The sequence below is a fragment of the Miniopterus schreibersii genome, assembly GCF_964146895.1.
Source record: "Miniopterus schreibersii genome assembly, chromosome: 15".
Lineage (NCBI taxonomy): Eukaryota > Metazoa > Chordata > Mammalia > Chiroptera > Miniopteridae > Miniopterus > Miniopterus schreibersii.
Window position 1 is genome coordinate 13931106 of NC_138115.1, and position 142881 is coordinate 14073986.

Genomic DNA, 142881 nt, shown 5'->3' on the forward strand with positions numbered 1-142881 from the left:
ATTATATTCTTTGCATTTTTCTGAGTTTTAGAAGGGAGCGGGCATCACTTGCACAAATCCTTTGCATTAAAAAAAGACCTCGGGTGAGAGGGAAAAGACTGCAGCTGCCAGCTTCTCCTCGGGTAACTTGGGGCGTGGCCGTGGGGGCGGGGCCTAGATGGCGGGGCGGGGCTAAGAAGGAGGGCTGGGCCGGAGGGGCGGGGCCAAACCCAGGGAGCCCGGGCTGGGGGCGGGGTCTGGAGAGAAGGGGCGGGGCCAGGCCCGCGGCGCATGCTCGGTGGTGCGGCCCACTCCGCCGCCGCAGCCGCGGGCGCCACCGCCCACTCGGGGCTGGCTTGCTGCGGGCGGCCGGGGCGCAGAGCAGGGCCGGGGTGGGCGAGCGCACGGCCATGGCCCCGTGGCTGCAGCTCTGCTCTGTCTTCTTCACTGTCAACGCCTGTCTAAACGGCTCGCAGCTGGCCGTGGCCGCGGGTGGCTCCGGCAGGACGCGGGGCGCCGACACCTGTGGCTGGAGGGTAAGGAGAGGACAGCGAGTTCCTCGCGGTCCCCAGAAGCGTGCGGGGCGCGGCGGTCGCGGCCGCGCACAGGTGCTCGCGGGCAGCGGAGCCCGCGCTGACTTGTTTCCTGCGGATTCCGCTGCGGGGCTGGATCCCTCGCATCCCCGGACCTCTCTCTCCCTCCCGGGGCGCCCGTCCGCCGGCCCCGGCCGGGATGAAAGGGGCCGCCAGACCCCCGGCTTTGTGTTGCTAATGAGGCGCGGCCACGGACCGGGGTCCCGCGCCGGCGGCGGGTGGGAGAAGGGCGCCCCATCTTTTGTTCCTGGCCCGGGACCTCCAACGCCTCAGGGCTGCGCGCCCGGGAGCTGGGACCGACCCTCCGAGCTGTCCGGATGTGGGGGCGCTTTCCAAAGCGGGAGTGGGAGTCTTCCCCCCGACCTCTGGTCCACAGCTCTGCGGACCGCGGGACTGCGGCGGAGCGGACCCGGGGCGCGGGGGAGGGATGCGCCCCCCTCTCGCGGGCGCTTTGTTCCTGCGAGTCCCGGCCGTCTTACTCCCCTCTCCCCACCCCGGCTCTGACTTGCTGGGAAGTTTTGGTTCCCCATTCACCCCTTCACCTACGGCCGGTCTCACGGGTCACCCGCGCCCCGCTCCCCGCCTCAGCTCGAGCTGAGGATATTTTTCATCGCCAAAGGGAGGCAGGAGTTTGTCATCTCGGTCAGGTGCCCGAGACGGGACTGGAGAGGCGCTCGGGCTTCCGCCGCGGGCTGGGAGCCGTCTCCACGGAGCCGCGCGCTCCTCGGACGCAGCCGGGGCGCGGGGGGGGGGGGGGGGGGGGGGGGCTGGGCCGCCGGGACGCTGGCGGGCCGGGTCCTCACCCGGATGCCTGGGGTGGGGCGGGCCGGGCACCTGGGGACTGCATCCCTCCGCCCCGAGCCTCCCGCGGGAGCCTGGGCTGGCGGGCACCAGGGCACTCGCAGCCTTCAGCCTGTGTAGGGCGCACGGGCTTTGTGCTCAGGCAGCCGCGGACCTGACCTTGGCTCTGCGCCGGGCAGCCGCGAGCCTCAGTGCCCGAGCCTGGAGAATGGGAGTAAGTGGGGATTTCCTGCTTTCCCCAGCGCTGCCGCTCTGAGGGGGGGTGTGAGGCAGCGGCTTCGGGCACCGTGGACGCACCTCCTCTGGGGCGCTCTGAAGGGCCTCAGCGCAGGCTGCTGCCTCCAGCCCCTGTGCCCCCACCTTCGGAGAAACTGTGCAAGGCCAGGTGTGAGCCGGGCAGCTGGGATGGCTTTAAACCCAAGAGCTGCACAATGAGACAACTGTAGCCCACCCTCTCACACACCCTGTAGTGAGTATAAAACCTCCATCCTATCTGAGTGAAACATCACATTTTCTTACTCTCCCATTTTAGCAAAATGTCACTGTTCTTGGTTTTTTTATTTAAAAATAATAAGAAGATACCAAGTTTTTGAGATTTTTTGTGTGTTTTTTTTCCCAGTTTCAGATTTAAAAGCTATCTCATGTTGATCCTACTAGATTTTTTTGGACCTGGACTGATAGGTTGGTTTTTGGATAATTGTAACAGCATCGCAGGCATTTTATTCCGGGATTTCATGTGACGGCATAGGTGAATCAGTCCAACTTCCTGTCCCTCTGCGATTGCTTAGGTGGCTTCATGTGTCAGTACACAGAACTTGTGAAGTTTTAATGCCGTGGGAGCCAAGCCTGGGGTTTTTTTCTCTCTCCCTGTGGGAATGTGCTCTCTTCCCCTAACCCTGCACCCCCACGGAATTAATGGTGCCCTTCCCCCAGTCGCCTCCCATTTATGTGGGCCTCTTTCCTTGAATGAGCACGGAGCCTCTGGGCCATTTCTCAGATTCCAGGCTCTTCCTAACCCCATACATGGATCCTTCCCTCTTGGACTTGCCTTTCGCTGTATGTGATGGAGCCACCAGCTTTCCCTGACCCAGCTTGCCTACCCGCCTTGCACACCCATCCTCCCAGCGTCAGCCCCTCTCATTCTGCTTCCTAATCCTGTGCCCTTTATGCTGCCAAGGCATGCTTTTCCCTGATCCTGGGATGCCTTTTACTCCTCCGAGACCCTGCTTGGCCCTCGACTCAGCTTCGGTGATGCCTCCTCAGAGAGAAGGTGTCCCAGAACGCCATTCCCCTTGTTTTGTCTTTTCATGCAGGTCCTTGCACTTGGGTTCTCACCAGACTACATCATCTGCATTTGCTCACATCTGTGTCTTCAGACTAGTTTTTTAGGCAGGCACTTAACTTCATCGCGGTGGCCTCAGAGCCTGGAGCCCTATAAATCTCGGCTGAACCGAATTAGACCCTGCAGCCATCCTGCAAGATCCTGTATTAAGTGATAGATTTTAAGAAGTGGGGGAGAGTTCAGAGCACCAGGCTCCCGTGTCCTCTCCACAGCAGGCTTATGCATCACATGCTCTTCCCGCTGGTGTTCCTTCTCTTTACACCTCAGCCTCCCCTCTCAGCTCCAGCATCACTTCCTGTGGGAAGCCTTCCCTGCTTCCACCTCCCTAGCTAAGTTCTTCCAGAAGTTGCTCTGTCAGAGGACTGGCCAGTACGTGCTGGTGTACAGTGACTTGGGTATTTGATTCATGTCCAAGTCTCCTACCAGATAGTGGTGTTCAGCCCACAGATGGATGTTGGTCTTAGCTCTGAGGATGCTTATAGTCTCGCTGGGGCTATGTGAACATATAAGAATAAGGGTCCACTATGTGTGAAGCAAACAGGAGAGGACTTGCCGCGGGTCCAGGCCACACAGCACCTCAGAGGGGGACAGTAGGGTAGAGAAGTGAGCCCTGAAGGAGGGGCGCATCTGGGTGCTGGAGAGGAACTGAGCGAATGACCCCCTTGATCTCCAGGAAGCATTTGTTCCAGAAACTCTTACCCCTGCAGGAATGTGTATTTTCCCAGGACTTGCAAGGTGACTGCAGCCAGCCAACCCTCCCTTGGCAGCTCTGCTAACACACCCTTTAGGGCTGCTCTCAGAGGAGCCGGCCTGGTTTACGTGGTCAGATTTCACAACCTCCCCATTATTAGCGGCGCAATTAAGGGCCGATACCATCTTGAACACAGTTCAGTGTTTTAGAAATGATTTGTGGGCACACTTCCTCAACTACTTTAAAAAAAACCCATAACAACCTCTTAGGGCCCTTGCCAGGTAAAGTTGCTCTTTTGAGTAATAAATAACAGTTTTCCCAAAAAGTAACAATTTGTAAAACTTCCAGAGGGGAAGTTTTGCATCCTCATTGACACTGGGTCTTAACTCAATGCTTCTTGACAGTGGAATGGGTTTGTTTATGATGGGTAACTGTGCCAATGACTTGTGCTGAAGTTTTCTTCCCCTTGTCTTGCTGGGTGTCTGGGGAGCCTGTTTATGGAGCATAGAATTAGGAGTCTACTTGCACAGGTTTTTATCTAGTTGCTTTTCCTGTAGTGGAAGAGGAGCATTGCTTACCTTCCTACCTAAATGGGGTACACCTTCTCTGGTCTGTTATCCTGGAACACAATTTCTACCCCCAAAATGTGCACGCCTTCAGGAATTCAGGAAGCTAGAAGGCTGGCATCATCTTTACAGTGAAGTGCAAGTTTCCCATTTAAGGCAAATACTTCATCTCAAAAGGTAGGAAGGAATAGGGTGGACTTGGAAAAGAAGAAGCTCCAGCTGGTTAAAATTTAGGTCCCTGATAAAAGTCCAATCCGAGAACTCTCCTTGGCTGTGGGCCCAGGCATGTTTATTTGATTCTGAATTGGATGCGTTTTCATTCACTTGCAGCTCATGGCTCCCAAGCCCGCATCTGGTCTGCCTGTCCTGTGGCCATGTTGTCCGTGTTATACATGCTTTTTTGTCCCTTACAGAATTCTTGGTTAAAAGTGACTCAGCGCTGGTTGACACGCTTCTCAGAGAGACATTTTTATAAGTGTGATGCTTCTTCCGACCTGTTTTGCAGTGTTAATTGGGACTCCTCCTGGCCCCTGTCCATCTCTCTTGAGCAGCCCTCCCTCCTCTCCCCACTCGACCCCGAGCCCCTGCAGCGCCTGGGGCATTGTGCTAGTTATTAACTCGGGGATATAGCAACCACTTCCAAACAAGATTTCTCAATGTGAATCCAGAGGCTTCCAGTATCAGGATTGCCTTGGGAACTTGTTAAAATGCAGATTCTAGGCTAATGGGACCAGGATGGGAGTGAGGTGGGGCCCAGGAATTGGCATTTTAACAAATTCCCCTGATGTTCTCTCAAGGATGAGAGACATCGTTTTAGGAGACAGGCTTCCATGATCAGGAGAAAGGGGAGGGAAGCCACATTCTAATAATTTAAAGTCAGAGTTTCATGTTAAATTATTTCACTGGACTTAGGATCAGAGCCCTGGCCAATGAAAGGGGTCAGGTTGGCTGAGAGAGGACCTGGGGAGCTAGCTGGGCAGGGCACCCTGATTTGGGTGGGTGCCTCTGGCCTGGGGTTGAAGACGCCAGGAGTGAGGGGGACCCGACACTTCCACTGGGTTCCTCCCCAGAACAGCTGGGCTTGTCTGGAAAACAGTCTCAGGAAAGAGCAGAGTAGGGTCCAAATCATGTTCTCAGCCGTTCAAACCTTACAGACAGCTTCCCAACAAAGGAAAGAACTGCTAATGCTTTTTTAAGTCTTTATTTTAAGTTGAATATTTTTCAAGCTTCATTTGGCCTAAAATGTGTCCTTTTTTTTTCTTTCTTCTTTTCAACATTTCCAACCCTCGTTTCCCCCATTGGTCCCTAAACTTTTTACATACCCTGCCCCAGCAGATGTCTGCTGCTGCTGTGCTGGGGCCACCCTACCAACAATTAATTGTCCTTTTCACTCCTCCTCACTGACTCCTGCATCTGCCTCTGATGGATGGGTTTTTAGGCTTCTGGAAGCCTGGGCCCCCACCCTCGATTTTTAAAGTGGGAGCTCAGCACCCCCAGAAGTTTCACAGGCTGGGGTGGGGGCAGCTCCCTTGGAGCTGACCTCTCTCTCTCGCCACCCTAGCCTGGCAGCTGAAACCTTTTCCCTTTTGCATCTGTGCCAAATTTGGAGGGTTCCCTGTTTCAGCAGGCCCAGAGGGGGCTGTCTGTGTTGGTGCTGTGGGCCCCATCTCCAGGTAGCCTGACTTGCTCAGCTGGTGGGAAGCAATATCCTCCTGGGCAGTGTTTGTCTTGGCTGCTGGGTGGTTCTGAATGGGCCTGACACACGTTTAGGTAACTGATGGCCCAGCAACACATTGTCTCCTCCAGGGCTCGGGGCCTTTGAAGCTCTTCCCGGTGGGAAGTAAAGAGACTATTTGCTCTATTAAAATGCCTTGGTATTTCCTCTGTTTAACCACAGGCCACTTCCTCTCTGCCACTCTAAACCCCGCAGGGCCACTGGCTGATTGAAAAGACACAAGCCCAGGAGTGATCACATCCTATTGAAACAGATAGTCTTACTGCAGATTAAAGCTGGGGCAAGTCTCTAAGAAGAAAACAACTCTAAGGGGGAATCCTTGAGATGACTCCTTACCTTGCTCAGAGTTTAGCCTGCTGACATAATTCACACTTGAAGTCTCGAATGCATGAATGGGCACTTTTTTTTTCCTTTAAAGAGGGGAAGCCTAAGTTGTAATCAAAGCAGTGTGTGTTTTATTTGCAGATGACAAATTAAAACTATTTGATCAACTGAATTTCTCATTGTGTAAGTTGGAAGCTCTTCAGTGTCTGGGAAGACCATGGTGTCTCTTCGTAGAAAATCGTCCTTGGCTTATTCTCTAATTGCAGACTGTCTGTTTGGTCTCATGTGCTCCGAAGTCCAAGTAGGAAGTTTGTAGCATAAATAATACCAAGAATATCTCCAGGGAGACTGGCCCTCATCCTTTCCCAAGCAGTATCTTAAAAGAAGGTTTAATTAATAACAGCAGGCAGGAAACTAAAAATTGAACAATTAAAAAATTACCTAAGTAACAAAGATTGAAAATTTGAACTCCATCTGTGTCTTGTTTTTATCAAGGGGCCTAAAAAGGGAATAACTACTTAGTTTCTAATGGAGACTATTATTTTAACATTTACAACTCCATTGTTCAAAGTATCCGTGATAAAAATGCTTCCCTTTTCTTTGGTTCCTTGTTTGGAAATGTTGGGGGAAGGTGGATGTAGCTAATTAAGGCTACAACATTTAAAGGGGGGACTTAATCGGTACCAGCTGTCCTCAACAAATCACTAGATGGATGACAAAATAAGGACGTGATGTGAACACACATGTAATTCTCTTCTAAAGCGGAAGTTGACCTATAAATTGTCTGATTTAATAGCGCAAATGAAAACTACCTCTACTGTGCACTTTCCAGAAGCATTTGTTTTATAGTAAACTTAATGGTAAGTGTCTTATTTGCATAAGGCTGGTACCTTACGAGTTGAAAGGGCAGTGGATGGCGAGTATTGTTGGAAGCTGAACAAATTGTAATTTTATTGCACGTTTCTTCATTCCAAACCTTATCTAATAGACATTAATCATGAGGCTTTTCATGAAAAATTACTACTTTGTAGGGAAGCTTGCTTGAACTTATCAGAAATGCCATATAAAATTGAAAGGGCAACTTTGAAAAGGGAATGGAAGTTGATAGTATTAATTAAAATGTTCAGATGAATATTTACATCTCACACGTTAAATGAATGCTCCAAATGAATCCTTTTGAAATCATAAGGGATTAGGCTTTAAAAATAACTTTTTTAGGTTTAAAAAGTACTTTATTCCCTTGAAAACTAGGAGTCTTTCCAAGTGTTCTGTTTTGTCAGTTTTGTAGACTTGTCCCCCCCCCCCCTTTTATTGAATGGTAACCCTTTAAAAAAATGCTGGCTATGGCCCCAGACTTCTGTTCCGAGATGGACAGTTTTACTCAAGAATGGGAGGGTTGATGGGGATAGAGGGAGGGTTTCCTTGGAACGAAGAGGTGCATTTTCCCGAGACAGGCCATATGGTTTAGAAATTTCTCTGTGATTTTATTCTGTCCAGGTGATTTCTGGTTTCTCCTCTCCCGAAACGGCCCTCCTTTTATCTGAGGAGAATGCAACACAATCCAGACCAAATGCAGGAGCAGTCAGCCAGCGTGGCCCCTGTTGAGTGACAGTCTATGGTCATCTTCCTCTGCAGTGGGCCCATTTGCTCTGGGTGGGGCACAGGCACTCACAAGTTAGGATTTATTGTAACTGTTCAATATCTGAAGTTGAAAAAGATTTATTTGGCCTGAGGAGGCAAGAGGCTGTCTTTTGAGCAGATATTCTGTGTCAGATGGTGGCGTGGTTCTGCAGTAAAGGGGAGCCAGTGCCTGAGGTGCCGCTTGGCGTCCACCTTTGGAGCTCTGGCGTCTTGGTCTGTTTCTCACTTGGTCCCCAGTAACTCGGTCTTCTTGCTCGCCTTGCCTCATTTCCCCCCGCTTTGGTGGAGGCGCGCCTTTCTCTGTGAGGCTTTTCCACACCACCCCTCGGCCCCCCATGTGAATCGCACCTGTGCTGCAAGGCCCGCATTTGGTTGTCAGAGCCTCCCCGTCACGCTTCCAGACCCAGTGAGGATGTGTCCAGCTGTCCGCAGTGATGCGGTGGAGCAGCAGCGGAAACTTGATTTGTGTATGAAGAAGCGACTTTTTTGGGTGATGTGGAGGAAGCTTAGAGGAAGGGGTCAGGATGGCTGAAGAAGGCAGGTCTCACCGAGGGGGTGTTGAGCAGGGCCCCTCGGCCAGTGGAACCAGGAGGTGGGGTGACAGTTTATGCAGAAAGAAAGGTGTGGACGAAGCTGGAGGAGGGTGGCTCATTGGAGGGGGTGGGGACAGGGCAGCTGGAGGTTGGGACGAGATAATAGGGTGCCTTGAATTTTGCCTGCATGTGCCCGTTAGGAATCGTGAGGCTTGGAAGGCATCTCCAGCATGTGAATGGCTTGTTAAAAATGACCTGTTGTGACCATTCTTTCGTTCAGCGAGGACTTGGTGCTTTCTCTGTGCTAGGCCTGATTAGTATCGCAAAATACCAGATGACTGTCTTCTTCTCCTCACTTTTTCTCCGCAGAACTTCTTGCCGTGAGACACATAGTGTTTTCTTGTCTGTCTGTCTGTCTCCCCCACTGCAGTGTCAGCTCCTTGAGAGCAGGGCCTTTATCTGTTTTGTTTCCTGCTGCCTCACAAGATCAGTGGCAGGCACCGAGTTTCCTGAATGACTAAGTGCTCTGCAGGGAATTAAAATGGGCTGATGAGAGCGATGGCTGCACAAGTGGGTGATCTCGGGTGGCTTCTGTGAGGAGGTGACATGTAAGGCAAGCAATTATAATAAAAATTGCCTCCGAAGTTGTAGTTACTTACGTTTTGTTAACATTGGTGCATCATGTGGCATCAGGAGCTGAGTAACATAAAAATATGCTCCACTTACTCATTCACACCACAGATTATTGGTACTGTGTGCCCCCACACTGGCCAGCTGCTGGGCTGCAGGATGGGCTACCAGGGAATAATAGAGGCGGCATTGGATGGGATTGTACTTTGCAAGTTGTCGGTTGCTTGAAGAGGATATTTGGACTGTCCAGATTATGCTGCACTGTGCATGAGAAAAAAATGTGAAAAGTTACTGCTGAGCACTAACTAAGCATCCTGGCTCGGGACTGTATTGAAACCATGGGAATGAAATGACTCTCCCTCCCTAGCAGCAGCCCTCAGTGGGTATGAACACTGTTCTCATTTTGTTTCAGTCCCCTCTGGTTGTGAATGCGTTTCATTTTCTGAAGTTGCTTGACGGTCCATCCAGAATCAAAGATGCTCTTTGCCTTCTTTCCGGGGCTGTGGGTTTGCTGGCCAGCTGTGGTAATGAGTTTTTGCCTGGCTTTGATTTCCATGCCTTGCCTCCCTGTGGGAGGAACTAGATATTTCTGATCTTACCTCTGCTCATATTCAGATCCAGCCAAGCAATCAGTGACTTCCCGGGCTTTTTGTGGGAGACTGTGGGAAAAGTCCTGGTTGGCTGGCTATGAATTAATGAAATCCTTAGAAGGCTTCACTAAAGATAGCTCCTGTGGTTTAAAAAAATAGCATTGCCTTTTTAATTTGGGAAAGAGGTCATGGAGTTTTACTGAAATCAAGCAGAGAAAATGTAACATCTGGTTGTGCTGCCCAAAAACTGCTTCAGGGCGGCAAGAGCGGGTCGGTTCCCATTGTCCTGTGAGCCCAAGGTGACTGTCACCCAGGTCCCCCCTAAGGCTGCTTCTCTCATTGCTCTCCTCCCTGGGTTTTGAAGTCCTGGAGAGACAGAAATCCTATCCCGTATCTTTTCACTTGAACACATTTCCCATCTACTTAACTTTCTTCCTTTTACTTAAAGGGCCACACTTTTTTTTTTTTTTTAAGGGCATAGTTTTTGAGTTGATCCAGACTACTGTAATCATTGCTTTTATCTCATTTAAAAAAATGATGGGGTTGGATAACTGGGGAGAGTTTGGGTGGAAGGCAGGGAAGTTTTAAAGAGCTATTCTAAAAAGTTTTCATATTAGTAGGAATTCTGATAAGAGTAGAAAGAAAATGATAAGTGGCAGAAGAGTTTTAGGCAAAGGCATAAAGGATATTTTAAAGGCACCTATGACTTTTTTGAAAGCAGTAAAACATGGATGTCTTAGATGTCTCCTGTGTGTACATCTTACCCCCCACCCTCCTGCTGCCCAGTTAAGTGAATGTTCTGTTTTTATATTTATTTGCATCCTAGGTCTATTCTAGATTAAGACTTTATATAATTTTCCTTGAAAAAATATTAGTAATATTTTTGGGCATGCATTTTCTGAAACTAAACTGCAAGATGAAGTTGTTGCTGCCCTGCCCCCACTCAGACCACCAGGTAGCCAGCCACTCACCTCTACCTGGGGCTTCTCCTTACTGTACTGTTTCTCTACTGTACTGCCTATATTCTGAAAATTTTCAAACCTATAAAAAAATTGAAAGAACAGCAAAATGAATATCTGTTTCCCTTTTGCCTAGAGTCACCGGTTCTCACATACCTCGGTTGTTCTAATGCCCCCCTCTTCACAGTTTCTTTTTGAATCACACTCCATTCAGACAGGGTCGCTCGCTACCTTTTTTGTAAATCCTTATCTGAGGATATGTTTTTACTGATTTTTGGGGGGGGGGTGGAGAAAGAGAAACAGAGAGAGAGAGAAACATCGATTGGTTGCCCCTGTACATGCCCTGACCGGGGATCAAACCTGAGAAACTCCGGTGCGTGGGATGACACTCCAACCAACTGAGCCACACTGGCCAGGGCCACTCATTACTTTTAGATGACTGGTCTGCTTTAGTCTAGAACAGTTCCTTCACTGGTTTTTTGGGTCCTTTATAACAAACACATTCTGAAGAGTGCAGGTCATTTGTGTAGACAGTCCCACAGTTTGGATTTCTGGTTGTTTCCTCATGATTAGGGTCACGTTAAATATTTGGGCAAGATCCTTCTAGAGGTGAGACTGTGAGGTGGTTGTTTTTTAGGTATCAATAGGTAAAAAATATAGATGCATTTTTAGTGATGAGCAAAATTTGGCTTTTCAACTTGAAATTGTTGTACACAGAGACCTTTCTAATGGTGTGACCCAGTTTAGTCTTGTGTTGTCTTTTTTTTTTTTTTGTTAAAAAAAAACCAGTGCTTTACATTAAGGCTTCCCTTTTCCTTTACTGAGGGTCCAAAGAAGGTGCAGGGTGTCATTTGTGCTGTCCTGTAATATAATATCTTCCATTAGAGACTATTTGAAATTAACATTGCTCTCTCCAAATGAAGAGTGCTGTGTCTCAAGAATGCTTTAGGCTTTTGCTATTCACATGAGCTTGTTGCAAACAGTGGTAGATGTTGCCCTCAGCGACTGGGAATGAGCCCCTATTAAAACATCTATTTGGCTGGGGCAGGTTTACGGTTGAGTGCTTCCTCACACCAAAATTCAGCCATTTCTTTCCTTTGTGCTAAGAAAACATTGAACTTTATTTCCAGTAAAGGCCACTTCACTCAAAACATGTCCTCGAAGTCAGTTTCCAGCCTTTTAGTTCTGTGATTGCGTATTGCCTAAATTATTTTATTAGAGTCCCTTACAGACAGTTTCATTAGTTTAACTTGAATTACCACCTTCTACCTAATTACATGGCTTTTCTTTCTTTTATTTGTCCCTACCCCAGATTTAAGGGCCAAGACATGTAAAGTTAATATTGGTTATTTTTCAAAGTAAGTTAAAACGTCAAAAAGCGACAAGTTGTTATTCCTACAGGGTACCAGGGAAACGACAGAGACAAAACCTCCATCTTTTATTCATAAGTCCAGGGAGACTGCGAGGGCAGAGGCGGGCCTGCGAGCTCCCCCGTTTGTTCAGCTTTCAGGGCCGGGCCTCCTTCCCTGCTGGCCGTGAAATGTCATGCCGAGATGTAATAGTGGGACATTCAGCATCCAGAGAATGGACCACAGAGGTTCAACTTCGCTTTTCATTTTCTTTTCTGGCACCGAGTCCCCAGTCCCCTCTGTGGCCTGACAGTGAAAGGCCAGAAAGCAGTGCTCTGGATGCTGGCAGGGATGCAGGGCAGCCCAGCCCAGTGGGCCGGGCCCCAGTGCTGGAATGCACGCCCGACACAAAGGCTGGGCCAGGGTGGGCCTCGGAGGGGGTGCACGTTGCCTTTGCTTCACCTAGTTTGCTCTAGTCATAGGAAAGAAAGTTCTTGTTTCCATGGCTCTACTCCCCATGGTTTTGGTGAAAGTGCACAGTGCCTTTGATTTCAGAAATCACAGGGTGGGGGGGAGGGGAGCTAAGCATTTCTGTACAGGGGAGGCACGGAGGCAGAGAGCCGGAGGCTGCGAGACCCCTCCTGCTCTGACATTGTCTATGGATAAAGAGAAATCAGACAGCATTTGCTAAACAGGGCCTGAAATTTGACTTAGAGCAGTAGTTCTCAATTGGGGGTGGTTTGGGGAATCTCTGGAGATATTTTCCGTTGTCACAACTGGGAGAGGCAGATGCTACTGGCATTTAGTGGACCAGGGATGTTGGTAAACATCCTACAGTGCACAAGTTGGCCCTCTCCAATAAAGAACTATCTGGCCCATTTTGTTAATCGTGCTGAGGTGAGAAACCCTGATTTAGGGGTCCCATTTTAGTATTTGAATTTCTCAGCTCACGTAGCGTCATAAGACTTTTCAATTTCCTTTCTGTTTAACAGAAGCTGCTGGTTCTATAAATCTGCGCTCAGGATGAATTTCCATTAAACTCTCCAAGACATATGATTAAACTATTGTGGTGCTCCTAGAAGATATGCCCTGAATGCAACTACTATATTAAATGCAAAGGACGATTTTGGGGGGGCATAATTTGATCAAAGTAGCATAACCTGTGCCTCTGTTTTTGTTACTCACTGATGGTCTGTGGATAACATTACATTTTTTTCAGCATGAAACCCAACACTTCAAATCCCTAAAGCAGTCTCAAATTTATGGTTAATAAAAGCATTTATTGTACTGGATGTCATCTGTTATATCACTCTGGGGCTAGAAACTGGCAAGCAGTGGACAGGAAATATTTTCATTTCAAATCGCTTCAATCTTATGGTCTAGGGGCAAAGTGTCTGATTTCAGGAAAGCCAAGTTGAATAGCATAGTAATGAATGCATTTTTACTTGATTAAGCAGGCATTCTCTCCCTTTCAAACAATCTTCTCTCTTTGGCTTGGTGGGGCTAAATAAACATGTGATGTTAAACGATAGCATTTCTTATGTTGGCCATACTTTTCCTTTGATCATCTTAAATGTCCGTTTTTCAGGAATCCTCAGCAGAGCAGGAGCTGGGGGGGGGGGGTAGAGAATGGTTACACTCAAGTGTGGACCCTCTTTGTAATTGTTTACTCTCTGAGCAGAGGAGGCTTTCTGAGATGATGCCAACTCTTCCAGAGTCCCCTTTAAAAAATGGCATTTGGTCCCTTGCCCTTGGGATCACGAATTTCAGAGGAAAAAACATTTTGATTTTTTTTTAAGGCTGCAATTTTGTTGTAATTTGAGTCTTGATCTCCTGCATCTATCAAGTAAACAGAGTGAGGAGAGGGCCATCCAGAGGCAACCCGGTATGGTGGTGACATATCCAGGACAGGGTACCTGGCTGCCCCATGCCATTGAGTGTGTTTATCTAAATCATCGCTTCCCAGTGAACCTTGGAGGTAGGCAGTTATTTCTGATGTGGTTCCTTTTTTTCAGATGAGGAGTCCATGGCACAAAGAGCCAGGAAAGGATTAGGATGGGAGGCCACGTGACTTAGAGAGGCCTTTCTCCGCCAGAAACCAGAGCCAGAGCTCTTACCCTGCCCATGCCCCCAGCGGTCAGGCTTGCCCTGCCTTCCGTGCCCCCAGCCTGAGATGGACTTCTGCCATGTGCAACAAAGCAACTCATGGGGGTGGGAAGAGAGCAAGACTAGATACCAGAGAGTGCTTTGCACATAATTAAATTAAACTAGGATTAGGCACTTACCCCAGAGGTTCCCAGACCTGGCTGATTACCAGAATCACCTGAGGAACATTCTTGGGTGGGGGTGGGTGAGTGGAGATTCCGGTCCTCACCCTAGACCTGCTTAAGTGGGATTTCCAGGGGAAGGCCAGGAATCTGTGTTTTTTAAAAGCTGCCAGATTAGTGGTTGCCAGGGTTTTGGGGGTTGGAGGCCAGGTTTGACTACAAAGGGACAGTACTAGGGAATTTCTGGGGATCATGGAACTGTTCTCTATGCTGATTGTAGTGGTGGATGCACAATTGCATATATTTACACATTTAATTGTACATTCATACATGTGTAAACTCATGGAACTGTACACCAAAAACATCCATCCTACTACATGTGAATTAAAAATGCTGCCGGGGTGAAACTGAGTTACCACTTAGGTGTCAGATGAGGTGACAGATGGTGCCTGGTGACAGCTGGGAAGAGTTGTCCAGCTGTGAGAAAATGTCACCTGGAATTGCAGAGGCAGGTGGGCTGGTGCTGAATTCTCTTAGACCAGCGCTGTCCAGTAGAACTTCCTGTGACGATGGACGTGTTTTTCCTACACAGCCCAGCTCAGTAACTGTTAATTGCTGTGGCTGAAATGTGGCTAGCACAACTGAGGAACTGAATTTAATGTATTCAAATTAATCTAAGTTTGAGTAGCTGCATATGGGTAGAGGCTACCATATTGGATAGCTCACCCTTGGAGGCAGACATTGCCATCCTGGAGGCTTTGGCTCTGTGCCAGGTGCACACTGAGCCCAGTGGTCCTTTGTGCTTAGAAGACAATAGTAAGTCATCTCAAGTATTAGGCAAGACGGGAACACAAGCAGGACGTGTGGGTTGGTAAGGACAGAGGAAAAGAACCTTGGAATGAAGACCGACGTGGGACCTGCCCAGGCAGAGGAGAGCCTTGCAGAGTGGAGGAATCTGCTTGTCTTCCCCTAGTGCACAGTCAGAGGGCACCGGCTTTGGCCCAGTTCCTCGCCCAGCTTCCCTACCTCGTTGGTCTTAAAAGATGCAGCAGTTAGTTCAGGTCCTCTTCAGTTGTGCTTCTGTTCCCCTGAGGTGACAGGATCTACAGGAAGCCATTGGAGGGCCCAGGGGAGCGATGTACAGACGGGTTGGGGGGTGGTGTGGTCTGACTGAGGGTGCGATGGGCCACTTGCCACCCGGCCAGAGTGTGATGAAGAACCTGCGTGGGCATAGCTCCTCCTCTTTGGGGAATGAGATCTTATAGAAACGGCACTTGGGCGTAAACCTCCCGGTTTATGCTCTGAGCACATGGCCTCTGTCTTGGCTCATGGGGAGGTCCTCTTAAACCTCCACCCCCACGGCTCACCTTATCTTCAATAGTCTGCCTTTTCCCAGTGTATTATGAAAGAGTGAGATTCTGAGAGTGCGGCCTTTTATTAGTGCAACCGAAAAGGTGACAGAAATAATGTCCCAATTTGTAAACTTACTTTTCTTCAATAAATTTGCTAAATGGCTAACAAAAAATTTCATGAGCTATGGGCTTATCACTAAGGGGGTTTTGTTAATCTGGTTTTAAAATAGGACTTAACTTGAAAGCCTAAGAAGAGGGCTTTCAAATTAGTAGAGCCAATTTTATTTTTATATGAAAACGTCACTTTTTGGATCAGGAAGAGAAGGGCATTCTGGATCATAGCATATTTAAGCGGGGTTTCCTTGTGGTGCCCTTTACAAATTGGTAATTCCAAACTAATGCAAAAAAAAAAAAAAAAAAAAAAGCTTAATGAGCATTAAATGCTGATTCTCCCACTCTTGAACACACAGATACATCTTACTGTAGAGTTGAAATCACTGTATTTTTGTTGTGGTTATTTTTTACTTCAATTTGTTTTCCAAAGATATTTTCATGTATTGACGTAGTTCAGAGACCTGCCACTTTGGGCACATGATATTTTCATGTTGTGTACTCTCCCTCTGCCCCTTTGCCAGCCCTTTCTGCCCATTGATGAAGCGCTTGGGCTGTTTCCAGATTATTGCTGTTGTAAAGCTGCTGTGAAATCTTCACACAGATTGGTTTTCTGCCCGTTCCGGAACCTCACCATGTTGGTTTGTTTCCTTGGCAGGTATTCCCCAAAGTGGAGCAAAGGTTTTGTAGCTCTTACTGTGTGTTTACCAGCTTGCCCTGTATAAAGATGGTCAGGCCTTTGAAGAATTGTGTTTTGGGAAAAGGGCAAATTTGGTCCACAAATTCTGGCTCTATCATTTGCTACTATTTTTTCATGACCTGGGAAAATTTCATCTGTAAAATGGGTTAATAATAGTTTATCTCCCAGGATTGTCTTGAGACCTAAGTGTGATATTGTCTTTAAAATATTTAGCTCTATGCCTGACCACATAGTAATTACTTAGTGATCAGTGACAGTCTGTTACCAGAGGAATAAGTGCTCATTTTCCCACATCCTAAAAAATACTGACATTTTGAATTTTTATTTACTCTGTTATTTTGGTGGTACCTCATACTTGTTTCATTTTGGATTTATTAGAGAAGGGCTGAATCTTTCTACCTGGTGATTTATCTTCTGAGTAAGTTTTAGTGCTTTTACATTTGGTAGTATTAAAGCAAGGTGTGGATGAAATGTTGCTTAGTAGAGAGTATTAGGACAGATGTTTAAGGGAATAAACCAAGGTTTTAAAATAAGAATATTGATTGAGTGGATCTTTTGAACTTAACAGCGCATTGTGAAAACAGATGAATCTAAGTATTCATGGGAGTTCTTTATGTACCAGTAGTTTGGCTAGCAAACCTTTGTCCACATATATATTATCCAAGGTCGATTTTGGATTGATCACACATTTCCCATAAATAGAATATAAATTTTTCATATTTTACTGGAGTTTTAATAAATCTGGATATTGGGGTAGAAGCCATTTTGTTAGACTGTCTCATTTATATCGGTGCCACGTAAGAGAGGGGGGCATTGCAGACCATCTGAGTGTAACGGTGGACAGGGCAGGTGACCCTTCCCACTCTCAGTTTCTTTACCTGTAAAGTGGGTCAGACTAGAATTACTCTTAAGAATTTACCAGTTAGTTTTATTGAGATAACTAGAACCTTTAGTTCAGCGGGTATAATTTTTCTCTCCTACCCATTCCATCTCCTTATTGAGTTGAGAACTTCGCTTTCCACCCAGACTCTTCCTCTTGCACCTGGGTGTCTGCTTCTGATCTCTCTTGAGAAAGGTTCACCTGTGGTCTTTTTTGCAGATATTTTTTAATAACAGCAAAGTATTTGTCCTCCATATAGATTTGAATTTTTAAAAAATTTGTACATAGATTGCTTTATTTTTGCAGTGAGTCTGTTGGCTCTGCTGGTCACTGTTGATTTGCCTGTTTACTCAGAGCTGCCCAGAGTGTGTATCTGCTTCCATCTTTTGCATTTCCTGTGCATTTTTTCACCTGGTCAAAGGCCCTCTCGCATCTCCTGTTTTCTAACATTACACTACTGTTAATGATTGATTTCAACCCATTTAGTCTTCTGGGCCAGGAGCTTTTAGGGCCCAATCAATCACTGAATCCATAAACAAGGGCACTGCCTCAGACTCCCTGAGAGCTCTGAATTACATCGGGGTGTTGACAGTCCCGGAGGCCTGGACTGCTCTGTCAGCGACTGCGAAGAGGACTTGGTTTGTGCTAGGTGGTGGTGGGGGCAGGAAAAAGGCAGCTGCAGATAAAAATTGATCAGAGATAAGAGATTGTTTCTTTGGCAGGTAATCTGCATGTGGGTAATTGCTGAGCTGAGAGATTAACTTTGTTACTCCTCCCACCCCCATTTGCACCAAGCTTCTTCTTAGGAAAGCTAAAGAGTTTAGAATATGTTACATACACACCCCAAGTCCTCACCCAGGGATTGCTGTCCTGCAGGTTTCCCTCTGGGTTCAGAAGCTGTCATCCTGAGTGATTGCCACCTGCCCAGTTAAAGTGGTGTTGCTTTAGTGGGTTCCTGGTGAGGGTCCCCTGGAAAAGCCTAATAAAAGCAACCCCTTCCTCTGCAACAAACAAAGGACTTGCACTTAGAATACATGGGTGGGTGGCCATAAAGGGACCGGGTAGAGAGAGAAGATAAAGCAGAGACGTGCTTTAAGGAGATAAGGTGAAGGCTTGTAGTGGCGTCCTCTGATGGTCAGGAGGAGACAAGAATGCCCGATAGGCTGTCAGGAAGATGGTCACCTCCAGAACGGTCTGTGACACAGGCCAGAGGAGGAAGAGAGGGTGAGGGGCTCAGGAAGAGGTCACCCATTTGGAGGCCAGAAGGGCCTGCAACTTGAGGGCCCCCAAGAAGGCTGACTTGATGAAGAGGCTTATCTCCATGGGTCACGCCCTCTGGAAGCTCTGAGCTTAGACAGGAGTGATGACAGGTTGCCCTGGGAAGGCACCGGGCGGTTGTAAACCAGCGCCTCCACCTGCAGCAGTAGCGGAGGAGATGTGTATGGGATGTGCAGCTTCTACTCGAAATACTCTCACCCCCGTAAAGCTGGGTTGCGAAGGCCTCCCCTGAACCTTGACCAGCACCCCATGATTGGGGGCTCCCTCTCTGTGGCCTGTGGCTCATGGTGCTCTGCCAGGAGAACACTGGACGTGATGGCTAGTGCTTTATGCTCACAAGAGCCTTTGAGGGCCTCCCCAGTGCCATTAACTGGTGGCTCACTGAACGCATCATGTGCTTCGGGGGCGTGCGTGAGACTGTGGCATGCGGCTGAGAGGGAGGGCAGGGGCACAGGCGCTTGGAGTCCCCTCCTGGCTTGGAGCTGCTGCCCCTTGTTATGCCCTGGGCTGGTTGAAGCTGCGACCTTTGCAGAAAGCTCTTGTTGGTAAGAACATCTTGAAATGAGCTTCATATCAATGGAAATTGAAAAAGGAGATAAGTGAAAAGGGACAGTTTCTCCTGTTCCTGATATGCCTCCTGCCCCATAGGTATAGAAATATTTAACTCCAAATAAGTGGCTTGAGATGCTGCAGTGTTCTAATTTGGAAATGTGAAGCCCGTCACTTCCAAAAGATGCCCACTCACCCCATCATCGCTCTAGTAACACGTATGTCACGCCCACCTGAATGTCACTTCCCTGGGTGCATCACCCTTGTCTCAGTCACTCTTAGGCTCTTCCCCATGGCCTAGCAGGCCCCGCACTCCACACATCCTGGGCGCTTGGTGAGTAAGGGCTGGATCACCCTACTAAGTACAGATATCCAACTTCCACACAGTAGGGCTTTTGGTTAAAGGCGTTTGTGTGGGTTCAGTATTTCCAGGAGCCTGTGATGCCCGGAGGATCTCAGTGACTTGGCAGATCTGGGTGTAGCACAGCCTCCAAGCCCCAGCCTACTTCCCAGAGGGTTCCTGGCAGCCTCCAGGGACCAAGACTGTTCATCCTGGACATCCTCCTCTGACTCCTGGGAGGAAGTAAGAGGGTGTCCCCAGGGCTGCTTCTCTGATGAGATCAGCATTTTCACCCTCGGGGTGGACGAGGGTGACTTGGCTTTTGTCAGGATTTTCCGGGAACAGCGGAGATGAGGTTCTTCTAGTACTGAGACAGTTCCCTGCCTTTGCAAATAAAACACTTCAAAAAGGATCCCGCCCCCGCCCCATCCCAGTGGAAGGTGGCGGAAGGAAGCAGTGGCTGACAGCGGAGTTAAACAAACTTGAAGGTAGGTCACATTTTTGACATACCATTTTCCTCCGCCCTCCCAGCAGCTGCCCTCCACTTTGAAAGGGGGCTTAGCTGCTCATATAAACTTTGGTTCGTGATAATGTAAACTATTATTAGGATTATCTTTTTATTCATAATATATGCCTGCCTCTCTGTCTCCCTTATTTATGCTTCGTTTGAAACACTCATTTACCTTCAGTACCTCGAGCCAGCATCTACCCTTCTGAAAATGAAGGAACACGTTATAAAAGGACTCTGGGAATTAAATCACTGTGTTGAGGAAGCTTCAAATCTCAGCAAAGCTTCCCGGTTAAAACTGCGATGTGATGTTGGCAAAACATTTCAGTTAAAAAGGAATTTTAAAAAGGGAAGGTTTGTCTCAAGGGTAGTTGTTTAAATACAAAAATACTTGAATCTTTCTTGAGAATCTTTGGCTTTCAGAGGCTCTCCCCCATTTTGTCACCATCTGATGGAACCAGTTGCCACTCAGGACATTCTGGAAGTTAGAGAAGGCCAGAGGCTCAGGCTGGCAGCCCTGTGGTCAGCCAGGCCGGGCCCCCTGCAGCCTTTGGCGGAGACGCCTCAATGGTCCTGCCTCAGGTGCTCTGTGTGGTTTGTCAGCAGAGGCCAGGTTAGTATGAGAGCAAAGAAAAATCAATGACCTTTTCCATTTTTAATAAAATGTCTCTCTTGCCCTTTGTTTCTCCCTCCACTCCTCCCCAAAAGAAGGAACAGACTGAATTTTTAAGCACATCTGGACACTGTTTTTGCAAAGCTCTTACCCTGAATTCCCAGAAGGAATGTATTGGCTCCCATTTTTCCAAGCAAAAACTGAAATGACTCCTTTGTTTATAAGTACTGTGCTTGCATATTTTAATAAAACTGTAAAGAAAGAAATTGCACTGATTCGAAGGTCCTTGGCTAGACCAACATGGTCTCCTTTCTGCCTCTCTTGAAGCCTTTCAGAGGTGCTGAAAGTTTATGGTTGTTTTGGTGGGGGTGGGGAAGGGAGGAGTGAGGGCTCCAAGTGTCCCTTTAGAAACTTTTCTGCTTTCTCGGCTCTAAGTGTTGGGGCCGGGGTCCCACAGCCCTGGTCTGTCTTTCCTGCTCTTGCTACCATGCCATGCCCTCTTAGTAGACACAGTCAGATTATGATGGTCCAGATCTGAGAGCCCAAAGGTCTGCAGTGGAACCTGTATTTCTCTCATCAGATAGTGTCTGTTTTCTTCTTAGGGAGGCAAACCTTCTAGAAGCTTACTGTTGCTACGAAAATGAGGTTAATCTTTCATTAATATCAGCCTACTAGGATGTTGGCCCATGGAGTTCTACTTTTATGGGGAGAATTTCAAAAGAGTGTCAAACTTTTATAGAGGAGATAAGGAGGCATTTGCTACATTGGGAAACTTCTGAGATGACATGGTTCTTTTCAAACTGGCGATTGCCTAAGTTCTTTTTTATGCCCTTAGAAATTATGTTTATGAATTGAAGTTTACCGTCAGGAAGACATGAGTATAGTGTGGTTAAGTTATGAGGGTCATAGCTCCGTTACTACCCAATAAATGTTCATTAGCGATAAGCATTTAACCAGTGTAGTAGTTACTGCTTCCTGAAATATGCCTTCTCTAGAGCTACTCTGGGTGTCTGGAAATAAACTCAAGAGGTGTAATATTCCTGTAGGCCTCTTCTCAGAGATGAATCAAATTTCGGAGATGATCACATTTCAGCTTTGTTTATTCCCCTACTTTTGGGAGAGAAGGTTGTTAGAGCTGCAAAGCCAAAATTGATCCACCAGCCTGTGAGTGCTGTGGGTGGGCAGGTGTTGAATAACATCCCAAGCATGATAGTGTGAAAATTAATGTTTGTATTTGTGCCTTGTGCAAAAATGTACAGTTTGCATGAGCTTTGGATAAAAAATGATTTGCCTGAATTGAAATTTAACTTGATAACTTTGAGTTATACCAATAATGTTCTAGCGTATCTTTTTTTCCCCTTTAAGTATATTTTATTGATTTCATAGAGAAGAAGGGGGAGGGACAGAGAGAGAGAGAAACATCAGTGATGAGAGAGAGTCACTGATTGGCTGCCTCCTGCATGCCCCCTGCTGGGGATCGAGCCCACAACCAGGGCATGTGCCCTGACCAGGAGGAATCAGACCTCCATCTCCTGGATCCTAGGTCGACGCTCAACCGCTGAGCCATGCCAGCCGAGCAAGCTTATCTTTTTTGAACGTCTATTTTTCTTTGAGTTCTGAGAAATTGTTGGTTATTTTGAATGTAGGCTATTAGACCAGTTGGTTAAGTATTTGGTTAAAAAAAAAAAATTACCTGACTTAAAACTAGTGATTAGTTCAATGCTGGTTGCCCCTACATTCTTCAGATAGCATCGTTTTAAAAACTGCAGAAAGGTTTTGCTAATTTAACAGTGGCTCAAACTGTAAAGCCCTGAGCAGAAATGGGGGAGCACTGGGACTTGGGGTGCTGTCTTCTTCTTCATGACCTGGGAGATTCCAGGGTCTTGAGCTGGGAGGGTAGCTTTGCCTCCAGATGCTACTGTGATGCGTGCGCACTAAACCCAGACAGTGAACCGAAAGTCGTCTCAGTGCCTTTTCCAGCGCCAGTCAGCTTGTTTTCTAAGTTTCCAAACATATGAAAAGATTTCGTTTGGACGGTTCTTATAATATGCTTCCTACTTTTACGGGAAACCAGGGATGAGTCTGAACAGCAGCCAAAGACTTGGGAATTTATATGGAGGAGCTGTTCTAAATGATCCATCAGTATAAGTGCTTGCTCAGGGATCTGTATAATCAGAAAGGTGGTTTTCATGTTGAAAAGATCCATCTTGACATTCTTTTGCTTATACCTATTTGATATTCTTTCTTTCTTTATTTTAAATTCTTTATTTTAATTTTACTTCATTCTCCTTTGCCTAATGGCCTTTTCTGCTTCCTCTTTTGTTTTGTCAATCTCACTTTTTCTGTTCCCGCCTCATGTACCCTAACTGTGGGTAAGTCTTCACAAAGCCCAACTCCTGGTCCTGCGTTCTTCTTTATTCCTCCTGTTAGCCCATCTGTCCTTGAGGTTCTGTAGTCTGCCTTCCTGCATGCCTTCCTGCCTTCTAACCTACACTTCCAAAATATTCAGTATTAGAAGATACCCTGTAGTCACCCCACCCTCACTGTTTTTTTCTACATCTCCCTTAAAAGAGAAAAGATTCTCCTTCCCCGGTGTTCTCTCTATTGCTGTAAAATTACTAATCTTCCAGGTTCCCAAAATAGGAGCCCTCAAGTTGCCTTGGAATATTTCACATTTGTCACGAAGTCCCGCCATTTTTTCTTAAAAATGCCTCTCCAACAAGTCCTTTCATCATCTTCCCACCGTCGCCCCCCTTCTCACCACCCAGCTGGACGCCCGTGGTTGGAGCCCTGGCCCCTGAGCTCCAGTTGTCCACCTTCCTGATTCTTCCTGCAGACATGGCTACAACACTGTTTTATTACTGTTATTTTTCTGCTCAAAACCTGTTTTTCTTTAATTGTGGTATAATATACATACAGTTTACCATTTTAACCCTTTTAAGTGTTGAGTTCAGTGGCATTAAGCGCATTCACATAGCTGTGCAACCATCGCCACCATCCACCTCCAGAACTTTCTTCCTAAACTGCGTCTCTGCACTCAGACACCACCTCCCCCCTCTCCCCTCCCCAACCCCTTCTACCCCTTTATCCCACTGTCTGTCTCCCTGAACCTGACGACGCTAGGCACCTCATAAGAGGAATCCTACAGTATCTGTCCTTTTGTGTCGATGTCAGATTGTAAAGATTGTATTTAGTGATCCTGATCTTCAGGAATTTTGATGAAAAGTTGGTAAAAGCTAACAAAGGGCCTTTGTTTCTGAGCGCTCTTCCTCCCTGTATTTAGGAGCTCTACCTGAGAGCACGCGCTGGTTTACCGCAGGTGTAGACCCGAAAGGCAAGGGGTGCAGCCGTGACAGGGGGGCCGCAGAGATGCTGATGGAGACGTCCACCTGGAGACCCCGTGGCACTCATTCCAAAAGTTGGTGACATTCTTTGTCCTGAAGGGGAGATAAGATACAAGTTGGAAGTGGAGGATGCTCGGGACACCCCTTCCTCTTCCCTAAATGCCTTCCGTCTGTATTCGGGGCAGGGAGGCTGGCCTACCTTGAAAATAAGAGGATGTGCGCAGTGAGACCCCAGCCGGACTTTTCTGTTTTATCAGTGGCCCCTCCAGTCTGCAGGCCCTGAGGTCTGACTCATGCCTTTGATTCAACTCTCTGGTCCTTTCGGTTCATCCTTTGATGCTGCTGTTTTATTGCCTCTTTCCTCTCTCCTCACTCTCAGCCTGCCCCATTGCCACCCCGGCCTGGATCAGAGACCCTTCCCCTGAGCTCCTGCCTGCCAGGTCAGGCTCGTGCCCACATCGGTAAGGACCACTTTGTTCAGGGCTTGTCTGCCTCCAGGATGCACCCTACGCAAAACTGAGCCCACCATCCACCCCACCCCTGTGATGCCCATGCTTCCAGCCGGGTAGGGGTGTTGAGCATGGAAGGGATAGGGTGTTGGGTCAGTTACTCCAGGGCTGCAGGACGTGCCTGTTCTGGCTGAGGGGGAGGGCTCTGAATCATCCCAAGGGGTCGCAGCCGTTTATTGAACTTGTACCTTGTGGGCAGTGTAGATGTCACAGGTGCTGCCTGAGTTTGCACCTCCTTACAGTGGCCTCCCCTCCCCACCTCAACACACGACGCCCCTGGGGCCCGGCGAGGGGCGAGGGACCTGCCTCTTCTCTGAAGACACGTCCTTGATGAGCCTTCCTCTGTTTATGGCCCCTTCTCTGAAACCCTATTTCACTCGGAGCTCAGTTGCATAACTTAGCACATTCATTCTATAAGGTATAGTGTTATGGACTCTAATTTTTTGTCTTTTAGCTTTGTTTTCCAAAAGGACTTGTGAACTCCTGGAAGAGGCTTAGCTCTCAAATCACTCAAAATGGCCTTCCCAGTGTAAAGCATGTTTCTAGGCCTTGAGACATCTGTTGATAAATTCTGGGGCATTAGCTGAGGTTTTTCATGAGTAAACAATGGGTAAACTTCCCAAGACACTTCTCTGTAAGTTTGCTTTTTGACCTGAAGATTTCACACTTGTTCCTCTCTCTTCAAACGGGCAATTCTCCCTCTTTTCCTCTTGACCTTAGACGATGGTGTCACCACACACTTAACCAAGGAAGCAGCAGCAGACGGGACCCCCAGGTTCCCACGTCTCATCCCCCATCTCAGCATCGTTTGCACCACACGTGTTGCCTTCCTCCAGTTGAAATGAATTGTTTTGCTCTACCCAGGGCCCCCTCCTCCGTTTGGCTCTTTGTGTGCTCTTTTCTTTTCCCCCCATCACCTCTTGCCTTTCCTTTGCCTTACATTTGTTATATTTATAAAAATAAAAAAGGCCCCCTTCAAAAGAAAAGCCTACAACTTTTCTAGAAACTTGAAAACCCACTCTTAGGCTCCGCTATTTGAGAACCACTGAATATCACACGCCTCGTGGGCAGTTGGGGGAGTGGCAGACACAACACGGTACACGTCTCGGCTCCCTGCCCACCGAGCCCTGGGTCGGCCCTGCCCATCTGGGGCTTTTCCTCCTCAGGGACCTGTGAGTGCACTGGCTCTGGGCCCCACAAAGCACTGCTGCTGCTCTGACTGCCTGGATCCATGTCCACACAGCCCCTCAGTCTTAGTTTGAAAGTATTTTAACCAGAACCTTTGGACCTCCCATATTTTGTTTTATTTTTTAAAATTCTTAATCACTGCTTTTAATCTTTTAAGTCTCTATGTCACCCTAACTTCATGACAAAAGGTTACAGGCTGCCCTGGCTGGTGTGGCTCAGTTAGTTGAGTGTCGTCCTGTGCACTGAAAGGTCGTGGGTTCGACTCCCGGTCAGGGCACATACCTAGGTTGAGGGTTTACAGGAGGCAAACAATTGATGTTTCTCTCTCACATCGATGTTCCTTTCTCTCTCTCCCTCTCCGTTCCTCTCACTCTAAAAGCAATAAAAACATTTTTTTTAAAAAAGGTTTTATGGGCTTCTAATTTATTTCCATCATATTGCTTTGATTCTGTAAACATTTCTCCATGGGAAGCCCAGTGAAGGGGACAGGTGCGTTGATTTCTTCCTGTTGTCTGGCCTAGAAGGTTGTGAGTGGCATTAGCTTTCCTCTGCCCCAATGGAGAGGGGTAGGAACCCACTGAGGCCACTTGGCCGGGGAGGAAGTGTGCTCCTGCCTGCTGTTCCATTTGCCTTGTCTGCCTCACACAAATTTGCTTTTTTTCTAATTTACCTTTCTATACCAATCATGCCAGGAGACCTCGGAGAGGGGGTGCAGGGAGACCTTCATTCCTGGGAACTCTGCACTGCTTCCTTCACCCACAAGGGACACTTATCTAAATCTGAAATTGACCAAGACGGTGAGACTTCATTTTTATATCATTCTTTGGAACTCCTTCTCAGAATGACATTTTAGCTGTTCAAGGAAATGAAAACAAAGCTGAATACTTCTTGGCAAACACAATTATTTCCTGGCCTGAATCACACAGTGATTTAATTGGTATGTCATTGTGTGTGTGTTTGCATGTGTGTGCTTTAATGGGAATTCCATGTGGTATCACTGGGAAATTAGGAAAAAAGAGTCTCCTAGATTTATTGCTTATGGTTTAAGGGCAGACTGCTGGCTTCCATCCAAGGAGTGGGGAGACCTGAAGTTGCAGGGCTCATTAGTGCTTGAATATATCCTTCCGATTGTCTACTATTTTAACACTAGTTTGGCAAACGGTAAAAATCAGAACCAATAGTGAAATGACTTACCCTTTGAAACTTGTGAGGTTCATCAAAATAAACTTGTGGGGGACTTGGCATCATGAAAGCGATGGTGTCCTTTCTCTACCAGCGTTTTATTTTTGAGGCTTGAAATGAGTTTTGGTATGTCTGGAGAAGTCAAAGCCATAACTTATTCTTCATTTTGGAAAATCAGAGTTTTAGATTATCCTCCGTAGTGGCTCTTGGGCAGGCAAATGTTTTTACAGGGCACCTAAAACCTAACCCAGTTTTGTGTATTGACCACAAACACCGTAGCCTGCAGAGGCAGTTACTGAGCAGGAGTGGGGAAAGCAGTTGTTCTGTCTTCTGCATACTCTGAGTATATTCCTTCCCATTTAAGGGTGGGAACAAAGGAATAAGAATTAGCCACGTTGTTTATTTTTTAACTTGATTCAGTGAAACTGACTGCAGACATGACATTTGTCACCTGTGATCTGAAAAGTGATAGCCTAGTCTCTCTTAATGGACTCATGTGCTTAACAGCAGAAGTAGTTGCATTTTATATTGCTCCTTTATAACGTTCATGAGTCCCAACATCTTGGACAAAATGTTCATTACTGAGTTGTAACAAATACGACCTATAAAGGATTACAGTTGAGGCATTAATCTACAGTTTTATTTAAAACAGATTTTACTTCCAATCACCTCACTCCACCATTTGAATTTTGTTTTTAATTGCCAAAGTTTCCCTCTTGATCACTAAACCACTCACGATGTCTTTCTACAGGCCTGCTGTTAAGCTACCCAGCTATGGGTAAGGCAGACGTGTGAGGGACCTGGATGGATTTCAGGCGTCCCAAAGCCTCGGGAGGTATTATGTGCAAACTTGTATGCATGCCCCAGCTCTCACCAGATTCTCAAAAGACATCTGTGTCTCCAAATAAACAGCCAAGACCCTCTGTTGGGAGGGATGCAGGGTAAATGAGAGGATTTCAGTGATTGTGACCCTGGTGGTGACAGTACTGCTGACAGAGGAATAGTGACAGCATTGCAGCTACTTTGCAGCTCACACTCTCCCCACTTTCAGATCTGATCAACGTTCAAAAGTCTCGAGATGTTTCTCAGACCTTCAGCACATCCTTACGTCTTGCACTTCAGCCCATGGGCACCTGTGAATGGGATGCCCATGCTTATGGGGGCACTGGGCTGGTTGTTGCACAGCCTGGGTGGGACTCATGTCCTCTGAGCACCTTCACCTTTGTTTATTTTCACCCTCATTAATGCCAGACAGGTGACATGGTCCTGGTAACCAGGGGGCACTCAGTAAATGGGAGTGACTTATGCTTGTAGGGGAATGACTAGGAAGTTGACTCGGAGACTTGCTATTTCTCTCAAGTAACTCGGATTCCCACGAGCCTGGGAGAACCAAGAGTGTTGAGAGTTTTGCCCCTTGAGTGTTTGCGGGGCTGGAGGAGTGACTGAGGTGGGGAGTGGGGGAGGAGAAGCTTGTTCACATGCTTGTTAACATTTGAGGGTCTTTGACAAAGGAAGTCTAATGCCTTGCCCCGGTCAGCCGGCGATTGCCCCCCGGGAGGCCCCGTTGTGCACAGGAAGTCAGACACTAATGATGTTAGGGAAGGGACAAAGGCACCCGGCCCGGGAAGGGCCTAATTGCTGTGTCCGGCTCCCAGGCGGCCAGCCTCCAGCTGGAGGGGGCTGGGCAGGATGCGCTAAGTGTTAACACCTGGAGCTGGAGCTGCTGACTTCCTGGTGCTTTTTCTTTCTTTTTCTTTTTTCTGTGTGGCTGGGTGTGTGTGCACTTACACAGATACATGTTCACAAACCCAGCTGCATCTCAGAGGGACGTTTTGGGATGTGGTATCTAAGAGACTAGATAGAAATGGTTCAACCAGGAGGTCACACTGAGCCAGGGCAGGGCTGAAAACCTGGAGGCCTCAACCCTCTGCATCTGCCTAAGGGGCTTGGTGACTGTCCCTTCACCTCTGGATAGGCCAATTCCCTTCCTAGAGAGGCGGATACTTATTAGAAGGGTCGCTATTGCTTGGGCTTGGAACAATTGAGTCAGAACTGATGGGAGAATCTCCTGGAAAGAGTGATGAGGGTCTTGATCTGTTTTGAGCCAGCTAGGGTCTTAGGGAGGTAGGACTCTGGCAGGATGCAGAGTGACGGGGGGGGGGGGGGGGGGGGGCTTGCCAGCACCTAACGGGAGTTACATTGCAGATGTGTGTATCTGAATTCACACCTGGAAGGGTCTGTTGGAGAGGTTGCATTCTAGGGAAGCCTAGATGTACCCCCCTCATTACTAAGTGGGGTCTCTGGGTTCTTCATGTCTAAACATAGCTTTGGACCTGGGACCTGTGAAGCCCCCAATGGCCTTGGGGAGCTCTGGGAATGCCTCCAAATTGTGTAAGATGTTTCTGAGGAAATTGGATAAGGAATGTTTCTCACAGGACTCAACTATGGGCTCTAGGTACCCTTTCCCCTTCACAACAACAGGTAATCAACAAAAGTGCAGACCCCCTGCCTTGGCTGGAAGCCCTGTTGGGATGACATCAGTGGCTGATTTCTGGCGACCGAGGGGCCTGAGCCTGGGGTCCCTCCCATGCGCAGGCAGTGGGAGGCAGCTTTGTGCACAGGTGGACTCGAATTTTTGCAGCCAGGGAACAAGAGAGTTTTAAAAGGATGCTTGAAGCCCGTCTCCCTCGGAGAGGAAGGGGGGCGAGCCACAAATAACTTTTGAAAAGGGGTCTAATGTTGACTTGCTGCTTCCCACTGTTATTTTAAGGAGGCTTTTCTGTACAAGACCACCATGTGGACAGAAATAATAGGCTGACAGAAGGGGTCGCCTTGCTTTCCAGCATAGCCTGTGATGTTCCGATTAGCACTAAAGCCTGAAAGGGCGGACTTCCATAATTTCAAAATATGCGAAATCCACCTTGAAGGAAGCACATGTGTGGGGCACACTGGGGACCCGCCTGGCTGGAGGAGGCTGGGTCCCCATGGCAACATCACAATCCCCCACTTCTGCAGGCATTTGTGCTGTAAAAGCAGAATTCCAGATGTGATACAGTATTTGGAGACTCCATCCCGGGGCCTCGGAAACGGTATTTGAAGTCGGCACAATTCAGTGCACACTCTCTGTGTGGTCCTAAGGCTTTTTATTAGTAATTTTGTTTTGATCTGAACATTTCCTCTGAGCTTAGGCATAACAATCATGTTTATAGCTTTACGTTTTCCTCTATTGTCTAATCACTATTTTGCCCTCTGCAGTGAAGTCTTTGTAACTACCTTTAACAGCCAAGTGAGAGGAGCAGGGAGCTGTTTTTCTGCGAGGGTAGGCGTTTGGGTAGTGGGTTGGTCTCTTCCCACCCAGTATTTACAGAAAGCCGGTTAATCTGTCTGTGAGTTGTCTGTCTGTGTGTGCTTTTGAAACTGCAGATGGGCTGACTGTTACCTTTAAGATGCCAGTTCTCTAACATGCGGTTCTCATTTGAGTGGATGGGAGTGGTGTGTGCAGTGGAGGGGAAAGGTCTGGCTCTCTGTCCAGAGGCATGTTTTATAGCTTGCTTTTAACGTTTTGAGAATTGGAAAAGTGGAACAATCCTGTCTATTTGTGAGTATCAGCCACGGGAGAGCACACAGTCCAGATCCTTAACACACTAATTGGACAAAGTACTTGGGCTTTTGCTCTGTAAAAACGAAGGAGGCTGCAGATCTTTGTTTTGTTTTTAAACACAGGGGAAAAGTCAGTGTGTGTGTGTGTGTGTGTGTGTGTGTGTGTCTGGGCTTTCACTTCATGTGCGTGTTTCTGTGGTAAAGCAATACAAAAATCATAAAGTCTGCAGCAGGGAAGGACATTTTAAAATATATTAAATTCCATTCAGGCCACCACCATACAGAAAAGTTGCTATCATATTGTAATATATAAATGTATCAAATATTGTATGCCTTAAATGTATACAATGTCATATGTCAATTAGTTCTCAACTAAAAAAAAATGAAAGAAGAAAAGTTGCTATCTGAGAAACAACTCATAAAAGCCCTACCACATCTTTATTGTTAGTGAATGGATTTCCTTGGTGGGGGTGGGGGTGGGGGGTGGAGGGTGGACTAGGGAAAGCAGCTCAGATAAAAACTCAAGCTCTCAGTTTGATAAGTAGGACACATGGTAACTTGGCATAGGCTGGCTCTGTGTTAGAGCTCAGAAACAATTGTCCCTTCAGCTTTCCTTTGGGGAGCGTGAAATTAGGAACATGTGTGTGCTGATTAGCAACATGTCAGAGATGAATCATGATTACGGCTTTGGTCTGGTGCACAGGCGATTCTTTGGAGCGGTGATTTCCTACCTCCTTGAGCAAATCTCTTTAATTAGCTTAAGATCTCTGGGTCTTTTTGGGCCGACGTGGTAATTGCTGGTGGGAACCCACCGGCACTCCCCCAGAGCTTGTGTGTTCCCCGCTAGACATCCAGGACCTCCCCTCCCCAAGTCAGACAGCTGGCTGGCACCCTTCGTTTCTGAAGCTGGTTGCATCTAGATGGGGAGTGAGGCAGAACAGCTCCCCGGAATGTGGAGCGAATATCTTGAATAGATCCAGGCGCAAGCTGGCTCTGTGATTTATTTTCCCTGTGTTCTGGGTTTGCCAGCATTCTCCTCGGCTTACATCACCTGGGGCTTCTCTGCCTTTGCTGACTTTTTTTTAATTTTATTTAAGTTAAAGGTTTGAACTGAAGTAAGTGCGATCTGTCTTCGTTTATGAAACCATCTGAACCTGCATGGAATAAATTGACCCCACGGTCTGCTTCTTGCCCTCACCATGTCCACTGGTCGTAGGGAGAAAGCGCCTGTCCCATTGTTCATTTTTAAGCCTCACAGAGCTGTCTGTCTTTTTAATCTCGTTGACACACTGGAAACCCAAGATGGAGGAGATGTTATGGAAAATAGAGAATTGGCCTTAGTTTTAGTCAATTACGCAGCATACCTATAAAAAACCCCACCCTTTTCTCTTCTTTCTGACCAATGCCTTTCATATATTTCACCCGGAGTCAGCTCCCTAAAACATTACCAGCTTTGTGGAAGTCCCTTAATCGACCTGAAACCGGTCTTGGTTAAGCCTTACTGTTTGGCCTGCCTGCTATTGGAGAAGGGGGCGCTATAATTAGCACAATCCTTTTCTTTTTTCTTTTTTTCTTTTTTTAAATATATCTTTATTGATTTCAGAGAGAGGAAAGGAGACGGGGAGAGAGATAGAAACATCAATGATGAGAGAGTCATTGGTTGAGCCTGCAACCCGGGCATGTGCCCTGACGGGGAATCGAACCCCGATCACCTGGATCCTAGGTCTACGCTCAACCGCTGAGCCACCCCCCGCTGGGCAGCACAGTCCTTTTCAAAATGCATATTTCCAAAATGGCAGTTCAGCTGTTTCGGAGCTGGATGGGTAACGTTGCTCTGGGAAGTCAGCGTCTTAACGGCCCAGAATCCCCGAGGGCCCCTCAGGAAATCGGCTGTCTGGTGGCCCCTGGGGGTGGTGCTGGCCGCTCGGTGGATCCCGCCCGTGGCTGGCTGTGTCCAGGCCTCTGCTGCTTTGCCCCACGGGCGGAGCGCGCTGTGGGTTTTTGCCGTCTGAGCTTTATTCCTTTAGAGCACTTACGGGTTTCCCCTTTCCCCCTCTCCTTCCTGAGTAAGAGATGTTTTCTCCATTACGTTCCTGTTAGCTGCTCTCTTCCCTGCTCACCGTGGTGTTCACAGCTGAGTCTAGGCACCTGGGCCTTGCTTCGTAGCTCGCACTGGAGCAAATTAAAAACGTCTGTCGGGGCAGCAAATGGGGGTGGCTAATGAACTGAGGATGTGACACCCTGCGGTCACAGCACTTGGCATTTATAGTTTTTCAGTAACAGGCAACAAACAAGTATTCTTAATTGTCAGCTTATTAAATATCAAAACCGGTGTAGTAGCTAAAAGCTTGGAATTGTTTCCTGAAGAACAGCTTCCAAAGCTGTTGACCAGTCTTTGTAAGTTGCCTTATCTGTGTTCTTAGTGTGGGCCTCGATTCTAAGCCCATAAATCACCCTGTCGTACCAAGCTGGCTCCTCCTGCATCCTCTGTGTGTATTACCTGGCTTCAGACAGAACACTAATGTTTATCAAGGGCTGACTATGTGCCAGGCCAGGGACTGTGGGGCAAGCATTGGTGGGGGTGTAGGGAGCTGCCCTGGTCACTTTGCCTTTTGCCTTTAGTCTCCCTTATCTGGTCCAGTCTGAGCACTTATCAGCGATGGAGTCGCTGGGTCACTCAGTTCCCACCAAGACCATTAGTAGAACACATTTCTTAGTCTGGTGGTTAGTGCCTTCTGCCACCTGTCCGTCTGCCTCTTCCCCCACAGTACCCCCAAGGTCTGGATGCTGGGGACAGATCATACCTGAAGATGCCACTTCCTGTGAGCTTTCCCCTGTCTGCCTCATGTACCCCCCTGTAGAGGATGCTTTCATGTTGTTTATTAGGGCAGGAATCTTCGCAGGAATGGTGAAATAACCATTTCAATGTGTGTCAGATGCTGTGCAGAGCACTGGATATGTGTCATCACTCAGAGCCCCCATACCAACCCTTTCCAGGAAGTTTTATTCGAACACTTCATATATAGCTCAGGGAAATGAGGCCCAGGAAGGTTTAGAAGCTTACCTAAGGTCACACAGCTGCAAAATTGCACAGATTTGAACACACATCTGTGCAACTCCCAAAGCCCATTCTGTTAACCACCCTTCTACCCCACATAAGCCCAGGCTGGCCCATGGAAGCCTGTATCTAGGATGGCAAAGTCTCAAGCAGCAGCTCTGATAGACGAGTGTTCCATGTCTGCCTGCAGCCAGGGTGGGAGAGGGTGCAGTGACAGGTGATCAGTTTGCTGTGCGTGTGTGTGTGATGACTGCTCATGGCGTGTGTGACATTGAGATCCATTTCATTTTTATCAAAGCAGAAATTATATGTGTATATTAGCTTTCAGTTGCTGCTGTAATAAGTTACCACAAATTTAGTGGCTTAAACAGCACAAATTTATTATCTTAAAGTGTTTGAAGTCAGAATTCCAAAATGAGTATTGTGGGGCTGAATTCAAGGCTTCAGCAGGACTGGCTCCTCCTGGGGGCTCTAGGGAGAATGCATTTCTTGCCTTTTCCAATATCTAGAGGCTGCCTGCATTCCTTGGCTCATTAGCCCCTTCTCCCTCTGTCTTCAAAACCAGTAGCATAGCACCTTTAAATCAATGTCTGTCTGTCTGTCTCTGCCTTCTGCTTCCATTATCACATCTCCTTCTCACACTGCCTTCCTGTCTCCCTTGTATAAGGACCTTTGTGATTACCTTGAGCCCACCTGGATAATCCAGAATAATCTCCTGAACTCAGGAGCCTTAAAATTAGTAACATCTGCACAGTTCTTTTTGCTGTGTAAAATGGCATTTACAGGTTCTGGGGATTGTGATGTGGGCATGCTTGGGGGTGCTGTAAAGGAAGCAGTAGTGCTGTGGGCTAGCCTGGGTACACCGTTTCTCAGGCTTCTGAGGGTTCAGGAGCAGGGCCAACGTTATTTGGGTATGAGCTGAGGACAGTCTAGTCACCCTCAGTCTGATGCATGCACTGAGGAGCCAGACCCTCTGTGGCTTCCAAGAGTGAAAGGTCTTCACAGTGCACACAAGAGCTGGTACCTGTGATGGTATCTCTTGCTTCCAAGCTCCATAACCAGGCTTGGATGGTCATAGGGTCTTTTGGTACCTGGTTTTCTGTGGAATTAGAATTACCATTTTATATCTACATCAGCAGATGGGCCATGCCAGTGGAATTGCTGTGCCCCCATCAAGTGAGTATACATCAGGCAGGCTGATATGTCAGGAGCACAGTGTGATAGGGGCTAGGCTGAGGTGGGAAGGCCATGGGGGAGCTACGAAGGGCAGAATGCCCTTCCAGAATGGGAATATGGAAGTGCTTGAGAACCGGCTGCAGTGCAGTGCCCAGAGGGGTTCGGAAGAGGGTAGGAAGGAGCAACACCCCAAGGGTGGTTCAGGAGGCACAGGAAGCCTGTGGCGGGCTTGGAGCTAAGGAATGAGGGCAGATTTGCACATTAGGAGATCACCTTGGTGGCCAGAGTCCCTTGAGGTCAGGACCCAGGTCTGGTTCAGGACCAAGAGCCCAGCTCATCAGGGACAAGGTGGGATGCCCAGTGGGTAGTGAAGGATGCCACATGCGAGCCCCGCCATCCTCTGAGGCCGGTTCATTTGGAACAGCCCCACGCACATCACAGAGACCTTACGTGGAGGAATTTAGGTCCTAGTATGAACGATATAGCACATTTCACTGTCTTGGGCTCCTTTCCACAAAGCATTGCTCATTGCAAGCGCTTAATGATCTGTTAAAAACATGTTGCAATAGAATTCCAGGGAGGGCAAGAAAAAAATGAAAAGCTGACAAAGTCCTACAAGTAAGGTGATTGGTCACCAGAGTGCTATGTACCGTGGAGCAGGCTGTTAAACAGAACGCATTTCCCTTTTGAAAAGTGCTGCTCCTGCGTGGCTTCACGAGGTCCTCCTTACAGCCTTCCCAGGGGGGCGTTGTGCAAACTGTCTGTGTAAAAAAATAGTTGAGGAGGCCTGGGCCCACTGGGGTGAAGTGGTTTGTCTTTGGTATCAGCTGGAGGCACTTACCTTGGCCTCTGGATAGCATTTTTGTTTCCCTCCCATGACGCTCCCTTTCCCTCTCCATCCTAGCTCGGTTATTTCCCTCTTTTAAGCTCCTGGTGTGGGTCACCCTTACCTGTGGGTCATCCTCACCGAGGCTCTGACTGTGGCGTTTCACATACCGTGTGCTTCTTTGTGGCCGGCTCTTTCCCCCTCTTCATATACCTTGTGTGCCATCCACACCGAGAGTTCTCGGAGGGTCGGGTGTGGTTTGAGATTTGTCTGTGTGCCCTGCATGTGACCCACGTACCTAGTTACTCTTCTTTGAGCTGCTTCGCCCCTGAGGGCAGGGACAGTGGTTGCTCTGCTCACCGCCATCCGTAGCATCATGTCCAGCTCATAATAGACGCTGAGTTAATTTATGTCCTCAGGGTTTGTACGGGAGGAGCAGGGTGCAGTTTGGGTTCTTGGACATTGCTGAAGGGCTGTGGGGACGGCACTGTCTCCTGGTCTCCTGCCTGGTTCTGTCGCTCTGGCCTTGGCCACCTGGAAGTTGGGCGTCCTCTAGTTGCACAGACTGGCCTCGTCTCTAAGCAGTTATGGCAGAGCCTAGGCTTTTAATAAGGTAACCGCGCCTTCCAAAGTGTTTCGGGTCAGGTGAGAGATTCTGGAACCTTGTGTATGTGGGGGAAGGGAGGGTGGAAGAGGGAAGCCGGAGAAGGAGGGCGACAGGAGGAAGGGGAGCCCCAGGAGACCCTGGGCTGGCGCGTCATGTTGATTTAGATTCTCTGTGACGGCTTACCCCTCGTTGTAATTAGAATGGCGTGTACGTGTGTCCTGCCTGTCCCTTTCTGCACAGCTGTGCTCTCTTTCCCAAGGCCCACGTCTGTCTGAGCTCAGGGATACAGTTTCAGCGGGCGTGCTGGCTGCAGGGGAGCCGCGTGAGCACGCCTGCAGCCTGTGGACGTGCTGGGCTTGTGGTCTGAGACCCGGGGCTCCGTCAGGAGTGTTCTGCACTCTGTGTCTTGGTGTAACAATTGCCCATTAAATACCGGGCTGCCAGCATATGGTTTCCCCCAACGTCCCCCTTATTGAGTGGAAACTTCAGCTGTGTGGTTAGAATATTTTCCCATCATTTTAGCATTTCAGAATTAACATATTTTGGAGAATTCTGCAGTTAATGCCGAGTGGCACATTTGCAGATTGTTACAGAAACAGTTAAGCCAGAGTCGGTGGATCTGTAGCTAACTCTTTCCCGTGACGGATAAATGGTGGGTTAGGAACAGGCAGGGCCAAGGGGAGGATTCCGGGGCTCCCCCTGCGGATGCTGTAATTAAAGTGGGAAGTCTGGTGGAGTTGTTCTCCCTGCTGTTAAGAATGCAGATGGCTAACAGCCACATCACCGAGAGCTGGAGTTAGACCTTTTAAAGTCTTCTTTCTTTTTCTTTTATGACCCACCCTTTATATTCCAAGCAAAGGTATAGATGCAGCAGTGAAGAATTTTCTCATTAAAAGTAACAGCTTGTCCCCACACTCATTCCTGGTCTTGGAATGAGAAACCTGTGTCCTTAGACTTGAGGAATTGCCTATCTGTCGTGGCTTAATAGAGCTTTTGGACCAGAGTGTCTGGTAGGTGAATTTATAACCAATCAGTGCTCAAAGCAGGTCCAACTGGTAGAGCTCCAGCTGGCAACTCATGTCTCTCTCCCAGTTTTACTGTTAATGAATTATTATTGAAGCCCCAAGCAGAGAGCAGTCTTCTCCCATTGTCTTAGAGGAAGTGAGTGCTCATCACCTCTGGGGCCTGGCAGTTAGGAATCTCCTGGGCTGGAGGGAGATTGGCAGCCAGCAGGGCCCGGTCAGGTGGAAAGAGTGAGGACATCGCTCAGTGACTGGCATGACCCTGGGCCTCTGCGGCCATGTGTGCGTTTTGACTCCACTGGGATCTGTGCTGGAAAAGCAGATTGGCTTCACTCCTCATCATGTTTTCTTGTTTTCCAACAGGGAGTGGGGCCAGCTAGCAGAACCAGTGGGCTGCACAACATCACCTTCAGATATGACAGTAAGTAACTGGCTTGACCTCGGAGGAATGGGCCCTTTGAGTGATCTAAAACTTACACAGTCCTGCTTAATCAAGAGCACTGCGGGGCCTGGGGTTAAGGAATGTTCTGAACCTGCTCAGGTTTGTCAACAAAGCTAGGGCGACTCAGTCTCTATTAAGCCACTCAGGAATTTGGGACAGGTCAAGTGGCCTCCGTAGTGTTTAGAGAAGCTGTGTATGGAGACCTCCCCTGATTTCCTCAGGGCATAGCCATGTCCTTAAGAACAAATGCAGCTGTCTGTAGGGCCCAGCAGGGGTCACATGAGCAAAGCTACCCAAGTGCAGGATTCTAGGGAGTGGTAGGGACTGTGTCACACCAGAGAGCCATGTCTGGTTAGAGAGGAGCACTGGCTCCTCCATTCTAGCTGCTTGTGGCCTGGAGGAATTCCCCCTGAGTATAGCCAGAAATGATTTCCAAGAAGAGTGGGAGATTTGCACTTTTTGTATGAACATTTTTTAATACTGGCATTTATTTAAAAATTTCCAGAAACACAGAGTGGGCCAAGTGAATCTGTTCCAGATTGGCCTAGAGGCCTTTGGTTGGCTGTCTCTAACTCAGGCCTGGGTTCCAACCCTAGTTCCCCACTTATCAGCTGTGAACTGTGGCAGGTGATTTGACTTCTCCAAGCCTCAGTTTTCTCATTATAAAACAAAGATTAATTTCTTCCTCAGTATCTTTTTTTTTTTTGGCATATGAGTATAGTAGTTTAATGCATGTAAAGTGCAAAGATTAGCAAAACCAATTTAAGGTGTTCCTCAGCATCATTTTGAAGTTTAAACAGGGTAATGCTTATAACTGCTTACCTCTGTAGTTGGCCTGCGCTCAGTAATTAATATCTATTAATATTAGAAGTTATTCCAACTGGAGTTGTGATGCTAGCACCTCTTTGGCCCTTTGTGACTTTTTCTGGCTGAATTGTTTCCTAAGGGTAAGGTGGGGGTGCTTTTTCTGATTAAGCTTATACAACCTCCTCTTGGACTTTCATGCCCAAGAAGGTAATTAGATAGAATTGTGAGCATTTTAGCCTTATGAGCCATAATTTGCAAGTAAAAATGACAAGAAGGAGCTTGATTCATATTTAGTGACCCCTGACATGTGATGAGTCCATGTAATAAGTAAGGGGTGTAGGTCACAGGCCTCTGGAATGATCACTACTAAAGCAGGGCTTTCCAGGGGATGTATACACTCTAACAATTTTTAGACACAAGTATGTATGTCAAATTCATGCCCATAGTTACTGTGGGGGTCTTTAAGTTAACCAAGGACTTACAGATGAAACAGTCATTCCATGTGAGCAGGGGTGTGCATGTTCCTGGTAAATGTTGTGATTCTAAAGAAGGATTTGCAAATCCATGATACTTAATTCAGCTAAGTGAAGACATGTGTAAGGGATCTTTCTTTGAGTTAGAAACTTAATTTCTAATATATGTTCTCTGTCCTGGCAGATCTTGTATTACATTCAAGAGTTCAGAATTTTCCGGTCAGCTGCAAACAAGTATTTGCATCTCTAATTTAATAGGAGGATTTGTGAAAGAGGATCTCTACCTGTGAAACTTAAAAGTATCATATTGTTTTCTTCATGGGACTAGATATTTGGCCAATGCCTCTCTCTCGGTCATTATTTTCTTTCTAATTCTTCAGCATTTAATCAGAATTTAATTTACAACTCGAATCGACTCCTGAGACATCTAAAGTTCAGTTGCATTTTGGCAAAATGTCATTCAGGCATAATTTTTTTATAACGAAAATCCAAAACATTAGAGTTGCTAATAATTGGATCCAGGCTGCGTAGAGTACATTGTCTTCCGTTGAGAAAAATACTTCTCTCTTCCATAGGGAAGATCCTGTTATTGCTTAGTGGACTGGTTACTAGTTCTGTGAAATAGTTAAGAACCAATTACCAGGTTTTAAACTACAAAATCTTACTTTTCTATTCCTTTGTCATTTAATGTTATAAAGAAAGAAAATATCTTGCCATTAAGTCAAAACCAAATTTCACAGGTCTCCTTGCCTCCTTTCATGTTGCATTTCTCATTTCTTCTTCAGGCTCTGAGGCGGTAATGCTTGAGTAGGTTATAATACATTTCCTTAATTCTTAGACTTTTTATTTGCATAATTGTATTTGCAGAAAGCTGGAGAGTGCTAATTTTGGCATTAGGGATGAACAAAGGAAACAGCCATGATTTTCTCTTGTTCATGCATCTTTTCCTAAAGCTGTTGAAGTCAGAGGTTTCTCTTTCATTATAGACCTTAATGAATGAAAATGTTTGAACTTTACAGGGGTGATGGGATCTTGTCATTTTTTTATGCTGGGAAGCTGGGCTCAGCCAGGATTTTTGCAGGCTGAATACTTCTGATTCAGAACTCATTTGCGTAATAAACTGTGCTGAGGGTGGAATGGCAAGAGCCCTGCATGAGCACTTGAGGCTGCTTTCTGTCCTGGCCCTGGGCTGGTCAGCAGTGGAATCCTACGCCACCCAGCAGTTTCCTCATTTGTACAATGCGGATATTGAACCAGATATTTAAATTTTTTTTTCCTATTCTAAAATTCTCTTTGCACCCAGAGAACACATATTGAATGCTTTGAGAGTGAATTTTCATCAGAAATGGAATTCAGTTTTATTGATTATTAATATCTTTTCAGAAGAAGTAATATTGAAATGTAGGGGGCTGGGTTCGGATTTGTTTTTTTTAATGTTTTTATTGACTTCAGAGAGAGGAAGGGAGAGGGAGAGAGAGAGAAACATCAATGATGAGAGCCATTGATCGGCTGCCTCCTGCATGCCCCCTACTGGGGATCGAGGCGGAAACCCAGGCGTGTGCCCTGACCGGGAATCGAACCGTGGCCTCCTGGTTCATAAGTCGACACTCAACCGCTGAGCCACGCCGGCCAGGCTAGAGGGCTGTTTTTGAAGCAGATGGGAGAATACCCAATGTGGTCCCACAAGAAAGCAGGACATAAAGCAGTGTGGAGTTGTAAAACAGAGGGGTGGGTTTTAGTGCACGTGTGTTGTACTTTAATAAGAAAATTTAAGAGGAGGAATATTGCCTGCATGTTAGAAGGCTTAGACAGCTGTCCATTAGAGGTTAGAAGTTACCTCTGTGGTGGGGAGTTCTGGGTGACTTACATTCTTCTAATATTTTCTTTAAATATCCAGGGAACATTTTTAGTCCTAAAAATGGCAATTGTGTGGCACAGCTTTGGGGAGGGGCAGCGAGAGGGGGAGGGCCGCAGGCTCAGCGAGCTTCTCAGAAAACATGCCTGTGAATGTGTCACCGCAAAGGAGAGCACCCTGACCTCAGAGGGGTGGCGGGTAGGTTGACGGAATTGAAGACCTTTTGCAGCAGACACTTTTCAAGCTTAACTGCTGAGAAAGACACAGAGATGAAGCAGCGTAAGAATGATGGGTCGCGTCTGCCAGGGGTGGCTGCTGGTTCTCCCCGCACGAGTGGCCGGAAGGGCCTGCGGCCATTCTCAGGAATCCCAGCCCCCGTCTGGCTGGAAGCTTCTGGCAGCTCTTTAGGATCTTGCAGGCTTTGAAGGTGTATTTAGCAAAACCAGGTGGCACAGCTGCTCCCACAGTCACGGCTGCATTGACAGGTGGCGGTGAATGCTGTCCTCAGACAGTCAAATAATCCGGGGGCTTTTTTGGTTTGTTTTCAGCAGTGTGGACTCTGGATTTGGTGGTGCTGTGGTGTCTCTGATGACACATGGTGTATGGGAACAAAAATTTTACCTTTTTTGATGCTAGTTAACATTTGAAGGTGCTTTACTTATCACTAAGTCGGTCAGTATCTTTTGCAGCTGCTGACTGGATTGTTAACAGTCTTTCCTCTCCTGTACGTTCATGTCTTCATTTTATTTTCGTCTCCCCAGACACCAGCCCTCTAGGTTTCTTCTGAAAACAAGCAAACCCAGATTACTTAGCCATTGTTTTGTTTCAAATCAGTAGCTCTAATGCTGAAAACCGAATTGATGTAAATAATTATTGATTTGGGTCAAATGTCCTAATAATAAAAAAGTTTGTGCCACATGCACACACAAACTCCAGCTCGTATAGGATCCTTCTTCTAACCTTGTCCTGGAATTTAACTCAAAGGGTGGAGGGTAGGGGTGGTGCTATAAATAAATCCCACTGCAGCATCTTATAGTTTTCCAAACAGTCAGCCTTTGATGCCGTATTTGGGCTTTTGAGGCACACAGAATGGATTTGGCCACCTGCAGACATGCTCTGTGTAATTTGAGAAGATGAACTTAGAAATAAAAAATAAAATTTTAAATGTGACTGTTCTTGTTATCCCACCTTTCTAGACTGTACCACATACTTGAATCCAGTGGGGAAGCATGTGATCGCTGATGCCCAGAACATCACCATCAGTCAGTATGCGTGCCACGACCAAGTGGCAGTCACCATTCTTTGGTCCCCAGGGGCCCTTGGTAAGTGGTCAAAATGGAGTCCACCGTGGTGGCCTGGGTGGGTAGTGCCCAGTGCAGGGGTCCCAAACCTGACGGCCTCCAGGGACCAGCCAGGTTTTGACGTGAGAGTAGCTTTCGTTGGCTTGGGCACAGATACACCTCCTACTTTTATGCATCCTCATGCTGGGCATGCTCACGGCTTGCTGCCGTGCCCTGTGGCTCCTCTTTTGCTCCCTTGGCTGTTATTGAGAGAGATGTGGGTTTGAAACATACTAGTGTGTGAGTGATAGATGGCACAGGCCTTGCTTGGCCTCTGTGTCTCAGCCGAAGTGGGAGGATGGGTGGCCCATCCAAGGACGTGAATGCTTCGGCATCCAGCATTAATGGTCTCTAGCCACACAGAGATGTGCAGGCCCAGCATTGGCACATTTTGTGAGTTTTCAGGAAAATCCCAGTTTTCATGGGAAACCATGAAACCAACAATTTTTAAATGTTGGCAACTTATTGAATTTTTATTTGAACTTTGTGGGCCAGAAAAACCAAACTAAAACAAAGAAACAGAAAAAGCAAACCCACATTATCTGGCCTGATTCAGGTTAGGGCCATGTCTGCTTGTCCTCTTCAGTGAATTGACAATACACAGGAGAAGATCCATAGCTGAGTGTGGGACATGGGGAGGACCCATTTCTTCAGATGGGCCTGGGTTTGAACCCAGAATCACAAGAGGTCTTCAGTCCTCACTGAGCCCCAGCTTCCCCATCTATAAAGTGCAGATGACTGACGTTGGGCTTGTTGTAAGAATTAGAGACACACACACACAATACATTTTTATTTATTTATTTTTATTTATATTTTTAAAGTATTATTTTTTTAAATATGTCTTTATTAGATTTCAGAGAGAAGAAGGGAGAGGGGGAGAGGGAGATAGAAACATCAATGAGAGATTCATTGATCGGCTGCCTCCTGCACGCCCCCTACTGGGGATTGAGCCCGCAACCTTGGCATGTGCCCTGACCAGGAATCAAACCTCGATCTCCTGTATCCTAGGTCGGTGCTCAACTGCTGAGTCACGCCAGCGGGGCACACACAGTACATTTTTAGAAAGAGCTCTTAAAAAACTGTGGCTATTGTTATCATCATCAGAACCTGGTCCTTTGACATTGCCACCCAGTCTTAGGATTTTAAAAAAAAACTGGCCAAGGGAAAAGTAAAATAAAATCTGAATGGGATAAATCTCATAAGAACCAGATCGCAGGAGAGGTGAGTGCAGAGAGAGGGAGGGTGAGTCAGACCCGTGAGCCTGACTCACTTATCCACGTAAATACTGCTGGGTCTGAACCCAATGGGTTTCCAAAAATAACATTATCTTAACATTTACAGATACAAACATTCTCTGTGGATAAAAGGGAAGTGGTCGTTCCATGTAAGGCTAAATAGCTGAGGGGTTGGCCTGATGAATTGCAGGCTCCTTCTTTAGAATGAAAGTAAGAGACGTGAGCTGGTGGTAGGAAAACCGGCATGTGGAACAGTGAGGCAGAAGGTTGTGCTTTACATGATGATTTGGCCAGTGGGGTGTGTGTGTCGCTGGACAGGTTCTATCAGTTTCTGTGGGGTCCTGTCAAGGAAGTTCTTTGGAAGCCAGAAAAGCCTATGGGTTAAGAGCATTCTGGGTTTGAATCCCACCTCTACCGTTTAATTCTGGTGTGACCCTGAGCAAGTCATTTAGTGTCTCTGCACCTCAGTTTCTCCATCCATAGAATGGGGATGATAATACCTTCTTTCTGTGGTTGTTAGGGGGATTTAATGGCTTAAGTGACCGGAAGGGGTAGATAAGTTCCTTTATGGGAAGCTGCCCTATAAAATTGCTAAACATTCTTTCACTACAAGGTGCCAATAGTACTATGATTTAAGATTTATATTTGCTGTCCTTTCCCCCACTCCCAAACTGGGCAGGTCTTTTTAAAAATAAGGACTTGAGCCCTGGCTGTTGTGGCTTGGTTGGAGCGTTGTCCTGCACACCAACAACACTGTGGTTGTGGGTTCAATTCCCAGTCAGAGCACATACCTAGGTTGTGGGTTTGATCCCCAGTTGGGGCACATATGAGAGGCAGCCAGTCGATTTTTCTCTCTCTCATCATGTTCCTCCCCCTCCCGCCCTCTCTCTCTCTTTCTCTCTCCCTTCCCCCATCTCTAAAGTCAATTAAAAATAATAATAATGACTAGAACCATCCACCCCCACCCCAGCTGATGAATTTTTATGTAATTGTGAGATGAACAGTCATATTAATCACCTGGCTTTTGTTAAAACAATAGTTCTGGGGGCATTGCATGAATTAAATCTCAGTATAAAATATAAGAATTCGTTTTAAAAACTTCGGGGGAAGAGGAATCTCAAAAGGTGAGTTTTGTGAGATCTACTAAATAGTTGTGAGAACTTGTCAGCGTGTTTGAATCTCAGGCTATTGGTCGGCGGCTGTCACCCCCACAGGAAGCTTCGTGCGAGAAGTCCAGCCGAGTCTCTGCCTGCACATGCTGCATACAGACCCCCTGAAACGTGAAGCTCTGCTTGTAGCTCCTTTGCCCTGCCCACCATAAAATATGTGTTCTTCATCAGATAGCTACAGGACTGGAGAACCTATTCAAAAGAGAAAAAGATTTCCCTGGCCTTTGCCATCCATAATTTTCCCACCTGGTTAATTGCATCCTGTGTAATTACTCTGGCCCTGGGAGGGGAAGGGTTGAAACCGTCTACTTGTCTAGCGCTCAGAAAGAATGCGAAATCGATATCGTGCCAATTGAGGCCGGCTTGGGGGATCTCCAGCTGCAGTTGGACCACTCCAGTCTCCATGGGATACAGAGCCTGGTGCTGGCTCTTGTGGACACCAGAGCTTAATCCTTTTGAAAGCATCTAGTCCGAAGTGCAGCGGGGGAAGCTCAGGTGGCGGGAGGCCGGGCCGGCGCCTTTCAGCGGCTCTGTGGGCGTCTGGGGCCTCTGAGTGCTGTGTGAGGAGCACACACTGGGCAGCTCTTGGGTGTCTGCCTTTCAGGCATGATTAGAGCAAGAACCGCTTTGTAAATCACATAGCCATTCTCCCAAGCTATTTAATCTCAAGCCTAGGAACTCCTTGGGTGCAGGCACACACTTTGTTGGGAATTTTGCACATTGCTCATTGAAACATGCCAGCAAATATAGGGCTACAACTTAAAGTGGAAACGTGGTTTGGGGAGAGTCCCTAGTCAGCCTGGGGATTTATCAATTGAATACACCCTGTTTAATGACCTAGGAGTTATGTACGCCACTGCAGACTTTTTTTATGATCAGTTGTGACTTGAGTCTCAATATTTGAACCCTAATGTCATGGAGGCAGTGGGCATTTGTGGAATGGCTGGCTGGATTAGAGACTAATTCATTAGTAATAGTGTGACAGAGGAAATCACCTGGTCTGTATCAGAGGAATGCAGAGTATGTGTTTTTCCTTTCTATAAACTCAGATATTCTGGCCAGAGTAAGAATTCCTTTAACTGCTGTGTAGGTGGAGAGGACAATAATCCCGGAGGAAGGAAAGTGTGTTCCAAAGTAATTAGGCCCACTTTTAATAAAAGCATTCTGCTTTGCTTAGGCATTGAATTCCTAAAAGGATTCCGGGTAATACTGGAGGAGCTGAAGTCAGAGGGAAGACAGTGCCAACAACTGATTCTAAAGGACCCGAAGCAGCTCAACAGTAGCTTCAAAAGAACTGTAAGTCACACACGGGAATGTGCTCCTGAAGACAGGCCATTGTTCTGGGGGCTGAATGGTCTATTCAAAGTCTGTGAAACTGGAGAAGGAGGGGCCTTGGGGTCCACCCCACCTGCCAAGGTGGGCGAGATGGCGGGCAGTGCTGCCAGCCTGCCCCACGCTCCCTGAGAAACCCTCCAGCACCTCTCGCTGGTAAACACGCCTCTCGGGTTACGCGCTGGAGCAGCCGTCCTGGAAGGTGGCTCTGTATGTGGGCTCCTCCCCACCACCCTCGAAGTCCAGTGTTAACACGCTCTGGCTTCCTTGCCAAAGAACAGCCGGCATTGTTGATCTTCACTGTCAGGGAGGGAGCCAAACCTGACCTTGGTTCAGAAAATAGACCTGACTTCCTCCTTTCCTGGGACACGTCCCCAGCTCTGGAACTGTGTCTGGGTGACAGTCAGAGAGGACTGAGCTCTCCTGGGTAGGTGGAGGGGTGGGTACTTTCTCCACGACATCACATGTGTTTTTGTTCCCTTTTAGGGAATGGAATCTCAACCTTTCCTGAATATGAAGTTCGAGACGGATTACTTTGTAAAGATTGTCCCTTTTCCTTCCATTAAAAACGAAAGCAATTATCACCCTTTCTTTTTCAGAACCCGGGGTGAGTATGGCCTTTCCTGCCTGGTTCCCAGGGTGAGACTTCTGCTTTTAATTTTCAACAGATATGTGTTCAGGAGCCCACCAAGCACTGGTGTGAAACTAGCAAGTACAGAAAAGCATCCAGAAAAGCAACTTGTAGAATGAAGATTTGGCCCAGGGTGCTGTTAGTCCTGTAGTAAAAATTAATTTAAAAAATAGGAATAAGAAGTATAAGTTGATTTGGGGGTAAAGCATGAAATGATTCCTCCTTTTATTTGTTATCAGGAGGATGGCATCGGTGAGGAATTGCCTGTTATTTTCAGGATTAGGTTAAGAAAATTAAGCAGTATTCCTGAGATCGCCTCTTCCTAGGAATTTATTTATTCTTCCTCCTTCTTTATTTAGCATCTATGTGCTAGGCCCTGTTCTAAATGCTTTCCAAGTATTAACTCCATGAAAACCCTACAAAGAACTTGGTCTTACCTTCTCAGTAATTAGATGGGGACTCACACACAGAGAGGTCAAAGGGCTTTCTGGAGCTGGGATCTGAACCCCAGCAGCCTGACTCTGGATCCCCGCCCTCAAAACTTCTCACCACGCTGGGTTCCCTTTGCTGCCTGGCTGTCCTTTTCTGTCTGTTTTGCACACGGTGTCTCTCGTCTCCCTGTACCGCTGCTTTCAGGGACCCAGGCACCCTGAGAGCTGCAGCAGTTCTCTTGCCTTCCTGGTCAGTCTTTCTGTCTGGCATTCCAAGGTCAGTACGACCCGACATCCCCTGCTATGTGGTCTGGCTGCTGTCCTCCTCCTCTGTGACGTTTTTATTGTCAACTTGAGTCTTCATCGGTGTTTCCCTTTGTGGAAGTCTTACTCTGGTTATTTTCTTATAGCCCCTCTTTCTTTTTTTTTAAACTCTGGTTGTTTCCTATGCAGCAAAGTTATTTTATAACAATCGGTCTCATTTTCTTAATTAAATAAGATTCCATGGGGAGAAGACCATTAGCACCTAACAGTATCTCTTGATGCCTTACACATAACAATCAGATAGAGGATTCAAAGCACATGTTCATGAAAAGCTTGCCGAAATCAAACCTAGAATAATTTAAGATTAATTTTTCCCATTGGAATCAGTCAGTGTGTCTTTTTGGATGTGAGGTGGAGGCAGGAGATGTGTTTACCACTATTTCAGTGTAGCGACCTTGAGGCAGCCTTGGGTTTTCTTGGAATTGTAGGGACCTTTTCCAGAGGGTTCTCCCTGGGTTAGCAACATGGCATATTGAACTAGCTGTTTGGCTTAGTTGAAATCATGTTTCGAAGCTACCGGCTTTGGTGCCTGGTTTTCAGCACGGGTACTATTCCTCAGTAGATGCCTGATGTCATTTTTAGACTCCATCAAAAGGATTTTAAATTAGAATGCTAGTGACGGTTAAAATACAAACAATTAAAATAGAGACAGGTAAGAGGCTCGCTTCCATCCCCTGTGCCCAAGCACCTCCACAGTGGGATGGGGCCAGCGTCATTTCTGTTTACAGCTTAAACAGCCTCTGTGTGGCACTGGCATGAACACGTTCCTGCTGCCCTTGACCGCTGGCCTTGAAACTACGTAATGCTAGACAAGCTTTTAAAATCTGGGTGACTTGGTACTGTTCCCATGTATTTGGCATAAAGTGAACTGCGTTGATATTTTTATATTGTACAATTTAAGTTTTCATAAGATACAACTGTACTATACTGAAAATCATTGTTGAATTGATGTTTTTAATATTCTTCCCAGCAACACCCAGTGCCAGATATTTATATTTATTGAATTGTTGGACAAGAAAAATGTCAAACTAAAACCAAAAATATGCCTCTCTCTTAATAGCCTGTGACCTGTTGTTACAGCCGGACAACCTGGCCTGTAAACCCTGTAAGTAGAACTCTTCTTGTCTCCAAGTGTTGCCACCCCAGTGGTGTCAGGTGGCCTCGGGGTGCTCACTTCGGGTCCTTTCTCCTCCCAGTCTGGAAGCCTCGGAACCTGAATATCACCCAGCACGGTTCGGATATGCAGGTGTCCTTCGACCACGCACCACACACCTTTGGCTTCCGTTTCTTCTATCTTCATTACAAGCTCAAGCATGAGGGACCCTTCAAGCGAAAGACCTGTAAACAGGTGAGCCCCTAGGTGTACATAGTGTAACATTGCATGTTTTAAAGTGACCTCTGACCCCAGCTGGCGTGGCTCAGTGGCTGAGCATCGACCCATGGACCAGGAGATTCTGGGTCAGGGCACGTGCCCAGGTTGGGAGCTCGATCCCCAGTAGGGGGCATGTAGGAGGCAGCCAATCAATGACTTTCTCTCATCATTGATGTTTTTCTCTCTCTCTCTCTCTGTCCCTTCCTCTCTCTGAAATTAATAAAAAAAACACACCAAAAACATATAAAGTGACCCCTGAGCCCCTGGAATTTGGATGGTTCAGCATGAGCATTAGGAGTTGTTGATTCTCAGCAGTCAGTAGATATTCCAGAATATTATCACTGATATGTCTCAGACCATCTTGCTGTGACTCCTCACTCCCCAGTTATCTACACCCCAGCTATCCTGGTGGTGATATAGCCTGGTAAAAATATTACCAAGGAACCAAAATAAGTATTTCTGATTTGTTCTTCTATATTAAAAACATTAATCAGGTGCTCACTGTATGGCAGTCACCAAGCTTTATGCTCTTCAAACCCTTACAACCCTGTGAAACAGAGGCTACTGTCATTTCCACTTTACAGATGGGGAGAACTGGAGGCTCAGGGAGGTCACCTGGCTTGCTCAAGGTCACACAGCTATAATGGAAACACTACCTGTAGAAGCCATGTCACTAGCATTTCAGTGGCTACTGATTTTACATGTAGGCCAAAGTTAATTAGAAACTCAGTAACCAAGTTCTTAAGCTGAAGACAGAGGGAGTGGGAAATGTTTTATGAAAGTTCACAGGACTGCTAGGTCGCCCTCTGGGAGCACCAAGAGAGGCTTTTAGTAGTGGTGGAAGACCCCAGCATCTTCCTGGGCATGCTCCTGTGTGTGTTGTTTTGCTTTCCTGCTGGCTTTCACCTCCTTTGACCCTCTGCTAGCAAATAAAATAAACACAAACACAGGCGGGTAATTTCTTTCTGCACCCTTTTATTAAGTAAAGGGTATTCTAACTACATAGTTTCTTTGTTTTCAAATGAAATGTTCCTGCTGAGGGCACCACCAGCTAAGTGTATAATATGACAGGGGTCCCAGGCTCTCCTAGGCCTTTTATCAAAGTGAAGTTCAGATAACATGGCAGATAAACACAGTTGCTTTCTGATCTGATTCACATTTCCTGAAAACATGTTTGAGACCGGTGGCAAATCTTTAGTTCTGGGGGAAGAGAGGGGTTCTGATGACCTTTATCCAAGAAGCAAGTTTAAAAAGTATTGTTTCGTTGCAGGAGCAAAATACAGAGACAACCAGCTGCCTCCTTCAAAATGTATCTCCAGGGGATTATATAATTGAGGTATGTATAACTCAAGAAAGCACTATTATTAATTCCACAGAATGAGTCCGGTTCATTTAGAATTCCAGCTGTTGACAACACTAAAATTTCAAGCCATTGAAGGTGTGCAGTTATGTTTTTACATGGTCCTTAACATGCTTTTAAAAGTTTATATGAAATTGATCTTTGATTTTTTTTTCATTAAATATTTCAAATAAATATTTTTATGTAACCATATAGTCCATATAACCATGATTTTAAAATTTCTATGTAGTATTCCTTCTTCCTTACAAAGGTATATTTTTAAAACCTTAGCTTCTAAAGAGTCTAGTTTTATTTATTTATTTTTTAATCCTTACGTGAGGATATTTTTTCCATTGATTATTTCAGAGAGAGTGGAAGGAGGAGAGAGAGAGAGAGACATTAATTGCTTGCTTCCCATACATGCCCGACCAGGGCCCGGTATCGAGCCTACAAACGAGGTACATGCCCTTGGCCAGAACCGAACCTGGGACCCTTCAGTCCTCGGGCCGATGCTCTAACCACTGAGGAAAACTGTCTAGGGCTAAAAGTCTTGTTTTAGTGATAACCCAGCAAAGCAAAAGTTATGCCCATTACATCTGCCTGTACTTCTCTAGGTTTCTGCTGACATTCCTCTGCGTAAATTTACACGAGTCCTAAGTTCCACTTAAAAGAGCATGTACATGGTATATATTTTTTCTTTTTGTAGATTTCTTTTCCAGTATCAAAAATACTACAAAAACGGGAGTAAAAGAAAAATAGAAAGAGAAATTAAAAAATTTGTCCATAGCCTTCCCATTCAGAGACAATTAACATGTCTTAACATTTTGGTAGAAACACCTAGTTCTTGCATTACTCTGTAGCAAGATGTGGTTTTGAACAGACACACCCTCGTAAAGCATTCATGGAGGCCCAGGAAAGTCAGCGGTAAGATGCCAGGTCAGTTGAAAATTCTTAGAACGTGGAACTCGATGGCTGATTTTATCAATGAATAAACCACCTTTGGTTCATGAAGAGATCACGACTTTTGAGTTGGTAAAGCAGAGATGTGTCGGACCATTAATGCCTGGTCTCGGCCCGTAAGTGATCACAGGCAGCGGCCCCCCTTTCCCTCGCCCCATTCTCCTTCCTCCCGCCCCACCCTGCCCACAGACGACAAAAGAATGAAATCTGTTGAGATGCTATCACTTAAAAAAATAATACAGCGTCCTCTGTTTCGCAGCTGGTGGATGACACTAATACAACAAGAAAGGTGATGCATTATGCCTTAAAGCCAGGTAAGAATTTTTTTGTTTGAAACGTTGGCTCCAGACTATAGCACACCAAGGTATCTGTACCTAATGGTTCACAAAAACAAAACACAACAAAACTTGAGCTCCTCTCTCTTGAAGGATGTTCCATCAAATGACTTTCCTCCTCCCTAATGTGGATGCCTGGAAGATCAAAGCCAGTGTGGTGTGTGTCTTCTGGAACTAAATAAATAGTCAATTGTCCTGGAAGAAAAGTGGAGGTGGGAGGGGGAGGTTTCCTTAGGCAAAATTCTCACTGAAAAGTATTTACAGTTAGCAGACTAACTGCTGAATTGTTTCTTCAAAATGAATCCTTTTAAAATTACCAAACGAGTACTAGAGAAAGGTGGTCAGAGGGGTCCTAGAACCTGTTATATGGCTTACACTGGGAAAAAAAAAAAATTCTCTTTGAAGCTGTTATGCTGCTTAAGTTTAAAAGCCTTCCCTTTGAAATTTCCCAGTGCATTCCCCGTGGGCTGGGCCTATCAGAGCCGTTGCCATCACTGTGCCGCTGGTGGTCATATCGGCATTCGCCACACTCTTCACTGTGATGTGCCGCAAGAAGCAACAAGGTATGTGTGTGGTGTGTCCCTGCCAAGGGGCAGGACTGGAGTGCTTGGTCCCTCCAGGTGGGCATCTGGAGGCCACATAGCTCCTTGTAGTCAGTTTCCTGGCTTCTGTACTTCCTAGAATTAAAATTAAAATTAACTCAGGAGCCACTAAAAGGACAGGCGTACTTCTGTTCTCAAACTTGGGATAGTAAATTCAAGAGCATCAAGGAAGTATAAAGGCATGAGTCAGGATAAAGGTAGGGTTTGATCCACTTATAAAAGCCAGGTGTCAGGAGGGAACCTTCTGGGGAGTTGGAAATGTCCTGTATTTTGATCTGAATGGTGGTTACATAGGTACACACTTAGATAATAATTTGAGATATACTCTTAAGATTTATGCATTTTACCTTGTAAATTATACCTCAATAAAAAAGTGTCTTTGAAAAAGGTGTGCTCTGCCAATGCTAATTTGTCCAGTAGGTGCGCTCTGGGTTGCAAGAGTTGGTTCTGGATGCTCTCTGCTGACTAGGGTGGTCCCTAAAGTGTTCTTGGCTTTCTCAAGGTCAGTTTTAGGTGAAGAGCAAATTTTGGCCATTTGTTGCTCCACTGGATGTGACCCAAGGGGCTGGTGGAGTTGGGGAATTGGGAGTGCTCTTTGTGGACATGTCACCTTTTGTTTCTTGAAGATAACAATAGGTCCCCAGTCTTAGTGAACAGGACCAAGCATTGCTCATAGCTGTCAATCCTATCTTCTTTTCCAATTTAGAAAATATATATTCACATTTAGATGAGGAGAGTTCTGAGTCCTCCACCTACACCACAGCACTCCCCAGAGAGAGGCTCTGGCCGCGGCCGAAGGTCTTCCTCTGCTATTCCAGTAAAGATGGCCAGAATCACATGAACGTTGTCCAGTGTTTTGCCTACTTCCTCCAGGACTTCTGTGGCTGTGAGGTAAGGAATCTAAAGTCTCTTCTGTTTAGTGGGGCACATGCTCTGCACCCTCTCCTGGCCACCTGTCCCTGCCTCCAGGCCTCCTTCTGTGACACCTGCCCTCCGGTAGTGCCTGGCTTCCAAATTGGGGTCAGCCTGGAACTCTTCTTTCAGTCTGTTCTGCTCATCACTAGCACTAAATGTTTTCTAATACTCAGTTCTATCCCAACCAAACACTCCTGCTCGGAAGCCTTGAGTGGCACCCACTTGGCAGGAAGTAGCAGGGGGGGAATGGCAGCTGCCCTGGGAGTACTTAGTGGGGGTGGGGAGAGGAGGTCACTCGACATATCCTGGTGAGCATCAGAGGGTCAAAGGAAGAATGCAAGTAAAGTAGCAGGTTTGACAGTTCTTTGGAGGAGCTTTGCTAAGAAGGGAAAAATAATCAAGTTGCTTAAATTGGTCTGCTCTGGTTTCTTACCTGTTCTTTTGAGTTAAGCTACCCATTTGTAGCTTTTCTGTGTTATAGTGTTAATTTTAGAATGAAGTCTAAAGCTCTCATGGAGAACACACTGTTTCTTACAACTGCAAGAATAGTATAATAATTATGTAGTTGGGTTATTTGTCCATGCTGGTAGGTTTCTCAGAATCTCTCCATGTGGTGAGGCTGCCCCCTAGTGTCAAAAAGCGTGCTTTACAAGGCTGGCCCGGTTTCCCAGTGCAGGAAGGTGGAGAAGTTGGCAGATTAGCACATATGCTGAAAAACAGCAGCAAACTTTAGTCTGTGCTGCATGCTGTCTTCAGATACAGACAACCCCAATTATGTGTGTAATACTGTAGAAAATTTGGAAACTAGAAAAATATGACAAAAAAATGGCCTGTAATCTCAACTTGGGGAAAAGAGGGCCCATGGTTAATATTTGGTGTATTTCCTTCCAGCCTCTTTCTGCATAGATGAAGTCATACATACAGTTTTGCATTTTGGGTAGTAGCTTGGAATTATTTTTTCTGTCTCTTTAATAGCTTTTTACATAATTAGCAGTTTTCTGTAAACTGCAATTTTAAATAACCACTTGATCCATAATGTTATTTCAAATTGTTAAACATCTCAGGAGTTCAGTGTGGCCTCATTTCTGATGATTTTCCAAAGACAAATGCCTGGAAGTGGAATTGCTGGATCAAAGATAGGAACATTTAAAAAAATACTTGGTATATAATCTGTTTTGTGTTTTTTTCCATTGATACATATTTTTTAATCCTCACCAGAGGATATTTTTTCCATTGCTTTTCAGAGAGAGAGAGAGAGACATCAATATGAGAGAGAGACATCAATTGGTTGCCTCCTGCATATGCCCTGACAAGGGCCGGGGATTGAGCCTAGGTACATTGTCCTTGACCAAAAAGTGAACCTGAGATGCCAACGCTTTAGCCACTGAGCCACACTGGCCAGGGCTAATCCCAGTTATTTATTAGAATTTATAATGTTTAGAAGAATTAGGGCAAGTGTAAGACAATTCAGGATTTTTTCAGCAAGTGGATAGATGTTAGGGGTTTCTTCCCTTTGATAACACCATAGAGCAGAAGAAAGACAGTCATTTCAGGTCCCCTTTCCCCTTAACAGGCTGTGGCTGCTGTGTTCAGGCATGGCCATTGGGAATTAGGTTCTGAACTACAGAGGGGAAGAGAAAGATACAACTGCCGAGAGATGATTTCAGCACAATCAGACGAAAATGGTCTGAGAAGGTGAAGCCCTCTGAGGGGGCCTGGTTTTCCTCCCCCACCCCCAAATTCCCTACCAGATTCCTCTTGGGGTTAAAAGCCTTGTATGGATGTGACCATGTAGACCACTGTGACGTTATGGTGGAAAGTGCCCGTCACTCCCCAGTGAGTTAACCAGAATGGCCATGTTACTGCAGTTTACCACCCTCCTCTCCTGACCAATGGTAAACACCATGGTTTTGAGAGTGGCTGGGGGGGAGGGGGCGTTTGTCAGTCACTTTCTCTGGACATGAGTCATCCAGCATTGTGGGTGACTCTGGCATCCATACCTGGGCCTTTCTCAACCCACTTTGGGGTCCCTCTATTATCACCTTCCAACTTTCTCTCTGGGACTTGCCCCCCATGTAGGCAGCCTCACTCATCAGACAGACCAACCCCAGTGCCCCCGTTTTCCATGCTCTGCACCACACTCTTAAGCCCCTTGAGCACCTCACATGCAGTATGTAACTTGGGCAGGTTGCTAGAAGCTCTGTGCTTCCGTCTTTTCACCTGTAGGACAGGAGTGGTAACGATCCCCCATTATGCTAAAATGAGGGCATGATGCAGAGGGTCTGGTGTGTGACTGTCACCCATGGAATGTTAGCTGTTCCTCGGAGCCAGGTAACCACGGAGCTGCTAATAATGATTAAGGGAGAGAGAATGTGCCCTCCTTGTAACATTCCCTTTCCTGCTGGACACTCCAGGCTGTCTGAGTCCGGGTCCTGTTCTCTTTCCAGGTGGCTCTGGACCTGTGGGAAGACTTCAGCCTCTGCAGAGAAGGGCAGAGAGAATGGGTCATCCAGAAGATCCACGAGTCCCAGTTCATCATCGTGGTCTGTTCCAAAGGCATGAAGTACTTTGTGGACAAGAAGAACTACAAGCACAAAGGAGGCGGCCGAGGCCCGGGGCAGGGGGAGCTCTTCCTGGTGGCCGTGGCCGCCATCGCCGAGAAGCTGCGCCAGGCCAAGCAGAGCTCCTCGGCGGCGCTCAGCAAGTTCATCACCGTCTACTTCGATTATTCCTGCGAGGGAGACGTTCCCGGCGTCCTGGACCTGAGCACCAAGTACAAGCTCATGGACAACCTCCCCCAGCTCTGCTCCCACCTGCACTCGCGAGACCACAGCGTCCGGGAGCCCGGGCCGCACCCCGGAAACGTCAGCCGCAGGAACTACTTCCGGAGCAAGTCGGGCCGGTCGCTGTACGTCGCCATCTGCAACATGCACCAGTTTATCGACGAGGAGCCCGACTGGTTTGAGAAGCAGTTCGTTTCCTCCCACCCTCCCCCGCCCCGCGCCCGGGAGCCGGTCCTGGAGAAGTTTGACTCGGGCTTGGTTCTGAATGACGTCATGTGCAAGCCGGGGCCGGAGGGCGACCTCTGCCCCAAGGCCGGGGCGCAGGCCCCCGCGTCGCCCTCGGGCTCGCGCTCCGAGGGGCAGCAGCCCGGCCTGGACGAGGACGCGGAGGCGGAGGCCGGGCCTGGCGCCGGCTCGGGCCTGCAGCCCCCGCTGCGCGCGGGGAAGGCCGCGGGCGCCTCGGGCCTGCCCCGGGACTCGGGCATCTATGACTCGTCGGTGCCCTCCTCGGAGCTGTCTCTGCCCCTGATGGAGGGACTCTCGGCGGACCAAACGGAAACGTCCTCGCTGACGGAGAGCGTGTCGTCGTCCTCAGGCCTGGGTAAGGCGCTGGGGGCCCGGAGAGCCCGTGGGTGGTTCCCATGAGGCCACGGCGTTGGTTCCTAATCCGAAATCTGAGAGTGTTTTCCTAGTTCGGGTGTAAAGTTATTTGGCAGTGAAACCTGATGGGAAGTAGCACAGCTGCATTGATAGCTTCAGGTAATGGGCACGGTCACGTGTGGGAGCTGATGCTAAGTTATGGTGAGCTGCCCAGCCCCGTGTTAGGTAATATACAGTATGTGCATTCTGTCACCCTCCTAAACTCCGAAAGCATCTGAATACCAAAAAGCAGTGGCCCCAGCAGTGTTAGGTGAAGACCTGTAGGCCTGGATCTTTGTTGGGACTTGCAGTGTTCACTATCCCTGGTCCTCCCACGTCTTTAAAGCCGTATCTGTTGAACCTGGGGTTCACGGGTGCGGTATTCTCTCCGCGCAGGCTCCAGGTAGAGCTCTGTAGGAGGCCCCACTTCCCCAGGGAACCCCTGCTGGCTGCCGTGTCAGGCTGCTCCTTGCTGTGACTGACTAGTTGGAGTCATGCATGCAAACCCTTGACCCTCAGCCAAGGGAACTAGGACCTCTTAGTAGCATGAGCGTGACCCATCTTGAGCTGGTTGGGATGCCTGCCTCACTTGCCTAAACCCAGATTCTACCATGTTCTGTCCTGAGCACCCAGCGAGATGCAATGACATGTGGCTCTGTTCTCTCTTCTTTCCTTAGGTGAGGAGGACCCTCCTGCCCTTCCGTCCAAGCTCCTCACTTCTGGGGTGTATAAAGCAGAACCTGGTTGCTGCAACTACACTGGTGAACTCCACGCGGTTGCCCCTTTGTAACGAAATGGAAGAGTCTAAGCATTGCCACTTTAGCTGCCGCCTCTCTCTGGTTCCCCAGCTCATCTCTGGTTGTGTAGCCCACTTGGGCTGTGATCTCCTACAAGGATGTTTGGAGTGAAATTCGTGCCAGTACTTGTTCTCCTTGCTCCTATCCTCTAACAGATATCTTGGCAAAGTCTCCAGTTTTCTAAAACCATATGGAGCTTGGAAAGGGCATGTCCATAAGATCTGACAACAGCTTGCCATGGTAGGTCAGACCTTGGGTTAGAGCCAATACTGGGAGATAGGGAGGAAACATAAAGAGAAACAGGAAAATACCTGCACTGATCGTTCAGACTTAATTTATCTCTGCAAACTTTGCCTATTCACTGTTGGCTGTTTTGATTTGAAATGCTTTGTAGAAAAAGCACTTTTAATGTTTTTATAACCGCACAGAAATCAATTGTCAGTCTATCTGGAATCCATGTCATTACAGATGATATTCCTGTTCATTTTTGGTGTGGAACTTATGTTGCCATGGGTGTTAAAAAAGGTCAAGAAAGTAACAACATGTAATCATCTCTCATAAAGTGAGTCTTTTATGTATTAGTGGGTGGCATGGCTAACTGAGGTGGAAGTTGCAGGGCCAGGACGACCATCTAAACCATTCTTTCTGAGATGGTCTGGTCAGCATGAAAAGCCACCAGAGCTCAGCACCGAAGAGCACCTCTTGGTCTAAGTAGGCATCATGCAAACGCCAGATCTGCCTCCCAAGATTTCCTGGGCTACATTTACTCGTTGTATCTCAGATGTTGGTGTCTAGAGTTTTATTTCTAAGAGACTGATACACAACTGGGCTGTAATACTGAAAGCTGCAGTTCATGCGTTCGGTTGGCCTCTGGTCTAAAGCTGTGTCCAGAATGTTCAGGGTCAGAATCCACTGAAATATGGCAGTGTGTGGAGGTGGTGGCCAGTTAATCTGCTGAATTGGTTTTGACTAATGACAAACCTCTTTTTAAGAAGGTGAAAAGGAGGGGGCTGTCCCAAAGATGAATGTGCTCTTCGAATATTGTCTAAGGAAGACATGAGACCTGAAATCATTAAATTCTTGAATCTTAAAGTATTCCTCCCACAACCCAGCCTGTGACTGATGTTTCACTTTGTGTTTATGTTGTAGTTACCCGGTAAAAGATTTGTCTCTTGTGCTCCATCCTACCAAAAACAGCTATTTAGAGCTTAGGAGGAAAGAATTTTCTTTAAAAAGCAAAAGCAAATGTTCTGTTTTTATGAATGACTTCTCTACAGAATTTCTGTTTCCAAAGGGAAAACAGTTGTTCCCTTTTCCTCCCCTTGCCCTTCTGGGCATGTGAGCTTCCTTTTCCACTTTTTCATAGGTGCCGTTGAGTTTGGCACCGCTTTCTCAGCAATCACACCAGGGACCATGGTTTTGACTCCAGCAAATAGAACTGATATTAAAGAGGACGCCGAGGAACATCCTGAGGAGGGGTGGGAGATGGAATGGCGCAGGACTTCTCTTTCCAAGCACATGCTTGGCAGGTGGGGAAGGGAAGGTTTACAACCCTCCTGGAAAGAAGAGGTTTGTGTGTATTTTTGATGCAGATGCCACACTCCCTGCTCTGTAAAGGCAGCTGGCAGCTTCTTGGGGGAAAAACGTGATCGGCTGTTCTCTGGCATCAAGTTTCCTGCAGCTGCCCTGAGGGAGAGACAAGTGAGCAACAGAACTGCCTCCCCCATAAAACCAGGCATCTTGTTGGAGAAGAGACGTTCCATGTTGTCACCGTGGAATACAGGACAAGCACAGAGCTCCTACCCTCATGTGACTCTCCTTCCATTCTATCCCCAGCATGCATTCTGTAAAGGAGATTGGTCACTTCAAACTTGCTAGCATACGAAAATTCACTTTGGAACATTATGACAGATATTTCTTGTTGAGACCAAATGGTGCATGCTCCAAAGGAGCCAGTAAGAGCCACTTTTAGGATAGATATTCAGCTTTGCATGTGAAGTGAGGCATCTCTGAGAAAGTGGCCCAGTGACAGCATGAGGACTGGGGTGGAGGAGCATCAGCTGGGCGTCATGAGTGTGGGAAAGCTTGCTAAATGAGCTTACTCATGAAAATGGAAGGGAAAAAAGATGCTAGTCCAAAAATCAGGTAATGTTTTAGTTTGGATTTAGGATTTGGGCACTTATTTTGAAACATTAATGTTTGTGATGTTCAACAAAAGCGAACTGTTGTATGGAGTAATGAAAAAATGGGAATGCCTAACTCAGAATAAGTTGAGAAGTCCAGCTTCCTGGTTTTGCCTTATTAGTTTCACTTTTTCCCCCCCACCCTCCCCATCTAATGCTGGGAATAGGAATAATTGCCATGTAGATTAAGGCAGAACATCTGTTTTAAGCAGAGCTCCATTTTTTGACTCACACTGTTCTGAGCAGTGGAAATGATAAGCCAGAATTCAAATAAAGGTTCTGTAAGTCACAGGCTTTTAGACAATGGGGAAACAAGAAGTAGAATATAGGGGTGATTCCAATGAGTTCTTGACCCTGAGAGTCAAAGGCTTATGTAGCTAAATTAGATGGTGTCCTCTGGACAGGTGAACAGATATATACGTCCAAGGTTCTAGGTAACCAAGAAGCTTGCAGGTAGTTGAAGGTAGGGAGCTGGTGGTTTATCTTAAATCACCAGTGCCCTACAGAAAGGACTTACCGTCCAACACAGCTTTGCCAGGAGAGTGATTAGGGAGGTGAAAGCCCAGGTCAAGGCATGCTGTTCTCTCAGGTCAACTACAAGCAACAGTAACCACCTGGATGGGCCTAGCCCAGCCACACAGTGAGCAGAAGGTATTCCAGAGGGCCAAGTCCTGGGCCTTTGAGCCACACTAATCTCTAGAAAGAATCAGAAGTCATTCAGGTCCGGGCCTAGGAGGGTGATCCAACCAGTTAATAGTATTTTGAGACAAAAATGAGATGGGTCCATAAAGTCATGAGACAGAGTATTTGGTTGACACATTAGCAATAACTGAAGATAGTCCCAGATCAGAAGTTCAAAAATATGTCTTTAGCAACAATGACATCATTGGAATCAATGCATAGTAATTTAAGTTCATGTATGTTAAAGTTTACTCTTACTACTTCATAGCTACAAGTGTCTTTTTTTTTTTTTTAAATAACCCCTAGTCTCAGGCTCCCTGACTTAAGTGTAAATAAACAGGAAAACTGTCTAAAAATGTGGGTTTATGTGATTTTTTCACAGCCTCCCCCTCCCCAGGGTTGAGCATCTTTAAAACACAAAACAAGGAATTAAAAAAAGCTGTTTTCTTGGAGAAGAAATAACATACCCTTCTCCTCCAAAGAGAGAAAACCCTGTAGTCTCCAACTGCCTGAACACTAAGACGGCTCTTAGAGAGAGGAATTGCTCTTCATGTCTTTATTGGAGAGAAGTGGACAATGCCAATGTGAAAGTTACTAGACTTTTTGATTTTATGTGGTTGGTGAAAACTACTTATTTAATAGATGGTATGTCTTCAGGGGTTGCCAGTGTAGCAGGCCTGATGTAATGATAAATAAGGTGTGATTATAAATGACAGTGACATGTCCTCTCTGTGTTGGGGATATCATAGGGCATGTTGGGGACCGTGGCAAACAGATGCTTCTCTCCCACCTACAGGGGGCAGCTACTCCAGCCAGTTGTGGCCAAGCAGTGTTTCTTGATCTTCCCATCTTTCAAGAGAAGCTGAGAAACTGGATTTTTATATGAACAATTCTGATTTGTTTAGTTAAATTTTAAAACATTTTAAAATGCATTCAGACCCTACAAAATACCTGATTGTTCTTGGCCCACTAGCTTCCAGTTTGGCACCCACCTCTGCTTTATAAGAGTTGAAATGAAAGGCATGCGTGGTAATTACAGATGTCTAGTACCACCAGAAAATGCTGTTGCTAAATGCAGACAGTAGCTGGATTGCTGCTTTCCCTCATTGCTACCCCAAAGAAATCTGATATGATTGCGAATGTATTTGAAATGTTTTGATTGCTTTTTTACATTTCATGGTAAGCCAGTTGTTAATTCCAAAATCAGATTTCTGTTCTCCCCATTTAAAAATATGACATTTGGGACAATTTCACTTAAACTCTACAACCTGAAGGACCTTATTTATAATTTTAGCCCTTGGCTTAATCAGTTCTTTAGATGATATGCAACTCTGAGCTTAGTCCAAAACTTAATAAGGAAAAGCAGGCGTTGTGGGGAGTAGGGCAAGTAATGAGTGTGCACTAGAGCCAGGTATTTGCATTGTCTTCTGCTTTAAATGACCTGTGAGTCTACTCTGTTTTGGAGGTGTGAAATCATACACAGAGAAAAGCTTTTCCTGATACTGAGATACCAGTTAGGAGTCCTCATTGGGGCATTGGGTCATCCTTGCTATATCACCACCTTTCCAGGCTCAGGGTGAAAATAAACACAAGGAAGTCTGACTGTAAGCCAATAGCTTTGATTTCAGTTTCAGAGTTTTGGGGGTGGGAGAAAGTTTGGATTATCTAGCATGCTCTCCCTGATGACAGACAAGGCTGTGCCTGAATTATTTCAGACATATGGCTGTGGATTTTCAGCAAAGGAGATTCTGTAACCTATCCTGCTGATCAGATAGTTCTTTGTACGTCTTCCTTAAAGAAATTCAAACCGGCCTTTTGTTCAGTGTGCAGTGGAAAAAGAACAGCTGGTCACCTTCCCTGTGTTTAAAAACCACAGTGAAGTCATTCCCCTGGTGTTTTTATTTCAGTGATAGATAATCCCACCTACTTAAACCATTTTTCATAGCTCTTATTTTCCAAGGACTTAGTCATTTTCACTGCTATTGTGTTTCTCAGCTTCACGCTCAGTTCAGTTGCCCAGATAGAATGTGCCTTATTCACATTGGCACTTTGTGAAGGCCAAGCTCAGGATGGGGACTACAGGGAAATTCTTACGTGCCCAGCTTCTCTTACTACTTAAAAATATAATGGCAATTTTAAAAAATGATGTATCACCTATATTCATTTTGAGGATTGTTTGATTTGCACTTTTTTCCCCCTTGACGGCAGTACTCTTACCATATGCGGTTCCCCTCCCCCGCCTCCTCCCTTGTTGTCAAATACTTGGTGCTCCTTCGTAATGTGTTTAATGTAATTCCCAAACTTCTTCAGGATACTTCAAGACCAGCTCTTACCTTCTGAGTGGCAGCTATTTCTCCCTCCAATTTTGGGTTCTATTTTTACATATCTCTAGAGATTACCCTTAATTCATGACTCACAATATTATTAAATGGCTCAGACTTCAGTTTGACCTCTGGTGAGAGAGACAGTAGTTGCTAAGGGCTAATTTGCAAAGAGGTCTAGTTGTCTTCTCTCCTGCTCTTTGGTTCCTCTCCACAACTCAGCTGGGACCACAGACTCCCCAAGAAGCTTTTTTGTGTTCTAAACGGCTGCAGCCATGGCTCTGAATTGACCAAGCACTGTGTTTCACGCAACCAGAAGTCTCACAAAAGCAAACCATTATGACTGGTTTATGTCACATAAAACTTGAGAAGATTCAAAGAAGCAATCTTTTGTTCGTATGTGATGTAGACAAAGCTGACTGCTCTATTCATTAGACAAAAAAATTACCATTGGATTATACTAATGTGTAATCATCTGTTTGTTTTTTAAAGTTTTTTTTGTTGTTTTGAAAAACAGTATGGACAGAAAAAACTTTTGTAAAAATCAAATGTGTTCGCTTAGAGAGTAGGTAACTTCTGTTTTCACTGTTAGGTGTTTTTTTTTTCTTTTCTACTTCAGAAGCTCCCTGTTAGTACATTCCGGGGGGGAAAGCCTGTGGAACATGCTGATTATTGCCATTGTCTGTCTCATCTGTAAGTTTGTCCCTTGTGGGGTCTGGTGGAATAGTGAGCACTGACAGACGGAAGCAGTGTGCTGTATTTTTACATTGAAAACAATGCCTTTTTTGATTTGTACATAACTCTGAATAGGTGACAGTAGATCACAGCTGACATTTGCAAAATGTTTTTGTACCTTTAGAATTTCTGCATCAAATAAAGTGTTTTGTTTTAAGAGTATGGTGGTTCATTATTCTAGATTATCTTTCCTGTTTCCTGAATAGCTGGGGTTCCTAGCAGAGTTTTCTGAGCACTCTCCCTCTGAGAAGGGGAGAGAGTATCCAGGGTGAAGGCGGCCAGTATGTCTTGCATTTTAAGAGAAAAGGAACCTGTTGCCCTTGACTGCGTATCTCATCCTCCAGTGGTCAGGTGCCTATTGCCTCTGTGGTGTCTGGAGCAGGAACAGGAATACTTACATTAAGAAACTTGAAAAAAAAAAAAGAAATTTGAGCCCAGCCTGTGTGGCTCAGTGACTGAGTGTCATCCCATGCACCAGGAGGTCACTGGTTTGATTCCCAGTCAGCACATTCCCCCAGTGGTTGCAGGCTCGATCCCCAGTATGGGGAGCGCAGGAGGCAACTGATCGATGTTTCTCTCTCATCAATGTTTCTGTCTCTCCCTTTCCCTTCCTCTCTCTATATTAAATAAATAAATAACATAATTTAAAAAAGACAAACTTGAGCCCTGGCCGGTATTCTCAGTGGTTAGAGCGTCGATCCACGTGTTGAAGGGTCTTGGGTTTGATTCCTGGTCCAGGTCACATACCTGGGTTGCAGGTTCCATCCCCAGCCCCACATGTGGGAGGCAACCAATTGGTGTGTCTCGCTCACATCGATGTTTTTCTCTCTCTTAAAAGGTTAACGTGATGGTTTGAGGGCAGGCTAAATAAAGAGCATCTCAGACGGTGAATAAAGAAAAATTTGTTTAAAGGGGATGGGATATCCAAAGGGAAGGGCTACATAGCACTGAGCCAAAGGGTATTGGGTCCATGGTGGCAGGAAAATATACTTGGGACAGTGAAACAAGGAAGAGCATAGGAGCAACAGGAGAACCCAGGCTGGGCTGCTTTGGCTCACTGAGAGGTCGGAGAGAGAGAGGGGCGCCTTGGAGACAGGTTTAGGGGGTAAGCCCAGGACAAGTTGCAGGTGCCCATTGCTCCCCTGGTTGTAAGTCTTGTGTGGTCCTCTTGGAGGGATGGAGGTGGTGCTGGCGTGCTCCCCTGGTGGAGAGCCAGCACTGGGCCTTTGTCCTGAGTGTATTTATCTCTTTTCTTGCAGGTGGGAATCTGAGGGGAGGTCTCAGAGGAGGGTCTAAATAGAATATTCATCAGCATTCCCAGTGTGCTCTTTCAGGGTCCTGGTCTCCACTGATTGGTCGGTGCCAGGGCAGGGGATCATTAGTCAATGTATCTGGTCCTGAGGCAGCCATGGTGCCAGTTGTCTGGTTTCGCTGCTTATCTGGGCCTGGAGCTGATACACAACTGAGGGCTGGATGTTATCTTTAGGGAGGAATGCTCAGGGCGTCTAAACCACATGACCAGTGGTAGGGGAGGATAGGTTACCCTGGGGACAAGGTTCTTGTTTTCCCAGTTTCACCCTTTGCTAGTCATCCAGGGCTTCCTACCTTGGTGAGTTTCTGTACCTGAGTTTCTGTACCTGGGTTTCTGTACCTGGCCCATCTAACAGGCCCATCTAACATCTCTCTCCCTCCCTCCGTGCCTTCCACTCTTTCTAAAAATTAATGGAAAAAATATCCTCTGGTAAGGATTAACAAAAGAAAACAGAAACTTGAATCTCAGAACAAATGGACTTTCTTGGCAGAAATTTGAAAAGAGCTGTTATTTATAATTTGGGAGCCATAACACATTTCCTGTCATTAACAGAAAAAGAGGTGCCTGCTCATTCTGACAAAATGTCCCTCCTCCTTTGTTCTATGGGCTGACTTCTCCGTGCCCAGGATCAGGTCTCAGCTCTGCTGCTATCATTGTGACCCTGTGACTGCATCTCTGGGCCTTAGCTTCTCACCCATAGACTGGACCAGTCAAAGGCTCTACTTCACAGGTGGTGAATTGAACAGGGTGATGGACGTAAGGTGCTTCCTGGCACGTAGTTCAGTTGACCCTTGAACAACATGGGTTTGAACTGTGCAGGTCCCCCTACCTGTGGGTTTTTTTTTTCAATAAATTTAGTCAGATAAGATAGTATATTTATATTTCAGTAAATATAAACCCAGATATCTCTGGGTTTTACATCTGCTGACGAAGCAACCACAGATGCAAGGGCCATTACCCAAAAAGAACATGGTGGAGGGTTAGGTCTTGGGAGCATCAGGCTTTAAAAATCGAGTTTTCCTTGTCCCTTCCCCCCTCTCCCTCCCTCCCAACAGAAGGAGTGGTAAACAGCTCCGAGCGAAGCACTCTAGGTCCCCAAGAGGGGGGAATTCTGTCACTGTCTTGCCTTTTGGCGTAGCCTTCATTTTTTCTGTTTACTTATCTAGGATACTGCTTGTCGTGTGCTCACTGATTTCTTCTATCCCATGCTCTCTGCTGTTTCTCCTTATTTCTAAGAGTCAGTGTCTTTGAGCGCCAAGTGCTTTACACGTCGTCAGCTCAGTTATTTTCACAGCTTCTCTTCAAGGTGGGTAATCTTGCTGTTCCCATTTTATAGACAAGGAAACAGGCTCAGAGAGGCTGCCACTGACTCCTGATTTCACAGCTGGTTAGGGGTAGAGCCGGGATGTGAACTGTGGCAAACCCTGCCTCGGCTGCTATGTCCCTTGGTGAAGGTGTAGCCATCCAGGTAGAGGGCTTTCCCATAATGGTAGTGATGGCAGAGAGGAAGTGATGACAGACAACCTTTGAATGGTAACGTGGCTAATTCCTGCTCCAAGTGCTCCTCATGTCTTTTGGAAGGTACTATTAGCACCCTCATTTTTGAGATTCTAAGACTTGGCAGTCAGGCAGCTTTGCTGAGGGCACAGGTTTGTCAGTGTTGGGATTCAGATGTCTGAAGCACCCTTACTCACTGAATACCCTGTCCCTCAGTGTCATTTATAAGGAAAAGAAAGAACCTTTAGTAGCAAGTTATGGGGACTTGGTTTCCTTTTCAGTCCTAATACTGAGAGTAAATTTGGTTCAGAGGTTAAGCAAATGGATTTAAAAGGACTTGTCTGGAAAAGTCAGTGAATTTCTTTCCTTTTCTTACATTAAGATAAAAATTGCAGCTCGTACTTTCTACGGGGGAGGGGAATCCTCTTTGGACAGCATGAGAGGCCCTACTTTTTACCATGGTGTTAGAAAGCAGTCTGTTTTTACAACTCCTTAGGGTTCTTACTGTAGCCAGCATCTGTGGGCCTCCCCAGTGGGTTTACTTTATTTTTTAGAAATGCAAACTTTAGTGGTAGCAAAGACCAGCTTCCTCGTGTAGGCTTTAATTAGACCAAAAAAAAAAATCTCATTTTTCTTTAGTCTAGTAAAAGACTACAGGCAGTAAGCTAAGCAGGTGGAATAGGGAGGAGATACAAAGTATCTTTGCTGTCCTGAGTGTAGTGGGTCCTCAATAAATGTTCTCCACCTCCACTCTCATTACACCCTGTGCTCACTGTCCACAGGAACAAACACAAAGTCCAAGAACAGGACAGGCAGAGGATACAATGAAGGGAAGATGGGAAAAACATGAAAAAAGGCCTTTTGCAATGTGACGAAATTCAAGTGGATTCTTTGGGATTAAGGGGAAGTAATCAAGATCAGTGGGCTTGGCTCCCTGGCCTCTTTCTGGAGGGGATATTGCACCATCCATCATATCTATACATGATACAAACTTTTTACAACATTTTTTTGAAAGTCTAAAGGGTGTACTGGGGACATAGTGATGGATAAAATGCACACATGATCCCTGTCCTCCTGACTGCACCTTTTTCTATCTATGGGACTGTAGGTAAATTGCCTAATTGCTCTGAACCTCAGTTTTTTTAATCTTCAAGATAGGACTAATTCCCGCTGCATAGGATTTTTGTGAGGATTGAATGTGATGAGGTCTATAAAGCACCCAAGGCCATTGTCCACTTGGTAAATCATGGCTATTAATTATTCTGTGCAAGAGCAGGTCTTGGGCTTTTGGGGAACCATATGGAGGAAATAGGTGGGAGGGACTTCCCTGTTCATAGGCTCTTCAGCCCAGGGACCATGCCTGGCTGATTTGGTAGTGGTCCAGGAAGGAAGGGATGTGCGTTGAAGAGGGGGACGAGCTCCTAGCAAAATTAAATTAAGACAGTAACTCTGGGGTTATTAATAGCTGACTGTACATAGCCTGTGACAGTTGACCATAAACTCTTGAGATCTTCTGATGTTCCATTCACCAGGCTTCTCTTCCTGGTTGCCTTCTAGCCCCAGTAGAGACACATTTATCTGGACTTGCTGCTTCAAGGCCCCTGTGCCAGACAGTAGACCACACTCCACTCTGAATGTGAACCAAAGCATTTCTATAACCGACTATCAGTATGGAGTCAGGAGAATTTTCTGACTTTTAGAAGTTGGAAGGGGGCAGAGATCCAATAAATGGTCCTTCAGGATCAGACGCCTCTGCCTGGCTTTTCCATTCTTGATGGTCATGAACCTTCCAGGGAGTGGGCAGATGTCAGCTTCTAGATAAGCTGTAGATGTTTTCCACTGGGCTGGTCAAGGTCAGGTCACAGAGAACTTGTAGCAAAGAAAGATTGTAGAGCATGCCTGGTGGCAGAATGCAAACTGGTCAGGTCTTGCCTTTGGTTTGTGTACCTGAAGTTAGATGTACTTCAATGCTCGGCACACTTGTGTGTGATTGGCATTCTTATTGGTGAGATTATTTTACTATATTGTTTTTAGCACTATGATTAAAGAGGGGCTTTGGTCTCAGGCATTCTCAACTTAGATCCCAGTCTGTTGTTCTCTGTGTGCCGGTAGGCAGATGACTTGACCTGGCTAGGACTTAGTTTTTCCTTCTGGAGGATGAGTTCTAGTTCTATACCTAACAGGGCTGTCGTGAGGCTTGAATGTGAGGCCAGGTGCAGTTCTGGGCACAGAGCCTAGCACATGGTGAGCCCCCTACCTGTGGGGATATGGTTACCTGGGGTAGGTTAATGGGTGTGCAGTTATAAAGTGGGATCCCACAAATGTCTCCTGGCCTGGGTAACTGATGGGCTAGATAACAGTACTGGATTTCCTGTCTCCTGAAGGTCTCAGTTCTTCAGGGCAGCTGGCAGAGGCCTTCGCAGGAGATGGCGACTTATCAGGTGTCACTCCCTGTTTGAAACCGCCAATGACCCTGGAGTTCAACACTAAAGTTCCAACTTTGCTCCTGCAAACTGTTTCTATCTATGTCCCTTTCTTCTCTATGTCCATACCAGACTTTTTAAAGATTCCTCACTCATTTGTTCCTGCCCTGAGGCCTTTGCATATGCTGTTTCTTCTGCCTGAAACACCCACTCTCTCTCCATCCCTCCTTTGCAGTCAAACATTCCCTGACCACTGTCAGACCTGATCTAGGTCCTACTGTGTGCCTTCAGGAGTTAGCTTAGCTTGTGTGATTATGTAAGCATCCCACCCTCCAGGCAGGACCCAGGTTGGATTGAACCCATTCATTGCCTACTCCAAAGCCTTTGTCTGTCTTTCCACTCCACCACTCAGCCTTGCTTCTCAGGTGTTCCTCTAACCAGGATTATGTGAGCAGAAGGGACTTGCTTTCAGAGAAGCCTTTAATTAGCATTGCTTAGGCCTGAACAATAAGATGGACACCTTAATCCTTATACAGGAGTCGCCATCCCCTGGGTGAAGACTGCACCAAGTTAGCGTTGCTTCACCAATATGATGTCCTACACCTTTCCAAAGCCAAAGGGGATGGGTGGGAAGAAGAGGGAGCATCTGTACATCTGTGCAGTGCTACAGGAGGAAAAGCTGAATGTCCCTTTCAGTAATTCCACTTTAGAGTATAACCAGGATATAACCAGAAATATGATGTCCTGTAGTTTTCCGAGTACAGGTCTTTTACCTCCTTGGTTAAGTTTGGAAAGGACCAAGAAGTGCACCAAGGTCTGCTTTTCCAAGCCTCGGGTTCAGAAACAGATCAGGCAAGGACTCAAAATACCTAGTGATCTGCCTTTGCCTGCAGGCTGATTGTTATCTCTGAATGAGCCTCAGGCTGTAGACCACAGCTAGGTATAAACACAGGGAAAGGCTGAGAGGTTTTCCAACAGGGTGGGGCAATTGCTCCCCCCCCCCCCTTCCCGCAAAAGCTGCCTGGATGGTAAAGATCTGTCTGAGAAATATGTCCTCTGCAGTATGGAGGAATGACTCAGCACAGAAATCCAGATGGTTGCCCTCGGAGCTCTATCCCCAGAACCAGCACCCCTAGATTAGTTCCACTTAATCTGCCATCCTCTTGGAATCTCTAAATTGATTTGTTTGAATCTACAGATTCTACTTACAGATCTATTTTGATTTCTGGGAACCCTGATTTATTAAATAGGGAAGTTAAGGAGTTTGCCCTTAGTAATAATAAAAATGCACTTGCCTTTACTGTGTACAGAAGACTTTCAGCCACTATATCTGTTCCTCACTCAGCATCCTGAACCTTTCAATGGTCAAGGTCTGGTGTCTCACCTTGGCCATCAAGGCCCTTCCAGCCCCTTTACTCCCCCACCTGCCTCTCTCCAGAAGTGTGCCCTGTGCTCTCTCACCTCTGGGCTTCCATACCTCCTATTCTCTCCACCTTTGCTCTACCTGGTTCCCCTGCCTGGTCAGGTCTTAGCCAAGGCCTGCTTCCCACAGGAAGCCTCCGTATGCCTGAATCTGGGCCGGGGCTTCCTGCAGCCTGTCTCTCACCACATCCTACTCCCTAACTGATGAGGGTTCTGTTTCCTCATCAGCTGTGAGCTCATGAGGTCAGAGACTGTGTCTGTCTGTGTGACAGAATTCAGTGGTATGTAGCAGATGCTCAAATCGTTGTTAAATGGAATCTAATGGAAATAAAACTTTTATCTTTGACCAGGCTGCTGGGTAGAACACCAGGTGTTGGTGTGTAGGTCTGAAGTGCCTGCTGAGCTCTGGGTTATCATTACTTAATCAACATGGCTGGCTGTACACTCTTCCACAGTGTAGAGCAGGGAGAATTACAAAAGTTTTTGGGGAAAGATTGAGGCCTGAGGCCCTGGATACAGGTTTTGCCCTTGGAAATGTAGTGCTAGGGAGGGTGTATGTTACTTGAACAGGAAACGAATGGGTCAAGAGGCACTGAGTTTGGGGTCAAGGAGCCCCTTTGAAACTGAAGTGGAATGAAGTTACAGCTGTTGGAATGAATGTTGGTTTGCTCAAGATGCTCAGTTTTTGGCTCAAAAGGCAGGCTGTGGGCCAGGAAGAGGCCACCAGCACTTTGAGGCTGAGTGCCTGCAAGGAGAGACAGGGGTTTGCAATGAAGAAAGTCTCAGCCATGCCAGAGAAAGTTCTGAACACCTCGTGCAGTCCTGGGGCCTGAACTGGGAGAGCTACATCCCAGCTGCTGCTGTGAGGGCAGGTGCCTCCCAGGGAGCCCTCAACTCGCCCCCACGGAAGGTGAGGTAGAATTGTGGTGGGGGAGGCTGTTTTAGCTCACCCCCTGGAGAAAGTGAGGAGGTCCACTTAGAGCCCTGGTCCTGCCACTTACCTGAGGATCAGCCTGGCAAGAGCCTTGGCCCCTGAGCTGATTTGGGCTCCTCTGACCTGGGGGCTGGCCTCACGTCTCTAAACTTCAGTTACTTCATCTGAGAAGTGGGCCCACACAACCCCTCCACCTCACAAGGCTGTTAATCAATGCTCAAGTAGAGGAAGCACATGAAAACAACTAATGAATTTTGGATTTTTATTATCATGGAGCCTGCGGTATAGGGCATTCTTTATTTTATGAGGCCCGGAGGACAGTAAGCGTTTATCTGTCGAATGAATGAATGAATGAATGAATGAATGCCAAAAAAAAGTTTTCTTTAGATTCCCACGTTCATTTCTCCGGCGACCCAGGCCACGGCTGGCTGCCACTGCTGGCTGCCGCTCTTTCAGGCTCTGCATCTGCCCACAAACCGGAGATTCCTGAGAACCTGCTAGAGCACGAGGACTGCTGGAGGCTCCTCTGCATTCTCACCCCCACAGTCGAGGAAAGTGAGGCTTGGGCAAGACCCAGCACGCTCAAGGTCAGCCTAGCGGCCAGGGTGGGGCTCCACACGTAGGCTCCTGCCCTCGCCCTGGCCCTGGCCCTGGCCCTCGCCTTCGCCTTCGCAGACTAGGGCACCCCCTGCTACCCCTGGAGCCGGTGTCGCCACAGTCCCCTCCCGATACCTGTCCCAGGATCTGACCCTGGGGTGTGCGCTGCGCCTTCTAGGCTGGGGGAGCGGGAGCCAGGGCTGGGTAAACTCTCTCCTCTGGAGTCTGGATTAGGTGTGTGTGGGGGGGATGCTCCACGGGCCAGATCCCCCTCCTCCCGCCTCCCTTCCTAGCCTTCCCAGGAAGCGGCAGAACCTGGGGAGGCCGGAGTGCCCAGCGGTGGCCCAGCGGTGGCCCAGCGGAACTGCATCGGGGTCCCCTGCCACCCTGTTTCGGCCTCCGCGGGGGGTCGTGGGCCCGCCTCCAGCCCACGTGGCCCGCGGGGCCTCCCCGCCCCGCCCCGCCCCGCCCCGGGGTGCCGCCCCCAGAGCCGCTGCCACTAGCGCCACCGCCAGCGGTGCGCTCTCCAGCCCCGCAGGGCTGCGCCTGCCCCAGCAGAGGTGAGTGTCGGCGGCTGGCGGGGAACCCCACCCCTCCTCTAGAACCTCCCTGGGTGGACACCCCGCTAGACACCCGGCGCTGGACACTCTCTCGGGCTGGCCCCTCCCCGGCCTAACTCGGAGCCCCAGAGCGGGACCCCCACCCCCCTCCGAGCGGCTCACGCGGGTCTCCGTGCGCTGCAGGCTCTGCTCGCGCCCGGGGCTGGGGGGCTTGGGACGCCCGACGCGCGCTGGGGCGGCCCCGGCGGGCAGAGGCCCCGCCAGCCCGGACCCCGGCTCCCGCCGGAGACCCTGACTTCGGTCCCCCGGTCGCTCGGACGAAAGTTCCCGGAGCCACTTCCGGGGAGGGAGGCGCCACCTGTCCGGGGACGCAGCCCCTCTCCCTGGTGCCCTCCCAGCCTGGTGGGGCGCCCGCGGGTCAGAGCCGCGCGGGGCGCCGCAGGTCCTGGCTCGCCCGGCGCCGGTCCCTTCGCCGCGGGGGACCCGGCCCGGAGCGCGCGGGGCGGCGCCCGAGGTTCGGGGCCCACCCTTGAGCCCGCGCGGCATCTTTTAAACTGCGCGGCCAGAGGACCCGGCGACGGGACGAGGGAGGCGGATCCCAGGGGTTCAGGTGAACCCCGAGCCGCGCAGCCGGAGACGGGTGAGCGTTTTCTGAGTGAGGAGCTGACGAGCCGGGTGGAAAGGGGTTCCCTTGGGCTTTGCCACGAGGAAGAACCGCCTTTGCATTATCCGCGGCCTCGGTGCAGAAGCAGAGCGCGTGTTCCGAGGGGGCTCTTGCATCACTTAATGCCCGAACGGACACTTGTTTTTAAGCAGTTTATGCATTACCCGGTATAACCGCTTTCTTCCCTCGGGTGTGGAAGTGAAGAGCTGTGCTGTGCAGTGTAACCTTGGGCAAGTTACTTCACCTATCTATGCCTCAGTTTCCTATCTGTAAAATGGGGATGATCATAATACAAACCTGGAAGGGTTGTGTAAGGCTAAAGGTCTTAAAATTGTGCCTGGTACAGGGTAAGTTCTGTGATTATGGCTGACACCTGTGGAACAGGGCGTTCCCATCCCTAGCCCCCCCCCCTCGTGAGGAGGGTGAGCAGGTTTTGCTCCCTCCCTTTCTGCTCTGGAGGGGCTGCTTCTTCAGACAGCAGCGGTGGTGTCCCCTTCAGCCTGAAACACCGGGGTTAACCAGCCCTGTGCAAAATGTATCTCAGAATGTGAGATTAGAGATGACCTTTGTTAAGGACACTCTTGGGACATGGGGGTCTCTTATGTCCTTTGGAAGCTCTGGGGTGTAACTGGATGTTTGCCTCTCTGGGGTGGAGTGGATAAAGTTTCACTTAAATTCCTTCAGGCCTTGGGCCCCCTGACAGCCTGACATTCTCTAGTCTCTGTGAGTGTGGGAGTCTATTTAGGAGCCCAAGGGCCTGATCTTGTCCCCTCCCCTCCATTTATTCGCCTCCAGCAGATTGTCCCCTTCATCAGTCTCCCTGGGTTGCACCAGTTTAGTTTCTTATGGCAGTGGTAACCATAGACAGGAGTCTTGAACCTGGGGCTCCAGGAACCTCCTGAAATGTAGACGAGGTGCTTAGAGTATGGGTGTGTTTTTCCAGAGGGGTCCCTTTTCATTATATTCTGCAAAAAACAGCACCCCACAAAAGTGGACCCTGAATTGCTGGTGGGGAGATGTGGATTCTTAGCCCCCGGCCGGGGCAAGTACAGATATTTAGGGAGTTGAGATGTCAGTATTACCTCTGCCTCCTGGACATGGAGGTGCAGACGTTTGTGGTGTTCCTTTGTGGTCTCTCTCAGAGCACACCTCCCAGTGGAAAATTCAGATCTACCTTGACGTGAAAAAATCTGATAAAGAAGTCAATTGAGGAAAGGAGAAGGCAGGCCTTGGGGGTAGGTGATATGATGTTTTCCTATGGTGGGGCCTTTAGGATCGGATGCAGTTGAAAATTTGAGCTCAAGCTGTCAGGAGACCTCAGGACTTTTGCACATGCTCTTCCCTCTGCTGAGTACACTCTTCCACCACTTCTTCTGGTGTCTGGCATTTCCTGCTCAGATGTCTCCTCTGTAGAGGAGGTTTCCCTGACTCCTCTGTCCAAAGCAGCCACTTCCCCCATTAGTTTCTGTTACATTCTCCCATTGTACTTTTTTCATGGAGCTTACCTGAAATGGTCCTACTCATGTATCTATTTATGGGTTTATTGTCTGCTTCCAGCCAGGAGAATGTAAAATCCTTGAGGATAGAACTGTTGCCCTGTTCACCACTGCACTCTGGCCCCTGGCACACAGTAGATGCTCAATAAGTGGTCCCTGAGTGACAGAATGAACGAGCATCCACTGAATGAAATGAGGTGAGGCCGAGTAGCTTTTAAGAGTAGTGAAATGCAAAGGAACTGGCCATTAGGAGTTCTGGGTTAAAAGTGACCTTCGACGTTTAAAAGTTCAACCTGCTGTTTAAGCCACCTCTGCAACTTCTGTTCCTATTTATTGCTAACTGGAGCTTGAATCCTCCGGTGGCAGGGAACTCATTGCCTCCCAAGACAGCCTATTCCATTGGAGGAAAGGTGTGGGACCCAAGTTGTGGTTGAATCCCTGGTATGGCCAGTCTTGAGCTCTGGACATGGTCTGTCTCACTGGGGAAGGGAGAGGGGAATGAGGCAGTGTGGGCAGGACCTTTCCCATCTCCTCCCCCAACCCTGGCAGGTGGCCGTAGTAATATCTCGGCATTGTGCGTGTGTTTGTGTTGTCTGGTTGACCAGAAGGCTTGTGCCTTCTTTTCCAGAGGGTGGAACCTAGAGTGACGGTGTTTCTTAAAACTGCCTTGTGGGCTGTGAGCATGAGCCTAGGGGGCACTGCTAGAATTATAACTCTGCACATAGTAAGACTCGCCTCACCCCACGTGCCCTGGACATGGACCCTTGTGCCATTTGGTTACATTCACTTCATCACCTAGAAGGAACCACCTGGAGGTACTTAGCAAGGCTTTGGTGGAAAAATGAGATCAAAATGCATACGATTGTGGACCAGGAGATGCTTCCTTCCCATTCTCTGCAGTGATTGGTTGATTAATTGATCAATTGATGTTATTTAACACAACATAAGACTCCTTAAGACATGAGATCTTGGTCGTATGACCTTGAAGCAGTAGCTTAACCTTTCTGAGCCTTGGTTTCTTCATGTGTAATATTGGGGAGGTGGTATGATAGGGAGGCTTCTTGGAAAAAGGGACATATAAGAACAAACAAAGGTATGGTTACATATCACCCTTAGTAGAGGGTGGCGTGGGATGGGAGAACAGCATGCGCAAGGGTCCAGATAGAGTGTGTGCGTGTGTGTGTGTGAGTATACTGTGAAAAGGGAACTGACAGAGCAGCCAGTTGATCTGAATGGCTCTGCCTTGTGCTGTGAACTCTGCACTGACATCCTCAGATATTATCTACAACTATCCTGGGGCACAGCCCTCTTAGTATCCCCATCTTGTAGACCAGGAGATGGAGAGGTGGAGTGATGAATAACTTGCCAACTGTGTGTCTCCCTGGGGCTCTGTTCAGTTGTATCAGGAGAGCTGGAGATGAGGAGGATCTTTCCAGAAGATTTATTCAGCAGTGTCCGGAGAGGTGGGTGTTTTTAGATGTCTCAAACCGGCCTCACTTTGGTGCACATCCCCACGGAGTCAACTCTGGAAGGCAGAGGCTGTTCCCAGTCAACCCCTCAGTCCCTGGCACAGTGAGCATTTGTTGGGATGTTAGGTGGATGCTTCAGGCTCACTGGTGGTCACTAAACAACAAGGCTGCAGGAAGTCATTGCCTTCATTTCCCACATGTCTCCTGACTTTTCCAAGGAGGACCCACAAGTCAGGGCAGAACTGAACATGGAGCCCAAGTTAAAACCAGAGTGCTCCAGAAAGAGAGGCTGGGGACCTTGCCCAGGGTTGGAGAAGAACAGAGGAGGCATTTGGTGTCTTGCCTGGCTCAGCTTGCTAAAGACCAGATAGTTATTTAATAGTCCAATTCGGTTCCTTGTCCCAAAACCCGCCTCTGCCCTAGCTGGTCTGGCCCAGTGGTTAGAGCATCATCCAGCGAACTGAAGGGTCCTGGGTTCGATTCTGGCCAAGGGCATGTACCTCGGTTGTAGGCTCAATTCTTGGCCCCAGTTGGGGTGTGTGTGGGAGGCAACCAATCAGTGTGTCTCTCTCCCATCAATGTTTCTCTCTCTCTCTCTTTCTCCCCCTTCCACTCTCCCTGAAAAGCAATGAAAATCATATCCTTGGGTGAGGGTTAAAAAATTAAAATTAAAAAAAGAAAAGAAAGAAAAACAAAAGCCCACCTCTACTTCCAGCTAGCACATGGCAACTTTGTGGGTCTGGATTTGCTGTTCCTGCTGATAGAACCCCAAGCCTTGAATTCTTCTCCAGGTCTGAGCTCAGTAATATTTTCCTGGAAGCCAGAGCAGTGCACTGGCTGCCTTTGAGGCAAATTGAAATGTCTGGAGGTTGTAGAGACGGGAACACAGTTAGGGTCCTGTGTTCCAATCTCAGCTCCACTATTACTAGTGGAGTGACCTTGTGCCTAACTTCTCTTAGCCTCAGTTTTATCGTCTGTAAGTGGGGACAGTGCTTGGCTATACCTCATAGGTTTGCTGTGAGGATTCAGTGAGAAATTACTTGACAAGTGCTTATCCCTACGACAGCCAGCATGCGGGAAGGGCTGGCTGTGGCATCACCTAATGACTAAGCTGACCCAGGCCGCTGCATTACCGCTTTGTGCTCCTGTAGGAACGGTGTGCCCACACGATGGAAGTTCATCATTCAGATTTGGAGACTTTACCAAGGGTGGGCACTATCCTTTTTGGAGACAATCTTATTAGGAGCCAGATCTGGATGATGGGGTTGGGGGTCGGCTTATTGTGACAGAGGCGAGGCGTGAGATGCCACCAAGACTTCCTGCCCAATCACGATGGCCCCCCATCCTCTCTCATGGTGCTTTCACACCAGTCTCCCCAGCCCCCGGCCTACAGTGGTCCCATGGCCCTTGGTCTCTGGAGGGTATACAACACCCTTGTAGCCTGGCTGCTTCAACTTACTGTTCCGATTCTTTCTCTTCACCACACCCCACCCCACGTCGCCCGCTAGACCCTCTGGTGGATCTGAGCCAACAGTCCCCCGGGTGCCTCAGGGGCTTTCACGTTCACGTCTGTGCTCCTGCTTGTCCCCCGACTTGGAATCTCTTTGGCTCTTGTCCGCTTTCAGACGCCCCGCACGGCCCAACCCCAGTGGCTGCTTCCTTCTCCTGTCCCTTTTAGCTAGAAAAAATGCTTTTTTTTTTGCGTGAGAAAGCCTAATTATATTAGTATACATAATGCAAACAAATCAGAAGTTGTAGAGCAAGTAACGAATCGCTTCCAGAGAGAACGTTTATGATCAGGTGGCTGTGTGTTTCTCTGTTTTTACCTTCAGGTGTGTGTACCTGTGAATATCTTTAAAAACCAGCACAATGGGCTCATTTCCTAGGTCTTGTTCTCCAACTGATTTTTTTCCCTTTAGTCACTCGTCCAAGGGCACTTTTCTCTGGCCATAGCCCCTCTCCTCTTTTTACCTGCCCTTGCTCCCCTCCCCCTGAAAGAGGGTAGAGGTTCGGTGGAAATCCTGCGCTCGGTTCCCTGGGCCACCTGCCTGGCAGTGCCACTGCAGGTCGGATGGTAACCCTGCGTGTAACATCCTGAGGAACTGCCTAAAGTTTCCCGAAGTGACTACACCATTTCGCAACTTCACCAACCATGTATGAGGATTCCCGCTGTTTCACGTCCTCCCAGGCGCTTGTTACTGCCCATCTTTTTTATCACAGCCATCCCAGTGCGTGTGAAGTGCTATCTCATTGCGGTTTTGATTTTTATTTCCCTAATGGCTAGTAGTGTGGACTAGTTATTTTTATTTTTTGAGAAGTTTTTGAGTTTATAATAAAATTGAGAAAGAGATACAGAGTTTCCCTCTATACCTTCTGCTCCTACACATGCACAGCGTCCACCATTATCAACATCATTCGCCAAGAGTGGTGCAGTGGTTACCAAGGACGAACATACACTAACACATCATGATCACCCAGAGTCAGGAGTTTGAACCTAAGGGCTCACTTTTGCTGTTGTACTTTCAGTAGGTGTGAACAAATGTATAATGTCATACAGAGTATTTTCACTTACCTAAAAATTCTCTGTGCTCCACCGATTCATTGTACCTCCCCACCCCCCACCATAACCACTGATCTTTTTGTCTCCGTAGTTTTGCCTTTTCTAGAATATCATATACTTGGAATCACATAGTATGTAGTCTTCCCAGATTGGCTTCTTAAACATAATACAGTGATATGCATTTGAGGTTCCTTTGTATCTTTTCATGGCTTGATAGCTCATTACTTTTTAGCACCGAGTAGTATTTTATTGTCTAGATGTGCCACAGTTTATCCATTCAATTACTAAAGGACATCTTGGTTGCTTCCAAGTTTTGGCAATTATGAATAAGGCTGCTATAAACATCCATGTGCAGTTTTTTTGTGTGGACATAAGTTTGCAGCTCCTTTGGGTAAATACTAAGGACGCCAGTTGCTGGATCATATGGGTTAAGAGTATGTTTAGTTTTGTAAGAAACCACCAAACTGTCTTCCATAGTGGCTGTACCATCTTGCATTCCCACCAGCAATGAATGAGCGTCCCTGTTGCCCCACATCCTTGTCAGCATTTGGTGTTGTCTGTGTTCTGGATTTTGACCGTTCTAATAAGTGTGTAGTGCCATCTCATTGTTGTTTTTAATTTGCTTTTCCCTGACAAATGATGTGGAGCATCTTTTCATATGCTTATTTGCCATCTATATATCTTTTGAAAAAAACTTATCTTTATTGTTGAAAGTATTACAGAGGTCCCCTTTTCTCCCCTCTTTGACCCTCTCTGTCCACCCCCAGCCTTCACTGTACTATTGTCTGTGACCATGGGTTACGCATATAAGTTCTTCGGTTAATATATCTTCTTTGGTAAGGTATCTGTTAAGGTCTTTGGCCTTTTTTTTTTTCTTATTATTGAATTTTATGAGTTCTTTGCATATTTTAGATAACAGTCCCTTGTCATGTGTCTTTTGCAAATATTTTCTCTCAGTCTGTGACTTGTCTTCTAATTCTCTTGTATTGTCTATTACAGAGGAGTTTTTAATTTTAATGAAGCCTAAGCGTTTCAGTTATTTCTTTCATGAATCGTGGTTTTGGTTCATCTAAAAAGACATCACCATATACCCAAGGTCACCTGGATTTTCTTCTAGGAGTTTTATACTTTTGCATTTTATAAGTAGATCTGTGATCTATTTTGAGTTAATTTTATAAAGGGTGCAAGGTCTGTGTTTAGATGCACTTTTTTGCATGTGGAGGTCCATTTGTTCCAGCACCATTTATTGGAGACTGTCTTTGCTCCATTGGATTGCCTTTGTGCCTTTGTCAAAGATCAGCTGACTGTATTCGTGTGGGTCTACTTCGGGGCTCTCCGTTCTGTTCCATTGCTCTATTTGTTTTTTCTTTTGCCAGTAGTACACTCTCCTGAATTCTGTGGCTTTCTACTAAATTTTGATGTCAGATAGTATCATTCCACCAGCTTTGCTCTCCAATATGGTGTTGGCTGAATATTTTTACATGTGCTTATTGGCTATTTGTATATCTTTCTTGGAAAAATATCTATTCAGACCCTTTATCTACTTTTAAAAATTGGTTATTTGTCTTTTTATTATTGTTATAAGTGTTCTTTATATATTCTAGATTCAGTTCCTTATCACATACATGATTCTTAAATAGTTTCTCCCATTTTGTGGGTTGTCTTTTCAGTTTCTTGATGGTGTCCTTTGAAGCACAAGATTTTAATTTGATGAAGTCCAATTTATCTATTTTTCTTGTGTGGTTTGTGCTTTTAGTATCATACCTAAGAAACCTTTGCCTAATCCAAGGTCAAGAAGATTTATACCTAAGTTTTCTTCTAAGGGTTTTATACTTTTAGCTCTCAGACTTAGGTCTTTATCCATTTTGTGTTAATTTTTTGTGTGTAGTGTGAGGTAGAGGTCTAACTTTATTCTTTTGCATATGGATATCCTGTTGTGCCAGCACCATTTCTTGAAAATACTGTACTTTCCATTGACTTGTCTTGGCATCTGAACAGAATAGATTCAATGGCATGGAAGCATGGATCAGACTGACGAATCTCAGAGGGACGGAGGAGGGTGGGTGGAGGGGTGGAGGGGGAGAGATTAACCAAAGAACTCATACCCATATATGCACAACCCAAGGACAGGGACAGCGGTGTGGAGAGGGACTGGGGAGGGGGGTGGAATGGGGTGGAATGGGTCACTGGGGAGAAAAAGGGACATCTGTAATATTTTAAACAAAAATAAACAAACAAAAAAATCAATTGGGCGTAAAGGTAAGTATTTATTTCTGCACTCTCCATTCTATTCCATTGACCTAGATGTCTGTCCTTGTGCCAGTACCACTGTCTCAGTTCTGTCTTGATTACTGTGGCTTTGTAGCACGTTTTGAAATCAAGAAATGTGAGTCCTCCAACCTTGGCCTTTTTTGTGATTGTTTTGTTGGCTGTTCTGGCTCCCTATATGAATTTTAGGACCAGCCGGTCAATTTTTGCAGAACAGGTAGCAGAGATTTTGATAGGGGTTGTGTTAAGACTGTAGGTCAGTGGGAGTTTTGTCCTCTGAACAACATTAAGTCTGGGTCCTGAAGTACTTTTTTCCTGGGTGCATCAGTCACTCAGCTCCCCTAGCCGTTGAGCCTCCCTAGGAGATACTCAGAGGCCCATCCGTCAAGCCATGCAGACAAAAATCCAGGGCCTTAGGCCTCTCTTTTCCTTGTTGAAGAAAGTGGCACACTATAGTGTATTATTTAATTTAAGGCTGGAGACCTTGGATAAAACATTTAAGTCTTGAATTTGTGAAATAGGAGTGCATCTGGCACTGACTGAGCACATGACAGACCTGGCTTCTCTATTCAGAGGGCATGGTGGAGATCCCTAATGGTCCCCCCTTACTCCCTCCCTCCATGCCTTCAGAAGCTTGGTGAGACCTGGGGACTCTCAGAGTATTGGGGTGAGGCTGCATTTTAACTAGTCCTATTTATTGGGCAAAGAGGTAGCATTTCATTTAAGGAAAGGGTTCTGCTGCTAAAGCCGTTTTTGTGCCCCCATGGCCCCCCAATTCACTGGCATCGTAGTTTGAAGAATGGAATAAAAGTAAGAAGGGACTACTATCACTATTAAAATTTTATAAGATTAGTTTACACCCCTACATGCACTGACTCGTTCCAGATGTAATGCTTTGGCACAAGTCCAAGACTGTATCCTCATGGAAGAAGAAATAAGAAGTGAAGAGCCTACATGTGGATCAATAGGAACCAGGTTTTCCAAACTTAGGAACAACCTGGGGAACTGCCCTGGAAACTACAAATCCACTGGCACCTCAGCTTACCCTCAGCTGGGGGGAGGAGCTCCATTTTAAACAAAACAGCGCTAATGTGTGTGTGTGTGTGGGGGGGTGGAGTTGTTTATTACTGGTGTTTCAAAGAAGCAATTTAAAAAGCATTAATTTGGGCTGAGGTTTTAGTTTGTTTCTGGAGGGAAAATGTTATATGCTATAGAAATTGTTTTTAATCTTCACTGGAGGATGTGTTCTTATTGATATTTTTAGAGAGAGAAGGGGGAGGGGGGAGAGAGAGAGAAACATCAATTGGTTGCCTCCCGTATGCACCCCTTCCTAACTGGGGATCGAACCCACAACCTAGGTATATGCCCTGACCGGGAATCGAACCTGCAGCCTATTCGTGTCTGGGATTACGCTCCAGCCACCTGAGCCACCCGGCCAGGGCTGCAGTAGAAATTACTCTGAGATCTTCAGAACCTAAGCGCCTTTGGTTTAGCAGGTTCCCTTTACCTCAGCTGTTAGGCAGTTTGTAGGGATTTTATTTTCTGTTCTTTAGCGAGGAGTGTGTGCACACGCATGTGCACATGGAAATTTAGGGGAAAAACACAATGATATAACCCAACCTCCAAACAAGGAAGCGAGTTGCTAGTCTCAGAAGGTGCAGCTTAGCTGACCTCGGGTGACCTCCGTCTATGACACATCCCTCACAGGGGTGGGGGGACCGTTTCTCTCCAGCATGGCTTTAATTTTACAAAAGCCCTGTGCAGTCTTGCAAACTCAAGTGGTTTTCTTAAATCACTCCCATTTCATGAGTTTTGGGCTAGGCAGGGCCTCACTAACCCTTGGCCAGCCTTGTGAGTCAGAAAATATTTGAATGACCGCTTGAATCCTTTGAGGAGAGAGAGTTGGCAGGTTAATTTAGGGAGGCGGAGTGACTCCCGACAGTGCTGCAGCCAGTGAGTGTCAGAGTTGATACCAGTGTTAGCAGCTCTACTTTATTATGCTAATAAAGTTATCTTTTAGAGCGAGATGCTGCTGCTACCAAATTTTATTGAGCACTTAGTATACAGTGGAGTCTGGCTTTTCACACTTGTTTTTGGCAGTGACCCATTGTAAGAAATCAATCTACACTGTAATGTGTGCAGGTCTAAAACCAGCGTTTGTAAGACAGTACTTACCTGATGCCTGTCTAGTGTGTGTCCTCTGATAACTGTATTTTTTTTCCTATCTGAGGCCACCTCTGATAATTCTTTTTTACATTAGTGAATTTACACTTTTTAGAAAATGATGGTTGTGAGACCCACTAAATTTATTTTACTAATGGGTCAAAACCTGCTGTTTGAAAAACGTACTAGACAATGTACTGTATGTTTTACTTGTTACTATTTCATTTAATCCTCACAACCACCTAATGAAGGGGGTCTTACTATCTTCATTTTTATGGGTGAGACACAGAGATATAACTTGCCCAGAGCCACACTGCGGGTGAGTAGTGGAGCTGGGATTGAACCCAGAAAGGCTGAGCCCTGTTAAAAGTTCATGTTGTAAATCCAGGTCACTACCTATCTCTTGTAGCGATTAAGGAATAGGGTATAATGTAATATCCTAATGAGTTCTTATATATTGAAAAAGTAGTCACAAAATGGATACAGAATTAATACACTCCCCTTTTTCATTTAAAGTTGCATATAAAAAATGTATCCTGTATGATGGCTTTGATCAATATATAGACAGATGTTATACTTCCTAGGAATTTTAAGGAATTGGTGATTCCTCTCTGTGATTATGGAGGCTGGTGGGAGGGTTTAAAGTCTGCAGGGTAGTAGCAGGCTGGAGACTCAGGGAAGGGTTGCATTTTGAGTGCAAAGGCAGCCTGCTGGCAGAATTCAGTCTTCGTTCTAAGGAAGGTCAGTCTTTGTTCTATTAAGGTCTTCAACTGATTGGATGAGGCCCACCCACATGATGAAGGACAATCTGTTTTACTCAGAGTCTACTGATTTAAATATTAATTTCATGTAAAAAATATCTGCACCTTCATAGAAATATCTAGAATAATGTTTGACCAAATATCTGGTCACTATGGTCTAGCAAAGTTGACACAAAAAATTAAACATCACAGGGATAAGATACTGTTTGAAGTCGTTCAGAAGAAAGGGAAAAGGCAGTGGGAAGCAAGAGTGTAATATTGTTACAAACGGGAATATTTCAGAATGAACTTCCTCTCCCATGATGGATTGCAAAGTAAGTCCAACTCCAGTTCCCATGGAATTACGGGGGGAGGGGAGGGAGAGGGGGAGGGGCAGCATGGGCTGGCACAAGGAGGGTGCACAGATTTTCATGCTTTGAGTTGAATGGATTTTTCTTACCTTTCACTTTTAGATCAGACACCTGAGACTTCATGGTCCTAAGTAAACAGAGCCATGTGTGCTTTATGTGGCGTTTGTGTCTCAGCCTAAACTTGGAAGACTTTGCTTCCTCTCCTGTGCCACAAGCCACCACACATGGTAGCTGACCTGGGTCACTGGCCACAGCAACTGTTGGATCTGGGGTTGTCTGGGTGGGACCTCAGGCCATATATGAGAACATGGTATCCAGACAGCATCAAATTTATTATAGTTTTTATTTTATCTTATTTTTATTGAGATAGAATTTATATACCATAAAATTGATCCTCTTAAAATATACAATTGAGTAGTTTTTAGCATACTCACAAGGTTTCGCAGCCACTACAACTGTTTAATTCCAGAACATTTTCATTGCCCCCAAATATAGCTTTTATTTTGCAAGTAATTTGAACATCCAAGAACACTGTCTTCTGGATCAGTCCCATCAGCAGACAAATATGCTGTTATTTCTCCCAACTTAATAAAAAAACACAACCAAAACCTTCTTTTCTCCCTACTTCTTTCTCCAGTTGTGCCTCCATTTCTCTTCAGTTCAGAGCCAAACTTCTTGAAAATATTGTCCAGACTTGCTGACTCCAATTCTTCGCTTTCCATTCTCTCCCACTTTAAAAAACTGTGATAAGATGCTCATAACACAAAATTTGCCATCAGAACCATTTAAACTGTCCAGTTCAGTGGTGTTAAGCATATTCACATTTTTATGCAACAATCTCCAGAACTTTTTCATCTTGCAAAACTGAAACTCGACATCCATTAAACAACGGTTCCCCATTTCTCCCTCTCCCAGCCCCTGATAACCACCAACCACCATTCTGCTTTCTGTTTCTATGAATTTAACTGCTCTAGATACCAAATATAGGTGGAGTCGGTACAAATAAGACACCATTTGCCTTGTTTGGTGTGCCCTGCTTATTTCACTTAGCATAATGTTTTTTTTCAAGGTTCATCTTATCGCACGTGTCAGAAATGTCTTCTTTTTAAAGGCTGAATAATATTCCATTGTACATATACCCCATTTCGTTCATTCAGACGTTGAGGGACACTGGGTTGCCTCCACCTGTTGGCTGTGAAGAATAATGCTGTGCCCCGATCTCGTTGGATCCCATCATTCCACGCAGTGGCCTGTTCTCTGGCCCCATCCTGCCTGTTCTGTAGTTGGTCACTTTCTCTTCCTTGAAGCCCCCTTTTCACCTGGCTTCCAGGGCACCTCCCTCTCCTGGTCCTCTTGTCACAACATCTCAGTTAATGGCAGCTCCATCCTTCTGATGGTCAGACCGAAACCTGGGGTCTCATCCTTGACTCTTCTGTCTCTCATCCAACACTTATCAGAAAATCCCGCTGCGTATACTTTCAGAATATACCTAGAATGTGGCCAGTGCTTCCTGCCCTGGTCCCAGCCGCTCGCCCCTCCCGCCTGAATGATGGTGGCCCTCTCTTTTCTGGTCTCCGGCCTGTGTCCTCTGTCCTGACCTCCTTCCAGCTCATTCTCAATTCAGAGCCGGGGGTTCTCGGGGGCTGGGCGGACTGCCTGCCACTGCTCTGCTCAAACCTCTTACAGCGAAAACTGACGTCCTTACACTTCTTGGAAGCCCCCACGGCCTGGCACGTTTCCTCTCCGACGCCCTCCTTCGCCCGCCCGTCCCTTGAGCCCCCCTCCAGCCACATCAGCCGCAAAGCTCTCCTCTAGCTGGGCGCCTCGGGACATTTGACGTGTGTCCCCACCGGAATGCGCTGTCCTGCACGTCCACAGCATAGCTCGGCCTCGCTCCCGTCAGCCTCTACTCACATGCCACTTTCCTTGGTGATCGTATCTCTCTCGATCGTATCTGAGCTGTCACCAGCCCTGTGAGCACTCCTCTCTGCCTCCTGCATTTATCTTTTCCTCCTCCCTGCCGTCACTGTCTCCTACGGGGCGTGTTTTCCGTACTCAGCCTGTTGTCTGCCTCCCCCCAGAATGTCAAGTCCATGAGGCCGGGGGCTTTTCTTACATTCTGCTCCCTGCCACAGCCCGGCATCTCGCCTGGCACCAAGCTGACAACCATATCCCCGCCTCTCGTCTGGCACCAAGCTGACACTCAGTAAATATTTGTTGAATGTACATGAAAGTTTGGAAAATAGATATAAAAACATTTTATAATTCCTGCATTATGACACAATTATTTTTTTAAAAATTTACCTTTACAGATGCCCCCCTTTTCCCCCCATTGACCCCCTCCCCCCCTCCCCCGCCCCTTCCCCAGCCTTTGCCACACTGTTGTCTGTCTGTGGGTTGTTATAACATAATTGTTGCCAGCATTTTTTCTTACCTTTTACTTTTTCTTACATGGTTACATGTAAGAGGTGAGCCTTTTCCCACCACACGCTCCTGGTAAGCCTCTTTTTTTTTTAAGTTGCTACATAATCTTCCTGCTTATTACTTGTTAAACAGCTACATAATGTTCCACTAAGTGGATGTAGCAACTTGACTTAACCTTGTTGTTTTGGTCAGCGCTGTTGGGCGGCGTCCAGCTTTTTGCTATTGTAGATCGCTCCACAGTGAGTGTCAGGTTGGGCACGTGCCCAGCCTCCCGCCCTCTCCCTCTGGAAGCAGTTCCCATTCTGAGCCCCGGTGGGGCCTGTGGCCCGGGCTGGTTCCGTCATGGTTCCCTACCCTCCTGCCTGTGGTGACTGGTCCGGGGCCACACATAGGTCCAGCTGGGCTGGGGACTTCCCCAGCCAGGGTCATTCTGACTCTCTAAGAGGCAGCAGAGAAGATGCTCGGAGGCACCTGAGCTCCGAGTGTGAGTGGTGACAGCATGGGGAGGGCGTTGGGCACATCATCTTTGGATCCAGTTGCTTCACTGTTTGAGCTGCTCCAAGTATCCTTCCAGCAAATCCCCCTTCTCTCTGATCTAAACGGAGTTGGGTCATCTCCCCCATTCTATGCATGTAGGCAGAGCAGCTCGATTTTTTTGGTCCCAGCTGGAGAAACAATGTGAAAGCATCATCTGCCTGGGTTCAGATGCTGTCCCTGCCATCTGACAGGGTAACCTCAGTTTCTTTGTCTGTAAAATGGGAATGGAAATGATCACCCCTCACTTCGGGGAACTGTTTTGCGGATGAAACGAGTTAATGCCCAAAATGCCCTTAGGATGGTGTGTAACAGAGCGAGAGAGCCCTCGCTGAGCATCACCTGTGGCAGCCGCTGTGTTAGCATGCCAGGCTCTTAAACGTGTAAGAGGAATTAAACATAGAACTATCATATGACCCATTAGTTCCCCTCCTGGGCAGACACCCAAAAGAATTGAAAGCAGGGACTAAACACATTCTCGGACACCCATATTCACAGCAGCATATTATTCACACTGGCTCACTGGCAGATGAATGGGTAGACACAATGGGATATATTCATACAAGGGAATGTCACCCAGCCAAAGAAAGGAGGGAAGTCCTGACACATGCTATGACATGGATGAACCTTGAAAACATGCTAAATGAAATAAACTGGATACAAAAGGACACGTATTGTATAATTCCAGTTATATGAGAGACTAGAACAGCAAAGTCATAGCCACAGCAAGTAGAATAGAGGTTGCGGGGCCCCGGGGAAGGGAGAGTGGGAAGTTGTTGTTTAAGGTGTACAACAGAGTTATGTTTGTGGTAATGAGAAAGTTTTGGAGATGGGTAATGGTGATCGTGGTGCAACATTGTGAATGTACTTAGTGCCGCTGAAATGTACACTTAAAAATGGTTAAAATGGTAATTTGCATGTAATATATATTTTACCACACTTTTATTTTAAAAAAGCGTAAGAGGAGTGAGAGAGTGTGAATGGGTGTGAATACGACATCATTTCCTGGGCTTTTGTTTACAGGTTGGAGTTAAATCAGAACGGACCACACAGTGAGTAAATAGACACAAACCAAAACAGAAGTGGTGTGGGGGACGGGGGTAGCTACCCACAGGAACCCAGAGGGTCCTGCTAAGGTCTGACACTGCAGGCTGGGATGTGGTATGGCAGGGCAGGCCACCGGGCCAGAGGGTGAAAAATGACAGAAAAAGAGAGTGTGCCAGCAGGTCACTCAGGTCCCCGGGTCAGATCGGCCCCGCCCAGGACTGGAGTCCATGTGAGTCACAGCTCAACCTCCAGTGGACAAAGGGATGTGGCAGGGAGGGGCCGGGCTATGACTCAGAGGCCACTGCTGCTGTGGGCTTCCTCCAGGCCCCCTCCCGCCCCCTCAGTTCCTTGATTCTGCTTTTCCCTGTGGGGTGGAGGCAGGTGTACTTATTTCCTGTGCAGGCCATTGGGAAGGCTCCCTAGCAGAACCTAGAAGTTTTCCGGAGTTCTTTTGCAGCTCCTTTTTGAAAACAGAAATAGCAGCTACACTGATTGAGCACTTGCTGTGTACTGGTCCTGGGCTCAGGGCTCTGCACATTTCATGTCCTTTAAGCCTCACACAAAAAAGTTAGAAAATGCAGATAATATATTTTACAACAAGAAGGACATCATTGAATATGTTGCATTGTAGCATTTCAGGTGCTGAAGAGTGGATGACATTAAACAACCCCCCTGAGTACTGAGTGTCCTTCACTGGGCTGGACACGGGATACAGATATGACAGCTCTGCTCTCCATGTTTGTAAAACTGTAATGACATTTCAAAAAGCCAGGCCCATTCCGAATATGTTATCATACATGTTACAATAGATAAAATAGGTGGAAACAAACCTACTCTTAAGATTTTTATTTGAGATTGTGGGAAATATGTAACCTTTGCATGCCTTACAGTCACTTCTTTTTTAAACAAATATATCTTTATTGATTTTAGAGAGAGGAAGGGGGAGGGAGGGAGAGAGAAACATCAATGAGGAGAGAGTCGTCAATCAGCTGGCTCCTGCACACCCTCTATCGGGGATGGAGCCCAAAACCCAGGCATGTGTCCTGACCAGGAATTGAACCGCAGTCGCCTAGATCATAGGTCTATACTCATCTGCTGAGCCACACCGGCTGGGCTACTGTCACTTCTTGATGAATGTGGCAATGTTAAGGACAGGCCCAAAAAGTGAAAGCCTAATAAATATGAGGAAAAGGAAATTCATTTTAGTCAATGGTTTAAATCTTGTCTTCTGAAATTTTATCAAAGTTGCTAACTTGGTGACAAAACGGATTCATTTAGGTGGACTCTCCTCACCTTTTCTCCGTCTAATATCAATAGCAAAATCAACAAGAGCAAAAATTAAGCACCTACTTTTTATTCATTACAGTAGGAGGCATTCATTCGTTCAGCAAGTATGTATTGAGTGGTACGAGGCTGGGGTTTACTTCACTGGGAGGGTTATAGAAGAAATAAGATTAGAAATGAGTTGGCCATTGAAGTTGTATGGTGGGCACATTCTTACTACTTTTGTATGTGTTTGAACTTTTACTTTCAAAAAAGTTAAAATATATATAATGTCAAGCATGTACCTCGGGCCAGGCCATGTGCTAGGTGCTGGGGAAGCTTTGGTGGGCAAAACAGGCTCAGACTCTGCTCTTCCAGAGTCAACAGACGGGTTCACTCAGGAAACAGATATTAATCAAATAGTCACATGAATGCAAGAAAAATTACAGCTGGGACAAGTGCTGAGAAGTCACGAGCAGAGATGCAAAAGTCTGCAGTATAGACCCCATTCTACTCAGGATTGGAGGGTGAACTAAGACTTCTCAGCTGGAGGCACCACCAAGGGGGCAGGTGTGTGTGGGTGTGTGTGCTCGCATGTGTACACCTGCGTGGTCAAGGCCGAGAGGTGCCTTTATGTTTCTTTGCCTGTCTGAACCATGGTGTGATAGAAGCATTTTAAGGTAGACGAGTTGACCAACTGCTCTTCAGCTTCATAGAGGGCTTTTGTGGTACATGTTCAAGAAGATAACTGAGATCTAGCATAATTCAACGGCTTGTGATTTTTCCTACTTAGATGAAACCTCCTCCCTCTTTCTTACCTTCACCTACATTCCCTACCAGTCCTTGTCATGCCTTCTCGAATGTTCCAGCAAGGTCCCAGTCCCTTTCCTTACTCAGCCTTTGAGTATGCTATTCCTATTCAGAATGCTTTCCCCATCTCTTTTCAGGACCAGCTCCTTTCTATATGTAGGTCTTGGCTCAAAATGTTACCAGGGAGGCCTTTCCTGAGCACTTTTTCCTGTTTTCTTTCTCTCCCCCATTTTAAAAAAATCTTCACCTGAGGATATGTTTATTGATTTTAGAGAGAGGGGAAGAGAGAGAGAGAGGAGAGGAGAGAGAGATAGAAACATTAATCGATTGCCTCCCATACACACCCCAACCAGGCATCAGACCCAAAACATAGGTATGTGCCCTGACTGGGAATCGAACCCTCAACCTTTTCGGTGTACAGAATGATGCTCCAACTGACTGAGCCACCCGGCTGGGACACTCTCCCCCCATTTTTAATTTGTTTCTTCCCCAGGCTCTGAGCATCCTGACAGCGGGGCTCTGTCTGGTCACATTCTGTGGTCTCCTAGCTCCCAGGCTATACATGCAGATCGTGGGCACTCAGCAGATCCCATTGTCAAAATGGACTTACGGGAAATTGTGGAAACTTCATATGAGATGAGAGTGTTTTGTATATGGTTGTGTCCAGAAATTCTCTCAAACAATAGGAACATCTATATCTGAATCCTGTTGAGCTGCAAGAGGCGATGTGGAATTAGATGCTCTGCAGGATCCAGGTAAAGGATGGGGGGTGTCTGGGAAGCTGCGTCTTCCTCTGGGGATGACAAAGATGGGTCCTTCTTGTGTGTCTGGTTTGTAGTCACGTCTAACAGAATTTTACCCTAAAAGTACACCCCAGTCACCTCTATCTCATATCATACACACAAAAATGTCTAGATGAGCTGAGGACCTAAATGTGGAAGATAAATCAGTGGAGCTTCTACAAGATAACAGAGAAGAATATCTGCATAAAATTAGGCAAGGCATAGATTTCTTAAACAAGACACAATCAGCACTGCCATAAAGGAAAAAGGTTATAAGTTGGACTTTGTTAAAAATAAGAACTCTGTATCAAAAGACAATATTAAGAGAGGGAAAGAGCAAGCTGCAGTCTTGGAGAAGAGATCTGAAATACGTATGTCCAACTCATATATCCAAAATATATGAAGAACTTCTACAAACCAATAAGAAACAGACACTCAGTTTTAAAAAGACAAAAGACTTGGGCACACATGCCACCAAAGAGGATTTCACATGACCAATTAGCATATGGCAAGGTACTTAACTTCAGTAGTCATTAGAGAATTGCAAATTTTAATCATAATGAGATACTACTATATGTCCACCTAGAATGGCTAAAAGGAAAAAGGCTGATAATAAAAGTGTTGGTGAAGATATGGAGCAACTGGAACTCTCATACCCTACTAGTGGGACATGAATCGGTACAACCACTTTAGAAAAACATTTGACAGTGTCTACCAAAATAAAACATATGTCGGCCTGTGTCGCAGCCATTTCACTTCTGGGTATATATACCCAAGAGACATGAGTTCATATGATCCCCCAAGGACTTGCACATGAGTGATCCTAGCAGCTTTATTCATCATTACCAAAAAATGGAAACAACCCAAATGCCTACCAACAGCCACATGGGTAAGCAAATTATGGTCTATCCATACAATGGAATATGCTCAGCAATGAAAAAGAGCCTCTGGGTTGGGCATTGACTGGGAGGGGCATGGGAATATAGATTTTGACTTGGCTGGTGATTACCTGGAGAGGAAGTGAGGATGAACCCTGTGAGAGGCCTGAGTTTTCCTTGCACGGAGCTCCTCCCTGCCCCAGGTGCTAGCAGCGGCTGTTGCTCCTGCCTGGGCGCCTCCTCAGCTTCGAGCATCTCGCCCCCATGTCCTGCGGCGTGGGAGCAATAGCTGCCATTTGTCCCTGGCAAGATCAGCCAAAGGAGGCAGAAAGGGTCAGCACCTGGGAGGGAGGGTGGCCTTCTGTAACTCTGTGCTTTTTCATGGAGAGGTGCATCTAGCTGGTGCTTGCAAAATTTGCTCTCCTTGGACTCTCTGTAATGTCCCAACCTGGAGGGAACTGAATCTGCCCGTCGGCTAGCTTTACAAGGAGCCACGGATTTAATGGTGGTGGTTGGTGTGACTGGATAGGTTGGAGGGGATCCAGTGAGGAGGTAGAACCTGCCTCTGTCTGCCCAGGCACATCACTCAGCACCCACACCTGTGCTGATCCTCAGCAACAAATTAAAGGCTGTCATGTAGTGGCCCGGGGCAGCTCCTGTCTGCTGGGGCAGGTCTCCAGGCCGAATGGACCGTGGTGCCCGGGGGCGTGGCCCGTGCTCTGTGCTTGGGTGCCCTTGCTGGCCTCTTTCTGATGGGAGGACATGCTTCATTTCCAGGCTCACGGCTGGCTGCTCGGGACGGTGTAAACACCCTGGCTGCGGATCCGATTGCCAGCATGGTCGGATTATACTTATTTATGTCTCTGTGGCCTGTCATGTTCGGTAAACGTTTTAACCCACTTTATGAAGAGAAGATGAGGAAAGTGTGAGGGTTAAGAGTGAAGGCCAGAATGCCCGGGTTCTCAGACACTGTCCCAGGAACAAGTGGCAGCCAGTGCTCAGGCACCATGACATAAGAGGGTGAGAGGCACCATTGGGTGGTGGCCTTGGGCACGTTGCTGCTCTGCCCCTCTGTGCTTCAGTTTCTTCATTGGATGACGGGACAAATTAGGGACAAATTTGGACAACAGGTGTTAACAAATCACCCTTTGTGTTGTTATATAGATTCAGTGAGGTAATTAATGTGAAGCACTTGGTGTCGGGTATAGTCAGTGCTCCATACCTGCTAGCGGGGGTGACTGTGATGGGAAGAGCATTTAGGGCCCAGTGGAGCAGTGCGCGGAAGCACTGGGGCTCGCCTGCACATCCACTGCTCAGCCAACACCCCCTGGCTTTGTTAATTTTATTATTCCATCATCTTCCGACAGGCCCCCAATCCCTTATCTACAGTTACAGAATCAAGAAACTGAATGTGTTTTAAAAAGTATGGTGCAAACTCATTTGATGACTAAACCTGACCTGACTTAAGAGGAGGCTATTTATAGTACGTAGCAGAAATAGGCACATGATCAGCTGCAGAAATATTTATGTATTTGACTATGGATGCTGGCCTGGCCCTGCTTGGGTTTTATATAACATACTGTACATACTTCGTATTACTTTTCTGAAATGCAAACGTTGTGAATTCTGAAATGCATCCGGCTCCGAGGGCTGGGAAGACGGATTGCGGACTTGTCTGCTATGGTTTTTTCTCCAATTGACCAGTTAGGACATTTGCTCTTTTTGGCTAATACGACAAGGATGCTGCAATGAGTATCCTTGAGAGACTTGGCATTCCTGGGTCACTGGGCATGCAGATTTTAAACCTTGGTAGCTGTTGGCAGATTGGGTTCCAAAGAGATGAGAGGATATGACTATTCCACCAACAGCGTGTGAATGCAAATTTGGTCATACTACTCCCCTGCTCCCGAGAGCCTCTGTGGCTGCCCGAGGCTGCCACAGCCCAGGGGCTCGCGTCCTAGCTCCTTTCTGTGGTGTCCACAGCCTTCCCTTCTTCCCAATCTCTGACTCCCTGGTCTTTCTGCTGCCACCATACTTGGGCATCAGCCCAGCTGCAGAGTCCCATGGTCAGCCAGTGACCATTCCCCACCCTCTCTGTGTGCCCCAGATGGGGAGAAGGGGCTCAGCCATGGGCAGGACAGAGCTGCTCCTGCTCTGTGGCCTCGCCTTCTGGGGAAAGCTGGGGCCCTGATTGAGTTCTGGTGGTCATGTTAGGTCATTAAAGGCCTCTGAACTGAGAGGAGCTAGAGAGGGAGTAGGAACAGTGGGGACACTTCGTGATAAGGCCCTGACGCAAATTTGGGAGGAAGATTTGTATGTTCACGTCTATGGGAAGCCCTTGCAGAGGACTGAGCCAGGGAGTGACCTGGCTGCCTGGGCTTGTATTTTAAACGGCACAGGTCATAATGGAGGAGGTAAGTGGTGTTGACAGTTGAGCTGGAGGGAAGGAGACAGAGGGAGAGGGCCTTAGTACACAAGGGTAAGATGAGAGAAAGGTCAATGACACCTCCCAGATCTCGGGATTCAGGGTGAAGTGGACAGAGGTGCCCAGCCCTAGCACTTGTTGGTGTCAGGTCCTGGGTCGGGACATTTCCCCATACCCTGTGCCTCACTGCTCTCATCTGTGAGATGGGAGCTGCATGGCCCCTAGTAGGGCTGTAAATGTTGACAGTGCTAACAGTAGTCAAGCGGTTGGCACGTCGTGGGTGCCGGGCAAGTGCAGATCTTCCCACCCTTTTGCCATGAAGCCTCTCAGCCTCCCCACACCTAGCTCCTGCTGGAATTGCCCATCTAGTCATCGGTCTCTGGATTCCTCTTCTTGTCAGCTTGCTTTTGTTTTCCTGCTGGGTTCTGAGTCCCTCAGAACTGGAAGCACAGGTGCCAGAGCCTAGACATCTGCTGAGGAGTCCCTAGGTGAACCCAGCCACTCCCTGTAGGGCAGGAACTATGTCTCCTCAGAACTGCTTACAAGGGCGGCCCTGGGTGTAAATGCTGCTGGAATGGATGAGCGTGTGAATGAATGAACCACCAACAACTGTATGAACCGATGCAGTTTCCAGAGCAGCCCAGTGCTGGGCCTGCTGCCGCAGTCACCTGGGAGGGGCCCATAAAGTGTGAATGCTCAGGCCTGGCCTTGGAGATTCTGATTCAGGATTCTGTGCTTGGATGGTTCTGTGCCCCTCCCCATCAGGACAACTATGGGCTCTGAGGACTGTGAGTCCTGGCTCCCACATCCTGTGACTGTCATGGAAGTGAAAGGTCCTTGGCTTCAGGTCCCACCCTGCTGGGTGAGTGGTTGGTTTTCTTGGTGCCAGGTCACCAGGTGGGGTTTCTGGGTAGTGGGAGCAGCTACTCCCCTCTTGTAGTCAGCAGGACTTAAACTGTCTGGCTGTTTTGAACTCGAATGTCTCTCTGCTTCCTCCAGTGATTACCAAGGGCAGGCGTCTTTATCACAGCTGATTTCTCAACAACTTAGGGGCCTGTGCCCCCAACTTTGCTTTGGTTTGTGGTCTCATTCATCCTGCTAGCCCCTTGGGAAGGGATGATGGGGATCAGCTGCTCTGACCCCTGCAGAGGACAGGGCTCCAGTGCTGGCTTTGCCCCCAGAAGCATCTGCCCCTTCCCATTGTCTGTTCCTCCTAGCACACAGAAGAGTGATTATAACTAAGTGGAAGGGTCTTCACTCCCCTCTCCCTCCCCCTGCACATTTCTGGGTGGGTTTTGTAGAAAATGCCGTCTTGCTCTTGACCGGTGCAAGTTCAATGAGTGATCGAGGTCCCATTACAGTGTCAGAAGTGTCTCCCTGCTCTATTCTCCTGGGCCCGAGCATTGGGCGAAGGTTCAGCTGCTGGCAGAGGGAGGCCAGTGCTGCGCACGTGACATGCCTGGCCAGACTCCAGATTGCTCACTGCTCATTGTCATTTCTTGTGTGCCATGGGCGTGTGCCTCTCAGAGAGGAGGGGAGGGATCTGGAACCCAGGAAAGCCTCTCGCAAAGCAGATCCAGGTTTCTGCCCGGGGTCAGGGAAGAGGGGCTCAGGGGCTGATGGCCTCTGTGGGTCTGGGCCAGCAGGAGGGGTGGAGGCTCAAAGGCTCGTCCACCGCGACTGTCACTCAAGTCACTTTCTTTGTCACTGTGGCTTGGTTATTGCCTCTGGAGATCTCTGTGCCTGTGCAGTCTTGCCTTCTGGGTGCGTCTGGAACGGCTCCTCCCTGGGTATTTTCATGTTCTTGGGAAGTGCTTCCCCTTTCTTCTCACCCTCCTGTTTGCTCAGCATCGCAGCTCCTGGAGCCTCAAATTAGAGAGCACGCAGCCTTACTTCAGAGCCCGAGGCTTCAATCAGTTGTCTCGATTGTAAATGTTTTTATAATTTTCAACATAGATGCCTTAGTAGCTACAGAAAATCGTATGTTATTGTGGAAGTAGGGTATCATGGAATCACAACTCTCTTGCTTTCAAGTTGCATAAACTGAACCAGAAGCTCTTAGAAAAAGAAACAATGGTTTAATCCCGCTGTTCCATGTAAACAAGTGTATGTTCGGGAGAGAGCGAGAGATTGGGGTGGTGAATCTGCAGGTCCCCCAAGCTGGCCCTATTCCTCATGTGCCGCAGCGAGTGTGGGGCAGTCCTGTGTGTGAGTCTGAGGGTACAGGTCTAAATGTTCTCTTGGTCCTGACCACTGGCTTTACCTGGAGGGCAGTTGAACACCCAGCGCACCTCCAGCACTGGGCCTTGCTGGGCTCCTCAGGGCAGGTAGAGCCCCTCTCCAGGCTGTACCTTCCTGAGGAGCTTTCTAGGGAAATTCTGGACTCTGCGGGATTTTCTCAGTGACTTTAGAATTTGCCCTCCAGGCTGCAATTGGTCCCCATTTTCAGGGTCTTTCTCAGATGACACTTGGTGTCAGAGCACAGAGCTGGAGCTAAGATTTAGCCAGAGGGTTTTATTGTACAGGGGAGTCAGGCTGCATATTTACTCAGGTACCAGAGCCTATGGGTCAGTGGAAGTTTGGAGGCTTAGACCCAGGGGTCAGACAAACTCAGCTGTTTAATCCCCATTGTCCACTTCCAGCTGCTGGAGCTTGGCCCAGATGCTTATGCTGGAGTTTGCTGCATGCTTTGTAAGATGTGGACAACATTGTGCATCCCACTGGGTTCGTGTGTGACTTAATGCGGGTTTAGAGTAGGTCCTTGATGTGTCTTGGTCACCTCCTTCCTTTAACTGAAGCCCCATAGATCTCAGAGAATTTTAAATCGCCTCCACTGGCTGGTAGCCACATACAGTTTCATGAAGCATTATTTACAGTTGGGGTTATAAGAGAGCTCACCTTTTCGCAGGCGTTGTGCAGCACCCTTTGGGCATGTAGAGTGCTCTACTCAAGCACCTGTCCTTGCAGGCAATGAACGATGATGGGGGGGGCATCCCAGACCGCCACCCAGCAAGTGTGCTGTGTTTCAGTTCTGTGCAGGCAATTTTAACCTGGCTGGTAAAGGACCAGGTCAGGAAAACTTTCCCTGCCCAGGAAATCCAGTTTTATCCCAGCTGGGAAAATTGACACGAGGCTTCTACTCAGGTCATTTAACATGACTGTTTTCTCCATTTTTGGACTTCTGTTTGTGGGAGGAGGGACAAGCATCACTGTCTTTTATGCTTCTGTCCTGGTTCTTCCAATCACTAGGTCTGTGAGCCTGGGCAAGTCACTTGAACCCCTCTGTGCCTCAGTTTCCTCATCTGTGAGGAGATAAGAGTCCTTGCCTCACAAGGTGCTGAAAGAGTCAGTGGTTTCTAGCATTTGGAGCTCTATGCAGGGTGCCTGGCACATAGGAAGGCTGTCATCGTTGTTGCCTTCAGTGAGGAAGAGAACAGTGATGACAGTGGGGACAGTGATGCCATGGTTTTCCAGATCCCTGGGCAGCCTGCCTGCTGTCCCTCAGACCGATTCTGCTTGGTCAGTGTCCATCTTATAGCAGACAGCACACATGGGAGACCCCAGACTGCTCTGACCCCTGTGTCTCCCTCCCTCCTGCCTGTGGGTCCTCCCTGAATGCTCTCTGTCCATCAACAAAAGGGTCCCGAGTGACCCACTAAAGATGTCATTGGAAGAGCCCTAGAGAGAGGCAGGCAGGTGGTAGTAGCTTTGTATGAAGTAAGGTTTCTAAGCTTATTTGTTGCATTGGAACTATTTTGTAATATGAGAACTTACCCCTAACCCCAGCATCTGAGTCGTCTAGGAGAGGACATGCCCTGGTTGAAATCAGAATACCCGTTAGTCTAATGACAGGCATCCTGGAGCTGGATAGGACTTGACCCCTGGTGGTGTCCCCACCGGACCCTCATTCTAGAATCTGAGACCTGATCTTCTACTGGGAAGACAGGAGACTCATGACGAGGCCCTGAGGACTGACCTAACCTCCTCTCTACCCCTCCCTGAATGAGCCTGTGATAGAGGCCATGACCACACCGTTGGCTTTTACACTTGCCGTGAGGACTGGACCGTTACCTGCCGCTGTGCACCCTCAGCTTGGCCTGTCCTGGTAAGTAAGCCGCGTGGACAGTCAAATGCTGAACCTGAAGGCTGCCTGGCAGGAGTGTTCAAAGACCCTGTTGGAGCAAGTATGACAATACCCTTAGCCTGTTGCATCCATTTCATTGTGGGGCATCTTGACTTTGTGTCTAGAAATACAGTACCCAAAGTCCCCAGCATATACCTTCCTTTGATAGAGTGACGGGGCTGGGGCGGGTATTGTGGGGTTTTGTCTCTTGGAGCCTCATTTTTCTGTGAATCTTGGTAGCCAGCTCCTCATGGGGGCTGTTTATTTCATAGCCATGTGGTGATGGCCTCTGTGGTGTCATGACTCTGAGTAGGCTGTGTCATCTCTCATTAGAGTGCAGAATTCAGTTAGCTGAATGTATTCATTTGTTCAACAGTATTGTACTTGTCACTGTGCTCGCAGTTGGGGAGCCACAAACCCCTGTGCAGTTGGAGAGACATGTGCACACAGTGAGATCTGGGTGAGGAAGGAATGCGCAGGAACACTGGAGAGGCCCTGGGGGTGCGGGGGGGGGAGGGGGCTGTGGGAATGTGAGCAGTTGGGTTTACCGGATATCTATCAGACGTGGACCTCATTTCCAAACCTTGCCCCAACAACACCCCCACAGTGTCTGGCCTCTAGGAAGGATGGAATAGAAATACAAATAAAAATAGATAACACTAACCACTAACTGAGTACGTCTTCTTGGCTAAACACTCAACGTAGATGATCTCATTTAACCCTGGGGCGCACAACCCACTGAGGTGAGAGCCCGTCCGTGATTCCTGCAGGCTGGCAGAGGGGCCGCTCCCCCTGAAACTGCATCTCTCTGTTACTGCTTAATCACACTGTACCATCATGGTCAGTGTGTTTTTAAACTTTGCGACAGCTTTGGCAACCCCACAATACATAAACACTTTTCTTTGTTCTTGTAAAACTGCTAGCGATACAGATGTAACTGAAGCCTGTCTTAACCTCCAGCCAGTCCCAGGTCCCTCCCCAGAGGCGGCCATTTACAAATAATGCCCCCTTAGTGGTCCGCAGGCTCCTGGGGCACAGGCTCTTTCCCCTGTGTCCATGTAGGTGTGTGAGTGGATCCGTGGGAGGACGGGGGTGGGGCCGTGGACGGCACAGGTGTACTGCTGTGTCCACGCTGGCCCAGCACTGGTGACTGACCTTGGGCCAGGCCTCAAGAGTAGGAGGGCTCAGGCCTGACCCCACTGCCAGCACTGTGGGCCTCTGCCCTTGTCATTACCGCTGGTTCGGTTTAGTGGCCTCAGAAGCCCTTAGACGAAGTGGCTTTATTTTCAGTCAAGGCCTCTGGGTCACTCTTGGCCGTCGGGGAGGTGAGGTCATCTGGAGCAGGTGGTTTGGGACCTTGAGGTCATAGCCTCAGTTGCCCAGCCAGCCTTCAACTCTGACTTTGGTTTTGGCCCTGAGGTTGGCAGACCAAAAAAAAAAAAAAATGTATCCAGCTCTCTCCCTCTTCTGATAAAAGCCTAGAGGACAAGCTCTGACTGTCGTTGACTGATAAATGTTTATGAAGCCTGCTGAATGCCAAGCGGATGCAGAGCAGGGAGTGTGCGGAGCTTTGGCAAGTCTGTCCAGAGGGCGTGCCCGCTTTTGAGGACCTGAGGCTGAAAGGATCTCATCTGATGAAGAGTCTTGATTTGTTATTTGTGTACTTGTGAAGGTTTTTGGTGGTTGTTGTTTTGTGGGGGGGTTTTTGGTGATCAAGCATGTCAAAGTGTTTATTAAATGCTAATGGCATGCCTAACCCCCAGTTTGGGTGGGATGCTCCAAAAGCAGAGTGAGGTCTGGGTCAACAGCACAGGCTCTGGAATCATGGGTAGAAATCCCATCTTCCCTGTGACAACTTTGGGACCTTGGGTCAGTTAACCGGCTGTTCTGTGCCTCAGTTTCCTCCTGTTCAAAGAGGGCTCATGATAACACTCACTTCACAGGGCGGGAGAAGAGGAAATGAAATAATGCATGAGGAGCACTTAAGCTGATGCATGATAGATGCTCAACAAAGGCTGTTCTTATTAGTAACTATTAATTAGAATTAGAAGTTCACGTGGAGCCAGAACTAGGAGGCAGGGAATTGAGTGTGTAAGAGCTAATTCTGTTCTTGAGAGTTTGCAGACTGTTTGGGGAATTAGACTAAGGCTCTTGATACTATTAGCAATCGATAGATGATGGTAGCAGTTACGTCCAGGTGGTGTGGCTTGCATTGCAAGTCCTACAGAAGTTTGGGGGAGGCCCCTGGGAGGAGATGGGGCTCACCATGGGCATGCCAGGTGGTGAAAGGAGTGAAGGAGAGACAGAGGAAGGACCTTGTGGCAGGTGGCAGGGGAAGATTCTAGGTCAGTCTGGTGGGCAGCGCTGGGCAGAGCGCGGGGTGCTGGGGAGGGCAGCTGGGATCTGCCTCGTCCAGAGGTGAAGGGGCGCTGCCCTGGAGCGGGAATGGGATGAGAGGGGCAGAGAGGCAGCAGCTGCTTCTGCTTCCTCTTTTTTCTCTCTCTTCTCTTCCACCTGTTCCTCCCCCTCTTCTTCAGTTATAAATACACTTATTGTATTTTTCTAGCTATGGATCTCAAATCGTAGGATGCAGAGCTGGGAAATTTAGCATGGCTGTATTGATTTATAGAAAACAAACACACAGCAACTGTATTTTTTGAGAGGATCCCTGAGAACTCGGGGGGAGTGTGCAGAAACCTTTGACTAGACAAAACAGTTGCTATAAAAATTTTAGAGCCTCTTACTGAAAAGGGCCCATACCATGACTGTACGGATTGATGGAGTTCCACAAACTGAACACATCTGTGGAAGCAGCACCCAGATTAAGAAGCAGAACCTTGCCAGCACCCCAGGGGTCCCCTTGTGCCCTCTTCTACCCACTGCCCCCCCACTACGCCCGCCATCCTGACAGCTAACAGCTTGGGGTAGTTTTACTTGGTTCTTCGCTTTCTGCAGACAGTCTCATATAGCAAGTGTTCTTGTGTTTGGTGTCTTTGGCTCAGCATCGTCTTGTGAGAGTCATCCTTGCTGTTACATGTAGTTGTAGGTTATCTGTTCTCATCGCTGTGAATTACCACCATTTATTTCATTCATTCTACTGTTGATGAGTATTTGGGCCACTTCTGGTTTGGGGCTGGAGGTAGGTCAAATAATGCCCCCTAATCCCTTGTCACAGGCACCATTCACCGGCAATGCCCTTGTTTCCTTACATGGCAGAGTTAAGGATCTTGACATTGGGAGATGATCCTGAATTGTCTGGATGGCTCTAGTGTAGTTGCAACGAACCTTAGAAGAGGGATATGGGAGGGTCTGGTTCAGAGAATGAGATATGACAGTGGAGGCAGAGGTGAGAGAAGGGAGAGATTTAAAGATGCTACATCGCTGGCTCCGAAATGAAGGAAGGGGTCCTGAACCTAGGAATGCAGGTGATGTCTAGAAATTGGAAAAGGCAAGGGAATGGGTCCTGCCCTAGGGCCTCCAGAAGGGGTGCAGCCCTGCTGACCCATTCCTGAATGCCAGACCTATCAGATGATAAACGTGTGCAGTTTTAGGCCACTAAGTTTGTGGTAATTTGTTTTGGCTACAGTAGGAAGCTAATGCAGGGCTGTTATATATAGTGCTACTGAGAATATTCTAGAAAATGCCTCTTGACGTACCTATGTACATTGCAGCAAATGCAAGTTCAGTAGTTACTGCCACAGTCTTCCAGCAGCAGGATGGGAGAGTTCACATCCTCAGCAACACTCAGTGCTTCCTGGGAAGAGATATATTTCAGTGCAGAATTAGGCAGACTTTATGTCCAGTGGACACTTTGCAGGAGGCTGGGCTCAGCAAATGCTGGTCAGTGCTGATGTGGCCAGCTGAGAAGAGGCTCGAGGAAGGGGCGGTGCCGGAGTTTCTAGCTGGGGAGCATTACAGTTCCTCTTCTATGGAAGTGACTGGGATGGGAAATACTGATGCACTTTAGATTAACACAGAACTTCCCGGCTGAAGAGTTAGAACAGCACTTCTTTTTGTAACTTTCTGATTAACCACAGTGAGTGGTGGGTTTTGAGAGGTGGGAGAGAACACTGGGCAGCCTTTCACATATCCCCTTCATGTATTTAATGCAGTTCATTGTGTCTTTATAACATAAATGCACCAAGATTATAAATATTGGTTGTTTTGCTTTTTCAGAAAGCCTGGGTCTGCCATGCTGTGTCTGTGGACAGTTCCACAGTAATGAATTAGTGTGTCTTCAGAGGAATGGAAGAAAACAAGGAAAGGTAAAAATATCTTTAAAAATGAAAATTAAGCCTGGCTGGTGTGGCTCAGCAGTTGAGCATCGACCTATGATCCAGGTGATCATGATTTGATTCCTGGTCAGGGCACATGCCCAGGTTGCAGGTTTGATCACTGGTAGGGAGGGAGTGTGCGGGAAGGCGGCAGATCAATGATTATCATCACTGATGTTTCTGTTTCTCTCCCTGTCCCTTCCTCTCCCTGAAATCAATAAAGACTTATTATAAAAAAACAAATTAAAATAAAAAAATGTCTACATGCAACAATTAAATGCAATGCAGGACTTCACCTACACCTATATAAGTCAGTGGAGGCCATCAAAAATTTGGAGATAGCCAAATTTTGTGTCCCCGAGTAATATCTCTAATTCTTTTTATTTATTTATTTTAATTTTATTTTATTTAAAGAGAGAGAGAGAAACATTGATTTGTTGTTCCACTTATTTATGCATTCATTGGTTGCTTCTTGTATGTGCTGTGCCTGGAGATTGAACCAGCTACCTTGGTGTATTGGCTGACACTCTAACCAACGGGGCTACCTGGCCAGGGATCATATCTCTAATTTCTGACACCAAAAGAGAGATACCTTTGTTAAATATGAGGGAATTTTTCTGGGACTTAGAGGGAAGAGTTAGTATAAATAGAACTCATGTGGTATAGAATTAAATATTTGATTCCCAAAGCTGTGGACACATGCTCAGATGTGTTATGTTTACCTCTGTGTGTGGCCGGTCCTCCAGGAGGAGGAAAAGGCAGACCCTTACCCTTGGCAGCCACATCTTCTCTTGAGGTCATCATCTCTTCTATCTCGTCCTTTCTATTCCCTTAAAAATAAACGTGTTGCCCGGCCGGACGTGGCTCAGCGGTTAAGCGTCGACCTAGGATCCAGGCGATCAGGGTTCGATTCCCAGTCAGGGCACATCCCCGGGTTGTGGGCTGCAGCCGATCAATGACTCTCTCATCATTGATGTTTCTATCTCTCCCTCTCCTTTCCTTTCTCTGAAATCAATAAAGATATATTTAAATAAATAAATAAATAAATAAACGTGTTGATTTAACTTTAAAGCCCAGGAAGTGCATGGATACATTTGCCTAGTTAAAAATAAGAGTGAAGTCCTCATTGACCTTCCCCCTCAATTTTATTTCCAGCCCCCACCCCACTCCTGCCTTTCCCATAGGTGACCACTGTGATCCACTTTGTGTATTTCCATCTAGAACTTTTTCTAGGTGCTTGTGTATATAGAAAAAAGTCATTCTTCCCTCCCTTCCTTTTTTTCTTTCTTTCTGTTCTTTAAATAAATACAGGCCGTAATACTATGCTTGTTGGTCTATCTTGTAACTTTTAAAAATAATTCAGTTATATGTCTTAAAATGTTTTCAAGACAGTAATGTGAATCTACCTTGTTTTTATGCTGCAGAAAAGTGATCAGTGTATCCATAGTATGAGAATCTCCCTGTTTAGTGAGCTGTTTTCCTGCTGATGTGCGTGTGTGGGATATGTTCTGTTTTTTGTCTTTATAACACATTTGGGATATACTTTTTGGTATACACCTCCTGAGCACATAGACTGTTTTCTTAGGTGGTTACTGAGGAGTGGAGGTGTTGGGTCAGTCTGTGCCTGCATTTAAGATCTCAATAAATATTGCCAAATCATTCTCTAAAGAGCACCACTTGTCAGTAGGGTGCCAGACTTCCCATTTGCCTGCCTCTGCCACGCCTCTGCTCTTCATGCTTTTTCATTTTAGCCAGTCCATTGTTGAACAGTGGCATCTCTCCGTGATCATAATTTCCTCCCCCTTCTCTCTTCTCTGGGGAAGTTCATCTTCTTAGGTCTCTCTGTTACCTGCTTTCATCTCCCAATGGCCCCCGTGAGCCTCTGTCCTCACAGGAACCCAGTGACCTATCCTGAGACCCAGGGCATTTGTCAGCCTTGGTCCTTCCCAGAAGTAGGTGGCACTTCATTTTCTCTTCTGAAAAGTACTCAAGTGTGCTCCTCCAGGAGAGGTGGCCACAGTTACCCTTGAGGGGTTTGAAGAGCCTTTGGTAGGATTTCTCTACTTCAGGTTGTTTTATCCACCACCACTGCCACTGTCTCCACCACCGTCACCACCACCACCACCACCACCACCACCATCACCACCACCACCACCATCACCATCACCACCATCACCATCACCACCACCACCACCACCACCACCATCACCACCACCACCATCACCACCACCACCACCACCATCACCACTACCACCACCATCACCATCATCACCACCACCACCACCACCACCACCATCACCACCATCACCACCACCATCACCACCATCACCACCATCACCACCATCACCATCACTGCCATCACCGCCACCACCGCCACCACCACCACCGCCACCACCCTCACCACCATCACCACCACCATCACCATCATCACCATCACCACCACCATCACCACCATCACCATCATCACCACCACCATTACCACTACCACCACCATCATCATCAAAGGCAACAATGTGAGTATTTGCCATGTGTCAGGCTCTGTGTCGGTCACTTAGCTTACTTATTTCATTTAATTCTCACAATGGTCCTATAAGGTAGGAAGTTGTGTTGTCAGCCTCATTATGGCCAGTAGGTGACATTAGGACATAAATTCATTTAAAACCAACCCCAACAACAAAAAGAATAACAAAAACTCAGTCTCTCTGTGGAGCCCCAGCTCCTAGTCATTGCTCTCACTCTAAGGGACAGAGACTCACACTTGCCGCGTGGTGAGTGCTCCTTGTGGACGTAGCTGTGGAGCCATCGCAGCATGTTTGTCACTGCCTGATCACACTCAGTTGTTATTCCTCACTGGGGTCTTCCCACAGGAGAGTGTAGGAGTTGAGAGTGGTGGGTTTGGGTTTTGCCCCTGGCCAGCATGGGAACGTGGGCTCTTGCATAACACCAGCCCCTCTGTTCCGGTGTACAGTTGGGGATGGCAGCCTTACTTGCATTCACCCAAAACACTTCTCTGGAAAAGAGGTTTTCCAGGTTGAGCAAATTTGTCATGGGGAGAAAAATCTACTTCATTAGGATAAATATACCCACTGAGCTGTGGAGGGAGAGGAAGTTCTTTACTCACCCCCAATAGACCTAATCAGCATGCTACTCTAAAATGTTCAACTTCAGATCTAGTTCTAAAAGCAGGTAGAGCGCAATTACAGACGTCTTTCTGAGCAACCCCCCTGCATTATGTTTCAGAAACCTAAAATTCTAGAGTTAGAAGAGATCTACGCTCATTTTATCATTTTCTTTGTTTTCATCATTACAGTTTTAAGCAGTCAGGCCTAGAGTAATGAAATGATGGCTCAGGTTGACACAGAGACGGGCCTTGGTCTCAGGTCCCTCGGATCTGGGTCTGGCTCTTTGCACAACATTTCAGCTACCTCTCGTGATTATCAGGGGACCGATCAGCTCTTGTTCCAAAGCTAGAGCTGATTAGCATTTAAGCTAATTAAGATAAGAATTGATTACTCACTCAGAGAGCATTTAATGAATACTACTGTGTGCACCAGGGACAAAAAGATGGGTGAGATATGAATTCTTAGGGAATTCAGAGTCTTGGGGGTTGAGGAGGCAGTTGCATACACAATGAGCAATGGTTAAGTAAAAAACTTCAATTCTTCATTGGTGAATGGGGGCAATAATAGTATCTCCAGCAATGGGTTGTTGGGGCATGTCCTGAGTTAATCATAGTAAAGCACCTGGCATACAGTAAGCATCTAATAAAGGCAGCTGTTTTCATTTTTGTTTATTTTTATTGCTATATTGAGTGAGGAACCTAGGAAATTTTTTTTTTAATCGGGAGATTGAAAGGGGCCAGACTTCGTTTTAGAAATGGTAATGAGGAAACTCAGTTTCTCATCCACTATGTATTTGTCTTCTTAGTGTCTACCTCCCCTACTGGACTGTGAATTCCATGAGGCCAGGTCTCACCTGTTTTGCTTCAGTGATGTGCCCAGGACAGAAAGGCAAAATAGCCAAGACATAGACGCTGGATTTTTTAATGGTTTAGCTTTTTTTTTTTCATTTTTTCATTAGGAACTTCCAAATACTATTGTAGCCAAAACCTGGCTGTGTGACCTTGGGGGTGTCGCTTTACTTTCTCTCCCAGATTCCTCATTGGCTTAGCAGAAAGGGGTTGGTTGATTGATGAATTTCCTTTTAATCCTAAAATTTTACGTATATTATTTTAAACAACTGTACATCCCAGGAGGGCAGACAAGTTCTGTGTGTCTTCTCATTGATTCCTCAGGGCAGTGCCAGGGATATAGTAAGTCACTCACTAAACATTTGTTGAATAAATATGGAAACGGGATAGGCTCCTCATTACATTCACTGGCATAACCTCATGGACAGCTTGTTATTAAATTATTGTTCATGTAATTTAATGAGTGCACATAATCTTACTTGTGCACATGAAGACCCTGTGAAGAAAGTAAGATTCTTTTACAGATGAGAACTGAGAGTTTGTGAGGCACAGGGCTGGGTGGTGGTCTTGTAGCAAGGAATGAAGAGCCTAGACTCAGATTCACAGTCTCTTGAACCCCACATTCTGCATTGTTGTGTGTGTGTGTGTGTGTGTGTGTGTGTGTTTTACCAAACCAAGTCTTTACCATCCTTGTACTGGCCAAAGGCATTAACTAGGACAGCGTCTTGGAAGATCTGCCATGAAGCCACTGAAAATGCCCTTTAGTGAGCCTGACTAATCCTTTACCCAGCAAATTGTGACAAGATCTGCTAATTCTGGGCACATGCTAAGGGGCTTTTTTATACATTTGTTGTAGGTAGTGGAAACGGCACTGGCTGTTTCTCATCTGTAAAATAATATTACTTTCCTCACAGGTCTTCATGTGTCTCAAGTAAGATCCAGTGGGGTCAGACCAGACCTGCGTTCAGCAACCCCAGTACTTGGGTTCTGGCTAGGAAAGCATTCAGAGCCAAGACCCAGACTATAAGAGAACATTTATTTGGTAAATCATAGAGGGAGAAGTAATTCCTAGAAGAAATGGGCTTAGAAAACAAGTCATAGAGGCAAAGGAAGGGCCTTGGAGCTTGGGAGTGAGAAAGCTAATGGTAACATGCCTTGTGGGGAGGGGTGGGGGAAGGGAAGGGCAGGGAAAGGGAAAGGGAAGGGAAAGGTGTACTCCTGGTAGGGAGAGCCACTAGGTCCTTCCTAAGGCTTTTAAGGGTGGAGATTTTAGGGGAGGTCATTCAGAGGCTTTCCAGGTGTGTCCTTGGGGGGGGGGGTCATTACCCAATGCTGCAGGTCCTGAGGTCAGCAGCATTGGATAGTGATCTGAGGTCTGGTTTTGCTGCTTTTCTGGGCCTGGAGCTGAAACACAACTGAGGCCTAGATGTTATCTCTAGGGAGGAAAGGCCAGAGTGTCCAAACTGACCTTTCTATATGCTAGGGGAGGAAAGGTCACCCTGGGGGCGAGGTCCTACCCTACAATTATCTGTTGCCAGGCACCTGGGGCTTTCCACCCTGACAGCGTTCTGTACCTGGCCCATTGTCCTTGCTCTGCTCATGTCTGTCTAACTGCCTACCACACATTGACTCCAAAATCACAGCAACTTGGCAGAATATACATTGTTTGCTTTCATTTTGCAGATGAGAAAACAGTTTTAAGTACCTGCCCCAATATCACAGGTAACTATAGGGCTCCAACTGAAACCTGTGTCTTTGACACTCAAGGGAGAAAGCCCCTGGTCTTCCCACCACCGCCCTGCTTCATCATCTCCCAGTCCAGCATGTCCCCAGTGTGGTCTGTGCAACAGCAGATGTGGGAGCTGCACACTCTACCTTCTCTTGAGAGACCCCTCCATACACACTGACCTTTTGTAGGCTCTGCTGGGTCCTGTGAGAAAGGCCACATTTGACTGAGCTTAAGCCAGAGGTGCCCAGACAAGTTTGGCGACAGGCGCCATTCCTTCCCCGAAGTGCCTACTGATGTTTGATACCATGTTCTAAGAAGCAGCCTGTGGGGAATGCTGATGGGCTCTCCAAGAAGTCACCTTGGAGAGGTGAAGTGCTTTGTCCCAGGTCACGGGGATGGTGAGTCAGAGTGAAGACTACGGCCTCAGGTCGGGAGAGGTGGCACTCTTCCTTTTGTTGGCTTTCCAGCTTCTCAAGGTCAGCAGCTGAACTTCTGGAGGGTGGAGGAAGTAGAGCAGGCCCCACACAACCCTTTGGGCAGTGAACAAAGAGCTAATAAAAACCAGTGACCAAAACAGTTCTGGCCTAAGGCCGAGATGGAAGCTGATAAGCAACTAAGGACAGGCAGGAAAACTAACCAGTTTTAAGGTGGTACACCTCAGCCTACCCCTGGAGCATGAACGTGGCACAGGACTGGGGGGGGGAGGGCAGGGAATCTCAATTTTGGATATAGGCCTTCTCATTGCCATCTAAAGATCACTGTTTTCTAGTCAATTGAAAGCCACTCACTGGCCGAGAGCCTACTGTGTGCTGAGCCCTGCCTGGGCCAGATGTGGGGTGTCACTGCCTCAGATGAGGCCTTACCTTGCAGTGGAGTAAAGTCTAGCAGAGCTGACACAAAGGAGGTACTCAACACACATTGGAAGAAATGAGCAAGCCAGAGAAGATTTTTATTTTCATAAAAGACACACGCATTTGTGCAATCTGAGAGTGAAGGCCCTGCCTTCTTTGAGCGTTTTCCTCAAGTGTTTAAGGCTGCTGAGCAATGATGGGATGTTAACCGACTGACTTACTGACCGACCGAATGCAGGCCGTGCGTGAATGAATGAACGAGCAAACAAACCTTTCCATTCCGCTAGCTGGGGCTGAGTCCTCACCATCTACCCATTTCACCCTAAGTCCATTTATAGGGAGGGTTTACAAAAAGGGCAAGGACTTCTAAAAATTCTCCTCTTGGAACATCAGACATTTGCTTGCCTAACTCCATTGCTGCACAGCTGAGGAAGCTGAGGCAGAGACATGATGTGATCCGCCCACAGTCACTGGTGGCAGCAGAAAAGTCTACTCCCCTGGGCCTTAATTTTCTCGAAGTCCTGGGTCCTTGCAAGTCAGCATTCAGAAGTAGGAGTGGCAAGTAATGGTTGCTGAGTCAGTAGATGCTGTGGGAACAGGTCACCTCACAATCAAGTCTTGGTTAAAAGACAAAATGTCCATAGATCACGGGAGCAAAACTGTGTTTCTGCAGAGGACATGAGGTCCGTGGGCAGGGCTTTGGGGAGCCCCCTCCTTGGGGAAAATGGGGTTGGCCCCAGGCAGGCTGAGGTCCTTCTCACCTCAGGAATGCAGGGCCCACCCCTTCTCCTTGTCTACCCCCTCCACTTACCAGTTCAGAAATATGAGTGAACACCTACTGTGTGTCACACACCGCCCCCTGCTTCTCATCTGATGGGGACCCTCATTTTTACCTTCTCCCTGTAGATGGGGGCTCAGAGTCCCTCTGCAGAATGAGGAGCATCTGCTGTGGCTGCCCCAGGGGTAGGGCTGGGCTTCGGCCAAGAGAATCCATTGAGGTGCCGAGGGTGGGCATTCTAGTCTCATTGGGAGCCCATCAGCATTTTCCTAATTCCAGGCAGTTCCTCACTGGGTGGCCCTAGTGACAAAGGAACTGCCAGGAGGGAGTTAGGGGAGGTGGTGAGATTTTGGCCGATTGTTGAAGTTTCTAGGTCTCAGTCTGCCATCTGTGAAGGTGGATAACAGTGGTACTTAGGTCACAAAGTTGATGTGGAGGTTCAGCGTGGTAAGAAATGCTTAGCTATGGTCACTGGGCACTTGGCGACGCTCAGCACATGCATTAATCTGTTATCAGCCTCTAAGTCATTCTCTCACCAACCCCAGAGCCAAGAGGAGCTGTCAGACGCATGCCCTCTACTTTCCTATGATAATCCTTAAGGCATGTGATCGCTTTGAAAAACCGTTTAGCAATTATTTGAGTACCTACCATGTGCTCAGCACTCTATCAGGCATCCTGGGGATACAGTCAGGCTTGGACCATGCTTACAGTCTAGAAGGGAAGATGCATTTATGTAATGGGAGCCAAGAAGGGTTTATAGAAGGGCCTAGCAGGGTCTGGCACACAGCGCGTACCTGGGAAATGTTTAAAAACACACAAACTGGAGAGACTCAAAGGGTACAGTGTTCGAGGAAACACAACTCATAAGACCAGCAGGTGGGAAAAGAATGTCTCTGAGGGTTGGGTCTCTGGCCCCATTCATCTGGGAGCAGAAGTTCAGCCGGCCCCTGCCCTGTGGACAGATGGTGGCGGGTGAACAGCAGCATCTGTCCTATTGCTGAGCCCTGCTGGGGGGAGAGTTTGTGTGTCAGCCTCCCTCCTGGGGAATCTGATGGAAAATTCCTGCCAGGCAAGAGCATAGCACTTTGCCTGGAGGTAAATCAGCCTTTTCACTTCTTAGGGCCAAGAATCAGGCTTGGAGAGCCGTGTTCGAGGATGGGGTGGGGGCATAGAACCCCGATGGTTGACGCACCCACTGGGCCCACAGAGGTGCACAATTAGCAGGATGCATTTAGGAAGCACTGGTTTTGTCTGGGGTGTTCTGCTAGGATGTGGATGGGGAGAGTTCTGAGACTTGTTCTTTAGGTGGGAGAAGAGGGTAGGAACTCGGGTTTCGCTTTCCCGGGGATCACTGCTGAGACTTGGGCTGCGCGTGGCCTTTGTCCCGCCTGTGTGCACTGCTGTATGTGTGTACAGTCTGAGCAGGAGCCAATGTCTTCTTTAAGGATGGGTGTTGACCGAGGGCCTGCTGTGTGCCCGGCACTGTGCTGGGCTCAGGGATAGATTCGTGACTAGGACAGACAAGGGCCTGTATTTACTCTATCAGGGTCCCCGCCCTGGAGGGTTTTATAAGGGCAAGGAACTAAACAGGAAGCGGAAACAGGGGGGGAAGGAGCCCTGAAAGGGAAGGAGGGAGGCCTGAGGTCAAGTTTTGGTTTGGGGGTAGGATTAAGGGAACGGTGAGGGTAAATTGGCTAGTGTGAGGGACAGAAACTCAAATCTGCAGTGTTTGCCCGTTTCCATGGTGTAAATATTCCCGCCGTGGCTAGCTTCAGCCTACTAACGCAGCGTCGCTGAGCTGGGCCCCATCCGCTCTCAGTGTGACCAGCCTCAGCACAGCACGGAGTGAGGCAGTTTCCTGATCGCTGAAGTGTTGGGTGGGACTGGACAACATGAAATTCCTTGGCCAACTGCCGAGCATTATGCAAATGTAAAATGGTGACGATTTCTCATAGCTTTGAAGTTTGTGACTAACACTGTCCCCCAACTATTCTACTCAGGATCCATGGCCAAGAGCAGGATGTAATATTCTGATCTGTTTAAAAACCTTTTTTTTGCTGCTTCAAGAAAGTGTAAATCTTTTCTTTATTTCAAAAAGGAATAACTAGTTAATTGTAGAAACCTAAGAAATTACAAGCAATTGAAAGAAGTTACAAGCAATTGAAAGAGATTTCTTTTGTCCTTTGAATAGAATCATTGAATGTGATTTTTTTTAACTGGATAAATTTGACATGTAATATTGTATAAATTTAAGGTGTATAGCATGTTGCTTTGATACATTTATATTTTGTAATATGGTTGCTATTGTAATGATATTTAGCACGCTACATACTTACAGTACAACGTTATTGTCCATATTCAATATACTGTAAGTTAGATTTCTGTGGCTTATTTAGTACTCGATGGATGTGATCTAATTGCTCCCTTAGACCCACTCTCTCATTTTGCCAGTGAGGAAACTGCCCAGAGTGGTGATGTGCCTGGACTTACACAGTGAGTTAGTAGCAGAATGGAGTCAAAACCTGGGTGTCCTGTAGCCTTGAAGGATGGCAGTTAATTAGGTAGAGACAATCTGGCCAGCCGTCTTTTGGCCAGGTGCTTTTTTTCCATTGGTAAATTCAAACAAGTGAGAAAAGTTTTCACCATTTCCTGACACTTACCCCCTTGCTTTACTTATTGCCCCGTATCCCTAAGGCACTGTAGTCCTCATGTCTTTGGTGTACCAAATCTTAGGATTTTCCCATGGCAACTCCTTTTCTCAGTCCCCACCCCCCGTATAACAACTGTTTTAGTTTTGGTGGTGTGTGTGCACGTGTGTGTGTGTGTGTGTGTGTGTGTTGCCAATTTCTAGTTTTCAGTGTTGTTCTAATTGTTCTAATCTCACTTGTCAATGATTTGTTGTTATGTTAGTCAGAAAATGGGAGCATACATGAGTGATAGGCATTAATGGGCTATGTGGCATAGACACAGAGAACAGACTGATGGTTGCTAGAGGGGAGGGAGGTTGGGGGGCTGGGTGCATAGGGTGGAGGGGTTAAGAATTGGTAGTCACAAAATAGTCCCAGGGATGTGAAGTGCAGCACAGGGAATATAATCAATAATGTTGTAATAACTGTGCACAGTACCGGGCGGGTACTGGAATTATGGGGTGATCACTGTGTAAAGAATATGATTGTTTAACTATGATGCTATATATCTGACATTAATACAAAATAATATTGAACGCAAACTGTAACTGCAAAATAAATTTAAAAAATAATTAAAAATAAAAAAAGAATGAGCCATGTAAAAGGAACAGCATGTGCAAAGACTCTGAGGCCAGAGAGAACATGGTGTGCCGGACAAAGGGACAGCAGCTCAGTGTGGCTGGGTCACGGAGTACAGCAAGGGGATGAGGGGCGTCTGGCCTGGGAGGACTGAGCGAACCCTGCGAGCCTTGATAGTAAAGAGCTTAGATTGTCCGAAGGGCCCCAGGAGGCCACTGAAGCATTTTAAGTAGGGGAGCAACACGATCAAATTTGCATTTGGAGTAAAGACCTCTGGCTGGCGTGAGAAAAAAGATTTGGAGGGAGACCAAACTTTGGAGAGGGACCTACTGGGCTTGCCCTAGTGACTGGGGAATGAAGAGTTTCAGGAGATGGGCTCCCCAATCAGCAGAGATGGTTGTGCCAAGGTAAGACAAGCACCGGCTGGTGGGTCCGTGCTTGTTTAGAGCTGTGCTGGGCATTTCAAGCACTCCACCAAAATTCATGCAGGCAGCAAAGAGGGGCTGTGACAGAGTGCAAGAGGGAATCTGTTTTAGGATAATTATTTATGTTCACTGGATCACCATCGTATTTCATGGTGTGTGTGTTTTTTTATATATAAAAGAAAACTTCTGACTTATAACCTCATTTATTAATGTTGATTAATATCATGAAGTTGTCCTACTGGTTCTAATAGTTTTTCAGATCTTATTTTTTATGGGGAGGAATTTTTCCAGACATATAATCACATCATCTGCAAGTTAATAAAATTTCACTTCTTCTTTCTTTCCAGTTGGTAGGAAAAATTTTAAATTTGTCTAATTGGATAGCAGATGCTTCCTGAATAATGTTAAACAATTGTGATATCGAGGGCCATTTTTAATTCATACTGACTTCAGTGTGGGAGTGCCCTAATATTTCCCCTGACATGTGATGCTGGCTTTCGGTATGATCTATATATCTCCTAAGGAATTTTCCCCTCTTCTTATTTTGTTAAGAGATTTTTTTAAAAGTCAGGAATAAGTGTAGAAATTTAACAAGATAACATGTTGACTGTTAATGAGATGAATTATATCGATAGATTTCCTAATATTGACTGATCCTTGCATTCCTGGAGTGAATCGCATTTGGTTGTGATCTATATTTCCTTTAATGAAAAAGTATTTTAAACTACTTGCTGTCATTTAGATTAATGCTCCATTAAGATGCTGTTGGTTTATTCTGTGGCTTACAGTAAATATCAGTAGGATAGCTGTACTTCAGTTTGAGAAGTTGGAGCTAGAGCGGGGAACAAATCATTCATTTAGGTCAGCATACCACCATCCAGAACACTGCTGGATGGATGGCCTCCAGTGCCCCTTGTAACTCAGAAACCTTGTGATTCCATGCACTGGTCCCATTAGTCAGGATTTGTTGCTGTTGCAAGTGACAGAAACACAATTGGTATTTGGATTAAGCAGCATAGGGAATGTAATGGCTCATATAAATGGAAGTCCCAGCCGTAGATAGCTTCAGGCACGGCTGGACTGGGGGGCTCGGTTTTATTAGGCCTTGGTCTTGCTCTTCCCTTATTTGGCTGTGCTTTCTTCTGTATTGGCTTCATTCCCAGGAAGGCTTCCTCCATGTGATATGTCCCAGAAGCTCTAGGCTGACATTCTCCCACAGCTGTGGAGTGAGAGTCTATCATTCACACTTGCTCCAAAAGGACTTCCCAAGTGCACTCATATTCGTTCAGCTTGGGCCACGTGCTCTCTCCTGGGGCTCGAGGGTGGGGCCTTAAGGTCAGCCTCATCTGGACCCTTGGACTGAGAGTGAAGACAGGGTGGTCCCTCAGTGGGAGGGCCAGGTGCTGGGTGGAAGAAACACCCAGTGTTTATGCCACCTGGGCCAGCAGTGTCCTTTCTTCTGTGGCTTTCACTGTCCATTTTTAGAAGTGGGAGGGGAGGCTGCCAGGGGCTGTGATTCCTGACCCAAGCTGAGGATCCAGCAAGTCAGTTGCAGAATCAGGATTCTAAGTCCCTACCTGAAGTTCTAGACCTTATTTTCTCCACTGAACTGTACATAGAAACAGGAGTGGAGAGTTAAAGCACTGAGATCTTTCTGGTTGTTCCGTGAAGGATTCTGGACTCACCCTCACCCCCAACCCCTATTCATCTTGGTGATTCTGTATTGTCCCCTTTTCATAATAAACTTAGAAGGTAGACACTTGTAAAGGGGTGTCTTTGATGGAATGTGAGATGTTTTGCGTGGAGCATTTACAGTTTCAGAGCTTTAATTTGTCAAAATCTTGCCTGGTCTGATTTATCTCTTCAAGTATATTTTTTCTTCTAACCTTTAACAAGTAAGTATATAGGGCAGATCCAGGTACCCCACTCTAGCTTCTTCCCTAGCCCCGCTTTTTCCTTCTGCTCCCCACCTGCTCCTGGGAGAACTGTGACTTCCTCCCCACTGCCTGGCCTCAAGCTGCACCTGAAAACTCTGTCCTGGGTGTAGAGACCTGAGGCCAGGGACAGAGTTAGAAACCTGCTCCTGAGACTTGTGCTGGGAAGGGAGGAGGGAGGTTGCCACTCATGAGGGGAATTCACCACCTTCGGAGGGGAATCAGCAGCCCACGGAGCCATCCTTGCTCTAGTGAGTGCCCATCGAGTGCCCGTCATCTAATCAGGGTGCTAGAAGGCCCCCTTTTCTCTTGCACTAAAGCCCAGAGAGCCGGGATTTGCCGAAGGTCATGGGCTGATACAAGCTGGAGGCCAGGTGGCTCGTCTGTGGCTGCCAGCCAGCCATCCGCTGCTGCCGCGACCATCCTACCCAGTGATCCAGTTGGCCGAGTCGTTCAACTTGGTCATTCTCACTCCTCATTTCATCATACTCTTGACTTTTTTTTTTCCTGGAATATCTTGAAGTTCTGTGAGGAATGATATGGGTAGTGGAAAGAATGTAGATGCTTGAATAGGACATTCTTGGGTTCAGATTCCTGCTCTGGGTTATGACCTTGGGCAAGAATGTTAACCTGCCTTACCCTCTGTGTGTCTTTATCTGCAAACAGGATAATATTCATACCAAACCCCTAGAGTGGTTGTGAGGATTAAATGAGATGATATGCATTACAGGCTCAGCACACGGTCTGGAACATGCTATTTTTATATTTGTAAAGCCAGTTTTTAGCATTTCTTGGGGTGAGGATGAGAGGTGACATGAAAGTAAGATGACAACCATCACGATCTCCCTGAAATGTGAACACTTTAGCATAACTCTGATTTTGCCAGTCTAAATTAGTTTAGTAATTAATGATGGCTTGGTATTTAAGAACACAGGCTCTGGAAATGGACTGCCTTGGTTCAGATTCTGACTGTACCTCTGTGTAACTTTGAGCACATTACTCTGTGCTGTGGTTTCCCTGAGTATAAAAGAGGGCTTAATAACAGGACCTACCTTCCGGGGGAGCTCTGAGGATTCAATGAGATAAGGCGTGGAACATACTTTCTTAGCCCAGTGCTAGTTGCTGTGCAATAAATGTGAAATTATTACCTAATAACCACATTAATGATAATGTGGCTTATTATTATCATTTCTTTTTGACCTTAAAATCTCTTGATGGAAGTTGGCCTTGGTTTCCAGTTTGTACTCTCTGCACCAGCACTTTGCTGAAAGCTGTCTCTCGGGCCCGTTTGTCCTCGCCGTGTCTTAGGGACGGGATTCGGGAAGAGAAGACTGAATGCTGGGGAAGCAGCATCCTCTAGAAGTTGCAGAGAGAGATCGTCTCTTGGAGAAGCATGAATGGGCCACTCTCTTGGGTCGAGCGTTTTGTCCACTGGGGACAATGTGTGGCTTTCATGGATGACTCATCCTTGGGCAGCAGTGACCACACCATGGGAAAAGTGGAATGAAGTTCAGTCCCATGTGTGCCCAGAGGGAGTTGGTCATTGTACCATGGGAGCGGGTGAGGGTTTTTTTTCCCCTAGGACCAAGGAGTTAACTCAACTAGCAATGGGTCAAGTTGAGCAACTGAAAGGATGTGAGAAAACAAAAGGTGCTATCTTGGCGGCTTGGCCTTTTTATTTTGAAAAAAACCCGCTTCTTTCAGCTATGAATGGGCCCCTTGAACTGCAAGGAGCAGTGCCAGTTAACCCACATTTATTTGGAAACTGGGTTAGTGGACATTCTCGCAGAGCATGCCCTGCGTGTTGGACCCCGGCCACTGGCGGGTACAGTAACAGCCATTTACCCAGCCTGGCTGCCTGGAGGCTGGAATCAGCTGGGTGAACAGACACCCCTCTCCTCCCACCTGCGCCAGCTCTTCTAATTGAATTTGCGAGCTCCACAGAGAATGCCGACTTTCCCCTGGATTTTCCTGAGAATCATTCGACTTTGTTTATCTTTGTCTACCTCTGCTGTTTGGGAAACACCTCAACACATCCTCACTGTTAGATTTTTATTTTCCTCTTCAGGGGAAGTTTTTCCTCCCCTGGGTGAAATTATGCGGATTTCCTTTTGTCTGGTGACTTCCCCCTGGTGTGTGTGTGTGTGTGTGTGTGTGAAAGCTTCCGTCTCTCCCTCTCCCAGGCCTCACAGTGCCTTCTTTTGGGGGCTGGGACATGGCAGACAGAGATACAGTGACTCCCTTGTCTGCTGGGTTCCCACCAGCTGATGAGCAAGGTCATTTTCAAACTCCTGACACCTGCTTATCAAAACTGCCAGCTGCGCGCCACTAAGATTGCCCCTCTCCAGTAGGGGAGGTGAGAATAGCCCAGGGAGGCACCCAAAGCCCGAGAGCAAAGGACACTATCCAGCAGCGTTTAAGGCGCGGGTGGGAGTCTGATTGGACAACTGGGCTCTGCAGGCTCTCGACCCATGTGAATGCGCCCCCATAACAGTCGCGCTCTGCTTGGAGAGGTCTTTTGCATAGACAATGAAACGTTTGCATGGACACTATGTAATTTGATTCCCCTTTTTGTTGTTCTTGGGAGCAAGACGACTTTTTTGAAAGCAGTTTTAGATCATCCACCTGCCTCGTTATTTGAAAGTGCTGTGTCTGATTACATGATGTATGTATCATGTGATACATGTGTATGTATCATGCAATAGGTAAGTTAAATTGGACAGTGGGATTTCAGTGGAGGTAATGAATGGCTAAAGGACAGCGGGTGTGAGCAGGTGTGTTCTTTCCTTTTTGTGTGTTTGGGTGTCATCAGGGGACCTCTCCTGGGATGGTCAGCTTTGTGAGCTCCCTGTGGGTCCTGAAGACTGCCTCAGGTGGGCCCCTTTCCTGTCGTGTCTGGAGGTGTATCTTGAAGGGTAGCTCCTCAGTCTGTGAGAGTTGGCCATCTAGGGAATGGAAATGAAAGAGCTCCTCATCCCAGGAGCTGCGTGGGGGTTTGTGGGACAAGTCCTTTCTTGCCACTGAACATGTTGTGGTTTTGACAATGGAACAAGGGTGGTGAAATGTCTATGGCTTCTTGTAGGGGCAGATGTACTTTTGAAGAATCTAACACATATAATTTTGGGAGACTTCAAGGATAATAACTTGAAAATATTCTTTTTCAAATTTTATAAAAACACAAGACCATATGGATGCCTTTCTAAGAAGGGGCTTGAGTTTCATTAGGTTCCTGGTATAACCATTGGATGCTGTAGCAAAACCGGCAGAGATACACTGTAAGGAGAAATTTGGAGGTGGGGAAGTAAGAGGTCCATCTCTAGGCCAGATTAGAAAGGGGGTGTAGTATTCCCTTGTGTCTGTGCACAGTTACTTAGCTCTACAGTTGTAGCAAAAAGGAAGTTATAGACATTTATGTATATTGAATGGGTGTGGCTGTGTTCCAATACAACTTTATATAAACAGAGGGCTGGATTTGGCCCTCAGGCCATAGTTTGCCAACTCCTGGCAATTAACAATTAACAATTTCAGGTTGTGTGGCAGATTTTTGCTAAAAAGTTTAAAAAATTGAAAGCAAATATTACAAATTTTTATAAGTTTAATTTTTATTATATTATCAGCTAGTAATTTTATGATACATTAATTCAACAATTAATATTATTAGCTATTAATTTACTAACTGTAAAAACTTTTGAGAAGTTTAGAAAAACACAACGGGGAAATTTAAAAATTGCCTGTAATGCTACCACTCATTGGTAAATGCTGTTAGTCAGTGACTATTGCAGGAAGCTTCCTTCTTGCATTGGTTTGCATATGCACACATATTGATTATTTTAATTGAAATTATACTGTCCATGCAGCTTGGTTTCTGGCTTTCTTCTAGAATATGGGATCCAGGTGGTGATGGCAGTGGTGTAGTTTGGAAGGAGGGTGCTGTCGTGGTAACACTGTAGACTGTGGGGTCTGAGTCCTAGGCCAGTTCTTTCTGGGCTGTGAGGCCTTGGGCAAGTCCCTTTTGTTCACCTATAAAACAGATAATCATCCTACCCACCTTCCACGGTGGTTGTGAGGGTTATATGGAATAACCCATGAAGGGGCCTAGTTCTAGGCCCGGCACAGATTAAGGCTCAATGGATACCAGACTTTGTTATTGTTGTGGTTGTGGTTGTGTTGATGTAGGAATGGTAGTAGCTCCTGGGTTTGAGGCAGGCCATGGAGCTTATGCCCTGCCCTGGAGACCACAGTCCATGATCATCCCCACCCATCCCGGCACAGCTTGATGGGGGCAGTGAAGTCCCAGGCCCAGCAGATTCCCATGGGCACTCCATGAGGGAGTTCATGTCCTCAGTGGGTACCATGCAGGACCCAGTCTGTGCTGGCCACTCTGAAGCATCGCCGCCCTCCCCTGACCCCAGTCCCTGCTGCTTCTCTTTCTCCTTGGTGAAGTCAGAGGCTCGGTGAGTGGGAGGAGAGGGAAATGATGGTGGCGCAGGACCTGCAATTGACAAAGCACTTCCAGAACCAGGTCTCACAGAAGAGATTAACCTGCTCCCCTGCATAGTCAGGATTCGTATGGTATCTCCTTGTACAGGTGAGGAGACCAAAGTCCAAGGTCCCGTGGCAGGTAAATAAATGACTGTTAGGACACCTTTCTTTCTGATGTCAAATCTGTAGCTGCCGCCTTTTCTTTGGTTTAGATCTGGGGGTCTCAGCCCCAGCACCACTGACATTTTGGGCAGGGTAATTCTGTGGGGGGGGCTGTCCTGTGCATTGTAGAATATTTAGCGGCATCTCTAACCGGTACTCACTAGATGTCAGTAGCAGTCATTTCACCCAAGTTGTGACAACCAAAAATGTCTCCACACATTGCCAAATGTCCCCTTCCAGCCAAAGAGGATGCATGTATTTATTTGCCTGTGGGTAGGTGGGGTTGAGAATGACTCACTATTGGACTTGAATTGCTGTCATCAGTGTGTTTAAATGGGAATCAGCAGGGAGTTCCCTGTCAGGGCACAAAAATGTGAGATTCTTGTTTAGGTGGTTTAATTTGATCTCCTTATGCCTAAAACTTGTTTTCATCAACTGTGATTGTGCTACTTCATTAAGCTGCACGCTTCCCTGCTGTATTAAATGTGGGACCCGGGTCCCAGGTTCGCCTTTCCTCCTCGACCTCCACGTGGCCACCTTGCACGCGGCCTTGCATCCATGTACCTGCAACCGGGAGGGGATGCAGACCTTTTCCCTGGGACTAAATCCTGCTTTGAAATTTCCTTTTGGTCTCCTTCCTAGAGCTCCTAGGTCACCCGTGAGCACCCTCCTCTTTTGCTGATTTTCTTCTTCAAATTTTGCTGTTTCTAACCTTTTTGCCCTAAATTTAATGGATTGTGTGTAAATTAAGAGTGGGAGACAGTGAGCAAGGGCCCGACATCTCTCGGAGCGAAGTATATTTTGTAAAATAGCCCATATCTGTTCTTCAAGAGGGCTCTCCCTGTTATTCAGGCCTCTCACAAACATTGGTGTCCTTTGTTCTCGATGGTTGGGATTTTTAGGAGTCAGGGCTCTGAGGGGACAGACACCTTACCAGGCATGGGGCAGAAGACAAGTGGGGCAGTTTACACACCTAAAGCTAGCGAGTGAGGTACAAGATTGCCAATGGCCAAGATTCGTCTTAAAAACCCTCCAAACCCTGCAGAAAGAATAGCATGCGTGGCATGGCGTGGCGTGTACAGCTCTGTACAATGAGTAACCCGTGCATTTAGATGTGAATGTACGGTTGTCACCCAGTGAGGAGCACACATGCAAATAAATCCCCCTTGGTTTTTAATGTAAGAATGTGTAAGGAGCTCGGAGGCACTGTGTTGTGGCAGCAGAGAGCCAGGTGGTCAGAAGCCTGGGATCCGGCTCCCGCTCCCCCACTTGCTGCTGTGTGATCTTGGTCAAGTTTGCGGCCTGGCTGGGCCTGTTTCATCATCTCTAAAGCACAGATGATGATGATAATTCCAGCACCTGGCACAGAGCGAGAGCTCACTGAGTGCTGTCTCGCTGCTGCTGCTAATACTCCCACTGTCATTGTCATTACACCGTTATTGCCAACGAGTTTGAGGACTTCGTTTTCATTCCTGCACTTCTTGGCTTGGTGTTTCTTCTAAAGAGACGTGGAACAAAGTCCTGTCTCCCTGCCCCAGCTGCCCATCACAAGGCACACCTGAGTGGGCTGAGGCTCTTCCCCATGCTCTCTCTTGCTCGCTTCTTGCTGCAACAGGGTCGCTTGTTTCATCTCCTCCAGCAGCCTGGCAGGCCCGCAGGCCGCCCTGCACACCCTGGCCCGTCCTGCAGTTGACAAAATGCAGATGTGGCTCCGACCCCCTCAGAATCCCGCCCACCTCTGACCTCACTGTCCCAGGCTGAGGGGCCGGGATGCGGGGTGGGGGTGATGTGAGACAGCCAACAGAGGTCAAAGGGTCCTGGGAGGACTTTTTAACCAGCTCTGGGTCCCTGGACAGTCAGTGTTAGAATTGTGGTCAGGCTGGGGCACAAGTCCCTAGCTTTGTGGATTCCAACTTAATGGATTTTTTTTGTTCTGATTTTTGTGAAAAATTCATGTGTGTTCCAGCTGAAGTGAAAAGCAAAAAGTTAAGCAATATGGGAAAGGGAAAAATATAAGCCAGACTTATGAACAGGAGTTCCAGAGTTCAACACCGACAGGGCCAGCCAGTGATGAGAATGAAAGCAGCCGCTGGGCGGTTCATTCCCTCTCCCAGTTCTTTCCCTTTCCTCGGTCCAGCCTCCTACTGGGAATGCGGGCCCGCTATGGCCAGATCTACCCATCTGCCAAGATAATCCAGAAAGCAGAATTTTAATGTAAAATCCCCAAATTCCCATGAGAACTCTCCAGATTTTGAAATGTTGGCAACTGATGGGAAAATTTAAAAACAAAACAAAACTGTGTCTCTGGGCTGAAGTTGAAATGCCATCAGCTTGCAGGGGACTTGAGAGGTGCTGTGCTTGTGCCTTTGGGGTTTACAGATGAGAAAACTGAAGCCCAGAGAGAAGTGACTTGTCCATGATTTCAGAGGTGAATTTGAATCCAGATCTCTGGGGCCCCACCAAAGGCCTTTTTCCTCCAGCTCCATCCAGACAGTGTGTTTCTGTTTAGCTTCCAAGAGGACCACTGAGCAGTTTTATTGCTGGTGTCATGTTATCCAAGCTCTGCTGTGGAGCCAACGGAATGATGGCAGGAGGAAGGAGCCCCGGGAAGCATGAGCATGGTCTCCATTCTCAGTTGAGTCAGGGATGCTCACACGTACCCAGAAGAGGCTCTTCTTGGCAGAGCCTTCTCCTCAGATTCATCATACTGAAAAGTGCATGGATTTAATATTGCTGAAGTTTAATCTGTTCTAGGAAAGTACATTCATTGTGGCTCATGGACTTTCTGCCCAGGAATCTATGCAGTTTAAAATATTTGTAGCCTGCACAAAGCAGGCTAGGATAACTCCTGCACTTTCAGGCTAATTCAACCTTGTCCTTAGGCCAGAAAAGACCAGGCTGCCCCTGGACCGGGCATCAAACCCCAGCCGACCAGAGGAGAGCAGCCCTGCTGGGGTAAAGTGATGAGAAATTCGCCTTTGCTCAATGGTTGGTGTGGCCAAGTGACTGTCAGACCAAGGGGCTCAGAAATGAGTGTTTCCTGTTATGCAGGAGGGGAGGGGAGGAGCTTGAGCCTCATATGCCATGTGCTGCTTAGTCAGCTTGTAAAAAGGAGAGAAGTTTTATTTTTGCCAGTGGTAGGACCTTGAACCCCAAACACCAAGGTCAGTCTCTTGCAGGAAGTTGATCGGGATACAGGAGCAGCCTTCGGGCCCTGGGAGGGTGACTCATGAGCCCAGAGTTCCCGGAACACACCCGTCAGCGGCCTGCTAGGAAGAAGCTAAGCCTGGAGGTAAATGTGGAGGGGTGGGGCAGGTGCTTCAGGCACAGCCTCTATTTAAAAAAAAATGTGTGTGGGGAGGGGTAGAAAGGGTCAAAGGAGAAAACAAGAGGACATCTGTAATACTTTTGACAATAAAGATAAAACAAACGAACAAACAAAAACATTGTGTGTTACAGTCAAAGCATCTCCCCCTGTTTGAGCAACCAGGTGATTGAAAAATGTAGGAGGTCACCCTGGCTGGTGTGGTTCAGCAGTTAGAATGTCAGCCCGCACACTGAAGGGTCATGGATTCGATTCCCAGTCAAAGGCATGTACCTGGGTTGCAGGTTCATCCCCGGCCCCCATTGGTGCCCATGTGGGAGGCAACCAATTGATGTGTCTTTCTCACATCAATGTTTCTCTCTCTCCATCCCTCCCTTCCACTCTCTCTAAAAAAATCAATGGAAAAAATAGCCTTCGGTAAAGATTAACACAAAAACCAATAAAAAATAATAAAAATATATAGGAGGTTCTGCAGAAAACCATGCTGGCTGCCTGTTTCCATCTGGAACACCAAGTGGTACTTTCCAAGCCTGATCTTGGAATAAATAAAATTAGTTCTAGCTCAGCCTCAGCAGCAGGCATGTGCAATGGCAACTCTTTTGTGACTGCCTTTCCTTTAGGGCTGCTGGAAGTGTTTCTGACACCAGTGCGATTTATGGCTCTCAACAGCAGGAACAACTGGTTTTTCAAGCTTTTGAGAAAGAAAGTCGGTGGCTGAAATATGGTGTCATTGACCCCCCCCCCCTTCAGCTCTGACAGTTCTAGAACAACCTGAGAACTCCTGTGAATCGTTTATTTATTAACTTTTTATAGACAAATAACATACATGCAGAAAGGGGTACAAATAACCACATAGCTTTCTGGGTTTTCACAGGCCAAATACATCTTTGCAATCAGCGCCCAGATCAAGAGCTACAGCATGCCTGGTACCCCAGAAGCACTCCTGTCTCTCTCTCCACGGGGGAACCACTATCCTGACTTCTATCTTTGTATAAGTGGAATCACCAGGATGTTGTGGTTTGGAGCTTAACGAGACCTAGTAGGGTGGTGCCCTAAAGCTGAGGGCAAACTCAGCCAGGGAATAACTCTGAATATCAGGCAGAAGATTCCTGTGGTGTTCATGGTGGAGGGTAGATGTTGGTTTGCTGGCAGGGTGGAGTTGGATTTGTGGGCTCCTCCTTGAGAGCAGGTGGGGGCCTGCCAGGGGCAGTCAGTACACCGAACTTGAGATTGTGCTGGCGACGTTGTGTGTGCCACTGATACACGACCGTTTTCTTAAAGGCCTGATTGTTCAGGAAGTATTAAAAGCTGAGAGCTGCCTGCTGGGGGTGGAGTGGGATCCTGAATTGGAGCCAGAGAGAAATGCCATGTGTCGTGACTGATAGAAATCTGATCATCCCCGGATGCCGCCTGTCAGCATGCGGGCTCCTGTTTTCCGAGGCCTGCTGACAAAGGAGCCAGAAGGATGCAGCTCCGCCTAATGAGTTCCTTGTCTCCTGGCAAAGGTGTGGGGTTTCTTTGAGGGAAGCCGTTAGCTACTTCGGTGGTTTGTTTAAAAACAAGCGAACTCTGTCTTGTCTGTGTGGAGGTTCCACGTGTACTTCACGCTGGTCCTTGACCCCAGCAGCTGGGCGCTCCCCCGGCAGGTGTGGACATCGCCGGGCTCCTCAATGATTTGCTCTCACGTTACTTGAATGCGTGGGCTGGGGTGGTTTCTATATATACACTTGCTTTGTGGGGCTCAAGGGAGCAAGGGAAGTGGCAGATCCCATTAAAAGGGGTTCCTATTTATTCAGTATCATTCAACATTTATTAAGCACCAACTGTGTACCAGGTGCCGGGGTGACTTTATTTCCAGTTATCAGGGTCATTGGCCTTTATGTGTGCAGTGTTACAGGCAAGTCAGCTATTGGTTTGAAGGCTGTGTTGTGCATTTGTCTCTCCTGATGTGTGCTTCTCACGTCCTAAGGAGAAATTGATCCTGAGCAAAAAATGATGGATGCAAAAAACTCTACACTAGGAAGTGTCTGGCAAGTGAGTTTGAGGGATTTGTTTTTTTTTTAAATCCTCACTCAAGTATATTTTTTCCATTGCTTTTCAGAGAGAGTGGAAGGAAGAGAGAGAGAGAGAAACATTGATGTGAGAGAGACACATTGACTGGTTGCCTCCCACACGAGCCCTGACCGGGGCCAGGGATCGAGCCTGCAACTGAGGTAGGTGCCCTAGGCCAGAATAGAACCCCGGACCCTTCAGTCGGAGGGCCGACGCTCTAACCACTGAGCAAAACTGGCCAGGGCTTGAGAGATTAGTTTTGTCCCAGTGGCGACAGCCCTGTGTTTATACCGAGCCGGCCCCGGGCTGGGCTCACCACATACATTATCCTTCACCTCTGGCGTGTCAGGGATCGGAGCTTCATGGAGATGATGTCCTTGCTCCTTCAAGGACCCAGTTTGCAGCTCCAAATCTTTACCCTCGGCCGCTAGACAAGGGCAAGGAAGGACTGTAGACAGCTGATGGGACAGGAGGGACAGGCTGTCCAGCGTGGGAATGCTCCACTTGATTAGGGGGCATCCCTGTGCCTGTGATATTCATGGTGAGGTTTTCTGTTGTGCAATAAGTATGGTTCTCACTGGTAATGCTCCTTTCACTTTTGCCACATTTGACTGTGTAGAGCGGGGGGATGGATGGCACTCAGGTGACACGTGGGTTACAGCAGATGCTTACACTGTCAGCATTAGTGTTTGCCTCCCTGGGCCCTTATTCTGTTCTACTGCTTACTGACTGTGGTCATACCTCAATTTTTTTCATCTGTCAAATGGGTTTGATAGGATGACAGAATTGTTAGCATAATCAAAATTAAGTATTCAGTAAATACTCCCTGTGATTTCAGTTATTCCTGCATGTTCCTGCATAGTCCATCTCCGAAATTCTGAAGCCATGTGTGTTTCACATACGAGGTGCCCAGGAGAAGCAGTCCCTTGCCCAACAGAGTAGCTTAAAATGCTGGCCTTACAATAAGAGAGCTGGGAGGGGGGCAAATGAGGAGTGAGTGCTTAATGGGTACAGGGTTTCCTTTTGGGGTGACAAAAATGTTCTGGAACTAGATAACGGTAATGGTTGTACACCATTGTGAATGTAATAAATGCCATTGAATTGTATAATTTAAAATGATTAGTTTTGAATCTTTTTAAAAAATCTGGTCTCATACAGTCTCCATTTTAGGAAGGCCAGGCTCCTTTGTGAATTTTAAGGAAACCCCTTATAAAGAGGAGATCCATTCTCTCTTTGCACCCCCATTTATTTCAGTGGTTGCGTGGACTACACTAGGTGTATAGTGAAATCTCAGTTTGCTTAGACTGGCTGGGTAGGATGTTGTGGGAGATTGATGCAGGTGGGAGGCAGTTACTTGAAAGGGGATCTGTAGATTGAAGATGTTGCTGCCTCTCTTACACTAGAATAATGTGTTTATGTGCTTGACCTTGACCAGAGAAAAAGAAAATTCCAGGTAGGGGCTGACTGAAGGAGCAGGGGGCCCCGTGGAAGGGGATGGGAGGACGACCGGGCTGGTAAATCCAGACAAGCCACCGAGGCTTCCAGGAAGGAAGTTCTAAGGGTGTTGCCTTTTCCCTTGCCAAGTTTTTGTCTCTTATAAATGTGGAAACATTATCAGGGCGGGGCCATTAGAAAGTGAATCCACTGAAAAATCCGTTAGTAAGTGGCTCCAGACCATCTCTGGGTTTTGTAACCCATTATAGATGACAAGGACATTTGCTGGGATGGCCAGGGGCGACTTATGTGGCCAGTTTTCCCCAGGTGCCCCTAACACTTTGTTGTGGGTGTTCTGTGGCCCTTGTTCCACCCAGTGTTTGTCTGTCTCCTTCTCTGGATGAATGAGCTTCTTGAGGATAAGGACTGTGGTGTGTGTGTGTGTGAGAGAGAGAGAGAGAGAGAGAGAGGAAGGAAGGGAGGGAGTCTTATCTACTGTATTAGTTTCCTAAGTCTAAGTCTAAAATCAGTCTCACTGGGTTAAAGTCAAGGTGTTGGCAGGGCTGGCTCCTTCTGGAGGCTCTAGGGGAGAATCCGTGTCTGCCTTTTTCAGCTTCTAGAGGTTGCCTACGTTCCTTGGCTTGTAGCCCCTTTCTTGCCCCACTCAAGCCTCTGCTCCATCACTTCTCCTGCTACTGCTCTGACCCTCCAGTCTAATTCAGGATCATCTCCCCATCTCAAGATCCTTTTTTTTCCCCATGACCAATCTAAGTTATTTATTTAAGCCACTCCTGCCATAAAGAAAGAGACGGAAGATTAGTATACTCTAGTCGTCATTTGATGCTAGGAAAAAAGGTCAGCTTAAGGTCCATACGCTTTTCTGGTCCAAACGAGTGCTGTGGTCCCTACTGGGTAGTGTTCCAGGTTCTCTTTGTTCATCTTCATAGCTGGTTGGAAGTGGATTCACATGATTATGGAATAAAGTATAGTTACCATTCACCAGGGAAAGAAAGGGCTTGGACCTGATGCAGAGATAGGCGCAGGCTATGAACTTGGGTCTCTTGTGCTCTCCTAGTGCGACTTCAGAAAGACCATCAGCATGCTCACTCCCACCCCTGGGAGTGAGTGAAGTAGGTAAGGGCCTTCCACATGCGAGCTGAGCCCTCCTCGCTGTGGGCATCATTAGACATGGGCTGTGCCATCTGTGTCCAGAACTGACCTAGCAGCCCAGGAACCTGGGACCCAGCCGCTGCCAGCCGTTTTTGACCAGGACCTCCGCCACGTGGGAAGCAGAAGCGGAAGGGTCCCATCTCAAGATCCTTAATCACATCTGTAAAGTTTCTTTTGCCATGTAAGGTAACAGATTTACATCCTGTAGGGATTAGGACATGTACATCTTCTGGGAGCCAGTACTTAGCCCACTCATTCCCATCCCCTTGTCTCTGTCCCACACGCCTGTCACTCTCTTATTCGTAATAAGCACTCAGAGGTGTTTGAACGCATGCTCCCTTTTCCAGTTTGGAAAAGTATTGTCATTATAGTAAATACATATATTTAATTTAAGAATCTCATTTTGGGTTTTAGGATATAAGACTACAAAAGTAACTCATCTTTTGTGATGAAATATTTTCTGTTCCTTTATAGAATGATACGTCAATAGCGCTAAAGGGTAGGAAGGGGTTAACTGAGCACCTAAATAATCCAGTTGGCTACAATTCAAGGCTTTCTTCACGTTGTCACCCCCTTGGTGAGGCTTTGTCTTTATGTTCGCACCATGGCTGCTCATTTCCTGCCTTCATGTCCATGTTCCAGCAGGGGAGGCAGGTGAAGGGACAGCCAGCACTATATCAGGGAAGCAAAGGCCTTCAGGAATCCACAGTAGATTTCTGTCTGCGTCTTTGACAGGAACTGAGGTGTGTGTCCTCCTGTAGATTCAGGGAGGCCTGGAAGCTGTGAATGTTTAATTGCAGCCTGGGAAAAAGTTGGATTCTGTTATTAAGGATAAAGGATGCATCAGCATCTGCCATGATTCCCTAGAGAAACTCTGGCTGGTGCCGGGTCTCCAGGGAGATGTGAACAAGCGTGGCTGCATGTTTATCACAGCATTGTTGGTAACCGTGAAAAACTGTAAACACCCTAAATATCCAACCCTGGGAGAAAGCACAAACAAATTGCTATTATGTCCATGCAATCAAGTGCTATAGAACATGTGACTTGCATGTATCAATGTGCATAAATCTCAAAACTATAACAGTAAATAGAATATTGCAGGTTATATATAACATAGTATGGTTCCATTTATATAAAGTTGACATGCAGGAACACTATTGCTTATAGTTACATAGTAAGGTGAAAATATGAACCGGAGGGATGAACACATTCAGAAGGGAGGAAGGAAGTGGGGAGGAATGTAATCAGGGAGGGATGGACAGACAGTGAGCATCCGTCATTGCCTATAATCAGGGAAGGATCCGGGTTTTATGGGGCCTGCTGCATATATAATTTGGGGAGTCCTTTTTTTAGAAGAAGAGGGCCTCACCCTGGGCTTTACTCTAAGTCTGCCTCTGACTAGTGATTGCAAGAGTGTGTGTGATGTCCTGAGAAGGCATTTCTGAAGATGTGTGGGATGCTCTGTGTGGATGAATAATAATCGCATTACATTCATAGTCACAATAGCTAATGTTTATTGAACCCTTACTATAGGGCAGGCATCAGGCTAAGCAATTGGTGGGATTGTTTTCATTGATTCCTCACAGCTAATTTATGATACAGATGCTGCTTATTTGCTTCCTTTTATGACCAAGGAAGCAGAGGCTCAGAGGGGTAAAGTCATTTGCCCAGGACCACACAGGTAGTACATGACAGAGTTGGGGTTCAAACTCATGGAGCAGAATAGGACTTGTTTACCACATGTAGTGATCTCTTTATTGTTGTTTACGTGGGTGTTATGTTCTTGTCAATAATGACATTATTTTTAATTAACCGGAGGAAGGGCAGTATGACCGGAAAATAGTATTCTTCCCATCACATGGAGGTTATTTTTGGAATTAGATAGTGTGTTCTTTAGCAGTATTTCTCAAAGTAACTGATTTGATGAGTAGGTAAGAATGATTTGTGATGAGTTAAATGTCATTGATTAAGAGACTTTAAAAAAATATATTTTTATTGATTTTAGAGAGAGGAAGGGAGAGGGAGAGAGAGAGATAGAAACATCAATGATGAGAGTCCATTAATCGGCTGCCTCCTGCACATCCCCTACTGGGGATCGAGCCTGAAACCCCGGCATGTGCCCTGACTGGGAATTGTACTGCGATCTCTTGGTCTATGGGTCAATTCTCAATCACTGAGCCACGCTGGCTGGGCTGATTAAAAGACTTTTGATTTAAAAAAAAACCCCAAAACTTTCCAGAATCCTTGTACTTAATCTCTTGGCTGAGTTAATGCAAAGTTACAGTTGTGAATAATTGAGAAGTCAGTCCTGATGACTTACTGGTAATAAAACTCAATGAGGTTCTCCCCGTACAGATGTACATTAAGCATCGTGAGGCCGCAGAACAGCATGCTTAGGTGTGTGCATGGGTCTGTGTCATGGTGTCTGCGAAGGATAGTAGGACTCTCTGAGTGCCTGTGGATGTAAACATGGACATAACTTCCTCTGGTTCCTGAAATGACCAATTCCACAGTGGGGGGAAAAGGTAAAGGCAAGCTGTATTTGAATCGGTCTTTCCTTGAAACAGTTTGAGGTAAAAGCCAAACCAAGAAAACCCAAGGCTGCTGGCTTCCTTCTGGTGTTTGGGGAAGATGGCTTGAGGAATGGTCTTGGAGGTCCTTGGGCACAGGGTTTGACCTTTGGACTTGGCTGTGTCTCCGCTCCCCCCCCCCCCCGCCCCCACCCCCTGTGGACTGCTGAGGCCATGGATGAGCTCACAGCACCCTCAGAGCCCTGGACCAGTCTTTGCTCCAGGGAGCCCCCAGCAGGGATCAAGCCAGTGTTGTTCTTGGCTACAGGGAGGGGAAGGAAAAAAAGTGGTCCGACTGGGAAAGAAGGAACCAAGCCACCTTCCTTGTCACATTTAATGAGCGTTAATATTTGTAAATATTGAACAGTATCTGTTACCAAGTAATAGCCTTGCCAAAAGATTGAGCGGAGGGCCTCCTTCTGTTTAATTTCTCTGGTTCGGGTGTGTGTGTGTGTCCCCGAGTTTCTTTTGTGTGGTTCTCTGGGTGGAATAAAGGGGTGGTTGTTTTCAGTTGTCTGTGTGCAGGAAGCCTTGGCTGCCTGGAAGGAGTTGGCACTGGAAAGCGAGCAGCAGTGTGTGATATAACTGATCCGGCGTTTGCATAAATAAGCCAAGAGCCTTAAAACCGCCCTGTGCACCACACTCAGGACATCAAAGGTAATTGCGTCTTGCCTGCCTCCTTTTGGAAATGAGGAAACAGAGGCCAGAGGAGCCTGCACGCAACGCTGCTTACAACTGTATTCGAGTTCATAGGGAGCGTGACTTTTTGAAATGTGGAAGTTTTACAAGTTACAAGCATCCTCCAGGAATTCTACGTTGAAATGGAGCCCCTGGAGGAGTGAAACTATAAAACCCTAATGAGACGGGGGATGACAAGACAGGGCAGTGGGGTAGGGGTGCATCGGGGACATTGGGATCGTTGACCCCTTGTCCCCCATCTTCTGCTGGGGCCTCTTGCTTTGCTCCCAGGCTGACCCTCTCAGGTAAGCCGGGCAAAGGCATATGTGGATGTGGAAAGAGCCCCCGCAGACAGCTTCTGAGTTCCTATGACAACCTGCCCAGGGTAGGCTCTGCGTAGAGTCAGCCCTGTTTATGGAGAGGCTGCCAGACCCCACTCTTGCCTGGTCCTTCTTGCTCAGACAAGCCCGTGGCTAAGCTGTCAGGGGGCAGTTTGCTTTTGGCATCTCTTCCTGCCCAACATGAGCGGCTCTTCCTCTTGCTGGCAGGCCCGTCCAAGAAGCCAGTGCCTCCAGCCCCTCCCTAAGGCCGGTTCTCTTCCAGGCCCCGGACAGCAGACATGGCCAAACGTGGACCCTGCCCTGAAGGAACTCCCTCAGGGTGGGTGGGTGCACAGTCTAGAAGTCTGAACGGAGAGTTGAGGGCTAAAGGGGGGTGGTCTTCCTGAGGAAGGTCATGGGGGTCAGGAAGGCTTCTCAGAAGGGATAGCATGGGGTCTGGGTCTTGAGAGGCTCAGCTGCTCAGAAAGAACCAAGGATCACAGGCCTGGATGCGGGGCTGGGGGGGGGGGCGGGGGGCTTGGCTTCTGCGGAGCTGGAGACCGGGTATGGGGATCCTGGGGAGGGGATCCAAGGAAATAGGTTCAGGGGTAGGTGGGATGGGGAGGGGGCTGGTGGTTAGAGGGTCTACTTAACTTGGATTTTATTCTGTAAGATTTGCGGAACCTTTCAAAGATTTGAAGTGGGATGCAGTGGTGAGGAGGGAATGACTGCTTGAGATTTAACAGCTTTGCTGCTTTCAGTGCACAGGGGGAGCTAAGGCAGGGACCTGGGTGGGGGAGGAAGTGTCTGAAGCAAAGTGGCTGCAGAAATGAGGGAGGGGGGTCTGCAGTCTCCCGGGGTCCAGAGTGGGTGTGGGGGGATGGTGATTCCACTCACTGAGAGTCTCTTCCTCAGTCGGGGCGCCCCCGTTTCCAGACCCACAAAATGGGGATATGGGACAATGGGCACTAAGGGAGGTCTTGTGGGCCTGCTCCCCGAGGATACCCAGGCCTGTGCCCCTCTCCTCTCGGAGAAACTCGCCCAGCCCGCGCCCCCTCTCCTGGGGCCTTGCCCTTTGCTGGCTCAGCTGACGAAGCACTTCTGTCACGTGTGGGAGTTAATGGTTGGTGGGTATTAATATGTTATCCCGTTCTGGTAGCCTATTTCCATTTTAAACAGTGGTCCGCAGTGCTTGGGCTAAAAGAGTCCTCAGAACTCAGATCAGCCCTGAAACTTTCATTAGACTTTTACCAGAAAACCTTCCGTTGTCCAATTTTATCTTCAACTTATCTTTTTCAGGTTTCTCTCCAGTAGAGTCTCAAATTGAGACCAGGTTAAAATAAACTGTAAGCTAAGAAAATTTACTCTCTTTTGCTCTCTAGTGGCAGATTCTTGAAAACATCTTTTTTTTGGTTTGTTTTATTTTATTGGTTTTAAAACAAATAGTTATTTTTCGTTAAAAATGTGCAATTTGTATAAACAGTGGGTTCATTATCATTTTATTTTTTACATACTTTATTAATTGTCCTAAAAGTTCCCATCTTACTTCTGTTTTTAATAAAATATTTCAAGCATATAGGAAAGTGTGCAGGCAATACCAAAATTTTCATGAACCCACCACCAAGCTTTTCTGCCTCCCTCCCTCCCTCCCTCCCTCCCCCCCTCCCTCCCTCCCTCCCTTTCGTGTTTTCCAATTTTATCTTTTTATTTCCATTGCCCACCCCCTCCTCTTTGGCATCCATCAGCTTGTTTTCTATATCTATGGGTCTGTTTCTGTTTTGTTTATTTATTTATTTTGCTTTTTTTACATTTCACGTGTGAGTGAAATCATACGGTATTTGTCTTTCTCTGTCTGACTTACTTCATTTAGCATAGTGCCCTCAAGGTCCATCCATGTTGTCACAAAGAGCAAGATTTCATTCTTTTTTATTGCTGAATAATATTCCTCTGTGTGTGTGTGTGTGTGTGTGTGTGTGTGTGTGTGTGTAAGGTGTCCCCCCAAATGTATACACGCTTTAACAGCTGATAGCTCAATTTTGAAAATGAAATGTATTTTAATAAACACTGCCTTTATAATTATTCAAAGTGTGTGTATACATTTTGGGGGGAGATATATATACACACACATACCAACCACATCTTCTTTAATCCATTCATTTAGTGATGGACATCTAGGTTGCTTCCATATTTTAGCTATTACTAGTAATGTTGTAGTGAACATAGGGGTGCATATATCTTTTCAAATTAGTGTTTTGGATTTCTTTGGATAAATACCCAGAAGTGGAATTGCTGGGTCATAAGGTAATCCTGTTTTTAATTTTTGAGCAACTTTCATACTGTTTTCCACAGTGGCTGCACCAGTCTGCCTTCCCACCAACGGTACCGGACGGCTCCCTTTTCTCCACGCCCTCGCCGGCACTTGTTTCTTGATTTATTGATAACTTTTCTGACAGGTCTGAGGTGGTATCTCATTATGGTTTTGATTTGCATCTCTCTCATGATTAGTGATGTTGAGCATCTTTTCATATGTCTGTTGGCCATCTGTATGTTCTCTTTGGAGAAGTATCTATTCAGGTCCTCTGCCCATTTTTTTAATCGGATTGTTTTGTGTGTGTTAACTGATGTGAGTTCTTTATATATTTTTGATATTAACTCTTTATTGGATGTATCATGGATGAGTTTCTTCTCCAATTCAGTAGGTTGTCTTTTCATTTTGGGGATGGTTTCCTCTGCTATGCAAAACCTTTTTAGTTTTATGTAGTCCCCTTTGTTTATTTTTTCCTTTGTCTCCCTTGTTCGAGGAGATAACTGTATCCAAAAAGATGTGGCTAAGAGCGAGGTCAAAGAGTTTACTGCCTATGTTTTTTTCTGGGATTTTTATGGTTTCAGGTCTAACATTTAAGTCTTTAATCCATTTTGAGTTTATATTTGTATATGGCGTAATAAAGGGGGCCAATTTCATTGTTTGCGTGTATCTGTTCAGTTTTGCCAACTCCGCTTATTGGAGAGACTGTCTTTACTTCATTATATATCCTTGCCTCTTTTTTCATAGATTAATTGACAGTTCTAGAAGCGAGGGTTTATTTCTGGGCTCCATTCCATTGCATTGATCTACATATCTGTTATTATGTTAGTACAATAAATAGCTATCACGATTATTGTAGCTTTGTAGTATAGTTTGCTATCAGGGAGTGTGATACCTCTCACTTTGTTTTTTCTTAAGATTTCTTTGGTGATTCTGGGTCATTTGTGGTTCCGTATAAATTTTATGATTAGCGGTTCAAATTCTGAGAACTAAAGCATTGGTGTTTTAATAGGGACTGCACTGAGTCTGTATATTACTTGAGGCGGTAGGGACATTCTAACAATATTGATCTTTTAATCCATGAGCAAGGTACATCCTTCTGTCGATTTGCATCTCACTCAGTTTCTTCTATGTCTTAATAGTTTTCAGAGTACAGATACTTTTTACCCCTTAAATATATTCCTGGGTGTTTTACACTTCTTGATGCATTTGTGAAGGGGATTTTTTTCTTAATTTCTTCTTTTGATCATTCATTATTGCATATAGAACTGCAGCAGGTTCCTATTTATTGATTCTGTGTGTTGCAACTTTACTGGAGTCATTTATTGGTTCTAATAGTTTTTTGGTGGAGTCTTTAGGGTTTTCTATATATAGTATCATGTCATCTGCAGATGAGAATTTCACTGCTTCCTTTCCTACTTGGATGCCTTTTATTTGTATGTCTTGCCTGAGTGCTCTGGCTAGGACTCCCAGCACTGTGCTGAACAGAAGTGGTGAGAGTGGGCATCCTTGCCCTGTCCCTGCTCTTAGAGGAAAAGCTTTCAGCTTTTCACTGTTGAGTATGGTGTTAGCTGTGGGTTTGTCGTATGTGTCGTTTATTACGCTGAGATATGTTCCTTCTGTACCTCCTTTGCTGAGAGTTGTGTTTGTTTTTTGTTTTGTTTTGAGACAAATGGTTTATTTGGTAACAAGGAATAGAAAGGAATTTTAATTCCTCTTCTCTCTTCTGGTGATGAACTGTGGTGGTCAGGTGGACAGCAGCACACGAGGGCCTCCTTGCTGTCCTCGATCTCCTGCACAAGCGCAAGGCTGCCTGAGCTATACCACTTGCAATGATTATTTTCTAGGCAGAAGTGCCAGTTGTTGTGCCTTCCAATGTATCGGCAGTTGCTACATTCTCCTTGTCTTCAGGTTTCGTGGCAGGAAAACAGACGCACTTCCTTGATGTCATTGGAGTCTGCGAGAAACGTGCCCCAGGCAGCTGTGGGGGGCAGCCCCTTTCCGAGGGTGCTGCAGGAGTGTTCATCTATGGACGTGGCCTGTTCTCGGACAAGCTCCACTGCCACGCGGTGCGATTCAGCCCGGTGCAGGCACTGCATATTTCCTTTCTCACAGCAGGCAGCTCAGTGTGCTTAGTCAGACCCTTATTATCTGTGGGTGATCACAGATGAACGTAGGATTGATGCATATCACTTCCAGGAACTCCTCAGCAAGCTTATCAAGGACTCTGGCTGTGGTCCGAGGTGGAAGGCAATGGACGGCCTTTGTCGCACAGATATCATCAAGGATTTTGCAAGGTTAGTTTCTGGCAGCTTCACCCCCAGGGCTTTCCTGATTCTCGGGGAGGGTGGGGTGAAGTCAATCTCATAGGCTTTGTCCTCTGGGCCACCTGGATGGTAGGTGACCTTGGAACTGCCTGTAACGTACTTCGACGTCCTAAAACCATCTTCTCCGTGATTTCCATGAGATTGTGATAGTCTATGTTTGCCGTGTAGAACTCACAGGTGGGGAACTCAGGATTGTGAATTTAATCAATTCCTTTATTCTGGAACTGGTGTCCAATTTTGTGAACCCCGTCAATGCTGCGACCACAAGCATTTTACGGTAGAGTTCTGGAGCAATTCTCAAATACAAATTCAGGTCCAGCGCATTGTGGTCGGTGATAAAAGGCTTGGCCACAGCTCCCCCTGGAATAGTGTTCATCAGAGGAATTTCAATCTCTATGAATCCCAACTCATCCAAGAAATTCCTTATATACTATGTGATAATCTTAGAGCAGATGATAAATTTCTGCCTCACAAAGTCACTCAGGATCAAGCCCAGGTATCTCTGATGACACCGTGTTTCCTTGTCTTTGAGGCCAAAGTGAAAATGAGGTAACACATGCAAACAAGGAGACAGTGTGATCTCATAGGGAGTGATGCTCAGCTCACCCTTCTTGGTTTTCCCAGGATTCCCCTGAGCTCCAGTTATGTCTCCCTGACAGTTTGTTATTGATATGGATAAATTCTCCTTCTGATGTATAAATCTTGGTATTGGCCATGACTTGCCACTTGACCCCCTTTCCTTGAAGGTCATAGAAGATGAGCTTCCCCCAACAGGCTCTTTGGGCCATGGATGATCCTACCTGCCACCCTTTAGGTGATGTCACTCAGGTGGTCCCCAGGCTCAGGTGACTGTATTCTTGGATGAAGTGAGTGAGTGAGACGTCTACACGGAACTTGTGTGGGACGAGTCTTCCTCACGGACCTTTAGTTGGTGGGCCGCTTGGCTGCAAATCCTGTGTTGGTTTAGGCCCAGGCTCTCCACCTTGGCACCACATCATTGTCAGTGGTGTGGCTGGTGGCCCCAGCAGTGGCCTGGATCGGTTATTTCTCACTGATCCTTCTGCTTGGCCTTCTCAGCTTTCAGGCATCTTTTAAACTCACTTCTTTTACGAGACAGTGGCTTGTTCTTGCAAAACGCTCGGAAAGGAGCAAGTCGACCCAGTTGCGGCCCCCACTGTGCCCAGGAGGTTTGGTGCAGGGACTCCTGACAAGCCTTAGAGCAGCTTGCGTTGCATCAAAATGGCAGAGCTCCTTGGAACTAATGATCACTGCCACTTTTTTTTGGCTCAGTTTCTTCTCGCCACCGCCCACATGCACCTCAGTGTCCTGCACCACAGCCATTTTTCTGGAGGGGGGGGAGGGCTGACCTGAAAAGTGCTAAGAGTTTTTATCATAAAAGGATGTTGAATTTTTTCAAATGCTTTTCCTGCATCTATTGAGATGGTTTTTTTAAAAAAATATTTTATTGTGTTAATGTGATGTATCGCATTAATTGATTTACGGATGGTGAACCATCCTTACATCCCCGATGGGAGTCCCACTTGGTCATGGCGAATAATCCTGTGAATGTATTGTTGAATCCGGTTTGCTAATATTTTGTTATGAATTTTCGCACCTGTGTTCATCAAGGCTATTGGCCTGTAATTTTCTTTTTCTGTAATGTCTTTATCTGGTTTTGGTATCAGGGTGATGCTGTCTTCATAAAATGAGTTTGAAAGCATTCCTTCCTCTTTGATTTTTGGAAATAGCTTAAGAAGGATAGGCGTTAATTCTTCTTCGAACGTTTGGTAGAATTAGCCTGTGATGCCATCCTGTACTTTAATTTGTTGGAAGTTTTTTGATTATGTCTTCAATTTCATTGGTCTGTTCAGATTTTGTATTTCTTCCCGGTTCAGTCTTGAAAGGTAGACTTCTAGAAATTTATGCATTTTTTTTTGGTTTTTCACATTTATTGGTTACTCACAGTACTCTTTAATGATCCTTTGTCCTTCTGCCGTGGTGGTTGTAACTTGTCTTTCATTTATGATTTTATTTGGGTTGTCTTTTTTTCTTGATCAGTTTGGCTAAAGGTTTGTTTATTTTATTTATCTTTTTAAAGAACCAGCTCTTAGTTTTATTAATCATTCCATTGTTTTTTAAATTTCTATTTTGTTTATTTCCTCTCTGATCTTAACTATTTCCTTCCTTCTGTTTACTTTGGGGTTTGTTTCTTCTTTTTCTAGTTCTGTTAGGTGTAGAGTTAGAATGTTTATTTGGGATTTTGCTTGTTTCTTGAAGTAGGCCTGTGTACCTGTGAACTTCCCTCTTAGAACTGCTTTTGCTGCATCCCATAAATTTTGAAAAGTTATATTTTCATAGTTTTTGATTTCTTGTTAGACTTCCTTCTTGATTCATTGGTTGTTTAGTAGCATGTTGTTTAGTCTCCACATATTTGTTTTTTCCAGTTTTCTTCCTGTAGGTGATTTCTAGTTTTATGCCATTGTGGCCGGAAAAGATTCTGGATATGATAAATTATATGGTAAGAAAATTTACTCTCTTTTGCTCCCGAGTGGCAGAATCTTTTTTTTTTTTCCCCCAAAGAATAGTTTCTTGATTTTTAGAGAGAGAGAGGAAGGGAGAGGGAGAGAGAAACATCAATGTGACAACCCAGCATCCGTCGGCTGCCTCCTGCATGCCTCTACAGGGGATCGAGCCCCCAACCCCGGCACGTGCCCTGACCAGGAATCGAACCCGCAGTCTTTTGTCGGGCAGGACGAAGCCCAGCTAACTGAGCCACACTGGCCAGGGCCCCTAGTTGCAGACTCTTGAACACCTTTTTTTCAGTTCCAACCACTTTGGAATTCATTGATTTAAAAAATAATGATTGCCTGGCCGGGCGTGGCTCAGTGGTTGAGCATCGACCTAGGATCCAGGCGATCGAGGTTCGATTCCCGGTCAGGGCACAAGCCCGGGTTGCGGGCTTGATCCCCAGTCGGGGGCATGCGGGAGGCAGCCGATCAATGACTCTCATCATTGATGTTTCAACTCTCTCTCTCCCTCTCTGTGAAATTAATAAAGATATATTTTAAAAAAATAATGATTGCATGTTTCTATATGCCAGGTGCTACAAATATCCTCATTGTCTGATATTATCATGGCCATTGAGTCAGTTCCTAAAGAGGCATAAAGGCATATAAAGTAAATTAAAATGAATCGACATGTTTGGATTTTATTTTTTCGTTTTTAGTATTTCACATTACTCTTTGATATGGTGACTATCTTGAGGTATTGCAAACCCAAGGGTAAGAACTGATGCTGTGTGCACCAGCCATCGTTCCTCCTAAATATCTTATTTCCTTCTATTATCCTGGATTCCAGAGAATGTGGGAAGGAGGTACTGTGTAGATTTCTAGGTCTAACAAGAAAAATATTAAAAGATTACACATCCATGACTAGTATCTTGAGACAAAAATAGCTCATAATAATGAAAAAGAAAACAAACCCTCCTGGGAAGTGAATGGGGCTGTGGAAGCTCCTTTCCCTTTCTGACAAACAATTTTAGAGAACTACTCATATTCTCCACAAAGTGGGCTCTTTTATAAAGCCCGAGCGAGCTGACCTCAGTTCTCTGTAAGTGGCTACGTCAGTGCCTGAGCCGAGGCAGGCGAGCGCCCCGCACGGGGCCTGACACAGCGTCGCTGCAGCCCCGCCTGCCCGCCTCCTGTTACCGCAGCGTGTAGACTCCTACCTCGCTGTCTCGCCGTGTTTTGTCTGCTTGTTTTTGTCTTTGCATTTTTATATGGAAATTTTGCCCAAGTTTTATATAAAGTTGTATTGTTTATTTAAAGCCCTGTGATATTTTAAAAATAGCATCCAGCCCGGCCAGGCGTGGCTCAGCGGTTGAGCGTGGACCTGGGATCCAGGCGATCGGGGTTCGATTCCCGGTCAGGGCACATGCCCGGGTTGAGGGCTCGATCAATGACTCTCTCATCATTGATGTTTCTCTCTCTCTCTCCCTCTCCTTTCCTCTCTCTGAAATCAATGAAGATATATTTAAAAAATAAAATAAAATAAAATAAAAATAAAAATAGCATCCAGTAATTGTAACAACTATGAAAATAACACGTGTATATTGTATTTTATAATCTGTAATGTGCTTTTATCCATGACCACTGAGCCTTTTAATGAGATGGGTATTTCCCCTTCCAGAGTAGGACACTGAGGCTCAGGCAGGTTAATCAACTTGTCCAGTCACACAGTTAATTACCAGCCTCTGGCCAGAGTTTTCTGCCCCCAGGGCTGAGTTGTTTACATTCTGGGAGAGTGGAAAATCCCCATTCTCAGGAGGCTGATGTAAGACTTGAGTGTACAGCAATGCTTTTGGTGGAAATGTGTAGAAATTATCCTATCGTAGGGTCTAGCAAGCCTTCCTGAACAGGTATTTATGCCATGTTGACTTGGGGAATGAGCAGACTATGGAGTTGGACCAAACCATAGAAGGCACTGAGGTCAGCTGAGGGCCTGGCACGGAGCTGTTGATGCCCAAGGATCATGATTCTTCTCTGTGATATGTGCCGAGGCTGGTATCCAGTACAGAGGAGTCCTCTCCCTCTTGAGAACTGGGGCTTTGCCATCTCTCTTACCCAGCTTCTCCCCAGTTACTAGAGAAGTAACATGGAGTTATAGCAATATGATTCTGGGAACACAGTTCTTCTCCCACCCTGTGAGGCCAGTTCTGTGTCCTTAAGGACGCATAGGAGGGACTCTATTTGACAGTTATGTCATGATGTTGATATGGTAGGTGTTGCTTGAAAGGCCCCAATCACAGATATTGGAGGTCACAGGACCTTCTTTCTGTTTCTCCAGTGTGCCATACTCCCTGCCACAGGGCCTTTGCACATATTGTCACCTCTACGGGGAATGCTTACACCCCTCCCCCCACCATTCTTTAGATCTCACAGAGCTCATGCTAAGGTCTACCTTTTTCTAAAAGCCTTCCTTAACTCTTGTATAAATATATACTTAACCTTGGTAAAATATCTGTTCAACTCATTAATGAGAGAACTGGATGACTGAGGAAAAGAAAGCTGGTTCTAAGAAGCATCCAGGAAGGTGTGTGTGTGTGTGTGTATGCATGTGAGTGTGTGTATATATGTATACTCTCATAGGTGCGTATATGCATATATATGTATATATGTATATGTGTATACATATGTGTATATATAGTCATGGAAAAATATGGAAAAAATAGGATAGAATTACAGACTTAAATATAAACTGTTTAGGGCCCTAGAGGAAAATAACACCAACCTTTGGAATTATTTTCAACCTGTCAGAAATGATTTGCCAATCTTTTACAAATTATCATCCTAACTTCATAGAGTCTGGGCCACTGAAATCTTGCCGTCTCTGCATTCAGACCTGCTGGGGTTTTCTGGGAGGAAGCAGGTACCTCTGATATGGGGTGTCTGTCAGTGAAGTTTGGAGTCTGATCAGAAGGACAGCCTCTTAGAATAGAAATGGGATGCTTCCGTGGGCCACCTGCAGACACTTGGTCAAGTTCTCCAAGTTGCATGGGTTCTCTGATGCAGAGCTGTAGCATTCACCTTTTAGGTGGCATTATAGGGTGACATTTTAAGGTGACATTCAAGTGCACCAAGAAAAACAAGTGAGGAGTGAAATGAAATGCTCTGTGACCTTGTACTTTCTCTCAGATCTTCTTTTTGTTTACTATTCAGATTAATAACAAAACAAAACAAAAACTATAGAAGGTATTCAAGACTGCCGTCTCCAGGTGGCAGAACTGGAACCTTCCGGGAGAGGTGGATCTTTTCAGCTGCCTGTTTCTAATACTGGCCAGCAGAGGGCGCTCTCCGCTCACATTCCGTGCTGTTTTTCTCCATGGACTTGTTCTGGAGTGGAGGCAGGAACCCTGTTGTCTCGCCCTCAGCCCTGGAAAAGATTTCATTTCCAGCTATTTCAAATTTAATTTTGAGTTCTCAAGGGTGGGGCTTTCCCCTTTTAGAGCTGCAATGTCTGTGCTGTTATTTGAACATTGGCACCTACTGTTTTCAAGCATCCAAAGCCCTAGAAAAGTCTTAAAAGGGAGATGCATTCTCCAAGGTTCTTAGAGCACAGGCTCAAACCGAAGGGGGGCCAAGTGGGCACAGAATGTTGCATAAACACCAGTTAATAAATACTTGGCTCCAGATGAGCCTGACCTTCACATCTTCATGGTCCAGGCCATGCCTCCCATTGGTACAGAAGTGAGAGATGGTTTCAGAGCATTCACTGGCCAGTCCTAGAGGGGAACAGCATTGGGACATGCAGGACACTGTACTTCCCATGGGGCATTTTAATTCCTTCCAGTGGATTCTTTGTCCCCCCCAACATATTTTTAATCCTAATGATGCTATTGATAATACTGATAAGTAACATTTATTGTGCGCTTGTCATTAGCTGGGCACTGTGCTAAGTGCTCTTATGAATGTCAGCTTATTTAACCTTAAAATCCCAAGAGGTGGGGGAACTGCTGGGTCTTCTGAGGCTTTTTGAGGGTCAGACACTTGCTGAGGATCACTTAGCCAGTGATGGAAGATCCAGATTTGACCCCACGTAGGTATTGCCCAAACCTCTCCGTCGCTCATTTGTTGAGTTCCAGTTATGGGCTGGATAGTGTGGTGCAGGCACAAGACACCATACATCTCTGGTTAATTTTAATTTTGATGTGCTATTATTTAAATACTTGAAAGCTGAGAGAGAAAGAGAGCTCTCAGGAGGCATATATCTGAGAGAGGAGGCCCTAAGGAATCCCTTGTTCCTAGGAAGGTCCCTTCCTCAGTGGCCACCAGGATGGAGGCGTAGGGGTGGGAGTGAGGGGAGGTGGGTGGGTTCAGCTTGTCTCCCTCCTTTTCAGTTAGAGCAACTCTGCTTCTACCAAGTTGACGCCTTGGGTTTTGAGTAGGATCGGATTTGACATATGGATTCTGTTACTAACAAGGATGTAGCAAACCTCCAGTGTAGGGGGCTCAAGGGCACGTCCAGGAGCAGTATCCACCCCCTGGCGCCTGTCTCTGCCTCCCTTCATCTTCCAGCTCTCTTTCCAGTGGCTCTTTCTCTCCTGCCTCCCTCCTGGCTACACACGTCCTTCCCTGGCTCCTGCTAAGCCTTCGCATTGCCAGCAGCTATGCTCAACTCCTGTGCTGTGGGGAGGCCATGAGGAGGAGGCCTGGAGCCAAAGCTCAGCTCCCCCACCTGCTAGAATACTGTGCACTCGCCTTGTGTCCCAGGTTCCTCATCGTGAGATTGGGTGTTAACAGAATCTGCCCATCAAGTTGTTGTGTGGGTTATCTGAAACGATGGCACACACCTGGCCAATATCCGTGGACCATTATGAGTATTCATTATTATTAATATAGTAACGGCCATCACCGTCCTATATTTTCCTCCCAGTATTCTCAAGAGAGTTCGCCCTCTCTCCTGCTTCCATTTCTTCCTCTCCCGCTCACCCCTTCTCAGAGCTTGGCCAGCTGACTGCCCCCTCC

At 46.9% G+C, this 142881-nt stretch overlaps 2 protein-coding genes and 1 pseudogene across 5 annotated transcripts in view; 2 read left to right on the forward strand and 1 right to left on the reverse strand.

Moving 5' to 3' along the window:
- The first annotated feature begins 299 nt into the window (after positions 1-299).
- IL17RD (interleukin 17 receptor D) lies at positions 300-62704 on the forward strand. 2 transcript variants are annotated; one of them, XM_081159600.1, is made up of 13 exons: positions 300-515; positions 37207-37264; positions 41617-41742; positions 45342-45460; positions 45983-46103; positions 47943-47987; positions 48079-48230; positions 49525-49590; positions 50813-50867; positions 51341-51451; positions 52197-52381; positions 54853-55789; positions 56505-62704. In XM_081159600.1, exons 1-13 carry the CDS (start codon positions 390-392, stop codon positions 56615-56617), a joined length of 2214 nt encoding a protein of 737 aa, XP_081015726.1. In that variant the 5' UTR covers positions 300-389; the 3' UTR covers positions 56618-62704. The 2 variants fall into 2 exon arrangements, with proteins under 2 accessions (XP_081015726.1, XP_081015727.1); XM_081159601.1 differs by having other exon boundaries at positions 52218-52381.
- Positions 62705-71202: 8498 nt separating this feature from the next.
- The window catches only part of ARHGEF3 (Rho guanine nucleotide exchange factor 3), a 273431-nt gene continuing 201752 nt past the window's right edge, over positions 71203-142881 (forward strand). The window contains exons 1-2 of one of the 2 annotated variants that reach the window (XM_081160291.1): positions 71215-71289; positions 101483-101571. In XM_081160291.1, coding sequence (XP_081016417.1) covers positions 101552-101571 — 20 coding nt within the window. In that variant the 5' untranslated portion in view covers positions 71215-71289; positions 101483-101551. Of the gene's footprint in view, positions 71290-101482; positions 101572-142881 lie in introns of both variants that reach the window. The other variant, XM_081160293.1, reaches the window with a different exon arrangement.
- On the reverse strand, positions 135168-136074 carry LOC308568079 (lysine--tRNA ligase pseudogene; annotated as a pseudogene). The gene has a single exon. The product of its transcript is annotated as a lysine--tRNA ligase pseudogene (transcript).

Excerpts from the sequence above, each read along its gene's own strand:
- IL17RD (XM_081159600.1), top strand. The coding sequence starts at position 390 with ATGGCCCCGTGGCTGCAGCTCTGCTCTGTCTTCTTCACTGTCAACGCC. Across the intron at positions 516-37,206 it reads CCGACACCTGTGGCTGGAGG|GGAGTGGGGCCAGCTAGCAG; the intron begins GTAAGGAGAGGA and ends GTTTTCCAACAG. Across the intron at positions 37,265-41,616 it reads CATCACCTTCAGATATGACA|ACTGTACCACATACTTGAAT; the intron begins GTAAGTAACTGG and ends CCACCTTTCTAG.